At 49.8% G+C, this 121,896-nt stretch overlaps 4 protein-coding genes, 2 long non-coding RNA genes and 1 other non-coding gene across 14 annotated transcripts in view; 4 read left to right on the forward strand and 3 right to left on the reverse strand.

Annotated features, from left to right (window-relative positions):
* Nucleotides 1-6,471, forward strand: part of LOC101972042 (3-ketoacyl-CoA thiolase B, peroxisomal) — a 10,263-nt gene extending 3,792 nt beyond the window's left edge. The window contains exons 5-12 of one of the 2 annotated variants that reach the window (XM_005317365.3): nucleotides 200-242; nucleotides 2,022-2,120; nucleotides 3,259-3,339; nucleotides 4,491-4,681; nucleotides 5,010-5,189; nucleotides 5,470-5,525; nucleotides 5,638-5,783; nucleotides 6,105-6,471. In XM_005317365.3, the coding sequence (XP_005317422.1) occupies nucleotides 200-242; nucleotides 2,022-2,120; nucleotides 3,259-3,339; nucleotides 4,491-4,681; nucleotides 5,010-5,189; nucleotides 5,470-5,525; nucleotides 5,638-5,783; nucleotides 6,105-6,180 (872 nt within the window). In that variant the 3' untranslated portion in view covers nucleotides 6,181-6,471. The remainder of the gene's footprint in view (nucleotides 1-199; nucleotides 243-2,021; nucleotides 2,121-3,258; nucleotides 3,340-4,490; nucleotides 4,682-5,009; nucleotides 5,190-5,469; nucleotides 5,526-5,637; nucleotides 5,784-6,104) is intronic. The other variant, XM_040290017.2, reaches the window with a different exon arrangement.
* Nucleotides 6,472-15,223: 8,752 nt separating this feature from the next.
* LOC101971749 (uncharacterized) lies at nucleotides 15,224-23,689 on the forward strand. The gene is made up of 4 exons (XR_005735855.2): nucleotides 15,224-15,496; nucleotides 19,785-19,882; nucleotides 20,688-20,768; nucleotides 22,353-23,689. It is a non-coding gene; the product is annotated as an uncharacterized LOC101971749 (transcript).
* Dlec1 (DLEC1 cilia and flagella associated protein) lies at nucleotides 23,683-73,185 on the reverse strand. Of its 4 annotated transcripts, XM_013361243.4 has the most exons (37): nucleotides 72,738-73,183; nucleotides 68,433-68,580; nucleotides 64,746-64,856; nucleotides 63,049-63,239; nucleotides 62,620-62,840; nucleotides 61,714-61,792; nucleotides 54,888-54,975; nucleotides 54,092-54,265; nucleotides 53,188-53,324; nucleotides 52,309-52,401; nucleotides 50,928-51,018; nucleotides 50,102-50,264; nucleotides 48,700-48,892; nucleotides 47,968-48,026; nucleotides 47,324-47,492; nucleotides 46,792-46,885; nucleotides 46,468-46,598; nucleotides 46,200-46,358; nucleotides 44,580-44,719; nucleotides 38,068-38,221; nucleotides 37,381-37,491; nucleotides 36,299-36,429; nucleotides 35,671-35,853; nucleotides 34,536-34,606; nucleotides 33,890-34,041; nucleotides 32,216-32,334; nucleotides 31,622-31,692; nucleotides 28,798-29,003; nucleotides 28,577-28,693; nucleotides 28,364-28,489; nucleotides 28,161-28,255; nucleotides 27,784-27,868; nucleotides 27,407-27,619; nucleotides 25,811-25,972; nucleotides 24,748-24,901; nucleotides 24,330-24,453; nucleotides 23,683-24,251 (listed from the first exon to the last, which is right to left on the reverse strand). In XM_013361243.4, the coding sequence occupies exons 1-37, from the start codon at nucleotides 73,137-73,139 to the stop codon at nucleotides 24,128-24,130; spliced, it is 5,241 nt and encodes a 1,746-aa protein (XP_013216697.1). In that variant the 5' UTR covers nucleotides 73,140-73,183; the 3' UTR covers nucleotides 23,683-24,127. The 4 variants fall into 4 exon arrangements, with proteins under 4 accessions (XP_013216697.1, XP_040145949.1, XP_040145947.1 ...); XM_040290015.2 differs by lacking the exon at nucleotides 24,330-24,453 and having other exon boundaries at nucleotides 72,738-73,184; XM_040290013.2 differs by lacking the exon at nucleotides 25,811-25,972.
* Nucleotides 73,011-75,197, forward strand: LOC144375040 (uncharacterized). Its single transcript, XR_013434345.1, has 2 exons — nucleotides 73,011-73,321; nucleotides 73,431-75,197. It is a non-coding gene; the product is annotated as an uncharacterized LOC144375040 (long non-coding RNA).
* Nucleotides 75,198-81,013: 5,816 nt separating this feature from the next.
* On the forward strand, nucleotides 81,014-103,951 carry Plcd1 (phospholipase C delta 1). Of its 3 annotated transcripts, none has more exons than XM_005317364.4 (15): nucleotides 81,014-81,182; nucleotides 89,664-89,828; nucleotides 92,801-93,029; nucleotides 99,779-99,908; nucleotides 99,999-100,230; nucleotides 100,832-101,033; nucleotides 101,123-101,267; nucleotides 101,349-101,498; nucleotides 101,590-101,748; nucleotides 101,963-102,122; nucleotides 102,317-102,433; nucleotides 102,829-103,007; nucleotides 103,105-103,237; nucleotides 103,316-103,465; nucleotides 103,581-103,951. In XM_005317364.4, the coding sequence occupies exons 1-15, from the start codon at nucleotides 81,149-81,151 to the stop codon at nucleotides 103,664-103,666; spliced, it is 2,271 nt and encodes a 756-aa protein (XP_005317421.1). In that variant the 5' UTR covers nucleotides 81,014-81,148; the 3' UTR covers nucleotides 103,667-103,951. The 3 variants fall into 3 exon arrangements, with proteins under 3 accessions (XP_005317421.1, XP_040145945.1, XP_077894264.1); XM_040290011.2 differs by lacking the exon at nucleotides 81,014-81,182 and adding an exon at nucleotides 85,529-85,833; XM_078038138.1 differs by lacking the exon at nucleotides 81,014-81,182 and adding an exon at nucleotides 87,056-87,089.
* Nucleotides 84,259-85,030, reverse strand: LOC144375041 (uncharacterized). The gene is made up of 2 exons (XR_013434346.1): nucleotides 84,897-85,030; nucleotides 84,259-84,402 (listed from the first exon to the last, which is right to left on the reverse strand). It is a non-coding gene; the product is annotated as an uncharacterized LOC144375041 (long non-coding RNA).
* Nucleotides 103,952-104,088: 137 nt separating the features above from the next.
* Nucleotides 104,089-121,534, reverse strand: Vill (villin like). Of its 2 annotated transcripts, XM_078038139.1 has the most exons (20): nucleotides 121,333-121,534; nucleotides 117,094-117,160; nucleotides 116,852-116,926; nucleotides 116,336-116,541; nucleotides 114,925-115,033; nucleotides 113,643-113,753; nucleotides 113,147-113,346; nucleotides 112,692-112,770; nucleotides 112,503-112,601; nucleotides 111,770-111,905; nucleotides 111,356-111,456; nucleotides 109,278-109,415; nucleotides 109,010-109,168; nucleotides 108,348-108,527; nucleotides 107,644-107,789; nucleotides 106,642-106,786; nucleotides 105,188-105,370; nucleotides 104,905-104,985; nucleotides 104,450-104,713; nucleotides 104,089-104,271 (listed from the first exon to the last, which is right to left on the reverse strand). In XM_078038139.1, the coding sequence occupies exons 2-20, from the start codon at nucleotides 117,157-117,159 to the stop codon at nucleotides 104,158-104,160; spliced, it is 2,592 nt and encodes an 863-aa protein (XP_077894265.1). In that variant the 5' UTR covers nucleotide 117,160; nucleotides 121,333-121,534; the 3' UTR covers nucleotides 104,089-104,157. The 2 variants fall into 2 exon arrangements, with proteins under 2 accessions (XP_077894265.1, XP_005317418.2); XM_005317361.3 differs by lacking the exon at nucleotides 121,333-121,534 and having other exon boundaries at nucleotides 117,094-118,317.
* Between the last annotated feature and the right edge of the window lie 362 nt (nucleotides 121,535-121,896).

Consider the following 121,896-nt stretch of genomic DNA (forward strand, 5'->3'; position numbering starts at 1 on the left):
ATCTGAGAGGACTCTGAGCACAAAAAGAGTGCAGGAGCTCCCCTTGCCACTGCCCCACACCTCCAGGACATCCCTGGGTATTTGTCTCTGGGGCTGGGCTGTGTGGCACCTAGAGGGAGAACAGATGGGACAGGGGCTCTGCTGCTCCCCGGACAGACAGACCTTGGTCAAGGATGGTTATGAAATGCTTTTGTTGCAGGTGGCATCAGAAATGGGTCTTATGACATTGGCATGGCCTGTGGGTAAGAATTTCTTTCTGCCAGAGCTCCTTAACCAATGGTGACAATCAAACTAATTTCCCCCTGCTCAGTTCTTTGAGGCCATGATTTGAGAATCATTCCCTGGTTCCTTTAGGCACCTGGCTTGGTGTGGGTCCCTCTAGATGCAGCCTAGGAGTGGCCCCTAATTCTGGTTGCTCAGAAAAAGCTCACATGTGAATACTAGCAGGGGAGGAAAGGTGGCCTCTAAGCTTTCTCTCTTGGAAATCTGTCAGGCTGGAAAATGTGGATAGCATAATGGGAAAATATAGCCACTGGACTTTCTTCTCCAGCTCTTACTGATTTTTTATTATACTGAGAGAGAAATGGAAGTTCTAGTTCTCTAAACCAGGGCAGTCTTTCCTCTATGACTATTTGTTCATTTTCTCAGGTGTCCGTCCTCTGTATTACCTAGGTATCCAGGTGGAAACCACTGGCTCCCTACTGGCCTCTGAGGAACATAATCTGATATCTAATGTCTCCATTAGACATTAATCACTGTCTCCAACACCCAAACTATGATTCCATCTTTTCTTGCAGGAAATGTAGCTCCAGATTTTTTTTTTTTTTTCTTTTCAGTGCCTTCAGTTTGGGGCCAGGGGATGGGAATTTCTGATGCTTTTTAAGATAGGCTGAGGGAGCCCTTGGCAGGCTCAGGAGGTGATCAACCTGGGTTGTGACATGCTTCTGCTTCTTTCTGTGTTTATTGACAGGAAGCATTTCTGGCCTCTATCCAGGTTCATGCTAAGCTGTACTGGGTTGTCCTAACCTATGTCCCAGTTGGAATAGAGCCAACACCACAATCAGGGACTTTAGCAGGGCAAGAGCTACAGCCCAGCCTGCCCTTTGATGTTTCTGGTGTACCTTTCTTACTAAGGTAGAACAGGGGCTAGGGAAGGGGTAACTTGAGGAGAAGTAGTGTGGTCTTCATGAGTTCCTAAGGGAGCTTCTATTCCCAATCAGGGTATGTATGGACTGAGGTACTAGGAGACTGATGATTTGAGCCTTGGCATCAGGCTTGGGAGTGAACTCCAGAGCCAGAATGCCTAACGTGGGATCCAGGTTGGGTGACAATGCACTCAGGACCTCAGTGTTATCATCTATAAAAGGGGATACCTACCTCAGGTCTGTCAAGGATTTTAAGAGGATTAAATGGAACAATGAATATCCCTAACACCATGGCGATGTGTACCTGTAGTTAATGCTGTAGAGCTTTCATGCCTGAAAAAGATTGGAAACTAGTGTTGTGAGCACCCCAGCACTCTGTCAAGGTCATTTACTGTGAGTCTTGAAGCCTTCTGCTTCCCTCCTCACAGTACTTTTAGAAGCCACCTAGCTCTCCTCTCATACCTCCTGTCATGCAAGTCAGGTTGCTCTTAGATGTGATCTTTGCCCTGACTAAAGATATTTATCTAAATTGTGGCCCCTGAGGGCAGGGCCTGCATTTACTGCATAAGTTTTCTGGACTTTCATGTTTATTTCAAAGCTTTCTGTGGGAACTACCAATTGGCTAGTTCAGCAGATGTATAGGGAAGCATGTCCTTTCCCCTTGGAGAGTGGACTCTGCAGTGCTCTGTCCTGGGGTGCAGGTAGAGACAGGGCTCAGCAGCCCCCTAGCCCCAACTGAACCTCACTTGTCTGTGCCTCCCAGACAAGGCACTGCACTTCCCGAGGACTCCCGGGCTATTTCCCAACACTTGCCACATGTCCTGTATCCTTGGGTGTGTTCCTATTAGGGCTCAGCTCCCTCCTCCTTCTCCTCAGGGTGGAGTCCATGTCCCTGGCTGACAGAGGGAACCCTGGAAATATCACTTCACGCTTGCTGGAGAATGAGAAGGCCAGAGACTGCTTGATCCCCATGGGGTGAGTGCCCATCCATAGCTCTGTGTACCTGTGCCCCTTCAGCTCTGTCTCTTCAGGAGCAGCCACTGGCCACACGAGTGGGACATATGTTAGCAGTAGACTCTGGGAATCTTATCCAGTTCCTGCAGAGTATCTTTCACCCCTGCCTGAAGTCCTGTTTGAGCATGTATATATGAAGGCTGAGGGATTTTCTCATCTGTGACTGGTGATGCCAAGGCTTGGCCTGCTTCCTGAGTGTGGCATCTACTTTTTAGGGACTCTGAGCATGACACTTGATGCTGTTTTTGCTTCCTGTTCCTGAGGTCCCCAAATCTTCTCTGAACCCAAGTTTCCAAAAATAGTCCACCTTGTCATGACCCCTCTGAGGTGTTTAGTCACAAGTTGCCAGATATCAGTATCTTTCCATACCATGGGAGCCTAGTGTTGCAAGTGGGGAGCTTTTTATCCCTAACCATGCCGATGAGGGACCTTGGGGCCTGTCAGATGCAACCTATGAAGTATGCTGCATAAGGCCAGTAGCTTGGTCAGCAGCCAGTGTCACCAAGGTCTGTCCATCTCCAGGGTCTGTGGACAGGGAGGCCTGACTCCCACACATGTTGAGGCTGGAGAGGGCTATGTCTTAGCCTAGTCCACATACCACTTCTCCAAAGATAGTGTGAAGAACAGAAGCTCAGACTGCAAAGCCTAGCCATGGATCTGGACTCCTAGGACAAGGACAGGCCCAGCCATGGTGATCAGAAAGCCAAGGTTTGGCCTTTCCAGAGGTGATGTGGGCATCCTAATCACCCCACATGAAAGCACTGTCTTTGAGGCATAGAGGAAGCTGGCAAAGTGTGGCAGTTAGTATCTCCAATATACCTTCCTTCCCCTCTCCTCTGTGCTGAGGCAGCTCACCCAGAGAACACACTCTCTTCTGCTCTGCTGCCAATGCAGGCTGCCCTCCATCTTTTGTGAGGGGGTGTCTTTGGTGTATGAACTCTGAGCATCTGGCCAGCATTGGTGACTCCCTGTCTGCCCCATTCCAATGCTGGAGGTGGAATGCCACTGCCGGATTCCCCAGTACTGACTCTGTGGCATGAATGGCCCTGGTCCCCATGTTGCCAGCCTTATGCCCAGCTGGGTACTACTTTTGTCCTAGGATAACCTCAGAGAACGTGGCTGAGAAGTTTGGCATTTCACGAGAGAAGCAGGATACCTTTGCGCTCGCCTCCCAGCAAAAGTGAGTGCTGCTTGGAGTGGAACCTTGAAAGGACTGGAGAGTGAGATTGTGAGGCCATCCTGGGTGGTCTGAGGTCTGAGGTGAATGTGTCCCAAGAGTACAGCTATGTACTAGGGATTTACAATCCTCCTGCCTCCCAGCTGGGGATTGGAAAGGGGGCAGTGCCATTCTGAGCTGGTGGCTCTTCCCTATTCTCCTGCTGACTGTCCATGCAGAGTACCTTCTCCCTACTTAGGCCTCAATTCCTCCTTGGTTCTTTGGAGCATAATGAGGAGGAGGATTCGTCTTTACCTGCTGCTCAGAACTGAACATGGTAGCCATAGGCTCCTCAGGAACCTAGAGTGTGGGGTCAACTATGCTGTGGACCTGCTGTGTTAGCTTCTGGAGCAGGCCTGGGTCTGGGGAAGCATCCTGAGACCAGGGCTAGGGCCGATGTCACAGAAATACAGGGGCTCAGGCCTCTGGGGCAACAGCCAACAGGTTTGGACAATCCTGGCCAGACTAAGGAAGGATAGCAAAGACAGGGAGTGGGCTTCTCCAAGGCAGGGACTGTTAGCCTCTTGGGTCAAGTTGCCTTGTGGGTTTTGCTAGAAGCTCTGGTTCCTACCATTGAAATGCCCCTAGGTGTCGTAGTTTACATACGCTGTAAGGGTAACCCTAAAATACCTCAGGGTTCAATTCTGTTTGAATTGGAAAAGACATCATAGAGATTAGGATGTGTCATTTTAGATTTGGGGAATCTCAGGAAGGGGTGAAATTCAGATGTTGGGTAACCCCAGAAAGCTAGCAGAAGCCATCACAAATGTTCCTGGGACTCCAGCCTCAGACTAGCAGAGGCAACTGACAGGCAAAGGGCTCTAAAAAGCAAACACCACCTGCAAGCTCCCTTCTCCCCACTGAGTTTAGAATCAGCCATGATGTGGACACCTGGGGTTGATAGCAAAGGAGGCTCTGGATATCCCCAGCAAGGCTCCCTCTCCACAGGGCAGGTTTCCTCAGGACCTCCAGCTGATCTCTCCGATGTCCCCTAGGACCAGACATGTCTCTGAATTTAGCAGGCTGAGGTTGCATGTCTGCCACAATGGGCTAGAGTGGGGACAGGAGGAAGGGAGCTCCAGGGGAGACTGAGCCTGGCTGTCTGCTGCTGGCAGGGCAGCAAGAGCCCAGAGCAAGGGCTGTTTCCGCGCTGAGATTGTGCCTGTGACCACCACCATCCACGATGACAAGGGCACCAAGAGGAGCATCACTGTGTCCCAGGATGAGGGAATCCGCCCCAACACCACCATGGAGGGCCTGGCCAAACTGAAGCCTGCTTTCAAGGATGGCGGCTCTACCACAGCTGGTGAGTACGGGCCAGGGTGCTGGAGTAGGGCTGCCACCAGGGACTGTCACCAGGCTGGCTTTTCTGCTCTGGAGTCTGGGGCAGACCAGGTCCCTTGGCAACCCCTGGTGGCAGCCTGGGTTGATAGCTAAGAAGACTCTGAATGGCCCCAGGCATCCTTCCCTCCCTAGGGCAGCATTTCCTCAGGACCTCCAGCCAGTCTCTCAAATGTCCCGTGGGACCAGACATGTCCCCAGAGTTAGTAGGCTAAAGTTGCATGTCTGCCACAGTGGGCTGGTTCTCCTCTGCTCTGCCCTGATCCCTCCTCACCCCAATTCTTTCTCCCTAGGAAACTCTAGCCAGGTGAGCGATGGAGCAGCTGCCATCCTCTTGGCCCGGAGGTCCAAGGCAGAAGAGTTGGGCCTCCCCATCCTCGGGGTCCTGAGGTCCTATGCAGTGGTTGGAGTCCCACCTGATGTCATGGGCATTGGACCTGCATATGCCATCCCTGTAGCCTTGGAGAAAGCAGGTCAGGTGGCTCCTTCAGACTCTAGACCTGGGTCCCCTCATGCCCTGCTGCTGGGGCTGGGGGTGAATACTGGGGGTAGAACTGCAGGTGCTGCAGAGTAAAGATGGGGCGGGCTGGCACTCCGTACCCAAGGCCTTTGTGACCCATAGCTGAGACCCAGTCACCTGTCTGATGTAACCTCACACTAGGCAATTGTGGGCCTATGAAAAGGTGGGGTCTGGGAAGACCTGGAAGCCTGCCCATGGGCCTCTGTCAGCTCAGGTCTGAACCTCACCTGCAGGACTGACAGTGAATGACGTGGACATCTTTGAGATCAATGAGGCCTTTGCAAGCCAGGTGAGTCTTAGTCTCCCCATTGCCTGAGCCCTGGGCACCCAGTGGGAGCCAGTGGACAAGCCATGCAGGGGAGGGGGCCAGCGTGTCCAGGCGCTGCTCTGGCTCCTTCCAGGCTGTCTACTGTGTGGAGAAGCTAGGAATCCCCCCTGAGAAGGTGAACCCTCTGGGAGGAGCGGTGGCCCTGGGCCACCCCCTGGGCTGCACTGGAGCACGACAGGTCATCACACTGCTGAATGAGCTGAAGCGCCGTGGGAAGAGGTGAGGCTGTTCCCCTTGGGGTGATGTGGGGTGTCATGGGGGATGCTGAGCTGGGGCATCGAAAGGTGGAAGCTTGGGGAGGTCAATATGCACAGATGTGCACTTTGAACTGGGCATATAGGGACATGATATCTATTGTCCCTGAGGGTCAGCCTTGAAAGGGATACCTGGCCTTCAGAGTATATCTGCCACTGAGTACTTAAGTGGGCAGTCAGAGGACTAATTTCCCACAGATCTGGTCCTGTTCACGAGGACCTTGGTCAGGGGGTTGGGCCTCTGCCCAGAGTGCCTGTGCCCAGCCAACCTAGTTCCCTCTCCCAGGGCGTATGGAGTGGTGTCCATGTGCGTTGGCACTGGGATGGGAGCTGCTGCTGTCTTCGAATACCCTGGGAACTGAGTCCCTGGCTCAAGGCACTACCCAGAGAGTGACTCTAGGGAAGCAAATCCACGTGGGACATTCATCACTGGTGGTGGGGACAAATCGAGGCACTTCAACTAATTTGGAAACTGTGAACACTGATAACACAGTACAGGAGTGGGTGGGTGTTGGTCCTTACCACCAGGCCCCCTCTAGCTGGGCCAGACAAAGCCAGTGTGCGTCACCAGGCCCCCATGTAAATCCTAGGGAACTGTGGTCTCATGAATGAGGGTAGAATGGACATAATAACAATAAACATTTGTTATCTCATCTTGATGGCTGGATTTTTCCAAGGGTGGGTATTTTCCTTCTGAGTAGTGAGTCTGAACTGCCCTAGTCTCCACAGTGGTATAACTTTTTTTGTGTTAGCTCTGGGGACTTACAATGCAGGTCCTAGGCCAAGACCATTGCCCTGGAGGGGGCTCCTCCATCCCAGGAGCTGTTCAGAACCCCCCAGTCCATATCCCTACATCCCTTCCCTCAGCTGGGTCTGTTCTTATCACCGAACTCTCCACACTCCCAGGGGCAGGATGATGTTCTATATAATTCTGCTCAACCAGTGAATTGTTAGTTCTCACAGAAAGGCTTCTAATGTCCACTGCAGTGTGGGGAGCATATCCTCTAAGCCCTTGCCTGCCCTCAGAGTCCACCAGATGTGGAGTGCAAATGTGTTTAAAGTCAGCACAATGATCACCTCAAAGAGTGACCTGACCTGCACAGAAAAGGACGTGTGAGGGGGCCAATAGGAAAGCACACAGGCCTGTGCAGAGAGAACTATACTCTCCTCAAAATTGACTGTGAGGAGAAGAAGCATATGGCCTACAGAATAACTGGTGGCCTTGGCAGTGCTTCCATGCTTATAATGCTAATTTGAACTATTTTCATGCATTAGAGCACCACATGTGATTTAATTCTCTTAAAAACCTAGATAGCACTTAGGTATGTGTCCCCTCTTATAGAGGAGGATACTGAGGTCCTGAATGGTGGGCAATTTGTCATGGTCATCCTAATTAAGGGATTCTAGGCCAAGAGCTTGTTCCCAGCTAGACTGGCCTGAGCAATACTTCACCCTCCAACTCTTGGCAATGATCAGCATGTGCCAGTGCCACTGGTGTTGTCCCTTCCCTTCAGACACTAAGATCCAAGATTTCTCAGAATCACAGTTCTTAACCTGCTTGGTGATCAAATGCCTCCAGAGGAACTTACGAGGCTCCAGTCATGCTTCTTACATCACTCGCATCTGTTGCACAGTGAGACCAGGGAAGGTGAGAGACACTAAGTGACAGGGGATGCAGTGATCTTCACCCTGCCAGAGTCCCTGTTTGTGGACTTTGGATCTCTTCCAACTAAGACACAGGCCAGGCAACCAAGTGGAGGTCATCTCAGCCCTGGTCAAGGGCCAGTGATGCTTCCTGTCCAGAAACAGAGAGGATTCCAAGGCAGCCCAAAAGGTCAGAACCAGTGCTACCCACCTCCTGAGGAAGTCAGAGCCTCCTCAGCTTTATTTTTCCAAAGAACAGAGACTTTCAAGCCTGAAAAGTTTTCAAGAGAGCCAGGTGCAGTATCTGTAATTCAGTTACCAAAGAGACTGAAGGATAAGGTTTGCAAGTTTGAGATCAGTGAGGGGAACTTAGCAAGATCTTCCCTCAAAAATGAAAAAGATCTAGAATGTAGCTCCCTAGTCACACCTTCTGGCATTCACTATCCAAAGCAGTAAAAAGGGGGGAAAAATTGTGAGAAGAAATTTAGAGGCTACCTGTCCTCACCTGCAAGTACTCAGGCAGGGTTTTTTCCCTGAGTAGCCAGATTTGGGGGTCACTCCTAGGCTGCATCAAGAGGGACCTACACCAAGCCAGCTACCTAAGGGAACCAGGAAATGATCCTCAAATCATGGCCTCTGAGAACTGACCAGAGGGAAAGTAGTTTGATTGTCACCATTGGTTAAGGAGCTCTGGCAGAAAGAAATTCTTACCCATAGGCCATTGCCAATGTCATAAGACCCATTTCTGATGCCATCTGCAATAAAAGTATTTCATAACCATCCTTGACCAAGGTCTGTCTGTCCTGGGAGCAGCAGAGCCCCTGTCCTACCTGATCTCTAGGTGCCACTTAGTCCAGCCCCAGAGACAAAAATCCAGGGGTGTCCTGGAGGTGTGGGGCAGTGGCAAGGGGAGACCCTGCACTCACTATACTCAGAGTCCTCACAGAAATGCTACTGCTGGCCCAGGAGACAATGATATCTCCTAACCCTTAGGGGCAAGACTAAGCCCAGGCCTTGGCCAAGGGCACAACCCAGTCCCAAATTATCAGCTATGTTGGCCACTGCCTACAGCCCTGATGAGCACTGTCTGTTGACATGGACACATGCACAGTCTCTGGGATGCCACTGAAACACAAAGTGAGAGGCGCAATCAGTCAATCCTCCTGCCCTGCTAGGCTCCCATGGATAGCAGCCCTGTGCTCCTGGGCCATGTGACTGTTCCCATCAAAGGGTGCAAAGATCTGGAACAACCTGGTAGTCCAGTGCCCATGCCAGACCAGATCCATGGGACAGGGATGGGCAGACCTCATCTCTAGAGGTGCACACTCCCCAGGACCCTACAAGCCACTTCTCACCTAGATGAAGAGCTCTCCAGGGCACCACTGTTCTAATAGTCCTTGCTCTAGGGCTCCCATTCTCTCACACTGGGCTCAGAGTTATAAGGACTGGTCTTCCCAGTGGAATCTGCCCAGGCCAGCAGTAACTGGGGACATTTGCAAACTATCCACATACATATCTAGAACCTTAGGGACTGAATGCACCTGGGGGTTCTGGGGTGCAGCCAAGTGAGGGAACCCTTGAGCTAAAACTCAGACTGCACAAGGCCTCCCAGGTGGATGGCTCCCTAGGCCCGTGCAACCCAGACCAGCCACCTTAATCCCATTACACTAGTTGTCACCAGTTCCACCAAGTTTTCCTAAAATCCCTCCTGAGCACAGGACTCCACTGATTTCATGCTGAGGAGCTACAGTACTATGCCCTAGAGGAGGTCCGACCAACACAGAGTGTATCCCACAGGAGATGAATAGCAGGGTCAGGTGTCACAGTCGCATCACAGGGAAGCACAGGCTACCTACTGGAAAGGAAGATCTCTCACTGTAAGTCTGAGAGCTTAGGGAAGATATGTGCAAGTGGTGAGCTTGTGTTTGGGGCAGGATTTAGCGAGGGCAGAGAAAGCAGTTAGGAACAGCACTCCATGGGGACAGAATTGGCACAGTAGGGAGGACAGAAGGAGGCAGATAGTTTAACTGAAAGGAGAAAAAGTCACATGAGTGAGCAGCTGGGAGGTGAGGCTGAAGAGTTGTTCTGGAGACAGGGAGTGGGAGACCCTGAACTGCAGGTTCAGCAGTCTGAGCTTCTGCCAGTTCCTAGAGGTTGGGTTTCCTTTGCTGCTCTCTCACTGGCTAATGTCCCTATTATTTCAACTCAATGCAGCTCAAAGGACAAAGACAATTGGGTCTGAGGCTACATGTAGAAACAACGGAACACTCCAGCCCCATCTGGGAGAGCAAGTAGTGAAGGGCCAGATGATCAGAGCTCCACCAAGGATCCCCCTGCCCCAGAGTCCTCCCCATCTTCAGGCCTCTGCTAATGGGATGGGCCTGGAGTTTTCCAGCTTGCTCAACTAGCAAAGGAAGCTAAGTCACAGTTCAAGGTTTTCATGGGTCATTTACCTGACAGAGGAGTAGAGTACACACTTCCAAAAGTAAGCAACAGGTTGTTTTTGAATAAAAATCAGGCCACAGAAAACCTTTGCCCCAGTCCCACAGACCTGTATGTCTTGGCTCTGGTCTGGCTAACTCACCATTTCCCACTGCCAAAGTAGGGGAAAGGTTGGGTCCAGAGAGCAGCATCTCAAGCACTCTGGTTGCCCTGACATCTTTTGACATCTGATGTCCATCTGGATCCTTGCTTCCAATGGGCTGAATTTTCAGGGGCCATGACTCACTCAAGATTCACAACTGCTTACCCAGAGGTAGAAGTAGAAAAGGTTATCTCCGAAACTGGGTAATCCAGGCCACAATGGCCCCAGCTCCAGGCTGGATCTCATTTCTGATTGACAAAAGTTATTATTCAGTTCCAGGTAGTATCCTGGGAACTAAGTTTCAGCTGTGAGTACCAAAGAGAAGACATTCTAGATCTTTCTTCATCATATGTCCTTGGAAAGTTCACTAATATTCTGAAATTTCAAGGCCTAGAGAGGTACAGCCAGATACACAACATCCCATCCAGGTCATATACCATTCTGCATACTGAAGGATCCCAAGCTTATCCACAGTGGTGTCCTGTAGTTCAGGAGATCAAGGGACCACGGCTTAGATACACAGCCACCTCTGGTATAGGAAGCATCCAAGCAGATGACCTGTATGAGCTTCTGTTTGCTGTCTTGACTATGTATGGGTCTATAGGACAGGAAGCTGAGGCTTGAGCAGCTGGGAGACATCTCTGTGGGTGAGTGCACCCCCCAGGCTCTGTTCTGGGAACTCCCTGTCTTCTTATCCCTCTGGTGTCCTTTTTCCATGCCTTCAGACCCCAAGTTGTCACTGACGGAAATAACAGTGAACTCTGCTGAGTTCACCATAATTGCCTCCTGAGAGTCAGTGAGCCCCTGTCCCCAGAGGCTTTGTGCCCCCTCCAGGCACATTCTGCATTTGAAGACAGATGGAAAGCAGAAATGCCTGCTGGCAGACACTCCAAGCAACTCCAGGAGACAGGAGACCACAGTTGTCTGTGCCCCTTGTTTTCCTGTCTATGTCTATGTCAGGCCAGAATATCAAAAAACACCTGGTCCAGCCCACCATTTACAGACTGAGAATAAGGCTCCTGAATTTGCTATAGAGCTAGGTCTCGACCCAGCACCTCACCCTTAATTCCAACCCTGCCTCCCACCCTACACTTCTAGCCTTGAAATGTAACAAAATCTTACAAGACGTCCAGAGTATCTTCATCCAGAGTGTGCCTCGCTTAGGGTGGGACTCATTGTTCCTCCTATCTGCAGTGACAGCAGGTCCTGGAGGAGGACCTGAGGGGATGTGTGCACATTCATTATCTCATTTCCATTGTCCAAGTACCACTGCTGTTGGCCTTCAAGCTTTTGCATTATGTTCCTCTTTCCCTCCTGTCTTCCATGTTACCTGGAAAGCAGGACAACTGCCCAGTCTGTGCTGATTTGGAAGAAGGGAAGGGTGACTGGGCAAGTGAGCTTGAGACCTTCCAGCATTGGGGCTGGTATATGAACTGAGCAACCTGATGAGTGTCTGTAGGTTCCTCAAAACGTTAGGCATGGAACCAACATATGAACAAGCTGTACCTCAAAAATTAAAGTTATCACTCTGTAGTGATACACACATACCTGTCCTGTTCATAGCAGGACAATCCAGAATAGCTAAACTATGGAACCAACCTCAGGATCCATCAATGGATGAATGGATAAAGAAAATGTGGTATATATCACAATGGAGTTTTATTCAGCCATAAAGAAAAATAAAATTATGTCATTTGCAGAAAAATGGATGGAACTAGAGACCATCATGTTAAGAAAAATTAGTCGAACTCCAGAGGAGAAGGGTCTTACATTTCCTCTACCATGTGGAAGCCAAAGAGGAAAGGAAAACAAAGGTGGGGGCGGATCGCATGAAAATCAAGGGGAGATCAGTAGAGGAAAGAGGCCAAGATGTAGGTGGTGGGGAGGGCAGGGAGAAGTACAGGGCAATGATATTGGCCAAATTATATTGTTGTATTATGTGCATGCATGAATATGTAACAACAAATCCCATTGTTGTACAACTATAACGGACCAATAAAAAATGGGTGGGAAAAAAATGAATTCAATCCCTTCCCTAAAAAAAGAATCTACAAAAAAATAATTCTCTGCACTTTCCCTTGGAGCATAGCACAGGTGACAGTCAGAGCACAGGTGACAGTGCTTCACAGCACTACAGAAATTCTGAAGAAGCCAGGAATTTATTGCTCAGGCAACCTTGATCCTGGGCTCTACACCCATCTCTAGATGACACAACTCAGACTAAGTGACCTTCTCAGGAGACAAAAGATGAGGCCCCTGAGGGCCTAACCCTGGGTTAGCCTTCACCCACACACATTTCATGAGAGTCTCTGAGCAACATAATGATAGGACTTGTAGTAGCCCTATTTTGTGGTTGGGACACCAAGGTTCAGAAAGGTCAAAGGGCTTGCCCAGGGACCCACAGCCCATTTATCTTCAACATGCATACTCTTCACACAACACTTTCCTGTGGCTATGGTCCACAAGTCTGCCAATGGCATGGGAACAGTATTTGGCCCTTATGCATGGGGGTCACCAAGTGTGATAATGTCTGATAGCTCCACTGTCTATGGGACAGTGTTGTCTACTCTGGCCACCTGTAATGGCTTCCAGACTCCTGCTGAGGCTTCAAAATGTACTTCTGGCTATTCTATTCTGTGGGGAAAAGATAGGGTGTGTCAGGTTGCCCATCCCACAGTTAGGATCAAACCCTGATCTATTTGACCCTCTTGGGCTCTGGGCTTTCTCCAGCTGCTGGTGCCATGGGCAGCTACACAGATCTGAAAAGCTGGATGTTATGGTTTAGATGTGAGGTGTCTCCCCAGAGCTCATGTGTGAGACAATCCAAGAGGGTTAGAGGTGAAATGATTGGGTGATGAGAGCTTTACCCAAAAGTGAGTTAATCCCTTAATGTAGATTAATTGGGTGGCAACAGTAGGCAGGTAGGAGATGACTGGAGGAGTTGGGTCACTGAGGGGCATGCCTTTGGGGTGTATGTTTTGCTCTGGGTGAGTAGAGCTCTCTCCCTGCTTCCTGGTGGCCAAGTGCTGAGCCACACTCCTCCACCACACTCTTCCTCCATGATGTCCTGCCTTACCTTGGGACCTGAAGAATGGAGCCAGCTGTTTATGTACTGAGACCTTTGAAATTGTGAGCATCAAATAAACTTTTCCTCCTCTAAAATTGTTCTTGTGAAATCTTTGGGTCACAGCAGTAAAAAGCTGACTAAAACATTGAGCATGCTCTCACACACACACACACACACACACACACACACACACACACACGTTCTGACCAGCCCCAAAGGATGTCAGTAGGGGTCTGGCCATCTGGATAAGGCAGAAGATAAGGCTTGTGTCCTTCTGTTCCTTGTCCTAGACTCCCATTCTAAGGCTCCTGGGAATGGAATGAAGATCCAGTGATGGTGCAGTGATGGCAGTGACTCCAACCCAGCAATGTGTGCCTGTCTGTGGCCAGCTGGACCTCCTGTGCTAGTACATTACATGAGTGCCAGAAGTTTCCTAGACCATCAGCTTCCACTCCCTCACTTATCCTGTTGATCTACCTGACGCAGCTCAAAAGCTCAAGAGCAGCCTGTGTCTGACACCTGGCCCACCTGAGACTTTTGCTAAGCTTGTCTATCACTTTTACACCTACACTTTTACACCTGGCCCTTCCCAGCCAGGCATCCTGCTTGTCCTGTTGCCTTTGCCTGGACTACCTGCTTTCTCTTTCTGAGAAGCATGGCTCCACCTTAGAATCTAGAGTCCTGTCTGGATTCTGTCTAAATCCTGTCCAGATGTAATGAGGTAGGGCACACTCTCTTGACTTGGGGGGTCTCAGAACAGCAGATATGAGAACTCAGAAGCCTCCTTTTAGATATGGATAGGTCAGTCCTTGAGGGTCTGGTTGTGGTGGTCGTTTGGGTAGGAGGTAAGGGAGAACAACTTTTTTTTCAGGGTTTGTAGGAAACTGGCTTTGCTCTTTGGGATGTGACAGTGTCCTGTCCCATTTGTTGTAGATCTAGATTGCCCAAAGGTCCTGCCCTGGAGGATGTTGGGAAGAGGACACGAGGGGAGACATCTGGTGTGCCCTTCCAAGTGTCTGGGGAGCACACAATCCTGCCAGTAGCAGCATCAGCAGGGACTGGCAGTATGGGCACGTGACAATGGGAAAGGCATACTGCCTTCAGGAATCTAAGGCATGTGATGGATCTGCAGTTGAAACAGGGAGGGTCACAACCCTACACTCCAGAGTGGGGATGAACAGGGCACCCTGTCCCTTGGTGTCTAGGGCAAATGCAGTACAATATTCGAAGGTCTGGGTAAACATATGGCCCTGCCATTGGCAGTCAGACAGCACCTGGCCTTGTTCTTTAGAGTTGAAGACACAGTCCAGGCGGAGGAGCCCTGGATAATTCTCTCATTCCTCAGATATATATTGATGACGTACTAAACGTCAAACACATTTCAGGATCCCAGGACACAGCTTCTTCTCTGCTTCCTAACGGGGAAGGTGATAACCAATTGAATCATCACAAACAGGTGTGACATTGTTCTAAGAAGTGTGGCATGTTCTCTGTCCAGTTAAAGAGCTTGCTAAACTTCCACAGCTTTGTAAATTCACTCTCCGTGATAACTGGGAATCAAATTGCTTGGTTCTTCTAAAAAGACTTGCCGGAAGAAATTGACTTCTTCGGAGGTGAGCTGGAAATATGAAGAGTATGTAGAGTCTCCAGATTGGGTGCCAGGACACGCGACAGAACAGAACAGACTAGGATGGGGAACAGGAATTAAGAGTCCCGAACTCCTCCTTCCAAAGAAAGGCCAAGGAAGGGACTCCAGGTGGTCCAGCCTTCTGTCTGGCAGCAGGCAGGGTGTAGGATTTTGAAGGAAGGGGCTTCTGGTTGAGGCCCAGTTTATGTGCAAGACTTTGGGAACCAGCCTGGATTTTGTCTCCAAAACTTGGAAAGGTAGAATGATTTCCCATCTGCCTTTGTGGGCGGGACTCCAGAAAGAACCGCTTCTTGATTGGTCTGGGTAGCCCACGGAGGCCCGGACTTTGTGAGAGGTAAGAACGGCCCCGCGCGGTACGTTTGGGGTCTGAGGTAAGAGTGGCTGGGGTGGGCGTGTCCTCAAGTTACGCTCCTTCTGGTTGGCTGAGATTGGGTGGGCGGAACCTTTGGAGGGCGGGCTGTGGGCGGTGTTGGGGCTTCCAAGACTGAGTGGAACTTGCGCTCCGAGGTGCAGAGGGTTTGATTCCAACTGCGCGCCGATTTCAAACTGCTCTGCGGGTCTCAGCGGCGTGAATTTGAGGCTGCAGGTAGTTCAGGACCACCTCACCGACCGGCCCGAGTCGGGTCCCGCGCTACAGGCCGCTTTGGTAACTTCAGGCAAGCCTCGGCCGAGGACGTGGTGGTGGTGCACGGACGGCGCACGGCCCTTGGCAAAGCGAGCCGCCGCGTCTTCAAGGTGAGGCCCCCGGGGGTTGGCCCCTGGGGTGAGACGCTGGGTCTCGGGTTCCGTCATATTTTCCTGGGGGCGGGGGCCGGAAGCAGTCGGCAGGTGAGCTGCAGTCGCTTTTTCTGCGTGAGGTATCACAAGCCAAGCTCACCGCAGCTTTACCTGCCTCTGCAGGACACCACCCAAGATGAGCTTCTGTCTGCCGTCTTGACCGCAGTTCTCCAGGACGTAAAGCTGAGGCCTGAGCAGTTGGGGGACATCTCGTTAGGGGAGTGCACCACCCAGGCCCTGCGCAGGGGCCTCCGGGTCTTCTCATCCCTCTAAAGTCCTGCTTCCATGCCTCTAGTCCCCTAGTTGTCACTGAAGGGAACTATGGAGTCCATTAACTTCAATATGATCTCCTGAGAGCCAGTCTACAACTATTTCAACCCTAAACACTTTAAACCTCCTCCACGTGCATTCATTCTACTTAATGAGTACTCTACTTAATGAGGAAAGTAGGTATCCCAAGTGCAGAAATTCTAGCACCTGAGGGTACCAGGAGGCTTGAGACCAGGGTTCTCTATGCACCCTAGATCCTGTCTATTCCAGGACAGAGATGAGGGAACGTCAAAAACATCAAGTTCAGCACTGATTTACAAATGGAGAGAGTGGGGGCTGTGCATTTGCAACAGAGTTAGAAATTGAACATGGGGCCTCAACCTGTGCTCCAATCCAGTTTCCCACTCCACCTCTTCCCTTGAAATGTAATAAAAGACAATACAGGACACTGTGTGCCTCACTTAGGATGGAACTATTTTTCTTCTGTAGTGACAGCAGGGCCTGGAGAGAGGATACTCAGGGAAGTGTACATTTTCAGAATCTCATTTCCTTTGCCTAAGGGCCAACGCTATTGGACTTCAAGGTTTGCATTGCTCTTTCCCTCATGTCTTCCATGTTATGTGGAAGGGCAAGTCACCTGCCCAGCCTGTGCTGATTTTGAAGAGTAGGGTGCATGGGCAAGTGAGCTTGGGACCTTCCGGCACAGGGGTCCATATATGATCTGAACAGGCTGTTGTGTGTCTGGCTCCCCCTGCTGCAGACCCTGAAATTCCAGAGCCTCAGAGGAGCCTGCCAAGGGCTAACAATTCTGAAGAACGATCTGAAATGTCCTCTCTTTAATACAACTGTTGACTCTAGATAAAGGCATTTTCCCCTGAATAGGAAATGTGCTTCAGCCTGGAAGTGGAGCCATCATGGCCCAGATTGCCCAGTTTCTGAGGTAATCTTTTCTACTTCTAGCTCTGTGTTGGTCATTGTAATTCTTGAGTGGGTCCTGGCTCGAGGGGACTTGGCCTGTGGCAAGTGGAGATGAGGTTGGACACCAGATGTCAAAAGATGTCAGGGCAACCAGAGTGCTTGGGATCCTAATCCTAGTCTTTGGACCCAACATTTCCCCTACATTGGGGAGGGGGGTGTTTCTTTGCTGAGAGCCAAGACACTTCACTTCTGGGAGTGGAGCAAAGGTTCTCTGTGGACTAATTATAGCCAAAATTGACTTTTGCTTTAAATTAGACTCTATCTTCCTTTGACAGGTAAATGACCACATGAACACCCTGAATGGTGACATTGCTTCTTTTGCTAGTTGAGCAAGCTGGGAACTCCAGATCTATCTCATCAGCAGAGTCTGGGAGATGGGGAGGACTCTGGGTCAGGGGAACCCAAGAGAAGCCCTGATCGTCTCTTTCTGGAGAGTGAATAGAATATGAAAAACTATGTGGTTACTAGGAAGGGTAGGGATGGACGCTGGCCTCATATTTGAGATATGGCTTTTGCTCTGGTGGCCTGTCCCAAGAACAAGTCCACTGCTCTGTTCTCTGGGGGAAACAGAGATAGGTAGTTGTCACTGTTGAATCTTCAGAGGGAGAAAAAGATCCTCATGGCCCAAATGGACTTCTCTGCCTTGGATTGGATTGAGGAGAAACATAGGATGGAAGGTCATATGCTTGTGTTGGTCCTGAGGAGCATGCACCTGTAGAGACAGCATATGGATCTGACCTGATATGGGTGCAGGGCTACTAGATTGTTCCCCAGATTTTTGTGACCTTTGATGGGAGCAGTCACATGGCCCAGGAGCACAGACTTGCTTTCCATGAGAGCCTGGCAGTACAGGGGTTTGACTGTGCCTTTCATTTTGTGTTTCAGTGGCATCCCAGAGACTGTGCCTCTGTCCACCATCAACAGATAGTGCTCATCAGGGCTGTAGGCAGTGGCCAACATAGCTGATAAGTTGGGACTGGGTGGTGCCCTTGACCAGGCCTGGGCTTTCTGCCCCTGACCACTAGGGACAGTGATATTGCTATCTCCTGGACCATCAGTAAGCATTTCTGAGAGGACTCTGAGCACAGAAAAAATTCAGGAGCTTCCCTCGCCACTGCTCCAAGCTCTTCAGGACACTCCTGTGTCCTGTTTCTGGGGCTGAGTGGCACCTAGAAAGCAGGTGGGACAGGGGCTCTGCTGCTCCTAAGACAGACCTTGGTCAAGGATGGCTATGAAATGCTTTTGTTGCAGGTGGTATCAGAAATGGGTTTTATGACATTGGCTAGGCCTGTGGGTAAGAATTTATTTCTGCCAGAGCTCCTTAACCAATGGTGACAATCAAACTAATTTCCCTCTGCTCAGTTCTTTGAGGCCATGATTTGAGGACCATTCCCTGGTTCCTTTAGGCAGCTAAAGGTGTGGATCCCTCTAGATGCGGCCTAGGAATGGCCCCTAATTCTGTCTGCTCAGCAAAAGCTCCCATCTAGCACTTGCAGATAAAGTAAAGTGGCCTGTAAGCATTCTGTCTTGGAAATCTGTCAGGCTAGAAAGTGGACAGCAGGTTGGAAAAATATAGCACTTGGACTCTGAGATAATTTGCAGTTTCAGTTCCCTTATGCCAGGGATAGTTTTCCATATATTACTTTTTGCTTTCCTAGGGTGTTTGTCCCCTTATTCCTACCTTGGTACACAGGTAGAAATATCTGCCAGCTTCTGAGGGACATGTTCAGATCTTGGTGATTTCCCACTGTCACCTTTACCCATATCATGGCTCTGTCTTTGCTTGCAACAAATGGCAGTGTCTGCAGATTTGGGCAGAGATGCTGGGGCTATTCAGGCAGGGTGAGGGAGGCTGTGGCAGCCTTGGAGGGGACAAGCCTTAGTTATTGCATGCTTCTGTTTGCCTTTTAGATCCTCTATAGAATGTTTATTGATAGGAAGCATCACTGGTCTCAGGCCAGATCCTAGATGACCTTCACTTGTTTAGCCTGACCTATGTCTTAGTTGTTAGATAGCCAAAGACCACCGAGATCCGGGCAAGGGCCAAACCCAGACTGCCCCTTGATGTCTCTGGTTTCCTGTCTTACTGGGGAAGTGTAGGTGTGGGTAATTTGAAGCATTAGTCTTCATGAGTTTCTTATGGGCATCTGATTCCCCAGCAGCTTAAGCACTGTGTTGCTGGGGTACCAAGGTTTGGGGCTGGGAGGATTCCCACATCACAACTCAACCACCTGTACTAAACTCTGTGGACTGTTTCCTGGCACTTTCTAATAGGGAATGAGCTCTGGTGCAAGACTGCCTAAATCGGGATTCAGGCTGGGTTCCATCCACTCATGACCTCAGTGTACTCCTCTATTAAAGGGGATCTGTAGCTCAGCTGTGTATTGATTCATAACAGGATTAAATGGATTCTTTAACAAACTAAAACCAGCAGGTGTTTATCATGTGACTGATGCTTTTTGAAATGCCCTCTTGAGTTTAGCCTAGTGCTTTGACACTGGATCGAGATCACCTGTTATCTTTTTTGAGGCCTTTGCCTCCCTTCTCCTCTCAGAGAAACCTCTCTACCCTGGCCATCTCCCCATCTCCCCAGCCTGTTACACCTCCCTGCCTGTACAGCTCAGGTTGTCTTTCAATGTGAGCTTTGTACAGACTTGTCTTTTCTCCTCTACATTTGTGGGCCCTGAGGACAGGGCCTGGGCTTACTGGATGTGTTTCCTGTACTGTGGGGGATACTAGAATGCTTTTCTCAGGAGCTGCCAATTGACTGGTTCAAAAGTACAGAGGCGCCTGTCCCTGGGAATACTTTGCTCTGTCCTGGGGTAAAGGTAGAAATAGGGCTCAGCAACACCCCAGCTCTGTTTTGCTGGCAAGTGGCTCCCAGACAGTGCACTGCACTTCCTGAGGGTTCCCTGGCTCTTCCCACATCTTGCCAAGTGTCCAGCCATTGCTACTGGAACCCTAGCTGGTTTGACTCACCTCAGTTTCCTCCTCCTAGGGTGGAGTTTATGTCAATGGGTTGGAATTTGAACCCTGGAAACATTGCTTCCTATGTGAGGGAGAACAAGAAGGCCAGAGACTGTCTGATCCCCTGGGGTGAGTGCCCATCCTCAGCTCCTCCTCATCTCTAGCAATGCCAACCCTCTTCCTCTCTCCTTTGGATGATATTGAGCATGGAACTCAATGCTGCTATGATTTCCTGTCCCTGAGGCCCTTGAGTCTTCTGTTTCCACATATAGCCCATTTTATCATACCCCCTCCGAGTGCTTAATCACAAGTAGGACAATGACAGCCATCTCCTGAAACCATGGGATCCTAGAATGTTGACTGCGGGGAGCTTCTGATCCCTGAACATGCTGGTGAGGGACCTTGGGGCCTGTCACATGCAACCTGTGATGTGTGCTGCATCAGTCCAGCACCTTGGTCAGCAGCCAGTGCCACTGAGCTGGGGCCATCTGCAGGGCCTGTGGGCAGGGAGGCCTGGTTCCCATGGATGTACGAGGAGGTTGAGGTTTGTATTGTGTCTTGGAATTGATCACATATAGTACCTCCAAGGGCAACCTGGAGACCTTAGTAGAAGCTGGCCATAGGGAGCCCCAACAAACCCCTTGAATCTCTTCTTCAGCTGAAGCAACTCACCAGGGAACACGCTCTCTTCTGCTCTGCCCTGCATGCAGCCTACCCTCCCTCTTGGAAGAGAGTCTGGCCAGCAGGGTGACTCCCTATCTATTCCATGCCCATGCTGGGGAAAAGAGTGCCACCTCTAGAATACTTACTATTGTCTCTGTGGCATGGACCAGCCCTCCCCACCTTTAGTCCCATGGGCCTAGTATAAAAACAGTGTTACAGCCTGGCCTTGGCCCCCAAACCATCTCCAATTAGTGTGCTGTTTGTGTCCTAGGATAACCTCGGAGAACGTGGCTGAGTGGTTTGGTGTTTCAAGGGAGAAACAAGACACTTTTGCCGTGGCCTTCCAGCAGAAGTGAGTGTTGCTGGGGTGGGACCTTGAAAGAGCTAGAAGGTGAGACTGTGAGGCCATGCTGAGTGTTCTGAGATGGACTTGTCCCAAGGGTACAGCTGTGAATGAGGGTTTTGCAAGCCTCATACCTCCTAGGTGGGAACAGAAAGGGCACAGTACCATTCTGAACTGGTGGCCGTTCACTGTCCCAGACTGAGTGCCTTCTCCCTACCTAAGCCTCAGTTCCACCTCTGTTCTTTGAAACGTAAGGAGGGCCATGACTCCAACCTGACTCTGGCTTAGGGACTGGACATGGTATCCAGAGGCTTCCTGGAGGCTTGGAGTGTGAGGACAGTGATTCTGTGGACTAGACACACGAGCTTCTGGAGTAGGCCTGGGTTTGAACTGATGTCACAAAAATGTCAGGCTTAGCCTCTGGGCAACAGCAAGCTAGATCAGCCAGTATTGACCATAGAGGGAAGGGACAGAAAAGATGGAGTTGTGCCTGGTCCAGGTGGGTTTCTCCAAGAGAGGGACTGTTAGCCTCTTGGGTCAGGTTGCCTTGTGGGCTTTGCTGGAAGCTCTGGGTTCCTACTATTGAAATGCCCCTAGGTGGTATAGTTTGCATAGGGCTGCAAGGGTAACCCTAAAGTACCTCAGGGTTCAACTGTTTGAATTGGAAAAGACATCACAGAAATTAGGATGTGTCACTTTAGATTTGTGGAATCAGGAAAGGGTGAAATTCAGATGTTGGGGTCACTCTGGAAAGCTAGCAGAAGCCATCACAAATTTCCTGGGGCTCCAGCCTCAGACTAGCAGAGGCAACTGACAGGCTGAGTCTTGGGCAAAGGGCTCTAAGAAGCAAAATCACCTGCAAGCTCCCTTCTCCCAAGTTTGGAATCAGCCAGGATGTGGACACCCTGGGTTAATAGCAAAGGAGGCTCTGGATGGCCACAGCAAGGCTCTCTCCCCACAGGACAGGGTTGTCCTCAGGACCTCTAGACAGTCTCTCCACTGTCCCCTAGGACCAGACATGTCTCTGGATTTAGCAGGCTGAGGTTGCATGTCTGCCACAATGGGCTAGAGTGAGGACAGGAGGAAGGGAGCTCCAGGAGAGCCTGGCTGCCTGCTGCTGGCAGGGCAACAAGAGCCCAGAGCAAGGGCTGTTTCCACGCTGAGATTGTGCCTGTGACCACCACCATCCACGATGACAAGGGCATCAAGAGGAACATCACTGTGTCCCAGGATGAGGGAATCCGCCCCAACACCACCATGGAGGGCCTGGCCAAACTGAAGCCTGCTTTCAAGGATAGCGGCTCCACCAGGGACTGCTACTAGGCTGGCTGTTCTGCTCTGGAGTCTGGGGCAGACCAGGTCCTTTGGCAACCCCTGATGGCAGCCTGGGTTGATAGCAAAGAAGACTCTGGATGGCCCCAGACATCCTCCCCTCCCTCGGGCAGCATTTCCTGAGGACCTCTAGCCAGTCCCTCAGATGTCCCGTAGGACCAGACATGTCCCCAGATTTAGTAGGCTAAAGTTGCATATCTGCCACAGTGGGCTGGTTCTCCTCTGCTCTGATCCCTCCTCATCCCAACTCTTTCTCCCTAGGAAACTCTAGTCAGGTGAGCGATGGCGCAGCTGCCATCCTCTTGGCCCAGAGGTCCAAGGCAGAAGAGTTGGGCCTCCCCATCCTCGGAGTCCTGAGGCCCTATGCAGGTTGGAGTCCCCTCTGATGTCATGGACATTGGACCTACATATGCCATTCCTACAGCCTTGGAGAAGTGGCTCCTTCAGACCCTAGACGTGGGTCCCCTCATGCCCTGCTGCTGGGGGTGAGTACTGGGGATAGAACTGCAAGTGCTGCAGAGTGAAGTTGGGGTGGGCTGGCATTCCATACCCAAGGCCTTTGTGACCTGTAGCTGAGACCCACTCACCTGTCTGATGTGACAGCACACTAGGCAATTGTGGGCCTGTGCATGGGTGGAGGTCTGAGAAGACCTGGATGCCTGCTCATGGGCATCATTTAGTAGGCTAAAGTTGCATGTCTGCCATAGTGGGCTGGTTCTCCTCTGCTCTGATCCTCCTCACCCCAACTCTTTCTCCCTAGGAAACTCTAGCCAGGTGAGTGATGGGGCAGCTGCTGCCTTACTGGCCTGGAGGATGCCTGCCCAGGTCTGAACCTCACCTCCAGGGCTGACAATGAATGATGTGGACATCTTTGAGATTAGTGAGGCCAGGTGAATCTTAGTCTTCCCATTGCCTGGTCCCTGGGCACCTAGTGGGAGCCAATGGACAAGCCATGCAGAGGAGGGGGTCAGCATGTCCAGGTGGTTTACTGTGTGGAAAATCTAGGAATTCCCCCCCGAGAAGGTGAACCCTCTGGGAGGAGCAGTGGCCCCAGGCCACCCCCTGGGCTGCACTGGGGCATGACAGGAAATCAGCTGCTGAATGAGTTAAAGTGCTGTGGGAAGAGGTAAGGCGGTTCCCCTTGGGGTGTCATGGGGGATGCTGAGCTGGGGCTTCAAAGGGTGGTAGCTTGGGGAGGTCAATATGTACTTTGAACTGGGCATATAGGGAATGATCTCTATTGTCCCTGAGGGTCAGCCTTGAAAGGGCTTCTGGCCTACAGAGTGCAGCTGCCACTGTGATGCCAAGGTGCATAGTCGGGGGACTGAATATCCAAGATCTGGTCTTCTGGTTTTTTGTATCCTCTGGACAGGGGGTTGGGCCTCTTCCCAGAGTGCCTGTGCCCAGCCAACATAGTTCCCTTTCCCAGGGCGTATGGAGTGGTATCCATGTGCACTGGCACTGGGATGGGAGCTGCTGCTGTCTTTGAATACCCTGTGAACTGAGTCCCTGGCTCAAGGCTACCCAGACGGCCCTACTCTGGCAGCCAGAGAGTGGCTCTTGGGAAGCGAATCCACGTGGGACATTCAGCCACTGGTGAAGGCACTTTAAATAATTTGGAAACTGTGAACATGGATGACACAGTACAGGAGGGGGCAGGGTGTTGGGCCTTACCACAAGGCCTCCATGTAAATCCTAGGAAACTGTGGCCTCATGAATGAGGAGGGGACAATGGTATAATCAATCGTGTGTTATCTTATCTTGGTGGGTTGTGTTTTCCCTGGGGGACTTCTGTGCTCTCCATCTGAGTCTGAACTGCTATGATCTCCACATTGGTGTGACCTCTTTTGTGTCAGGCACTACATTGTAAGTCCCCAAAGCTAAGGCAAGACCTTTGCCTCAGAGTGGGCGGGGCTCCTCCATCCCAAGAGCTGTTTAGAAATCCTCAGTCCATGTCCCTGCCCCACAAACCTGTTCATCAACCTGTGCCATCTCGTTCCTTAAGCTAAGTCTGGGGCTAAGGGGTGGGGTGAGCCTCAGAGCTGGTGAGTTTCCATGAATGTCTCATCGTAAGAGCCTTGGCCCCGGAGCCGCAGGGCACAGGACTTCTCTCCCAGCATGCCTTCGACCACCATCGTGGATTCATACAGCTCATTGCTCCTGTGGAAGAGGAGGGGCTGAGATATGCAGGGCCTCCCAGCCCTGTGGATAGTGCCAGAAGGTGGGGAGGAGCTGTACCTGGGAGTGAAGAACACCTCAAGTGTGATGGAGGTTGGGGGCGCATTGGTGGGTCGTGCCTCCAGCAACCCACTGCTTGGGGAGACAACAAAGTCTTTAGCCTCCTTGGTGGCACTCTGATGACCTGCATCAAGGGGAAGGGAAGACACACATGGGCACAGGCAGCTCCGTGTTTTGTCCTGGAAGCCTTTACTTGTCTCAGGTCAGCCCATCCTCTCAAGATTCACCTCTGGTCTTGCCAATGCCCCAGGACAGGGAAACCTGGGGTCACAGGTTTAGAGGACTGTCTGTCTCTAGAAATTCCAAGTGATATGAGCCCAGAAATGCCAGTCTAAAGGGACAGGACACAGATAGTGGGAGGGATAGGTTTTACCCAGCTCCACCTGGGAACAGTGAGCAGGTGTGAGGCCCAACATACCCATCAGCACAGCCCAGTAGCTCCGGCAGCTGCTGAGGTTCATCAGGTAGATCTCCCGGGATGTCTGCTGGTTCACAAAGCAGGTTCCAAAGTCCACCCAGCTGCTGGACAGCTGCAGCTCAGGCACAGTCACAATGGCCCGCAGGGGCACAACCTGGGGAACAGATTTTGACTTGATGGGAATGGAGTGACCTTGCCCATTATAGTGGGGTCTGAGCCAGGGTCACTGGATCACATGGAACCCTGATGCCCCATGAGCACCAACGCTTCTGAGCAGAGCAGTGATAGCAGCACAGTGGGCAGCAGGGGGCTGGCACTGTCATCATAAGCCAGGAGTTGCTGGTGAGATTCTGCACAGCGACAGGCCAGAACAGTGCCCTCTGCTGTCCTTTCCATTGGTGCCAGCCTTGCTCCCATGGAGGTCAGCCTCTTTCCTTCACTCTTCCTCCCTCCCCAGTCTTCAGTCTCAGATCCTGGGCCATCCTGCCTCAGCCCTGACCTTCAGGTTCTCCACCCCTGCCCTGCCTGCCAGGGCACCTTAGCAACCCCTGCTGCACTGTCAGCCCCAGCAAGCCACTTCGCTCTGGGCAGCAGTGCTCCAGCTCCCCTGCTTTGCCTCTGTTCCTTCTTATACCTGACCCACAGCCCCAGTTCAGCTCCCTGCTCCCCTCTGTTCCACATCATGGCCCATGACCTTCTGGCCAGTGGAGCCCCATGGAGCCTGAGCGTCATCCTTCACAACTGCCTCAGGTGCTCATGTCCCACCCACTTGTCCATTTTCTTGACCTGTATGGTTTCCTTTCACAGGCTTCACCTGTCACCTCTTCCAGGGAGCCTTCCCTCATTTCCCATCCTCCAGCCCCTCACCTGACTCAGCTCCTGAAACAGGTGAGGATGAGGACTCTCCTTGCACAGGGCCTCTTCCAGGCAGACTGTGTCCTCAGGACAGGGGCCAGGACTCCTCATATGAAGGCCCTGCCTGGTGATATCTTCCTCACTCTAGGGAATAGCTCTCAGCTAGTCTTACTCTCCCCCCGTCTCAAGGAGCCCTCCTGGGACTAGCCTGTGTGGTCTGATTGGTGAACTCCAGGAGCAGATCCTGAGTAAACACCATCTCTTTCTCTCCACTTGTGCTCTGCTGGATATCCACTCCAGGTAGCATCTGGTCGGTCGGGAGCTTCTGGTAGGAGAGCAGCTCCAGGGAGAGTGAGAAGGACACATCCACCTGTATGGACATGGACAGGCACTGGCTCCCCCAAGCCTCTGAAGGCCCAACAACGTCCCTGCAGCCTACAGGGCCCAGACTGACCCAGGCTTCCCAACAAACAGCTTCACAGCACCCCTCCCTGGCACATCTATTCCCTGTACCAGTGCTGTGCCCAGCACCCTGTTGGTGCCCTCCACAGTCAGAGGCTAGAGTAGAAGGACAATAAGCAAACTGCCCTTGATCAGAGCTGGGTTCTGGCCATCTGTAGACCAAGGAAGGACTTTGCCTTTATCCTGAGGATAGTGAGGGGCATGTAATGGGTTTGAAGCAGGGGTGTGTCCAAGTCAGCTTTGCCTTCCACAAGGTCACTCTGGCTGCTAGTGGGAGGTGGGCTGCAGGAACATAAGTGGCTGAGGACAGCAGTCAGGTGGCTGAGACCGAACTTGGGCCAACAGGATGGGGCTTGGACTCCTGGCTCCCAGATAGTTCCATGTGCTAGCTCATAAGCATTGACTGAGGCATTTGTTACACATAGATTCTTGGGTCTTAGCTGAGATCGTGACATCTCTGAAAGTAGAGCCTGAGAGCTTGTATGTTTAACAAGATTTCTAAAGGCCATTGATGTACTGCTAGGCTTGGAAATAATTGTTATAGAACAACACATGCATGTAGAGGTGTGGACAAGTGAGAAGCACCGAGAGTTAGGGGCATCCAAGGGGCTTGGCAGTTGGTTTGAGGAGGAGGAGACAGAGCTCTGATCTAGGCACTAGGGGGCAGGTAGTATTTGCTGAGATGAGAAGGCACATGTTTGGAGCAGGACAGGGTCTGGAGGGTTATGAGGAATTCAGTTTTACAGTCTGAGTTTGGGTCTAAAACTGAGAGGAGAGTTCTGGTCCGGAGCCAGATGCCCGAGCATTATCTACACACAGAGGGTGAAGGGCAGTGCCACCATGTGATGTCTTTTCCCTGGGAGCCATGGGGCCTCCTCCAAGCTGCCCGAGGGTTTAAAATACCTAAACCCAGAGTCTCTTGGGGGAACCCCAGCAAAAGGGACCTCTAGCTGTGCTCTGGTCTCCCCTTCTCCCCTCCATGTAGCCCCAGAAGGAGGAACCAAGGCAAAATGATATAGGAGCTTACCCACCATTTTGCAGATCTGTGTCTGGCTCCTCTACCTCTGGGAGAAGGTTCTTGGGGGGCACAAACCCTTGAGTGAGGGCATATGAGAAGGGAGTCTGAGTGTGAAGGGGAGGAGGAACGCATGGGCCCCCACCAGGCAGTGGGGGAGGCCTGGGTGAGACTGTAGAACTTGTGTGGCCGGTACACTCTGACCAGTCCCTCCACACATGTGAAAGCCCCCTCTGCAGAGTGTGTGTGCCTGGGATGGTGTGCAGGTGCTGTCTGGGCAGTGTGAGCATGTACAGAGAGACCAGAGCCACGCACTCCTCTACTGACCAGCATGTTCTCCTGTGGCCGGAGCTCCATCTGCTTGCTCCCTGCAGCTGTCTCCTCAGACTCGTGCTCCTGGCCAGAGCCAGCTCTGTGGTCCCAAGGAGCCTGGCCTTGAGAAACAAAGAAGGGCCTGGAGACCAGAAGCCAGAAGTACTGTGGTATTTCTGTAGTGTTGATCAGCTTCAGGTGGCGGGTGGTCAGCAGCTCACTCAGCACCTGGGTGGCCACAGAAGAGGGGAGCTGGGGTTCATCTCACCCTCTCAGTCCTGTGGCTCTGGGGAGGGGATTCAGGACAGAAGGCCTGTGCCCCAGCAGGGCCCCTAGGTACCTTGGAGGTTCAGGTCAATTGGCAGGGCCAGGGGCGGGGAAGCAGCACTTACTGCAGAGCAGGGCTGCTCGGGGATGAGGTCGCTGGCCTGGCACCAGAACTCCAAGTTGCCGCTGCTGTCCAGCTCCACGCTTAGTCTGCCCAGCGATAGACACTGCTGGGGCAGCCAGGCATCTGGGGCCTCCTGGCTGTCCCCTCTGCTCACTTGGTCTCTAGCCAGCCTTTCTCTGGGCTTCCCTGCTGGATTCTCCTCCCCTCAGCCCCCAGCAGGAGGTGGGTCAGCCTGGTGGAAGCTTTCTCATGGAGTGTTCTACTCTAGGAGCCCAAGAATTAGTTTTGTCCTTTGACTCCAATAACCCTGACTGGCCTCACCAGAGATGGTGAAGGTGTCCCCATAGGGGGATGGAGAGGGGACCACCCAGCACTCACTGCGCACGCCTCACGTGCCCATGCAGGTCCAGTCTCAGGGGTTCCACAGCAAAGTGCTGCAGTCGACGCCTCCTCCCGGGAATCTCTCTTTCTACCTACAGAGCCCAATCAACCGTTGATCACCCTGGTGGTCCCTGGACTGAACAGCACTGTGCCACCCAGGAGAGAGGCAGTGTCTATGGTCCCCACCCCAGGACGTTCACCTCATTGTCCAAGCTCATGAAACCCAGGGCGTAGCCAGTACACTCCACCTTCTGCTGGATGTCGGAGCTGAGCACCGGAGGTGTGAAGGAGATGTAGATGGTGCTACTTCCCCCAGCAGGGACCACCTGGCATGGACACAGCAGCCTCAGCACTGCCCTGTGCCTGCTGGGAGGCCAGGGCAGACCCCCAGAGACAGGTCCACCTGGACTCACCACCTGCTGGGGTCTGATACAGTAGGGGAGGTCGGAGGGCACCCCCTCATGCTCCTGCAGGACAACTGAGATGATCTGTGCTGCAGCCCTGTTGCTGGCATTGGAGTAGGCCTCTACCTGTCACCAAGAGTAGCTGAAGCTTATACAGGCTCAGCAGGCCCCTGGGCTGTATCTCAGCAACCCTGAGTGGCCAGCTCCCCTGCCCCCACAGCCCTGCTCACTGGAAAAGCAGCTGCATGGCTGGACTCGGACATGCTGGAGGGGCTTGGGGACCAGGGTAAGCTGCTGCTCTCGGGGGTCTCAGGGTACACAATCTCATTTCCAGCTTGATCCCGCAGTGGGAATGGTGGTCCATAAAACACTAGCAGGTCCACCAGCTTATCCTCCTTATCTTCTGGAACATAGGTGACCCAGTCTAGGCGAATGTCTAGGGCACACATAGGGAGAGGGCAAGGAATAAGGGAGGCGCCGATGGTCTCCTTGGGGCCTCCACCTTTCTGTTCTCCCATGCCCATGGTGGAGGGGGCCTCACTGTCTTTCTAATGCCACCTTCAGGCAATTCTTGTTTTAAAAAAAATAGCCTTTACAGACTTATGCCATCTGGTCCAATCATCTGAAGCCTTCACGACCACACTTCCAGCTCCACCTGTATGACACTCCGCTCTCACCACGGCTTCCTCTCTCTCTGGCCTGTTTGCTGTCAGGATGGGCCCTCCAACCCCCGTGTCCTCTACCTTCTCTCCCTCCCCGACTCTCAGCCTATGTTTGCTGTTACTTCCTTCCCCGGCCAGGTTAGTCTCTGGGGGCCTCCATTCAGCCTCTGCCTTGCTGGCAACCTCATGTCTTCCTTTGCTCCCCCATCCTCCCACTCACCTAGCCCAGCCCTCAATGAACTGCACTGCACCGTTCTCTTGGGCACGATGGAGAAAGTCTCTAAGCTAAAGAGATTGCCACTTGTGTAGATTTGTCCCCAACCTAAACTGGGTCCCCACATTGCCTTCCTTCCCAACCATGACAATATCAAGATGTCCCTAACACTTCCATCTGCATCCCTGATGCCCTACCTCATCTCCCAGAAGTTCCCTGAAGACCTGTTCCCACATTACGTGTCTATCTGCCTCTGTCCCATCCTCCCCTCTTCCTGCCTTCAGCCCTACCCCTGACCCCCTTTCTTAGGGGCCTGCCATGTCCAGTACCCCCTCTCCTCTGTATAACCAAACTCATCGGCACTGAGCCACATCCCCAGCCCTATTTTGTATTTTATTTAGATACAGGGTCTCACTGAGTTGCTTAGCACCTTGCTCTTGCTGAGGCTGGGTTTGCACTCACGATCCTCCTGCCTCAGCCTCTTGAGTTGCTGGGATTACAGGCGTATGCCACTGTGCCCAGCTCTACATCTTGCTATTTTTTTGACAGCACTGAAACAAGTTCAGGTCCACCATCATGAACAAGCTTCCCTCTGGCAGCCCCCCTCCTCAGTTCCCCCTTTTCCCCTTCACAGAAAGCTGATAAGACCAATTACCCACACTGCCACCTCCTCCCTCTCATCTCTCACCCATTCCCCATTAGCATTTGATTTATTAGAACTTATAATGCTAGACACTGGGTTGGGCCCTGGTGAATACCCAGTGGACACACACCCAAGGCTCCTGAGCTTGTTTCTTATGTTTACTATCAACTTAGCACCTGCCTCTTACCAAGAACACCACAACTCTGAAGTCCAGTGGACAATCTTCCAGGTAGAAATAGAAAAATGTGCACGTGATTATGAGCCCAAGGAAAGGGAGGAACCACCAGAGGGAAGGGAAGCTGAAAAGAAAGCCCAAAGTAAAGAGGGAAGATAGACAAAGGCCACAAAAAAAAAAAGGAACTGAAAAACAAATAGAAAGCAAAATAAATCTTAAAATGAGATGGAAGAATTATATGGATTGACTAACTTTTCCCATTCAAACATTGAGAATGTCAGGGTGTTTAAAAAAAAAAAAAAACACCTCAGCTGTCTACTGTTCACCAGAAACAAAGTCATAAAGGGTGACAATGGAAGAGTGGGCAAGGAAACCCCAGGTAAATGCCTATGAGAAGACACCAAGGAGAGCAAAAGAAAGTAACATGGAATTTAGCCAGCAGTGTTCCATAAAGGAGTCAGAGGAACAATACAAATGACAAGACTCAATTTGAGAAGAATATCCAGTGTCTAAATGCACCAACCAATATAGCAGCTAAAAGCATAAAGAAAAACAACTGAGAATACAAGGAGACATTGACTTAGAATGTGGGGAGAGGAGAGACTGCCAACACTTCCAGAACTGCAGAGATCTGTCCTAGAGCAGGGCCCTCTCCTGTGGCCATGCCTTCCTGAGATTGCCTGGGCAGCTTAGCTATGATAGTGGCAAGTCCTGCCACCTGACACGGGCTCATTCTGCCCAGGGGGGTCAGCCTGGGGATGCCTCCCCAGGGGACTCACTGAGGCCAGGCTGATCCTGCTGTCTCCCTCAAGTCTCTGAGCTGCCCATAGCTCTTCTGGTAGCACAGAATACTCTGTCATCACTCACTGCCCCAAGCAATGCTGGCTTATTTTCCCTCCAGACTCAGCCTAAGTGCCCCTCCTAGGGGACATGCAGGCCCCTTGATCCTCAGGCACTAGCCTCCATGCACAGTCACACCCACAGGACGGGACCCTAGGCAGAGACCCTGCTGTCTTGTGCCTTTTGTATCCCCAACTTCTTGCTCAGATCCTGGATAGAGTGCAGGTCCTGCCGGCTGAAGGAATGAGCAACGGGGTCCCCTGGAAGTAGCCCTAGGCCCAGCAACCCTGATGACAGCAAGGCTCTGTGGCTCCTTTGATACTAGGAGACCCAAGGCTAGACAAGAGCAGATCCCGTACTCGATGATGGGAGAGGCACTCTCTGGCAACCCTGGACTGCCATGGTCAACTCTCCCTCTTGATCCCTGTGGACCTCCCCCGGTAACCACAGGCCCCCACATCCTGTTTGGGGCCATCAGCTTCCAAGAGCACCTCCCCAATTTATCTCACAATCATCTCACCACAGGGGCTGGAGTTATTCAGGCGAAGTTTCCGTGTGATTGTGTCTCCTCCAGAGACCTGGGTCCCAAACCTGGAGGCAAGAGATAGGACTGAACAAGCCACAGCCGGCATACACCTGGCAGGCAGGAATACTGCAGAGAGAAGTGCGAGATAAGGACCAGGAGATCCACAGTGGTCTGTCCTCACCTTGGTGACACTGAGACCCAGGGCTGGAGGCCTTCCCTGTGCACTGGTTGAGGGCCTGTAACCTGGGGCACCTCACTGCTCTGAAAATCCATTCCCTGTCCCCTGAATTATGCTGATCCCAGCTCATCTGTTTGAGCAGCCCCAGGTCTGGTACTGACCTTGAGTTACACGGACTACTCACTACTTCTGCCCCTCAACCCAAAGCCCCTCAGAGACCCAAAAGTGGTGGCCACGTCTCCTAAGGCCTCTTTTCCCCCAGGAATAACCTAACCTGGGACCCCTTGTAGGTGGCACCAGGTAGCTTTAGGCCATATGGAGAACACTGAGGTAGATGGGAAGCCCAAGCTGGAGGTTGGAGAGTTTGGGGAACCACCAGGGAGCAGAGGATCAGGGCAAGGGTAGGGCACCTGATGATGGGCTCCTTCTGTGACTTGTCAGCCATGTAAGAGGTGGTCCGCTGGGAGCTGATGGGGCAGCCCACCACTGCCATGTGCACTGGGATGACTGCTGGTGGCAGGTCTCCCACCTGCAAATACACCCTTTGTCACCCCTGTTACCAGCTGCCCCTGCATTCCCTCCAACCACCTCAAGCACCCCACAGCTTGGTCCTGGCTTGGCCCAGCCTCATTTCCCACTGACTCCTTCCCCAGACAGCCCCAGCCTGGGCTCTGCCAGCCTCTATCTGCACAAATCTCTGTTAACTTTTAAAGGGGAAAAAAACATTATTCTTCTCTGTTACTTAAAAGTAATAAATGCTCATTTCTGGGGAAAAAACAGTGTACTAATCACCCATAATTCTCCCCCTGCTGGACTCACTGCCACCATCTTAGCATGTATCCATCCACCCTTCCTTTGTGTCCATTAAGACAGATACAGGTGGGCAGCATGCCAGACAGGTTGTTCTTTAATAACCTTCTTTTCTCTTAATGATATAATTTTACTAAAACAGATTCATGATATCATAGGCTAGGCTTTGCAGAATTCCACTGTAGGGAAGCAGCCCAATGGCTTATCCAGTCTTTTATAGATGGACACAAATCCATATTTGTTTCCTCCCTGCCATTACAAATAATGCTGAAAAGAAAAGCAGCTTATTGTGAAGTCATTTGTACATAATCTACAGATGTGTTCTTGGAGACCCTTTAAATTTGGACATGGCACAGCCCCAAGTGCTCCCAAAGGCCGGAGGCATTCCCTACCTCTGGACCCACCAGGCTAAGACGTTCCCTTTCCCCATACCTCACCAATAGCTTTCAAACCTTGCTAATCTGACACAAACCAGTATTTTGTGGTTATTGTACTTTACATTTATTTAACTACTAGTGATGACTTTTTTTTATATAAGTATTAGCTATTTGGACTTGTCTTTCTTTGAATCACCTATTCAAACCCTTTGCTACTTGCAATACTTTATTTTCCCCTTACTGTTATTTAGTAACTATGTATTAACATAAGCGACCATTTGTCATACATGATACAAGCAACTTAAAGCAAATATCTACTATAATTAGCCTGTTTAACTTACTAAAGAGTTCACAAAAATCTATGCAACATCAGAATGGTGTATAGGATAATGTATGTGTGTTTTACCCTGCCATGGTAAACCAGGGGGCTCCTTGCAGGCCTTATCTCCTGGCTGGTCATTGATTTCATCATTGTATCTCCCCTAGTATTAAGGACTGCACAGGAACCTGTACACAGTAGGAGCTCCATGTGTGCTGAGTGAAGGAGCAAATGAATGACCCATGGGGTAATAATGGAATGCACAGAAAGCTAGGCAAGGGAGGCTGTTATTCCCTCTATTTCTTACTCCCTTCTCTAGGTCTCGGGTCATGGCATAGCCTGCTAATTTCTGTCCTTACTGTGGTCCCAGCTCTGCACCTCAAGGGGAAAAGTGCAGAAGGTTCTACTGCTCATGAGGACCCCTCCTGCCTAGAACATCCCAGCCTCCATCCCAGAAGTTGTGGCAGGTATCCCAGGATCAGTAGGATCACCTTGTAACTTGGTGAACTTTGAGAGGCTGAGGACTGGGTGTTGGAGAAAGGGAAGTCAGAGGGGTGTGCCCGCCTGTGTGTCCTTACCTTGCAAATAAGGCTGTCCCAGTACTCGCCCCACATGTTGGCACAGCCTGTGATGTCAATGCTCAGCTGCTGGAAAGCCTCCAACACACCCTTGGAAGTGTGGGGGAAGAATGCAACTCCTCTCCCATAAGATAACATGCTTTCCATAAAATCTGGGGGAGAATCAGGAATGAGGGCTCAGGAGCCTGGGGTTGAGAGTGAGGTCCAAACCCTCAGGAGTTACCAATGCACTCCCCCTGACCAGCCACCCCACAGCCTCTCTGTGGTCAGGAGGCTAGCTCAGGTACCAGTAGCTTGGGGTCCTGCCTGGCTAACTCTCTTCTCTCCCGAGAGTCCAGAGCTCATCAACAGCCCTCCTTTATGAGCCACTATGCAGCCCAAATCAAGTTCAAGTCCTGTGCATGAGGTTATGCCCTACCAAGGAAATGACCTCATTCAAGAGTAGGAGATTGTCATGTGAAAAGCCATGGCCATCTTGAGGACCTAGCTAGGAAAGATACTGAGGAGGAGGTCGCTAGTCCTGGTTTTCTTCTCTGGCAGCTGCTGGCCTACATCCTCAGAAGGCCAGGTGAAACTCCACTCTGGCCAGGCATCAGCCCGCAGCCCGTAGCCCGTAGCCCTCACCCCCCACCCTGGTGGCTCTTACCCAGCTGCTCTTTTTTGGTCAAGTGCTCTCGGATCCGCGCCGACTTTAGCAGGGCAGGAGGCAAGTCGGGGCTTTATAAATGGAGGCAACAAAAACGCAAAAAACAAAAAACTTGGCATCAAAACAGCTAAGCCTTTCCCAGGACCTGAGCCATGCCCCCATGGAAAACAGTATTGCATCCAGCAGAGGAAGGTGGCACTGCCTGCTTTTCCCAGGGAAAAGCTGGTCAGGTCTCTTCTTCACCTCTCTCTGGTCTTTGCCCCCACTACACCTCTATCATCCAAAGTATCCCCAGCTGCAGGCCACTCCCCAAGTCATACAGATCATCCCCTAAGAAATCCAGGAGGGCTCTAGGGCAGGGATCCCTTGTCCCAGGCTGTGCCCTAGTTACCTAGGATGCAAACCCATCCCAATGTTCCCCCTCTTGCCCAAACTTCTGCAACAGACCCATTTCCAGTGCACCCTGTCGACCTCTGTCCAGTGCTGGATGCACACTAACCCTTTGGAGCAGAGAGCTGATGGATTATCCACTGCTTATGACTCTCCCTCCTGCACATGGCAGTGGTTTTAAGAGATGAGGCAGTGAGGTCTCACATAGGTGTGTGCTGGCAAACTGCCTCCAAAAAAGATGTCCTAAAATGTAGTTTTGGCCAATATCTGTGGTGCAGTGCTCCATGTCTTGCTTCTACCCTTGACCAGTGTCTCTGCTGACCTTTTGTCTTCCCTCCTGGACATCCTCCCCAGCTTACTTCTCCACATCAGCCCAGCCACACCATCCAATGTCCCCAGAAACTCCCCATTCTTGAGTCATCACTCCCACATCTTTGCCTGGTTCTTTCTATCCATAGAAAATTCTCCCTCATTCAGTGGCCTCTCCTGCCTCATCTCAAAAGCCTGCCATGTCAGCAGGCCAGGCTGAGGAGGAGGAGGCACATCCCAGCCTTTCCCACAGGCCCAGTCAATATTGAAGAAGTGAGTAGCAAAAAGCCATCTCCTGTTTCCCTATATCTCCCTGCAAAGTCACAGATGCCCCCTTCTACACCAGTCACCCTCTTGCCACCTAAGCCACAAAGGGGGTAAACTCCACCTACGCACACCCACCCTGGGGACAGCCTCCAAAGGAAACAAGACTTACAGGCTGATGCTTTTGCTCAGGCTGTTTGGGGGGCTCCCAAAGTAGTCAAAATTGAGAGTGAAAGAGGTCTGCATTGGGGAGCAATTGGTCAGAATGATCTGGCCATTCACACGGGTCCTCAGTGGCACCATTGATCCAAAGTCTAGGTGGAGCTCCTCCAGGTGGCCCGGCCACTGCTTTGTCCTGAAAACATTGCCCCATGTCCATGGGCACTATGTTATCTGCGGTCTTTGGAGCTACTCAGGGAACCACCCTAGGTAGGGGTGCAGGAGCTGCCCAGAAACCTGGCTTCATCTTCGACCCCCTCCTCATGGAGCTGGAACCCCCAGACCCCGCCTTCCTGTCTGCCCACCATGCTAACAGAGGCCTGGAACTCTGTTAGGCAGTCCCTGGCTAGGGGCAGACTGGCATGTCTCTAGGTTGCTGGGCCTCATATGGGAAAGCCCAAGGAGCCTGTAGCCCTGGACACACAGAGGACAGGGGTGGGGTAAAGGGTCTGCTCCTGCAGAAGCAAGTGGTCAGGGCCCATCACAACTCTATGGCCTCTTCCCAGTGGTAGGAATCAGGTGGGAGTGGACTCTCAGTACATTGCCAGTTCTTTGTAAAGCTGCTCTCACCCTGGGCTCACCTGATATCAGAACCCTCCACGGAGACCGTGATGGTCACTTCCAGTCCCTGGGGCTTCCCAGAGATACCTAAGACCAGTGGCTTTTTCATTCCTGACACATAACAAGGAAGAGCCAGATCTGTCAATTCTTCCTACAAGAAAACCCATCCAGGGCTCAGTCAGACCCAGGGCTTCAGAGGTGGGTCCAGATGGTCTTCCACAGCAGAGGTGGTTTCTGTGAGTGGCCCAACATGAAGGCCTTGACCTTTGTCTGGACTCATCTCTAAGAAAGGGCTCTTGAGTGCTTTTAGTAAGCCCAGCCGGTAGGCCCACATCCTGTCCCCAGAGGCCTGGCCCCATCCCCAAGGTTCATGCTGAGTCTTCCTGAAACATCTGTGCATGTCCATATAAAGGAAAACCTTTCAGAGTGACTTTTGGAGAGCTGCACATTCTTTATGATGCTGCTACTATAATAGACTTCCTGAGTGGGATCTGCACCATGCTAAGCCTGGGTCTGTCTCATCCTGAAGCTCAGGATCAGCTGTGTAGGAAAGCTCACTGTCCCATGTTTACCAGCGAAAAACTGAGACCTGATTCTGCAAGTCTTTGCAAGGAAGAAATTATTTCCCCAACAAGAACCGTGCAGCAATATCCAACAATGCTCAAGCACCAATGTTCACCCAGATGGTCTCCCTCTGGGCCCCTCCAGAGAAAAGCTGTGCCTCCCCCGGGCTGACCCTGGCTACCAGTCACCTCCTTCAGCAGCATCTGGCACAGTGTCTGCCTTGAACAGCACCTCTGCCTTAGGTCTCTGGGCCAACTGGAAAGCTGGACCGCCCCCCACCCCCCAGCCACAAAGAATGGTCTGGAGAAAGCTAAAGCTGGTGCCAAAAGGGCCAGAGGGTCTCAGAGAACATCCAGGCTCTCTGACCTTGTGTTCTTAGAAAGTTGGCCCAGCTTGAATGGGGATCCTACACCCAAATGCAAAAAATCCCTTCCCTACCCACAAGGACCAGGAGCCAGGGGCAGGACCTCCCTGAGGCACAAGCACAACCTGTTGACAGGTGTCTTAGTCACTCAGGTTCTCATATCACTGTACTCACCGTGGTATGCACGGTCAACTCCAAGTTGAGCAGGCGCTCCTCACTGGGGCCCAGCAGGCCACGTTTGGGAGAGACTGTTGCTGTGCAGAAGGCTGCTTGGTGCCCTAAGAGCTGGTGGACACACGGGTGGCCCTGTTGTGTGAGGCTCCCAGAGGAACCCGAGTCCAGACAGCATGATCACTGCTGGCTGAGACTCAGACCAACAGTAGGTCCCAAGGTTCCTTCTGTCCTCCCCAACCCTGGAGGGACTTCACCATCTGTCAGTGGGTTGCACAGACTAAATGAGCTACCCTGAGAGGCCCAGAGAGTTGGGGAGCAGAAGGCAATCGCCTTTGATATACAAGGATGTGGCTCCATCTTCCACAGATCTCAGAGCCATGGGGCAGAACCACAGTTGGGCTCCTGACAGCTGTGTGGGCCAGCCACACACTCTGCTAACTGGAAGGCTCTGTGTTCACCAGAAACTCCTTCTCAGGCAGGAATTGGAATTCCCTAAAGGCAGGACCAAAGCCAGACCAGATGGGCCGCTCCTCTGAGGAGCCAAGCTTTTCTGGGCTCTATGGAGTTATGGACAGGCTGTGGTAGGGAGAGAGGCTGAACAGATGCTATGGGAGGGATTTGGGGGGCCACATAGGTCTCTGTTGCTGAGGGCTGCAGACTGCTCCTGGATGGTACAGGCTCACTCACCTTGCCCCAGTGAAACCGCGTGAACAGGAGTGTGCCGTTGACGAGCGTGATGGTTGACTTTGTGGACACCCCCATGTAGAGGTTGCTGACCTCCACCTGGCTGCTCTTCAGGTATACGTGGGGCTCCTGTACCTCAGCATACACAGGAAGGTAGCTGGAACACCAGGAGACAGAAGAAATAAAACTGCCCCTATATACAGTTGACATGATGGTCTATGCAGAAAATTCTGAGGAGTCTATATTTTAAGAACTTCTAGAACTAAGTTCAGCAAAGTTATAGGGGATAAGATCAAAGCACAAAAATCAAATCATGCTTTTACATACATAATGAACACATGGAATTGAGTGAAAATACAATACTGTTTATAATTACTCCAAATTGAAATGCTGAGATGTAAGAAAAATTATATGGAGAATAATTTAGGTTTATTTTAATGTGGTTATTTTTCCAGAATGGTCACTTTGTCTCCCCACCCTACTCTGGCAAAACAAGAGAATTTTTCCAGTTTCCACCATGATAACCTAGTGCACCTCCAAGTTTCTACCTATAGCTAGTCTACATTCAGCTCCAGAATTTGCTGAAGCTACTTTTTTTAAGCATTCCTTCCATTGATGGCCCCAGTAGCTTCTGCTTCAGGTTAACTGATGTGTATTCTGTATTAGTCTCTCTCCCCAGATTTGGGGATTGCAATGTATCCTATGACCTCAATTCTCTGATGGATCTAAGAAGTCAATGATTTTCAGTTTGTTCAATTTTTTTCTTGTGGTGAGAGCAGGAGCTCAACAAACAGGTGTTCTGCCTGGATGGACATCTGAAGGTATTTTGCCAGCATGATTAACATTCAGAGTCAGTCCAGGGTAAGCAAAGATGATTATCCTAGATAATCTGGCTGGGCCTGAGTTAATCAGTTGAAATGAAATTACCCAAAGAAAGACATTCCTTGTGTGCTAAGCAGCCTCAGCTCCTGCTTCCTGCAGGCCAGCCCTATGGATTCTGGAATTGCCTGGCCAATCAGTCACATAAGCCAAACCCTTGCAATAAATTTCTAGTGGAACCCTGACTGATACAACTGCATTATATAAAATGTAGGTAAATATAAAGGGCAAAATAAATGTTATTTTATTGAAATTCTTTCCTTCTGATTTAAAAGACAATTATATAAGCCAGAAACTGTAAAACTGTGTTGGTGGAACTTTAGTATATGAAAATGAAGTTTGTATGAAAATAATTTTACAAAGGAAGGAAAGAGTTAAACAGTACAATTAACCAAACAACCCAACAGACATACACAGTACTTTGTCCGACAGCAGCAGAATACATATGATTCTTTTTTTGGCAGGGGAGGTAACTAGGGATTTCAGAGGCACTTGATCACTAAGCCACATACTGAGCCCTATTTTGTAATTCATTTCAAGACAGGGTCTCACTGAGTTGCTTGGCACCTAACTTTTTGCTGAAGCTGGCTTTGATCTCGAGATCCTCTGGCCTCAGCCTCCCAAGTCACTAGGATTACAGGTGTGTGCTACCACGCCTGGCCAGAATACATATGTTCTTTAGGGCATATAAAACATTTCCAGAATGAAAGACAAGATAGCTCATAAAACGAGCTTCAGTGAGCTTTAAAGGACTGTAATGATATAAAGTATATTCTCCAATAACAACAATTCAGTTAGACATCAACAACAAAAAGAAATTAGAGAAACAAATATATCTGTAAATTAACACACTTATAAATAAAGTAAAAAATTTAGGGTCAAGTAGAAAAAAATCACAAGAGAAATTAGAAAATATTTTTATGTCAATGAAATTGAAAACACAACATCTCAAAGCTTATAGGATGCAGCTAAAGCAATGCTCAAAGGTAAATTTATATTTATGAATGCCAATATTAAAAAAAAACAAAAGCCTCAGCTCCCACCTAAGAAACTAGAGAAAGAGCAAATAAAATCCAAAGAAGAAATAATAGAATAAATTATCTCTATGCAAATAACATGTCCTTCTCTTTAGAACAATATTAGAGCGAATAAATGAGATCAGCCTGGTTGCAGGATACATGACCAACATGCAAGAACATTTGTGTTTCTATGCAGGAGTGATGAACAACCAGAAATCAAAGTTAAGAAAATAGTTCTACTTCCAAAAGCATCAAAAAGCATAAAATATTTATAAATAATTTCATAAAAGAAATATAATAATTGAAAACAATGAAATATCATAGAACTAAATGAAAAAGAACATAAGTGGAAAGACATTTAATACTCATGGAGAACACTGCCAAGATGATGACACTCCCCAAATCGACCTACAGATGCTACTCACTCCCTTACGGAAACCACAGCTGGCTTTTCACAGAAATTAGTCAACTGATTTATATGGAGATGTCATAAAATCATATGAAAATTCAAAGAATCCAGAATGGCTAAAACAATCCTGAAAAAGAAAAAAGTTGGAGAATTCATATTTCCCAGTTTTCAGATTTACTACAAGGCCACAGTGATCCACACTGTGGCACCTGGCACGAGGACAGACATGTGGTTCAGTGAAACAGAATGGAGAATCCAGAAATAAAACCCTCACACGTCCATCAGTTGATTTTTTTGGGGTGTGTCAAAACAATTCAGTGGGTAAAGAATAGTGTTTTTAAGAAATGGTACTGGGATAATGGGTTAACTTCATGGAAAGGAATAAAATTGGGCCCATTTTTTGCACTGTATGCAAAAATATAGTGCAAAATTGACACAGATGACCTATGAGTATATGAACAGATGCTCAGCACAGTTCACTGGCCAAAGGGAAATGCAAATTAAATCCTCAGGGAAATACACCTCTCATGCTAGGATGACTGCCACCAGAAAGAGAATCTCAAGTGATTAAGGATGTGGAGGACCAGAGAGCAGCACGGAGAATGGAGAACGGTCAGGACGGGCAGCTATGATATCCAGCACAGGGACCATCTGCGAAAGCTCACAAAGACGGGTAAAGAGATTGGGGGTGTGGGCACGTGCTTAGCAGAAGGGAAGCCCCGAGTTCAATACCCAGCACCAGCACTGAAAGAAAGGGGTAAATGTAACGCCATTCCATGGAAAAAAGGAGGATAAGGAGCAGAAAAGGAGAACAAGATGTGATCAGATTAACTGATACAACAGAAGAGAACAATACTGCTTCCTAAAACCCCTAGAATGAAGGTCCTGTGCAGGTGAAGAGAAGTGCTGACACTGTCAATGACAAGAGTCAAAGGGCAGGAGTGGGCCATGGGGAAAGAACTGGGAACACACAAGGAGGGTTGGGAGCTTGATCAGCTTGGTCTCCTTGGGCCTGGAGCTCAGGCCACATATGGAAGACTGGGCTGTAGTACTTGCCACTCCTGGAGAACATGGGTGTGCGCTGGAGAGAGTCCCCAATACCCCTGGATCTCTCAGCTGTCCTGGAGGAAAAACAATCAAATTGTTCCCAGCCCTTCATTGCTATTTATGAAGGAAGCGATGGATAGGTTTGTGTAGCTGCCCAACATGGGCTTCCTCTGCGGTCTTGGCTGCTTCCTCCAAAGGCCTCTTCCTCTCAGGGGATTGGGGTTATGGTGTGCTCTGGGGCAACACGCTCACCTACTCTCCACTCCTTGGAAGAGGGGCGCTTGCCATTCCTACACCCACTTACTGAGAGGAAACTGATGTCACCAGTTCTGTGTGCAAATCAACTAGATCCTCCATTCAGAAAAAGTAGTGGACAGCCAACGATTGCCAGATGTAGAAGAAAACTAAAACACGAAGGGAGAAGGTCTCCAGACAAACACCCAAGAAAAGGGAAATCAGATTCCTTGGGGGGATGTGAGAGGCTTTGTATGTGCAAGACGCTAACACATATCTATCAAAAAGAACCACCCCAGAGCCAGGCTCCATGGCCCATGCTGGTAATCAATCCTAGCAGGTCTGGATGCTGAGGCAGGAAGATTGTGAGTTCAAAGCTAGCCTCGGCAAATCAGCCAGGCCCTAAGCTACTTGGTGAGACCCTGTCTCTAAATAAAATGTGGCTCAGTGGTTAAGTGCCCCCGAGTTCAATCCCTAGTACCAAAAACAAAAACAAAAACAAAACAAAACAAAAAAACACCAACCCCCAAAACCTAAAATTTAAAAGTATGATTCCCAAAGATTAACATTAAATAGAGTCATGAGGTGGGAGGGAAAGGGAGAGAAAAGGGAAATTTCATGGAAATGGAAGGAGACCCTCATTGTTATACAAAATTACATATAAGAGGTTGTGAGGGGAATGGGAAAATAAACAAAGAGAGAAATGAATTACAGTAGATGGGGTAGAGAGAGAAGATGGGAGGGGAGGGGAGGGGGGATAGTAGAGGATAGGAAAGGTAGCAGAATACAACAGTTACTATTATGGCATTATGTAAAAATGTGGATGTGTAACCAATGTGATTCTGCAATCTTTGTAATGTTTTGAATAACCAATAAATAAATAAAAGTATAAATACAAAAAAAAAGTATGATTTCCAAAGAAAGGCATATCACCAAAGGCAGAAAGAGTGAGTCACAAGGCCAAGGGCACCTTCCCTGAGTGAGGAGCAATACCATTGAAAAAATGGAAATATAAGAAATCCAGTTAAAATCATGCTGCAAGTTTCCAGCAGGTGTTGAGCGGGTTGTGGGAGCTCAGCAAGCTTTCCCACTCTCTCTTCTTCTGGAGACAGATGCCCACCTCTCACCCCTATTCCTAACCCCCCCCCCACCTGGGGAAGGGGAGGAACACGACCTAGAGAGGACCCATCAGGGCCCATCTCTGGAGAAAGCAGGTTCCCTTTTCACAGAGGGAGCCCAGGCTCTAAGGACCGCCTCCCCAAGCAGAGTGGCTAAGGGCCCTCACCAACAGAGGAGGGAAAGGCCCAGAGAGAGAAGCAGAGTTGAGGGTTGGGACTGGGATAGAGGTTGCAAGGGGGAAGAAGGGTAGAGGATGGGAGAAAGCAGAAGAGCCAACAAAGGGAAGAGTTTTGGCCCTTGGGATGGCAAGGCAGGGATGCTTTTTCTTCCTTGCCTGCGGCTCTATCACCTGCAATCTGTAAACATTCTGGTTAATACAAGGTCCTTTCAGAAGAAAGAACAGAGACAGGAAAGGAAAGAAAATAAGACTTCATGGAAGCCATGTTCCCAGAGGTGAACGCAAACTTAGCCTTCATGTTGAAGGCCCACAGAGTACCCTGCAGGACCAGTGGGAAAGACTCACACTCAGACCCGCACTGGTCATCACAGTAAAGGACTTCCAACAAAACACTGGTGGCATCACCCCCGTCAGATGGTCAAATTATTAAAGCCAGATAATATCTGTCATCGTGAGAATATGGGGCCAGGCAGGAGGAAGTATAAAATGGTGCAGTGTTTTTGGAGGATAATTCCAGAATATCCATACAGGTTTTAAATGAGCATTTCAATTGTTTTATAATGAATACACATGCAAAAATGAATATAAAATATATGCACAGCTTAAATATATAAAAAATAATAGTAAAAAGAAGACAGGTATACCCCCATCCAGATTCAGACACAAAATATTACCACTAGCCTTAAGGAAATATTTTACTTCAAAGTAATTTTGGAAGGGGTTGGGAGGAGTGGATGGGGTATGTAGATGGAATGTTATTTGCAGTGAGCTGATAACTTTTGAAGGTAGGTGATAGTTCATGGGCACTTATTATACTATTCTATTTTTATATAGGTGAGAAACTTTCCACTGAGAGAGAGAGAGAGAGAGAGAGAGAGAGAGAGAGAGAGAGAGAGAGAGAGAGAGAGAGAGAGAGAGAGAGAGAGAGATATGGGAGGGAAAAGGGAAGAGGAACCAGGAGCATGCTGCATGCTTGTAATCCTCGATGCTCGGGAGGCTGAAGTAGGATTGTAAGTTCAAAGCCAGAATGAGCAATTTAGCAAGACTCTAAGCAACTTAGTGAGACCCTGTCTCTAAATAAAATATAAAAAGGGTTGGGGATGTGGCTCAGTGGTTAAGTGCCCCCAGGTTCAATCCCCAGTACAAAAATAAAAAAAAAGAAAGAAAAAAAAGGGAAGAGGAAGAAGAAGACGACTACTACTACCTTTGAAATCTCCAGGGTGTCCCTCCCAGAATACAAAAATATTTGCTCATTGAAATATGTCACTCTTTTTGTGCTCATTCTCCTGTTGATGAACATTAGGGTTTCTAGTTTTTCACTATTATGTCACATCTCACCAGGAAACAGTAAAATGGTTTTGAAGGTGGTTGTACTAATGTACATTCCTTTAGCACACACATCCTAAAGACATACCCCAAAATATTATCAGTGAACTATTTCTAGGTAATGGATTATGGATCATCTTAATATTCTTCTGGGTAATTTTCAAATGTTATAGGACAAACATGTATAAGTCAATTTAAATTCAGAAATGTCTCTAGATAAATACATCATTGCACATAGTATAAATAAATATACTATAAATGTGCACATACTGTTGTCATCTTCCCATCTCCCATAGCCCCGTACCTCCAGGTCCCTTTTTCCACTTCCAGCTCTAGTACAGTCTGCAGACGCTGACAGTGCAAGGCCTCCAAGGTGACAGTCACCTGGCACTCCCCCAGAGGGTAAAGGTAACCACTTGAAGGCTCAATGTCCAAGGGAGATGCCTGGTGCCAATCCAGAAGGATGAGGAGTGAAGACATGGAGAATTGCAGAGGCCCTGGGGGCTGACCATGCCCAACCAGGTGCACCTCCAAGGGCCCCTGGCTCTCTCAGAGCCATCTGGGACCCAGAAAGAGGCAAGCATGTGGGGGACTATGGCTGGGCAAGAGTCTCAGGATTGAGGATAAAAAGTGAGTTTCCAAGCACAGGAATGCACAAGCCAGGTGCCCACACCCTGGCCCAGATTTGAGAGGCAGAAGGCAGAGGGAGGCCCCAGGATGTGGGGAGACCAGAGCAGGCAGATGGAGATTCCAGCTGGGGAGCAGGAGGAGAGCCTGTGAGCCCTATGGGGAACCCTAGGTCAGGACTCTGACGGCTTCAGTTGAGGAGAGCCATCAGGCCACCCAGATTGCAGAAGGGGCCACAATTTCTCCTTTACACCCAGGTGGTCTTTTCTCCACCCTCTCATCCCTTGGAGGATGGGACTCCTTCACCTGGAAGGTGTGTCCCTCCCCTTATATCAGGTATGTTGACCTCGGCTAACGGGGAGAGGGAAAGGGAAGGGGCTCTTTCCATTTAGTTCTTCCCATCTGATGAGAAATGGAACATTCTTCTGACTGAGTAACCCTAGGACCCGGGGTGGGTCACATGGAATAGTGGGGTGTCACTAGACATGGAAAGGTTATATCAGAAGGGACCTTATCTTTCTCTTGGGTCTTTCCTATGAGAACCTCACAGTGAGTGCAAGGGTCATGCCTGCCTGGAGGTGCTAAGTGGCCTGATTTGCCCTCTCCCTCCCCCACCCCACCCAGGCCACCATGCCCAACCAAAGGGTCAGCCTGGTGCTGTGGCTTCCTGCTTCTGAGCCTCAACCTCTCTGGCCTTTAGCAGGGGCTGCACAGGACTTGCTCTCATAGGAAAAGAAGGCTTTGTGCTTGTCAGCATTCAGGCATTGAAGTTTGGGGTCCAAGCTCTGCTACAGAAAGGGCTAAAAAAAATGCAAATAAAAACAAACAAAAACCCCCCAAAAACTAGATTTTTAAGTCTTCATATTTGGGCCACATGCCTGTGCCCAGGCGCCACCTGCTGGCAGTACCCACTGCAGGCACAGGCCCCAGAAGGATCCTAGCCCTGGAGGAGCCCAGCAGAACATGACTTCTGCCCAAAGCAGCTGCCCATGTGCTTCCAAACTTGGACTGCTCAGCAGAGGGAGAAGCCCAGGTCCTATTTTGCATCTGATGGTAGAAAAGGGAACCAGAACCACCTGTTGAATTGGGTGGGGGAACACATTCTGGGGAGAGGAGCTGCCTCATGGTGGGGAGAGTTAGAGACACGGCCAGGTGACAATTGCCAAGGGTGCCTTCTCTCGCAGCCCCGGGGCTCTGATTGGAAAACACAGTTCAAGTTTCCCAGTTCAGACCTGAGCCAAGGTGAACTGGCTCCTGGGAGAGGGGGCATCCTAGGAGCCAGCAGCCCCTGACTTACATCTTCATGCCTTTCTTCTAGGCAGACAGGACTCTCTCTCATGTGCCACATGGCTGAGAGCTGGCTGATGTTCCGGATCTGGATGGACTTCGAGACTTTCTGCCCCAGGCGGAGCAGTCCAAACCGAAGGGCCGAGACGCTGATGACCAGTGCAGGCCCCTGAGACATCCGGAGGGATCTGTTACTGAGCAGCCAGGGAATGGGCTCTGTGTCCTACCCCTGCCACCTCTCTGGGCCCACCCTGCTACCCAACCCCCGTATGCAGCACCTTAAAGGCAGCCTCGATGTGTAACACCACTGGCGAGGGTGAGTCTCTGATCTCGCACAGCAGGTCCTGGCTTGCTGGGCCAGGGACACCCCCGGTAAAGTTCAACTCAAAATCCCCAACCTCGTTGGGCTCTGGGAAAGAGGGGAAAGTGAGGTGGAGAAGTTTCCTTCTGTGGCTGGGCCCAGACATCTGGCCTGTACTCATTTCTTGCCATGCTGGAGCTGATCACAAGACACCAAGGGCCTTGTGCAGGCCCCTTGAACCCTAAAACCTCCTCCTGCAGCCACCCCAGGGAGGTCACTCCCCCTGCAGTCCCCAAGGTACCTATGACCCCTGTGCAGGGTTCTACTTCAATGATGTGGCAATGGCTGATCTTCCCCCACGTGTACCTGATGGGTGACTTGCTGTTGTTCCACATCTGAAAGACACACCCCAATCTAGGCTGCCCCAGGACTGCCCTTTCATGTCATGTCTGTACCTGCTGAAGGACTGTGGGATTAAGGGTTCACAAAGGGTCCACTTGACCCCCACTCCCAAATAACTCCTGGCCACCCGAAGCCACAGCCTTCCCAACACAGCACCCTCACTCCATGCTGCAGGGATGAGGGTGCCTGCCATATCCTGCCAGTGACCTGGGAACCTGGGAGTGAGTTCGGCAGCCCTGACTTCAGAGGACTCTGGAACATTGATAAAATAAAACAGACTTACCTGGCTCTAGGCATCTATGTGAATCCCCGTTGGATTCAGGGGCCCTCAGGCTCTGTGCAGTGGCTGCTCCAGCTCTGTCCTTCCTGTACCCTCACCCAAGTGCCACACTGCTTCAGTCAGCCCACACAGGGGACAGATGATGACCTACCTTAAAATCCTTCTTCACATTTATGCCAATGTAGTTCTCCCCTGGGATGATGAGGGCGTAGGGTTCTAAGAGAACTTGGAAGGGTTCCGCTGAGCCTTTCACCTCAATTTCCATGACAATCACGTCATCCACAGAGTATGTGTAGTCCTCCAGATTATTCACCTCTGAACTGAACATAAACCCACCATGAGCTAGGAGCTGACGCAGCCCGGGAGCACATCACGGCACGTCCCTGCCTCTGTCCCACGTGGTTGGCCTTATGAAAAGAAGATTCCACCCTACCCACAGCTCCCAACCTGAGACAAGCAGGAGCATCAGTCAGTGCCCTGGAAGACTATGAATGCCTGCGCTGTGAAAGCAGGCCTCAAACAGGGACACTGCCCTGCTGCCTCCAGGGACCAGACTGCAGTCCTAGCCTGGGATCTCTGCACTAGGCTGACTGGAAACCCACCCCTAGCAGTGCATCCTTAGCACCTCCTAGATGCCCACTGTAAGCTGATTGCCAGGGCAATGCTAAAATGCTCATAGCCCTCAAAGCCTGTTGGGGTCAAGTTCTCACCCATCCTGTCTGGAACCTTCCTCAGAAGCATCCCCAGGGGGAGGCCAGGCCCAGCTGCCCACCCTCATCCATAGGCCCTACTCACTTCAAGGGCTCAGGAACTTCTTCCAGCACCATCTGCAGCACACTGTGGTAGTTCCTCAGCTACAAGGAAACACAGAACCCTGAAAATCCTGCAAGCTGCCTAGAGAAGACAGGTGCGGGCAGGAGCTTCTCCTCCCCATAGTTGTGCCAGAAACGCTTCCCTGCCACCTCTTGCCCACACTTGAGAAAGTGGGGTTGCTGCCAGGATAGGAGCTATCCCTGACTCAGGGAACAACAAAATCATCCCCAGACCCCCACCAGGCTGACATGGGCCCTGGGCAGGCCCTTGGAGTGTCTGAAGCACAAACTCCCAGACAGTGAAGCGGCTGCATGCTGGCTCCAGAGGCAGCCCTGCTCACTCAGGTCCGAGAACCAGCAGCAAGGGCTCTGGACTGGCCCTGTGCTAACCAGGCCTTGGGAACCTGCACCTCCCTCTCTAGGCACTGCCATAGGATGGGTAGGCATGGTAATGTACTTTGACACAACCAGGGATGTGGAAATGAACCCAGGACTTGTTGCAGGTGGGGTGTCTTGGATCAGAACCAGGCAGTATGATCTGCTTTGTCCTGCTCACCAGGCATATGGTCCAGTGACACGCTAAGCCATCTAGGTGCCAGTCTTGGCAGGATACCCAGGTACCTGGTTCAGGCTCAGCTGTGGCTTTGATGTCATTAAAGAACATGGATTTGGGGGCTATAATACGATCTTGTGTGCCTAATGAGATCATGCTAACCTTATAAGGAGAAAAGCTCAGGATGAATTCTTGGTTGTTGTGGGGGCTCAGAACCCCCTTCTCGGGTATGATGGAGAAGGCAGTCTCCCTGTCAGGGTGGTACTTGATGCTGTCCATGCTGTAGGTTTCTCCAGGCATTAGGGGCTGCAGGTTGGGCTTCATGATCTGCCAGTGGAAAGCCAGCTCCACGTGTCTGTGGGGGCAATCATGACATTGGGCAGCAGATCTAATGCTGTGCTCCAATTCTTCCAGGACCAGGTCCTCCCACCCCATGCTTGGCCAGCTCTGCTCCAGGAGAAAGCAAGAAAACACCCAGAAACAGGAAGTGACTAGGTCAGTCTTCAAGCAGTTGCCATGGAGGAGCCTAAGGAGAACTGCATAAGGACGGTAGGCGAGTCAGGGTGCCCAAATTAGAGGCCATGAAAGAGAGCCACCTCTACCCATCCACAGCTCTAGAGACTGGAACCGCAGCACATCAGGGGAAACGGACAACTCAGGAAATCATTTAATTTAATCATTTAAATCAATTCAATTTAATTTACTTTTAATTGATTTAGATTTAAAATCTAAAAACTAAGCATTAAACCAAAGGTATCTAGCCCCCTCAGCCCCAACCCCTGGAAAATGTTAGGAAAATCCTCTGCACTATCTTCTACCAAGTGAGAGTTTCCACAGTTTGCCACATCCACCCGTCCCTGCCCTCCGCCTCCAGCTGTCGCCTCCCAGGACAGCTATGTCATGAAAGACGTGTGCCCCCTCACTGCCAAGAGAAACAATGAAAACCCCACGGCAGTAGGAGGGGCAGGACTCTGGCCATGTTGTAGACAGCGGCTGTTAGCATCTCAGGTCACCAGGTAGCCTGGGCTGGAAGTTCCCCGAGGTTGGTCCCCGACAGAAGGGTAATGCTCAGAGGCTGGTCAGAAAATAAATGGCAATGAGAGCTGAACCAACAGATGTAGGGCTGGGGACCAGGATTACTTCCCCAGCACAGGAAGTAAGGTGGAAAACTATCCCTGGCTCGGGGTGGACTGAAATAGTTTAGAGCAGCACTGTGACAGTGAGATTCCCGAAGCAATGGAAGTCTTAGAGAGCTGCACTAATAGGGTAGCCACTGCTTACCTGTGGATACTGAGCTCTTGTGTGACTAGACTGTGACTAGCACCCTAGAAGAAAATTGTAATTTTATTTGATTTAGATTTAAAAATCCATATGTGCCTGGTGACCACTATGATGGACAGAGTAAATCTGGGTCCTTACATTCAGTCTGGATCTAATCTGAGATCAGAATCCCCAAGGCAAGTAAGCTCCGGCCTGAGTGGAAATTCAGGGTCGGGTGAGGAAGGGGAAGAGGAAGGGGAAGGGGCAGGGGTATGCGTCAGGGGCACGCCCAGGGGCAGCTCACGTAGCATTTCGGATAATCAGCTGTTTCCTTGCTGTGGATCGAATGTTTTCAGGCTTGAAGCGTATGAAGTGCTGGGCCGTTAAGTCTGTGAGCTCTCCAGGGTCCGGTTGACTTTTTTCACCAGAAACATAGATCAGATCCAAAGCGATCAGCTGCCCCCTTCCTGACCAAGTAGGTAGTGTTCAGAGAAGCTCCCATACGCTGAAGGCAGGACTCTGATCAATAGCTGCCATAGGACCCATGCCACCACCCTCATTCAGTGGCCCTTGACCATGATTCCCAAAAGCACATGCAAGAGGGAAAAGAGGGCCATTAGCACACGTACTCATGTCCCCATCTCTTCACAGACCCAAAGGAGGGGATTTTGAGAACTTTGAATATAGCGAGCACTCAATACCTGCCAAGTGAAACTGGGTGGAAGGAAGGGAGGGGGCAGGGAGAAGGCAGAAATGTTGGGAAGGCAGCTCAGAGGAAGGCTCTTCTAACCTTCCGGAAACCTAGAGGTGCCTCTGGTGGTTTCTGTGTGTTGCTGATAATTCCCCAAATGAGATCACAGCGAGATCCAAAGGGAAATTACAAAATGGCACCCCAGGTTTCCACCTGTTCCTCACCAAAAGGCCCCTTGGATTGTCCTGGAGGCCACACTAGCTTGGGTATTCAAGATCCAAGAATGAAGGGCCAAAAGCTAGTGCCTGGCATCTGGTGACCCCAGCATCCCCCACGGCTGCCTGACACAGGGTGCGTGAAGCCGGGCCGCTGTGCAGCGAAAGCAGCTCCCGGAGCAGTGTCTGTGCCCACCAGGCCCCAGAAGCACACACCAGCCCACCTGTGATCACCAGCTCCCTGACTTGGCAGTTGTCACACACGATGATGAAGGTCTGCTCCACCTTTTCCAGGCTCATTGGGAGGAACAAGACCTGGGGGAGAAGAGGTGCCCTGTCACCCCCCATCAGGGGCTCCCACCCCTATCTTTCCTTCCTCTTCTCAGACATGCACTCTCCCCTTGCTCTCTGCTCCCCAGCCTCCATGCCTGACCCCCCCCCCAAGCCTAGAGGTTTCAGTCCAGGCCCCATCCCAGAGTAATGCAGGGAGTAGACTGAAAGGGTGTGAAAACAAAGTTCAAAAAACAGATGACAACATGCAACCTCATTTCTAACAAAAGAAACAAATGAAAACTACCCAGAAAAACAGGGTTTTTTTCCCCCTGATGATACTGGCACAGAGCAGAAAGCTCACTCTGATACATTTTGTACTATATTTCCCCCCAATTTCTCTCCACCCCCAGGCCCTGGTAACCACCATTCTACTTTGTTACTCCAAGCTCTATTTTTTAAGATTCAACAGTTAAGTGAGATCATGCAGTATTTGTCTTTCTATGCTTGATTTATGTCACTCAACATAATGTCTTCCAGTTTCATCTATGTTATCCCAAATGACTGAATTTGTACCTTTTTAAAGGCTGAATAATATTCCATTGCATATGGATACCACATTTTCTTTATCCATTCATCCATTGATGGACACTTAGGATAATTCCCTATCTTGGCTTTTGTGATTAGTGCTGTCAAAGACATGGGATTGCAGATGCCTCTTCGACATACTGATTTCATTTCTTTGGGTATATACCCAGCAGAGGGACAGCTGGATCATGTGGTAGTTCTATTTTTAATTCTGGAGAAACCTCCATAGTGTTTTCTGTAATGGCTGGAGATGAATCCCAGCTACAGACAAGAGATGTTCAGGGACTACACTGGAAATGACAGCTCCATCTGCTTTGCAAGAGAGGTCATTCATAAGGCCAGGCACGGTGGGGCACACCTGTAGTCTCAGCAGCTCGGGAGGCTGAGACAGGAGGTGTGAGTTCAAAGCCAGCCTCAGCAACAGCGAGGCACTAAGCAACTCAGACCCTACGTTCCTACAAAGTAGGGGTAGGGATGTGGCTCAGTGGTTGAATGCCCCCGAGTTCAATCCCCAGTACCAAAGAGAGAGAGAGAGAGAGAGAGAGAGAGAGAGAGAGAGAGAGAGAGAGAGAGAGAGAGAGAGAGAGAGAGAGATCATTAGACAGCCAAATGACAATGGCCTACAAGATGCAGGAATATGTACTTGGGTCATGAAATCACAGGCAAATGCAATCATGCAGCAGCGGAGAAAACAGCCATGAGCAATCATGAAGAGGAAGGATCATGAGCCAGTGTCCCCTCACCTACCTCTATTAACACAGCAAAGCCTGGGGCCAGCTCAAACACGGATGGCATGACTCCAAAGGGAGGCTGCTCAACAAAGCCGGAAGTTGCAACCGCCTTAAAGACATGCAGAATACACAAAGGTGTGGGGAAGAGTGTAAAGCCCAGTGCTTATGTTGCAGACTTCTATCATTCATGTTGCTATCTGAGGGATCCTGAAAGAGTCTGTGACGCCCTCATTGAGCATGCGCTGTCTTGCCTTTCACCAGGCGCCAGGCACAAGATTCTGAAGGTTAAAGACGAGGAAGTCACAGAGTTTTAAAGAGCTGACCACTGGCAGCAGGTACAAGGAATGTCATGGACAAGTGCATGGGACACAAGCAGGAGGGGGTGAGAAGGTCCTCCTGAGGCACATCGTCCTTTCCCTGCCACAACATCCTGCCAGTGGTGCCGGTATGTCTGCCTCCATTCCCATCCCACCCTTGGCCCTGTGCTCCTGTTTCATGGGGGCACCTGCTATCCTGTTAGCAGAGCTGCAGCCCCAGTGTCTACAGGAGAAGCCACTGAGCATGTCCGGGATACAAAACCATGCCTGCAAGACCCTGGCAGGTACCTGAAGGGAGAAAAATATGTTCCTTGGGATGTGAGGTCCTCTGGATCTAGCACATGTTTTCTGGACATAAGGGTACAGAGGAATCTCCCTACTAAACATAAAGAACAGCACGCTCATGCTGATCAGGGGTGTCAGGCTGGAGCTGCTCGGGCAATGGAGAAGCCAGGCCAATGGGGCAAGTGCACAGACCCTGCCTTCCAGCCCTGGCTAACAGGTGCAGTCTAGCAACTCCCTCCAGGGGGTTATTTCCTTTGATGGATTTGCTCTTTTTCCAATCTATTATCACTCACCCTGAAACTTGGTGGTGGCCAACTCTTTTTGGGCATAATGCAGAATTTGCCAGCGCTGAAGCCCACATTTTTGCAGATGAATCTGGTTACCTTTATTCCTCCAATGAGGCAGTAACCACAGTCCAACACTGGCGACACTGCAGCCACAGGAGAAGATGCATGAGAGAGGCAACAGGTCACACTGAATGAGCCCTGTTGTCATTGTGATCCTGAGGTTCAGCCAGAGCGCACAGCAGCTGCATAAGGATGTGGGGGTCCTAGGCAGCACCCCAATCAGAGGGAATAAAGGGGACACCTGACCCTGTACCAATTGGGTCCTACTCAAGCTGCTCTGAGCCACATGGCAGTTGAGCACCATAGGACCACTGTCTACTTCCGGCCAGGCTGGGGGAGCCAGCACACACTGTGGGCTCCTGCCTTGGCCAGGGCCACCCAGCATGACCCTAGGGATTGTGGCCGAAGTGAGGGGAATCAGAGTCCTAAATTTCACCTACATCCAGCTGAAAAGACATAACTGAGGGTGCCCAAAGGAAATTCTTCCACGGGAGCTCACCCCATGGCCACAGAGACAACATCCACTGCAAACTCTTCAGGGTGCCCCGGCACTTGCTTCTTGCCTCACTCAGTATGGCGTCAGGGGTGTTCACCAGCCAGCCCCATCTGTGACGGGGTTAGCTGGGCTGCAGGCTTCCCTCCCTCCCATGTGGGTCAACCTCCAGGGGACACCCAAAGTGAACAGTAAGATCAGGTCCCGACATTCTGGAAGATGGTGTGGAAGCTGCTTGGCAGTTCCCACCCAGAAACTCAAGAGGACCAAGCTCTACGCTGCTACCCAAGGGGCAGGTGGTCCTCATGGGGACTCCCCGCCCTAACTGAATCCCTGGGAAGGGTAGCACACACTCACAGGTCAGCACGGGGGGCGGCCTCCGGGCCTGCAGGGGGATCAGGAGCGTGTGAGTTGACTGGGTCTCGACTAAAATGAAATCATCAAAATCCCCGAGACAGTCCGGGATAAACTGTATAGTGTACTGGCAAGTCATGCCCGGAGCCACCATTCCACCTTTTCCTGGGAACATCCCTGTGTAGGACAAAAGCCACCAGAGGATCAGGACCAACCACCCTGGCTGAGCCTAGCTGCCTCAGATCAACCACGGCTGGGTCTGGCTCTGTGAGTGAATCCCTTCTGGGTCAAGGCCAAGCAGAACCACCAGGGTGCGCTAGGGGACAGGCTTCAAGGGCAGGGACTCGAGGCCAAAAAAAAAACCCTAGGGCCCAAGCTGGGGGTGCCATGATCCATCTGGAATGGTTAGCGTGACTTAAAATTTATTTTGTGGGCAGTAGGGAGTCCTTTGAGATTTCCGAGAAAGAGTGACATGATTGGGGTTGTTATTGAAACCAATACTCCCATCCAATCTGGGAGGTGGCTGCGCGGACATGAGCCAGGAGGAGGGCCTGACCAAGGGCAGTGACAGCGTGAAGCACGGGAGATGGCAGAACCAGTGCCTTAGGGAGATGATCAGGAGAGAGGCGCTGGGGCGTCACTGGGAGGCTCTGAGCTGAGCACAAGGGCCTCCAGTGACTGCTGAGGGAGAAGCCCTGAGCCCAGCACAGGGAGTCAGCAGGACCCGGTGGCTCAGTCCCGGCAGCCAGCCCAGCAGGTAATTTTGTAGCCATCTAGAAAGCAACTATGCTAAACTCACCCAATCCCAGAGCAAAGTGTGGGGTAGAAGGCGGAAGGACTCGCAGGTAGCGGCTGGCAGAGGTGGTGTTCTGCAGCGAGATGACCATCTGTTTAAAGGCAAGGGTGATCTCTTTTACACAGCAGCATTTAAGGACCTAGCCATGTGGTGTCTAGAACTTCAAGTAATATAGAAAGGGAGGAGGCATAAATGAATAAACCTGGCCATGTGTTAGTAAGTATTGGAGCTCAGTGATGAGCATACGGGATTCATCATCTTATTCTGTCTACTTTTGTTTGTTTCAGGAAGTTTCCACAGTGAAAAAAAAAAAATTTAAACCTTAAAGATGAAGAGGGAGGTAGAGCTGTTCTATTTTGTCCCATTGCTTAAAACAACTACAATAGTCTCTCTGTATGCATGGGGGTTGGTTCCAGGACCTGAGCAGATAACTAAAACCTGCAGATCCCTTACCAAATCCCTTCTATAAAATGGCTCAGTATTGACATACACTCTACACACATCCTCTAACACTTCTCAGCCTTTAGGTGCCCATCATCTCTAGATTACTTACAGTAACTAACACAATGTAAGCTCTATGTAAATAGTTCTTATACTGTATTGTTTAGGGAACAATGACAAGAAGAATGTCTGTTATGTGTTCAGTACAGATGCAAACCTTGTAGGCCTAAATAAATAGTATGTGAACGAAACTCAAGGTGAACAATGCTCAAAGTGAAATGATGGGATACTTTGGCAGGGTCCGCCTATATATTGTTACACCTTCAGAAATTTAGCACAGTGCTCAGCACTCAGCAAATTCAAATTTGGCTTTATGGAACTTTCAGAAATCTGGGGAAGAGTGATATTTTCAATCTATTCTTGGTTGAATCCATGGCTAAGGAACTTGCAGATTGTCATGATGAGCAAAAGTGTGATATCTGCAGTGGAGGAGAGAGATAAAGAATGTCCATGCGCTTCTGCTCTTTTCAATGTTTTGTTTAGTCACTTAATACAATTTCACTCTGTAGGTTCGTAATCAAGGAATGACAATCCTTAATGCTGGGCATTGCAATAGACAGAATCAATTCAAAGTAAACAATTCTACTTTAATTCTAAGCACTGCAAACACACTTGATTGACAGACCTGTTACAGACATTCCCTCTGCAGGCTAAGCTTAAGTGCTAGATTCAAAGTCTTAAGTCTTAGATCTTAAGTCCAGCAGATGCACACTCACTCAGACTGCAGCAACCAGTCAGGAATAGACAGAGGAGATGGTCATAAGGAGAAATCTTGTTCTCACCAGAGTCAAGAGGCTAATGTAGAGTTTGAGAGCGGTGAGAACACAGGATCAGGCAGATGAGAAGAGTTGGGAGGTCAGCCCAGGTCCTCATCAGGCTCTCAGGCTTGTGTGCATCAGTGTCAGCTGGCTGAATGTCTGTTCATTTGCTCCATCATTTATGTTAAATTTTGGGGCTTCTGACTACCCTTTCAATCCCTATCAGCTGTTACTGGGTTTCTCAGTGACGTCTTTCATTCTGAGGTCAAGCCATCTGATCTGTGGTTTCCTGATCTCTCGCCTTTTGCCTTTATCAGGGTGAAGGCAAATGACAGCACTTCACTCCGAGTTTTATCAGGGTTGTGGAAAGTGACTTATTTTATCAGGCTATGCCTGGGGACCATATTGGAGGGCTCCGTAGGTGTGCCTGGTGGGGACTGCAGTTTTATTTCAGAATGGATTCACTTAGGTTAAGGCCCTTCTTAGGTGAAAGCTATCCTTACACAGATACAGAAGGCAGATCACACTATTTACTGAGCATCTACTCTGTGCCTCCTCAACCTCTCAACAACCAGGAGAGGCGAGCACTCTTTCTATTTAACAGGTGAAGAACCTGAGGTGCAAAGAGGCTCCTCAGAGATTCAGATTCAAGACATTTGGATCCAAAGTGTTGACCACCTCACCTCATGTATTGTCTTCTTCCCCACATTTTCCTTTGAGCCGCCACTTCTCACAGGCCCAGTCAAGGTATATTGTGGGCACATGTGTGTCAGGGCTGTAACTGGGCCTCTCCATCGGGCAACCCATCCGGCCCCTTTGAAATCCCACCTCTCTCCCTGCCTCAGAGTGGGAGATCCCTAAGGGTAAGCCCTGGAACTCAACCACAACAGCACCCATCACAGAGGAGGGAGCCTAAAACATGTACGTATCTTTTTATTCTGTTTTGTGAAATATAATACTAGGAAAAATGTATAAATTATAACACAACAAAAGCCATGTTTCTATTACCTAACTTAAGAAACATTATAAACTCGGTTGAAACCCTCTACCAGCTCCCCACCAGACATCATCTACATAGATTTGAAAATACGCCTTCGTATTTTTATTCAGAGATATATATTCCTAAATCAACAGCTAAGTTCCCCCTCCCCCCAGTGCTTGAGATTGAATCCAGGTCTTGTGCATGGTAGGCAGGTGCTGTACCACTGAGCTACATCTCCAGCCCCTCTTAAGTCAATTTTTCACCAGCACAACATTTTGATCAATTCACCTGTGAACCAGGCCACAATTTATAAAGACCCATTTTATAGTTTTAATTTTCATTCCTCTGTTATTGATAGTGAGCATCTTTTCATGTTTATTTGCTATTTGGGTTTTCTCTTCTGTGGGTTGTTTACTCATGTCCTCTTACCTCTTGCCATTACAGAGTTTGTTTTTGTCTTGATTTGTAGGAGTTCTTTATATATGTTGAAACTAATTCTTTATAAAGTAGAAACTATAAACATTTTCCAGTTTACAAACTTGCATTATCTTTTGATTTATGGTTCCTAAAATTTGTTTGTGTACATTCTAGGAGTTGAATCCATGGCCTTATGCATGCTAAGCACACACTCTACCTCTGAGCTACACCCTGTTTCGGTTTCTAAAATTTTAATATAAATTTTATCAGTCGTTTATGGTTTGTGCTTCAGTTTCAGGAAATCTTTCCATACTCGCTATATTTTTAACTAAAACAATAGCTCTTTTACCTTGAGCTGTTTACTGGAAACTATTTGGTTTGGGGTATGGGTATTGGCAGGTCTGCACACATCCACGGTAGCAAGAGCATGCACTGATCCCTTAGTCAGAGCTAGTTGCAGCCACTGCTGTCATTAAAAATTGAGGTGCTCCTGGCAGTAGCTGATCACGTCAGCTGAGTCATGTCTTGCTTCCAGCCACGCAAGGCAAACCTCCCACTGGGGAAAGGCAGGAGCCAGGGGGTTGTAGGCTTCTCAGGGCATGTCCCACTAGACAAGGCAATCGACTGCACTTAATGGGGGTCAGCTCTATAATATAGTCTCATATTAGCTCCTTCCTTTATCCCCTTTCCCTCACTGGAATTGTAAATGATCATAAATAATCTCACCATCTCAGACTCTGCTGTGCGGGAAATCTGAGCCCACACAGTCAGTACAAGAAGGGTACTAAAACGGTAGACCCCGAGGATGCCATTCTGGAATTGGCTTACCAGTCTGGTGGCAGTAAGAACCCTAGCTGGCAGGAAGCAGGGTGTGAGGCTCCTAGCATGATGGCATCACAATTATTAATGCTTCCACCAGTGGTCAGCTGGGATGAGGAACCAGTAGATGGTCAGGCAGTGACAAGTGGTAGCTGGGGAGGCTGGAAGGTCTGAGGCAGTGATAATTATATGGAGCGTGGAGTGGGTTGGCTTTCCTTACCAGCGCTAGAAGCCTTGGAGGGGAAAATAACAGGCTGAGGCAGCCAGCTGCCAACTCAGCCCCCACTGAAACATTCTTTGCATTCCTGAGTTACACTTACTCCTGTGTGTTTTTTAATTCCTGCTTGCTTTGGTTTGCTGCTTTTTACCTAGTATTTCTGTACCTATGTTCTTCAGCAAGATTGATTTGCATTTTTTCATTTAGTGTCAAGGTAATTTTTGGCTCATTATCTAATAATGAGGGCAGGTTCCCCCTTTTTCTAGCATCTAAAACAATTCATATAAAACTTACATAAGTTAATTTTAAAGCTTATAATTAAAATTTATACACAATAGGCATTAGCTTGAATGTTTGGTACAACGTAGTTTTTGTTTTATTTTATATAGAAAGTGCTTTTTAAAGTTATTTTCACCAGAGTGGGACAGCCTCCTAGTTTGAAGAGGCAGAAAGTTCTACGAGGTTTTGAAAATAGAAATCCTTCCCCTGGTCTCCACCCTGCCATTTCCCACCCTCTAAGGGCAAATGCTTTTTCCTCCTTCAGCTGATTGTTATTCATTTCCATGTCTGAGTTGCACATTACATTACGTTCCCTTCAGTTTTAGGGATTAATGGCAGATGGATCATGTGGCTATGCCCTCTTTCCTCTCCCATATCCAATTCAATGTGTGACTTTCCCTTCCTATCCCCCATCTTTCCAGCAGAGTTACATCATATTACTGATTAGGTCAGTAATGAGTACATTAAAGGCACTCTGTAAATGCTATTCCCAGCTGAGCAGGAGGCAAACTCGGCTTTCTTTCCCTCCCTCGCACAAATGTGTATTTTTCTGAAGTTAATAACCAACTCGCTTTCAGAGGAAGTAGTGCTGTGTAGCTGCCAAGGTTAGGTCATAAAAGCCATCTGGCTTGCAAGGATGCTCACTTCTTGTTGTCATGTAAAAGTCTCATTACCTGAGACCGCCACACTGTGAGGTGTCCCAGATCAGGTAGAGAAGCTCTAGGTCAGTGTTCTAGTCGACTAACTCAGCATCAGCACCCATGTGAATGAAATGCCTCGGAGAATTCCAATCCCAAACTTTTGAGTCACCTCTAAACACCAACTTACCAGTCCTGGTCTTAAAACATTGCAGAATAAGCCAATTCTCATTGTGCCTTGCTCAAATTTCCAATCCAAAGAATCAATAAGTGGGCTAGGATTGTGGCTCAGGGGCAGAGCACTTGCATGGCATGTGTGAGGCATTGGGTTCAATCTTCAGCACCACATAAAAATAAATTTTAAAAAAGGTATTGTGTCTAACTAAAAAAGTATTTTTAAAAAAAGAATAAGCACAATAAAAATGGTTGTCACTAAGTTTAGAGAATTTGCTCTGCAGCAACAGTAACCCCCAAAATTCCCTGACAAGTTTTAAACTGAGGGTTCCCTTCACCCCCTCCTATGTTGGATCTCTTTCCATGTTCCATGTCTTCCTCTACCTTGGTTCACTTATGTCTATGGAGCACGTTCCCTGGAAATTTCAGGGTGCATGGAACATACATTTTTAAAGACGCTGGAAATTTGAAACATCCTTAAACTTCATAATGTAGCTGGTTAATACTGTTATGTGCACAGTCACAGGCCCAACAGACACATGATGATTCCCAAGAGAACTCACTAGATACAATCCACCATCCTGGATTTGATTTTCCAAAAATGGCTATAGTGATACTTCTGGTCCCTCATGCTATTCTAGAACATTGCTACACCCAGTCATTAAGGGTGTGTGTGTGTGTGTATGTGTGTGTGTGCACGCGCCTTTTGCCATGAGTGGTTGAGAAGTTCCTAAAGATATGGATATGCACAAGCTCTTTAAACTCTACAGTGCAATCCACTGCATGTGAAGGGGCTGTTGTCAAGAGGCATTTGCACCTGGTGGGTGGAGCCAAGTGTGGTTGTGACCATTCCCCAGAGTGGTGGGAGGCCAGCGTTAAGGCAGAAGTTGGGAAAAGAGATAAGAAAATCTCTATGTGTGGCTCTCAGAGGAATTGCTGGGTATGCTGTTAAGGGGAAGAGGAGAGTAAGGAGGAGAGGGACTCAAAAATATATACATGTTTGCTTATGGTTCCAAAAAGAAACAATGGAAGAAACCAATCCAATAAAAATCATAACCTGACGAGGTAAGGAGAGTACAAGGAAGAGGAGATGAGAATAGAAGTTAGAGGGAAAGTTAGGTTTTTTTTCCCCCCAATGGGACAATCATAGTTGATGAATGTAAAAGGAAAAGCAAAACTATAAATCACCATTTTGTAACTCCAATTTTAAAAAAAGCAGGCAACAATCATCCAATGCTGCTAACCAGGAAGTCGTCAGTTGATAACGGTAGAGAGGCTTACAACACCTGACCCCAGAGAGTGCTTCCTCCTGAGCAATAATACACAGTACCACCAAAGAAGTACTCTTGCCCAAAAGAAAACAAAATTGAACCTGAATCTAACCATCTAATCAAAAACCTTTACATGTAATTACCAGTTTATGTAAAAGGTGGAGAATAAAGGGACATAGTTAATGTCACCAACAAGAAGACAACTGGCCAAATCCAGAATACAAAAAATGAAGTTTCTTCTACAAATAAATGGCATTTTAAAAAACTTAGATTTGGGGGAGGAATTATTCTCAACTAAGGGAAAACAAAGAATTATTTTTACTCAGATGCAATGTTTAGATTCTGATGCCAATAAATCCACTGACTTTTTTTTAAATCAAATGGAACAAGATAAAATATTGATAGGTTATTATTCTATATTAAGGAATCCTGGCTAGTATGTCCGAGTGTGATAATAGAATTATGATTGCTTTTTAAAAGTCCTTGTCTGTTAGAGACACTTAACTATTAATTGAAGAAGAATGTGCTGGCTTTCCCTCACAATATGCCAGCTGGTGAATGTGCATGTGGACACACACGAAGAAGTTACGGGGTGACAGACGAAACCACATTTGCAAAATGTAGATAACTACATTGGATGATGGGCCCATGAGGGTACGTTACCATCTTTTGCCTAGTTTTGTGTATGGTTCATATTTTGAAAATTCCATAATAAAGATGTTTTTAGTAAGGAAGGAAATGAGGTGGGATCGATAAAGAATCAAGATTTCTACCTCATAAACTGGTCCAATTTCATAATCTGTGAAAAACCCAATTGATGGTTTAGCAAGAAACACTGGAGCATCCATGCAGCTGTGGGAGGGAAACAGGGGAAAGGCTGTGAGTGTCCTCTACATGACAAAATACCAAGCAGTGACATTAACACAAAAACAAACACAGGCAGCCAGCAAAGATATTCACGGTATGTCACTTGTTGGGGTTTTTGATGGCTGTTGTTTAAATAGGTTACAAAATAATTTAACACGTGATCCAGTCCTTATGGAGACATGTGCAGCCATGTATATGGTTTTCAATATGCACAGGGGAAACTCTGGAAGCTTAAATGCCAATATGTTAACTAGATTTTTAATAGTTTTTATTTTCAAATGTTAGTCCTTTCCAATATTTCTTTATACAAAGGTATCAGTTGTCTAATAAAAAATGCTAATAGTCTTAAGTCCATTAAAATGACACACCTATGAAGCAATTTGTTCCCTTCATTAGAACAATTACTGAAAATAGAGACAAAGGTACTCCTGAAGAATCACAATTTGCACTAACTGCATTAAACTAATCCAACAGAGCACTGGTATTATCCAAGGCACATACATTCCATGGAAGGAGTACATGGCTATGGATAGACTCCTCACGTGACCCAAACTGCTCCACTGTCAACAGAGGGCCAACACCAATCCCCATTTTCTCTATTCCCCTATTTATGAACCTGACAGATCAGAAAAGTATAAGACCAAGACTCTGGGGAATGCCCAAAGGCCATGTCTGTGGGTAACCCTGAAGCCCTGCTCTGTATGGATACTGCTACCCTGCCCACCAAACTCTAGGGGGACCAGACCCAGGACCTTCTGGGTTTACCATAAAGGGTCAGGTTGTCCGAGAGTGTAAGTCAGGGAAAGACTTACCTTTGTTCCAGCTCTGCACTCGGGTGTTCTCCCATCAGTTCTGGCTTAATTGGAGGAAAAATAAGAGATTTGCCTCCATGTGGAGTGTTAGGAGGGAAAAACCGAGGGTTTCTCAGGAAGTGGTTTCGATTCTCCATTCTGGCAAGAAGTAGTCGCTCCAGTTCTCTCTGGGGCATGCGTAAGTGTTTCATCCAGTTTTTATTCTTCGGTAGACTTGGTTTCTTTGAAACACACAGAAGTATAGTCAATGACAGCAAAGGGACTGTGCTGTACGTGCTGACATCCTGGCATGACCTGCAGATGCCAACACCAACTCTAATTTGCTGCGAATTCATCACGACTTTTTGTGTCATCTGAACTCTTTTCCCTGGACCGCCTCCCTGTCTCCACCACCCACACAGACGGCTGTGCACAGGCCTCAAAACGAACCTTGATGGTTTTTTTGGTCGTTTGTTTGGCCTTAGGAATTGAATCCCATTCCTGGCTGTCCACAGTGTAGTCGAACTCGTCTCCAAGCTTCTCCTTGTAGGGCACTGCAAGCTTCTTGCCCAATGCTCCTTTGGGGCTGAAACGCTTCTGACTACTGAATGTCAGTTTTGAATATCCAGGGATAGAACTGCCTAGGGCACCAAAGGAACACACTGAGCTACCTACCAAAACTGAGATGAGGAAGCGGGTGCTTCTAAGAGGATCACATAAAGCCACAGTCAGCACCAATGTCACATTTTCTGCATCAGATGTAATCCCTCTTCAACATGCGAATTACTCTCAGAACTTATTCCTTGTATTTCCAATTTAGAACTACAGGGTTAAAATATCTTTCAATTTTCCAGTCCAAAGAACATGAGTGGACCATTGTTATACTCACATATATACATACCCCAGAACGTGCCTTTTGAAAAGCTTACACGAGGAATCAAAATTTGCATTAGCTTTTTTTTTTTTTTTTTTTGTATTGGGGACTGAACTCGGAGGCACTCAACCACTGAGCCACATTCTCAGCCCTATTTTGTATATTATTTAGAGACAGGGTCTCACTGTGTTGCTTAGTGCATCATCATTGCTGAGGCTTAGAACTTATGATCCTCCCGCCTCAGCCTCCCGAGCCCTTGGGATTACGGGCATGTGCCACTGCGCCCAGCTTGCATTAACTTTTTAACATCGGTAAGATCATCCTCCAAAAGCGGAATGCATTCTTACTGCAATGAATGTTCTCAAAGAAAATTGGTCCCCCCACCCCCAATCCCATTTCTGAGCACAGGTTATTTACCTGCATAAGATAGTGAGTATCCAACTAACTGTAAAATACTGAGTGGCTTAGTATCCATGACACTTGATTCTGCTACCCCCTTCCTGGCTTTTCTTCCCTATGTGGATCAGGAACTCATCACTGAAACTCTTTTCTCATCACCACCCTCAACTCTCTGGATCCCAGTCTTCCCACCCCCAGATGCCTTCTAAGCTGTCAAACCCCAGGCATCATCACACACTCCCACTGACCAGCTCTGCTGGAGAGCTTGGCACCATTTGGCAATCCTAATGCTTGGCCACAGGGTTCACAGAGACTCTGCTCATCCACAGAGTGACTCTTTCAAAATCTTCTTCCTTGCATAAGCCCACGACCTACTCATTCTCAGAAGATCTTGCCTTCCTGATCTCAGAAAACTGGCCCGATATCTCACACACATGCAAACACATCCTTCTCTGCCTCCCAAATCATACTTCTGCCCATTCTCAGTGGGTGAGAAGCTGCTCTTTTTCCCAATGGGGAAGACTTTGTCCACATTGTGCCTCATCAGAACTTGCTCCCCTACTTATAGATGCCTTCAATCCCTTCCTTTGTAGGTCTATTCAATTACATCCAAAAATCTGGGGGTCTCTTATGATGTCTTCAGAGAGTCTGAAAAGTCTGAAAAGTCTGAAACTTCTGTCTTACAGGCAGTGAGAGAGTGAGGAAGTGGCACACTCAGATTTGACCCTCCCAATTGTCACTATAAAAATTAAAGAGGAAAAACCCTCCGAGTGATGAAATGGCCACAAAGGTGGCTGATGTGGCCCTGCTACTATGGAATGTCCCTGGAATGATACCCAAAGCTCTGAAAAAAAAAAAAAACCAGAAGCATTACCTTTAGGTGCCGAGCAAAATGGCACGGTGTCACTGTAGTAATCTTCTGGGCTGATCAAATGGTGTTTCCGCAACAACTCGCTGTCTACACACCACCTGAAGACAGTCTTAACTGCACAGAGGGGGGAGAGGACAAAGGCGAGTCACGCTAGACCTGTGTGAAAAAGCTGCACCCAGCTTTCTTCATCCTCTCAACCTAAACTGTCCAAGGAAACTCCTTCTCAGAACCCTGCAGTAGTGTTGAGATTTAAGAAACTAATCAGCATATTTATCAGCCACTTAAAAGAGGCCAACCGTTAGGCTATGCTGCATTGTGGTATTTATCTGAGCTTAACACTGTTATGCAGAGAAAGTTCTAGAACAAAATAGAATTAATATGACATACGGTAATAAATGGCCCCAATTCTTCACCCTTCCCCACACCTTTTGCAACATGACTTTGTAGTCCCTCCTACTAAACAGAGTACACATCTTCACCCTTGACCTTGGCCACCCCATGTACTTTGGCCAATGAGATAATGGTAGGGGTTTGCTTGTGCAGTGAGATTTCTCTTTTGTGCTTTGGCCATCACCAGGGAAGAGTTTCCCTGCGCCTACATCTTGAACACTGGTGTAAATGCATGTGGACCACAGCTGAGCCTAACCTACAGCAAGAAGCCAAGCTTTCGGGATCCACAGTTGAAGCCAGTCCAGACAGCCAGGCTCAGGAAGGTCAACCAACCTCCCACTGACCCAAAGATACATGAGAGAGAAAATTTCATTTAATGGAATGGGAAGTTGATGACATCTATAACGATGAATCAAAAACAGCAGTAAAGACACATTGTTTACACAACATACAAATAACATTATTTAGAGGTATCCAGTAACTACCTTGGGAAAGTGGACTGAGACTAGGAAAGATGAGTCAGGGACTTCTGTTAAAATAAACTTTATATTTTAGAGTAGTTACAGGTTGGCAGAAAAACTAAGAAGATGATATAGAGTTCCCATGCCCATCCCCTGCATCCATACATGCACCTCCTCCCTAACCAAAGTGGTACATATGCTACATCAAAGAATCTACATCGACAGCAATCCCACCCAAAGCCCATGTTTCACTCTTAGTACTGCACATTCTATGTTTGCACAGATTTATAATGCATGTATAGTATAGGTGGAGGCTTTTAATACAGTACTAGGCATTCTAATTTTTTAAAAACCATATATATTGATTACTTTGATAAAAATAAGGAAAAATAGGATGAATGGAAGATGTGGAAGTTTTTAAACTTTCTTGCTTGCTCCATTAGCCCACATTTTCCTAAGATGGGACACCATTAAACTGACTTTCCCTCTGGCAGTCTCCTCTAACCAAAGTTGAGGATGAGACAAGTGAAGAATGCCCGTTTTCCCATGAGGCAGGCAAACTGAGGATTCTGAGGTTTGGCCTAATTACTGTAATAATCAGGAACAGAGAACCACACTGTGCATATTAAACAGAAAGGCTTTTGGGTTCAGGTTGTGGCTCAGTGGTAGAGCGCTGGCCTAGCATGCGTGAGGCACTGGGTTCGATCCCTGGGACCATATGAAAAATAAAATAAAGGTATTGTGTCCATCTACAACTAAAAAAAAAAATTTAAAAAAAGAAAGGCTTTTAATACAGGGGATTGTGAACTGAGGGAGAACAGGTCGGGGAAGCCATCATTGACAATGTTAGCTGGTGGCACTGAGGCAGGCAGCTTCTCTAGGACTTATCTTGAATCTGCTTCAAAAATGACTTTACTGAATCATCTTCTGGGTGCTGCTGCTCGAGAGTAATGGCCTCTCAGGGCCTCCCTCACCAGTGATCTATCCTGAAACGGCAGGAGAGGTGCATTCCGGGCTACATTGGAGGAAGACTGGCAGAGAGTGGCAGCAGTGTCAAGTTGACACAATCCAGCCCAGTTCCCAAGGACTTTGGTGATGGCCTGTTTGAAATCTCAAAAGATAAAGGCAAATGTCATGTGATAAGGGATGTGCCTCTCTCTTCTGAGACTGTTCTCTCCACAGTCCTCCCCCACTGGACCTGTAGACAATGCTGTACTGGCTTTGTGACCATCTTCCTCCTTCTGAGAAGGGTGGACTTCCTACACTGACGCCATGGCTCCTGAGCCTGGCTCTGCCAAGGATTGGTTGTTGCATTCTCCAAAAGATAACATAGACAAGTCCCCAGCAAGGACAGGAGAGAAAGCACAAGATGTTCTTCAGGGTTCTGATCCTTGTCCCTCTGTCTAGACAATGTATGCATGTTTTCCACCCTGTGATATTTGTATTAGTGGACAGAGAAAAGCTGCCTTGTTCTTCAGATAAGAAAAGTTTGGAGGTGGGGGATATCCTCAAGTTAGAAGTTTTTGGGTCACCATGCCCCACCCTGAGAAGCAGGAAGGGACCTGATGACATCCATGAAGCTGAATTATATGGTCTCTTTTTCCTACCACTTTTATAAAAGAAAGACAGAAGAAGGCTGAGAAACCAGAACAGATCATCTCTTGGTCTAGTTGCCTTCTTTAAAAAAAAAAAAAAAAGGACAGATCATCTCTGATTATAACATTATCTTGGGTGAAAAATAAAATAAATGAGCTGGGCACGGTGGTGCAGGCCTGCAATTCTAGCAATTCAGGAGGCTGAGGCAGGAGGATCTCAAGTTCAAAGCCAGCCTCAGCAATTTAGTGAGGCCCTAAGCACCTTAGTGAGACCCTGTCTCAAAATAAACAATAAAAGGGATTGGGGATGTAGCTCAGTGATTAAGCACCTCCATGTGTTCAATACCCCGGCACCAAAATAAAATAATAATTAAAAAATAAAATGAATGAAATTCTCCTGATATTTGTCTTCTGCTCTCAATCTTTCATTTCACTTTCATTTAAAACAACAAAACACAAATAGCTAACTATTTGATCTCCCCTGACCTTTAGCAAAAGAAAAGAAAAATCCTACTCCAAACAGGACAATATCTGACTCCCAGGGATTAGGGGACATGGAGCAACCAATTAAGCCTCCTAGGAATCTGCTACCAATAATCTCTGCTGAAATCCACATTATTTGATGCTGGAAGTGACACCAGAGAGGGTAGGGTCCTGGGAGCTACCCTCTACTGCAGTGGAGTGAGAAACAGGGAGAGAGATGGAATAGGAGCCTGAGAGTTCACAGTCCAATTGGACCTGAACCTCAGAGGCAGCAACCCTGACCAAGGATCCAGCTCCAAGCTCACATCCTAAGGGAAGTCATAAAAGCCCCTGGGATACTATGCCAGGTCAACAATCTACCCTCCTCCTGATAGAAAGAGGAGATGGACTAACACAGAAGACACACTCAAGTTCAAATCCGGGGTTTCCCCTTTTCTGATCTATGGGACTTTATTGGAGTTATTTGGTCTTCCAAGTTTAATTCCTGCACCTGAAAAATGGAGAGAAAACCTGCCCCACAGCTTGTTGGAAGGATTCAGTGGACAACCTAGGCCAGCATTTGGAGGGTGTGCCCTGTTGATAAAGGACAGCGTCCCAGTTCTGGTGATGCTGTGAATGCTGGAGTGTTTCGAGGTAATGAAACACAAAAACTGCAGCTGGCTCTCCAAACGTTCAGAAAACGAGCGTGGGCAATGGCGCAAATATAGTCACACATCTTATCTGGGGAAACAAGGGCAGGCATAAGAGAACTCAATACACACCTGGGGGCAACTGGACGGCCTCGAGGACATGCACTTTGGCCTGGTTCATGGCCCGCTCTGTTTCAGCCAGGGCCCGTGCTTGGGCCTGAATGATATGTCTCTCCAACATTTTGACCTCATCCAGTCGCTGCTTATAGAGCTCCCGAATCTGCCAAGGGGATGATTAAATGCACAGAAATATGGTGAGGTCACAGCTTTACTCTGCCCCACCCCCACATCAGGGTTTCCATTGAAGCACAAAAAAGCCAGAGAGCTATTGCAATCATCTGGTCCCACTGACCAGCTGTAAGAGACCCATAGAGGAAATGACTTAAACTTTTCATAGTAAGTCAGTAGAGTCAACCTTGGAAGCCCTTGTCTCCTGGTTTCATGGCAAAGAGAGCTGCCTCTCGTATTGTGAAATCCAAAACCCAAGTGATTTAGTCAGCTTTTTCACTGCTGTGACTAAAAGACCTGACCAGCACAATTGTAGAGGAGGAAAAGTTTGTTGGGGGGGCTCACGGTTTCAGAGGTCTCAATCCATGCACAGCAGACTCCATTCCTCAGGTCTCAGGGTAAGGCAGAACCTTACAGGGGAAGAGTGTGGCAGAGGGAAGCAGCTCACTTGATGATCAGGAAGCAGAGAGAGAGTCTCCACTCTCCAGGTACAAAATATATACCCCATAGCCACGCCCCCAATGGGCTGCTTCCTCCAGCCACACTCCACCTGCCTCCAGTTACCACTCAGTGAATCCCACGAGGTATTAATTCACTGATTAGATTAAGGCTATACCCGCCCCAACCATTTATCTTCCAAATTTTCTTACATTGTCTCACATATGAACTTTTGGGGGACAACTCACTCAAACCATAACAAGAAGTTAGCACACTCCCCATTGGGCCACCCAGAGCTCTGTTCAGGGAAGGTCTTGCTCCCTAGTCTAAGGAAGAGCCTCCAGCTGTCAGCCCTGTTCAGAGCCTACCTAAACTGCTGGAAGGGGCTGGCCTGAGAGTATGTCCTTTTTGTGGAATTCACATGCAGTGACTGAGAGGCAGGAGTATAGATACAGGCTTGGTCATTTTGACCTAAAATGAAAAACTGAGACAGGCTATATTCTCTTCAATGCAATCTTCTCCATTTGCCATGGCTTACTGGGCCCCCATCAAAATTCAGCTGCTTCCCTGGCTCAATGTTGCTTTCTCTCTCTTCCCTTTGCAGGTGTTGATTGCTAGTAAACACCTTGTACCCAAACGTTGTCACAGTATCTGTACCCAGAAATCCAACCTGGATACCCAGCATACATCTCAAGACTTCAGCTTGACTGGTCAGCCAACCAAGCTTCTGATCTATATTTTCAAGTTCAGGATCAAAGCAAGAAGCAAAGAGCTCACTGGTGCACGTAATGTTAAAGACAGTTTATGCCAGGGTGATGCTGATCCTTATTATATTCCTAGAACTGACAGGGCCTCAAACATGTTTACTTAGGTATTTTTAGTGAAGATTTATTGTGAATTTACAATGTATACTTGAGGAGAGAAATACATCAGATATGGTTTCTGCTCTTAAGGAGTTTAAGATTTAGCAGGAGGAGCCAGGGAAAGTTATAAATGAGTGGAACAGACTCTTAAAAGTGTAAAAATAGCATAGAGATGAGGATAAAATAAAGCTAGGAGGGGGTAGCTAAATGTTATTGAGATCAGGTGGGGGCTGGGGTTGTGGCTCAGCGGTAGAGCGTTAGCCTAGCACGTGTGCGAGGCCCTGGGCTCCATCCTCAGCACCACATAAAAATAAATAAATAAAATAAAGATATTGTGTCCAACTAAAAATATATATATATTAAAGAGAGAGAGAGAGAGAGAGAGAGAGAGAGAGAGAGAGAGAGAGAGAGAGAGAGATATCAGGTGACCTCCTTGAAAAAGACGGTGGCCAGGGCAGTTCCATACACATGCATTATGTTTTATTATTGTGTCATGTGTTTTATTATTTGGTTCTGCTGATAACAACTAACCCTAATTCTTACATGTAGGAATACCCAAATAATAACAACTATCACTTATTGAGCATCTACCATATTGTAAACAATGTTATAAAGCCTTTACTAAATTGATTCAATCCTATTGAGGTATTATTACCCCCATTTGTTAGATAAGGGAAAAAACTTATAGAAGGATTGCCCAAGGTAATACAGGTGGTATGTGGTGGAACAAGGATTTGAACCCAGGGTGCAAAGTTCCAGGGCATTTGCTCTCAATCATTAGACCTCACAAATCTTCTTGTAGGCAGACTTGGAAAAGACCAGAAGCTAGTGAGACTGTCTAGGGAGACCTCAGTTCAAGAGAGATACTCCATATTAGATGGTGACTATTGATTCCTTCAGAGAGAATGAATTCAAGTGCTGCACAGCCAGCATGTTTACTGTTATTTTTAGTGGAGATTTATTGTGAATTTACAATATACACTTGAGGAGAGAAACACATCAGATATGGTTTCTGCTCTTAAGGAGTTTAAGATTTAGCAGGAGGAGCCAGGGAAAGATATAAATGAGTGGAACAGACTCTTAAAAGTGTAAAAATAGCATAGAGATGAGGATAAAATAAAGCTAGGAGGGGGTAGCTAAATGTTATTGAGATCAGGTGGGGGCTGGGGTTGTGGCTCAGCAATACAGCCAGTGCTAGCCTAGCACGTGCTAATTACAGATACTAATTACAAAGTTTCTTTTGTACCTACAAAATGAATTCTTGTGCATTGCAAAAGTTCTGAAAATGTAGACGTCTGTAAAGAAAATCTAAATGCTCCCCCAGGAGTGCTGTTTACGTTTTTATATAAAACTTTTCATCTTCTTTTCCATGCAAATGTGTAGGGTTCTAAGTTAATTCTAAGCTTTTCCAATGACTTTTGTGCTAACTTAATAAATGGCAGGTAGCTGTCTATGAATATAATATAGGTGTAACTCATGGTTTTTAACAACTTGATAATATTGCATAGTGCAGTAAGTATACCATAATTTATAAAGTCAAACTACCTTTGCATGCATTGATTTTCTATAGGACCACTCTTTAAACTTTTCTGCATTGGGCAATGTTTGAAACATGTATCACTTTTGTATTAAAAAAAAATGTGAAGCCTTTTTTTTTCTTTAAATTGGGATTGCTCTGCCAGTTCAGACGCTGGCTAATCATAGAAGCGATGTTAAAATGTATAATCTAATGAACTGGGTGACTGGTTGAGGGGTTAATGGGTTAACAATGCTTCACATCTTCTGGCTCATGTGAATAATAGGGATATGAGTTAGTTGTTCAAGATGAAGGTTTGGCCTAGGATGGCTGAAGTCAGGAAGGTGAGTGTGATGGTCCAGGAAGAACAGGGCAGTGGGTTCCCATCCAGGAAGTCCTACCTGGATTTCAGGAAGCCTGTGTAACTCATGGAGGGTTGAGGCTAATATCTCACATACTATACAGATACTCGTGTTGTTAATGTCTATCTGCCCCAGTTAGATAGTAGGCTATAGAGGTCAGGGTGTGTGTGTGTGTGTAGGTGTCCATGCACCCATGTTTTCCTTATTGCTGAATCCTCACTGCCTAGAACAGAGCATGGCACATAGTAGACATTCAATAAATGTGTTAAATAAATGAATGAATAAAGCCAGGAGCAGGGGTACATACCACTTAAAAGGGGTAAAGGACAGAATGGAGTGGAGAAGAGGAAAATCTGAGAAGCAGGAGGTACACCTGGTAAGGGGGTAGGCTTGGTGGGGGGAGTTTGCCCTCAAGTTGAAGGGAGTTGTCATTAGAGGACATGTAAGCAAAAAGGACCCAACTTGGCTGGTTTCCCTCTTGTACAGATGAACAAATAAGAGTTGCTGTTCCAGAGACTGAGTATGCTTCTGAAAGTGTGGGCATGAATGTCTCAGTCAAGATAGTGGTTGGTGATATAAAGGCACCTCAAAGGATAGTGACTTGACTTTATCACCTCTAGGGAACAACTATTTGGCTGACTGCCAGAGTCATTTAATTTATATATGCAATATATAATGTAAGGATGTGTGCAGAGAAATATAAATAGGCGCTACGGATCTATGCCATTTATGTGTAGTGTGTGTGCATTTGTATATGTGTGTGTTTATGCAGCGTCCTTCTTCCAGAATGTCCGCTGCAGCATGGACTTGGTCTGCTTTTCCCCAGCTGCGTCTCCAGGGCCTGGCACAGCGCCTGGCACGTGGCCAGGTGCTGGTACAGGTCCAGCGCCGAGTCCTGCGGTCCCGTCCCGGGTCCCCAGCACGGTCCGCAGATGCGATGCCACCGCGTGGGGCGCCAGGGCCACGTTACCTGCTGCAACTGGTCCACGAACTGCTCGTGGCGCGCATTATCGCTGCCGCGGGCCTTGATGAAGCTGGCGCTCGCTTCCTCGCCGATCACCTCGGCAGAGTACAAGTTGCGGAAGACGCCGGTGAGCAAGTGCGAGATGTCCTGGGTGCGCAGCGAGGAGGGGCGCAGACGCAGCAGCTGCGGCTCGGGTGGCGGCGGGAGCGCCCGCGACCACCCGCGACTGGGCCGGGTCGCGAAGCCGAACTGGAAGCTCTCCACGTAGGCACGGGAGGACGACAAGGGGGACTTTGGGGGGCTTCTGGACATGGCCAGTCGTGAGTCTGGCGCCCATGTTTGCCTCTCGTACTCGAAGGTCCCAGACTCTAAGGAGCTCAGCTCCGCCGTCGGCCCCTTGGTCTCCATGGCAACTGAGACGCTAACTCCTTGCCCCACTTCTACTTCCGGCCCCGCCTCTTCCGCCTTGCTTCCGCCTTGGCGAGCGTCTTCGGCTGCATCCTCGCAAATCCTTGCATCTTCAGCACCGTCCCTCCTAACGCTGAATTTCCTGTGAGGAAAGGGTTGATTGACAGAACCAGCCTAATCTGGTTGCAAAATCTTACTCCTGACTACCTGCTTTCATCCATCCATTCTTTAATTTGCTCAGCAATTGTTCACAATCTACTTATGGTTGATTGTGTCAAACTTCTGTTTCAGGTCCAGGCTGAGAACTGAACATACCAAAGGAAGTTAGAACACACCAAAGGAACATACCAAAGGAAGTTGCATCTGCCCCTGGGGATCGCACCGTCGTGTGTGTGTGTGTGTGTGTGTGTGTGTGTGTGTGTGTGTGTGAGAGAGAGAGAGAGAGAGAGAGAGAGAGAGAGAGAGAGAGAGAGAGAGAGATATGAAGGTGGTGAGTGGAGAGAGAACAGTATAACAACTGCAGGTTAGTGACTTCAGGGCACCTTGGAGGCGTGTGATGTTTGTCTAGAACCATAGTCTGTAGGGTGAGCCGTGGCTTCTTGGAAGAAGTGAAGACCAGGCAGAGATTTAAAAGGGAGAGTAGACTCATCATCATTAGTCAACAGGGGAGTGGAGATTAAAACCATAATGTGTTATCACTGCGAACTTAGTAGAATGGCAAAAAAAAAAAAAAAAAAGAAAGAAAGAAAGACATTCTTGAATAAAGAGACTAAACAAGTGCTAGTGAATATGTGGAGCAACCAGAATTCTCCTATACTGTGAATGAGGATACAAACTGGTTCAGCAACTCTGGAGAACAGTTTGGTAGTTTCCTACACAGTTACACATACAGCAGTCACACTGGAGGTATTTTCTCCAAGTGAAATGAAAACTATGTGCACACAAAAGCTTGAACATAAAAGTTCATGGCAGTTTTATTCATCACCACTCAAACGGGGGAAAAAAAAAACAACCCTCCAATGCTTTGTAGACTGAAGAATGGATAAACTGTAGTATGTATATACCAAGGAATAGGGCTCAACAATAGAAAGGAAGCAGGCTATTAATATACCCAACAGCATAGATGAATCTATGTTGGGTATATCTAGGCTACCTACGGAATGGTTCCAGAAAATACATAACAAAAAATAGACCATTGGTTATCAGGAGCTGCAGAATGGGGACTAGGGTTGACTTCAGAGGGAATTTCTTGGAGTGGTGGAATTGTCCTGTAACTTGATTGTGGTTATGCAACTGTATGGATTATCAAACCTCACACTTTACACTGTAAAGGATGGATTTTACTGTATGTAAATTATACCTCAGTTTTTTTAATTAAAAAAAAGAATGCGTAGGAAAAGCCAATGGAGAAGGAAAAAAAAGGGGTGGGTATGCCATGTCCAGTGGTCTAGGTGTGCAAAAGCTAGGAGAGAGCACAGGCTGGGAGAGAAAGCTACTACAAGTGGGAGGAAATGCAAGAAATGTAGATGTGGAATCAAGAGTTTGAGAGTGAAGGATGAGACTGATAGGAAAGGGCTAGGTCATAAATGGGTTTGAACACCACAATAGGAAATTGGAACTTTATACTGAGGACAGTGGGAAAGCCATCAAGGGTTTTAAGCCGGAGCATGTCATAGTCAGCTCTTGTTTTATGAAGGTCACTCTGATTGATGTGAGAATAGATAGCAGGAGGCAACAGGGAGGTCAATTAGGAAACTATTGCAGAAGTTAGAAAAGAGATAAAGGAGCTTAGATGAGGGTGAGGGGAAGGGATTGGAGATAGATCTAAACAGTAGAATTGACAGAACTTACAGGTGGATGATGGGATGTGAGAAAAAGGAACAAAGAATCTCTCCCAAATGTCTTCTGTGTGTAGTTGGATGGGTGATTCTGCCATCCACTGACATGGGGAAGAGGACTGTCCTTGTTCAGGGTGACAGCTTGAGACCACATTGTCCATTGTCATTGGCACAGCTTGGCTCTGCTCACAAGTGGTATAATAAACACTTTTTACTCGGGTGAGAGTACTTGCCTTACAACCCAAAACCCACTTCCTGAGATGAGTCCCAAGATGTTGCCATCAGACCTGGGCCACTTCCGCCTCTCTTGGTTGAGCTTGGCTACCTCATCTGTACTTTTCTGTCCCGAGAGCTGGGAAGCCAGGGCCCCTGCTCTGGATCTCCTCCAACTGTACCCTTCCCCACAAAGTAAGGATGTGCCCTGCACCTGTCCTCCAGGGAGGACAAAATTATCCTGAGTCCATTTCCAGAGCCAGAGCAGGCTTCTTCTTTAACTCCCTCCTCCTGGGACTGACTGATATGTGCAATAAGGGATAGCTTAATGGGGGACAGAACTAGGGCAACATGCCATTGGTCCAGCTTTCCACATGCATGTGAGGTCCTGGATGGTGCAGGAAGGAGCTATATTTGGGGAGGGAAGTGGGAGAGTCTGGGGAGCCTGCCTTGCCTCTAATTTGCCTCCCACAAAAAAATGGTCCTATCCATTAGGATTAGTTCCACATGTTGAGGCTCCTTGGCCCCCTTTTCTGTCCAGAACAGTTCCATGGATTCTTACCATTACTTCTGACTTCTCCATCATGCCTCCAGATGGCCTCTGGGAAAGTCCCAGGGAGTCTGGCCCAGCCTGGAAGAGGTGCCTCCCAGCAACTCTCGCCTCTGCATGACCCCAGCACAGGCACACCCCCTGGCCTCAGCTCCTCTGATCAGCTGACACTGTCTAACCGGGTCACCCTCGGTACAGCCACTCCATCAGTCCTCACCTGATGCCACTACCATTCCTTCTGACTGACACATTCAACTCTCTTGCTTTCCCCTGTCTGTGCATCACTGTCTCCATCCTCCTGTCCCTCTTCTGCCAGTATCTCCCTGCTTGATAAGCTCAGTGCATTCCTGATTCTGCTGCTCCCAGTATTCAGCTAACTGAATAAATGAGTGGCTCTTACCTGCACCAGTATCAAAGGGCTCAGGTCACCTTTGGGACCACTCACTAGCTCCCATCTGATGGGGACTTCCTCAGTGCAAAGGAAATTCCTTGTGAGTGGCCCTCTTCATTTTATCATTTTATAAACTGCTCTGTGGACTGCAGCTTCTGCTTGTTTATCTCTGAGTTTCACACACACTTTTGATCTTTCAACTTTTTTTTCACTTTTAAAATTTCAAAAGTTCTACATTATCCTGGTAAAAACAAAAGTAAAGAAAACCTCCAACAATACACAAAAAATAAAAAAATAAGTGTCCTCAGTCCTTTCCTCCAGTTTATCAGATTATTTCCATATCTTTTCAGCTATTTTTTTTTGGTACAAACATTGATTTCTATATAGTCATTTTTAATATTTAAAAAACAAATGATACTGTCATATATATTCTGCTGTTTGCTTTTTCACTTATTTTCTGTAACAACTCACAAAGGACATCTTTTTTTTTTACTATAAATAATGCTGTAATGAGCCACCTTTTCATATGTGTGCATACTTTGCATGGCTTTCTAGTGTTTTTGCGGGACAATATCATAAAATTTCTTGGCCAAAGGGTATGCACATTTTAGTATTTGGGATATTGCCATATTGCCGTCCAGAAAGATTATACTAAAGTAGACTCCACCAGCACTATGTGAGAGCTTCTAAGCCTTTTAAACATGTTTTGACTCATATCCTAAATTTTATCCCTAGCCCACATTTCCCTTCTAAATTTGTACATCCATCTTATACCTGACATTTCCCCCTGGTTGTCTGAAGACATCTCGGTATCCAAAATAAAGTGCCTATTCCTCTTCAACTTTCCCTATTTCCAGGTATGGCAGCTCTGTCCTTTTAGTTGTCCTTGGAGCCATCCTTGATTCCCCTCTTTCCCTCACAACCCCACCAATAAATCCTGTTGGCTCTACCTTCAAAAATGTTTCCAGAATCCTACCATTTTATGCAACCTCCAGTCCTACGGCCAGGCCTGAGCTACCATACCCTCCCACCTGCATTACAGCCAGAGTCCCTGCCCTGGGCCCCACTTCAGCCTCTGACCCTCCTCTGTGACTTCTTCCAGCAGCCAGAGGGATTCCCTTAAAACATGAATCAGATCATGTCCCTCCTCTGTTTGAAACCTTCCAAGTGCCCTCCATTTCTCCCAGAGTAAAAGCAGAAGCCCTTACAAGCCCCAACAGGACCAGGTCACTGTTAGCCTCTCTGTCTTCTCCAAGTATGGCACCCCCTCACTCTCTTAGCTCCTACCACACAGCCCCCTTGAAATCCTCCAATTTATCAGAACTGCTCCTACCTCAGGGCCTTGGTACTGCCCATTCCCTGTGCCTGGAATCCTCTCCCCCAAATATACTTAAACAACTTACTAAACAACTTACTCTCTCACTTCCTTTGAGTATGCTCAAATGTCACCTTCAACAGCCAACTGATTTAAAATTTAACTCCGCCCCAGGGACTCCTTTACCCTACTTTTTTTTTTTTTTGCATTACTAGAGATCAAACCCCAAACCTCATGCTTGTTAGGCAAACACTGTACCACAGAGCTACATCCCCTACCCTACTTGTTTTCATTTCCTTTCATCTTCTAAAACAATACACAATTCTCCTCGTATGTTTTTGATTATTGCAGCATCTCTTCTCTTTCCATTAGAATTTAAGCTCCATGATCACAGGGGATTTTGGTGAGTTTTGTATATGGGTGATTCTCAGGACTCTTGAACAGTGCCTTGTGTACAGTATGTGCTCAATAAATATTTATTGAATAAGCAAAATAGCAGAATAAAGGTTTTGGTGTCTTCAGTTCACACAGGCCTAAGTGTGCCTCCTCCCTCAGATAAGGGTCAGAGGGCAAGTCTCTTGACGGCTGTCCTCACCAAGCACTGCACTTGCCTGTGGGGTGCCATGGGATAAGATGACCCGTGGGACTTAGTCCACAATGAAATGAATACACAGTAAAATCCCATAAATACAATTGTGGAAAAATAACTCCAAATAATGCCATACTATCCAGGGTTACAAAGAGGCCCAGCAACCTTGTAGTCTATGGTGTAGCCTGTGTGGTCTGGACGTCTTCCCCACATGGTCCCAGGGCCTTGGATTTGCCAAAGCTGCTCTCTTGGGAGAGGCAGCCTTCACTTTTCCTCCGGATGTGTCTGGACTTGGGTCCAGGACCCTCTGGAGTGAGCTCAGCTGGGGTTCCACATACCTTGAAAACACTGGGGGCATGCCCTTAGACAAAGAGCCTCTGTGGCCACCAGGATCTGTAGAGGCCAGGTTGGGGGCAGTTTGGGGGAGAGGGGACTCTAGCTCAGGCCTCTCATGCAGTGTTTACTTGTATCAGGTAGTTGACATCTGTTATTTCAGCCTATTCCAGAGATGATGGTAGCTCCTGATTAAGTCACAGATAAAGTGACTTGTTCAAATTCTCACTGCAGGACACTGCAGGGCCCAGATTTAAACAGCACTCACAACCCCTTGTGCCCTGGGATGGAGGCACTAAAGACACAGAAGGGCAGAGTAAACCTCTGTTTCACCTACTCAGATTTGCTGTTTCATGGGGGAGGGTTAAGGCAGGATCAGCCCTGAAGCCACTGAGAGCCTGACCATCCTGAAAGATGGCATTCTTGGGTTGATAATTCCCCTCCCCCCTACCAGGGCTTCCAGAGACAGTTGGGGGTGGTGAGATGCCTGGAACTCCGTCATTGGGCAAGTATGGGCCCTCCGTCACCCCAAACTAAGCCTGCCACAGAGCGGATGAGTCACCAGGATCTCAGGGCATCTTACAGAGGTAACTGAGAACTGGGTTTTAAGGAGAGTCATTTAGGCACCTGGCCAGGGCTAAGCCCACACAGGGGAGTTGAGGGCAGAGGGAGCCAAATCCAGCAACTTTGTGGTTCAGTACAAAGCCTCTTGCTGTGTTTTCCCCACCCCCAGCCCTTCCACACACAGATGTACAGTCATAGCACTCAGACTGACATCCAGCAGAAGGAAGCCGTGTCTCTTAGCCTGGGAGAGAGAAGAGGTGCAGAGAGAAGGGAGGGGGAGAGGGCTGGAGTGAGTTCAGGGCTGATCTGCAGGTCAGCACAGAGCAGCGGCCTGCTTGCTCTGAGCAAGGTGTGGCCTAGCCCTTTTTTCTGGCAAAACTTGATTGCATGGGCCAGCTCTGAGTCAGCCCTGCCCATCCTGCTCAACAACCCCAGGCCAGCGGAGGAGGCTTCTAAAGGGGTTTGAGGTGCGTTTAGGGTAAGCAAGGGCAGAGGTAGTGCCACCACAGGCATCTCTGGCAGAGGGAAAGTCCAAGGTCACAGATAATGTTCTCAGAGACAAAAAATAGGAATGATGATTGAGATGAAGCCATGCCAACTACTGGTGTCAGCATTTCACTGTGTCTGCCTGGGAAGAGGGTTTGGGCTTGAGGAGTTCTGGCTTGCTGAGGAGAGGGGCTAGCAGGCCCCCGGGGGTGTCAGAGATCCAGGTGGGAGGCTCCAAGTCTCAAAAAGTTTCTGGGAAGAGAGCAGGGCCTTGGAGAGGGGAGGTAAGGGCAGAGAAGGGAATTCCCCCCATCCTCTCTGCCCCCAGGCTGGAGGTCCAAAGTGAGGCCTGCCAGTGTGAAACTTGCTCATCCCTCAAAAAACATCAAATATGTCCCTGAGTTTGTTGAAGGGAAATTAAGGAGGGTTCTGAAAACCTGCCCAGGGCAGCAGGACTGGAGTTGAATGTCAGATCAGGAGCCAGCCCCACTCTGTGTTTGTGTGGTGGGGGGAGGGGGCATGCCCAGCTCAGGGGCTCTCTAAAGTCCTGATCCTCTCAGTTCTCAGAACCTGAAGGCTGTCTTTCAGTTCTTTCACACCCCTTACTTAGGCCTGATTGTGTCCAGAAGAAATGGGGTTGAGGTGAGCCAGGTCTCCTCTGGGAGAGATCACTAGCTTCTGCCAGACTCTCACCTTGACTTTATCAGCCCAGATAGCTTCACTGGGGGACCTAGCACACCTCCTCCTCATTTGAGAAAACTGTCTCCAGTTTCTTCCCAACCTGAGCCCAGCTCTCCCCGAGGGACTTCCAAGTGGGCAGTGGTGGGCAGCAGGGTCCCTGGACCTTCCCCAGGAATATCTGAGCACCCTGTAAGGAGTTTCTGGGTCTTGGGCATTGAAGGGTTGATGTTTATGTAGGGGTCTCTTGCTCAGATAAACCCTTAAGGAGGCCGTCGGAAGAAGGTATCTTGGAGGTCCTCCCCACTCCGCTGCACAGATTACTGGGACTTTTGGGATGTGGGGGACCCAATGGCACACACCCTGCACCTGTTGGCCACTTTCTCCCACCCTTTATGAAGCACACTCCTGAGGTGAGAAACCTCCCAGCAAGTGGGAAGGGCCTTCCCGTGGACAGGGTCTAGGTATTGCTTCCCAAAGAGAGTGGCCCCGTGCATTCATATCGCAAAAGGGAAAGCAGATCCTGGGGGAGCTGTCGCTCATGCCTAGACGCCGTGCCTCTCTTTCGCAGCAACTCGGCTGGGTGTCTGACTTTTAAGTGATCCCTGCCCCGGGATGAGGCCGGATTCTTTCCAGCCTCATCCCGATCCGGGCGAGGCTCCCACTGGCAGGGCGTGGGGCTGGCTGACCGCGCTAATGACAGGGCCCGCGGCCTGTGGGTGGCAGCAGCGGAGGAAGCGGGAGGGATCTGACTATTTCGGGACGAGGCACACCCACTGGCCGGGGCCTGGGTTGGCCCGTCTTCCCGGCCCCTGGCTCTGCCTCCTTCCCGATCCGCAGGAGGGGGCGGGGAGGGACGCGGGTTGGCGGATCCGGAGGGCGGGGGCGCTGGCCTAGGGGGCGGGGCGGTGTCCCGGGCCCACCCCCGTCCTCCACCCACCTCAGTCCATTCTGGTCCCTACACAGCACTGCGCTCGGACCCGGGGCCGCCTGCGCCGTCGCTGCTCACGTGAGTCCCGCGGTGCCCCCTCCCGCCGCGCTGCCGGAGGGGCATGGACTCGGGCCGGGACTTCCTGACCCTGCATGGTGAGTGTCGGGCCCGCGCGAGCGGGGAGATCCTGCAGGGGCCCACGCGGGGAAAGCCGTTCCCCGCACTGGGTAGGGGATCCCAACTCCTTCAGCCGCCTCTGCAAGGGCCCCGGACGGCTCCTTGCGCGCTTTGCTGGGCTGGAGGAAATCTCAGCCCGCGGTTCCCAAATAGGAACCCTGGGTGTTCCAGGCTTGTCCCCAGAGCTGGCCCGGGAGGTCGGGAACGGTGCGTGTCAGAGGACTTCTTCTCCCTCGGGGACTCCCCCTTGTCCCGGTCTGTATTCCACGGTTCAGATCGCATGAAGGGACCGAGGGGGAAAGGAAGCAGCATCCACGAACCAACCGACTCTTCTCCGCCCAGTGCAACCCATCCTTAGAGGTTCCTCAAAGTCCAGGCGTGCCCGGACCGCGTCAGGCCGCGCGGGTGTGGCACGGTGAGGGTGTCAGGGGGTGGGGCGAGGAGGTGTCCAAGTTTGGCTGAGATCGGGCCCTGCAGCCTTAACTGCCCGGCGCAGAAATCGTAGTCAGCGATCCTCGGGCTTGGAGGAGCAGTCTGATCTCCGCATCGGCGCACCCTCCCGGTGAGGGAGAGCCAGGTCTCTGCTCCAGCCGCCGGCCGCTCCATCCTTTGTCCAGCGAGCTTTGTTTTCTGTCATCTGGGCCAAGTACTCTCCCTATCACTGTCCTTCCTGCAAAGAGGGGAATCTGGACTCCTGACTGCAAGTTCTGGAGGCCTCTGGGAGGGGAGAAGAGCAACTTAGCTTCTTTTTGCTTCAGGTGGGGAACTAACCCACATTTGGGGGGGCCTTTGTACTCCTGTTCTCCCAGAGCATATACCAGCTCAGCAAACCCTGCTCCTCTCACACCAATCACTGCTCAATTATATATTCCTCTCTTTTTCAGTGCCCTTGGAGTTGGAGTCTTTAGGTACCACGACCCATCCATCTAAACCTTTCAAAGATGGTAAAGTCTTCCGTCCCTCTACTCCAGTCCCCCGAGAGTTGCAGCCAGCAGTGAGCCCCAAATCTGTTTTGAGTTTCCCTGGTGGCCCAGACCTGGTCCCCAGAGTCCATAGAAACCAATAGCCAGAGTTTCTCAAAGCCATCTTGTCTAGCTGGGTCATGGAATCCCTGCCCCTTCCTCTGTTCCCTCTCTCCTCCCCCAGGCCAGAGGTGTCCTGAGTGCTCCTGGCAGACTGGTGGGAAGGGACCCAGGGCCGCCTGCGTTCTCTCTTACCACCCATTAACTAGTGCTGTATACCCTGTGGACTGCCACCCATTCTCTACCCACCTCACACTAAGACCTTAAAGACCTCTGGTTGTCTCTGACACAGCAGCAGCCTAGCTCCTGTTGGAATGGCCTCCATCCCTGCTATCTTGTGTCTTTGCCCAGCATTTCTCCTGGGGGGCAGTCCTGGTATCTTTTCCAGCAACAAAGACACGCAGAGGGTCAGTCAGAGACTCCCAGACTGGTGGCATGGGTTTGGCCACCCTGGCTCATCCTGTTTGGGACCAGTCTTCTAAATGCATGACTCAGTCCAGCCCTTCTTCCAGGGATGGCTTAACACCGGGACTCCAAACTGTCTTCCCTTAAAGCCCCACCACTTCTAGTTCAACATCCCAAGTAACCTCCATTAACTGCCTTCTGTCCACATTGCAAACAAGATGGGGAAGCAAGACCTGTTAAGGAGAATTGATGGTGAGAAGGGTGGTCACTGTACCCCATGCTGTTCCAGGTTGTTGACACTTTGATTGGAGAGTTTGCATCCCCTTTACAATGTGTATCACAGCATTAGATGTGTGGAAAGTTAGGGGTCTGCAGCAGGAATGCCCTCTGAGTTCCCTCCATTTGCCTGGCTCACCTAGATATGAAATGTCCCTTTTTTCCCAGAAGCAGTTTACACAAAGGCATCAATTCTGGAAGGAAAATACCTGAGTTTGGCTTGGCTTCTTCAGAAAATCCTTTAATTACCCCATCTGTAAAGTGGGGGATAATATACCACCTGCCTCGTAGGGTTGTTGTAAAGATCGAATGAGGCATTATCTATAAGGCAGTTAGAACAGCACCTGGTACTCAGTGCTATGGTGTATTTCTGCAGGATGACTTTCCCCAAGTTGCCAGTTCCAGTGAGTTGCACCCTCAAATTGCCATGTCCAGTCAGTTGTTGTCTACGCTTCTTTGGGAGATGATGAGGCACCATAAGGTTATCCCTAGCTAAGGAAAGTATGTCCAGAACTGAATGCAAGAACCAAGGGGCTCTTTCTGCTGCCCCGGAAGCCCTCCAACTGATGTTACAGTTCCCATCTTCTTCTACCCACCCTTATTTCTCTGCTGTCTTTGTTTTGGCTAGACCTGGACTAGCTTCTCCAGCATGTTCCCAGATGTACTGAAAAGGCATGACCCCTGAGGTCCCCCCTTTACTGAACACATTCACCTCCACTAACTTTTCCTATACCTGAGCCCTCCTGTCTCACTGCAAGGACAGGCATTTGTAAAAGTGGAAGGCAGAGGGGCTTCATCTTGGTCCCAGGAGTTCTGAGCTCAAATTCTAGCTTTGCTTTTATTTATCTCTCTGGGCTCATTTTTCTCATCCATGGGGTGGATAACAATGCATATTTCACAGGGGATGTCATAAGAATAAAATCATGCATCGGGAGTTCTAGGTTGCCTAAAAAGCAACCTCTTGGTACCCCAGAGCAAGTTGGGGTGACCAGCTCACCTTAGCCACTCCTCAGTTATGTTTCAAAGCTATCTATCCCTGGGGTTCTATACTCACAGACACCCAGTTACTTACACTGCTCTTAACCTTTTGGTGCCATAGGCCATTTTAGCAGTCAAGTAAAACTAGTACACCCTCTCAGGATCATGTTTTAAAGTACATAAAAATAAAGCACATAAGATTCAAAGGAAACAAATTATATGGAGGTGTGATTCTATCCACAGGTCCTTGGGAGGTCCTTCTTCCAGTAAAAAAACCCTCTGCATGGTCACTCTATGACACCAGCTACTGTTATACTCTTCTCCTCCCACTCCAAAGGAAGAATAGGTTTTTCTGTGTCCATATTTCAGTTCATTTGCACTAATGAAACTTGCTCATTATTTATTCTCTGTGGTGTGATTTAGGCAAGTCACTCTGCACTTCAGTCTGTTATTATTGCTGTGCTTTGCCAGTGACTCACTGTTGTTGCAGTGAGGCGAATCGGGAACTCTTCAGAGGCTGAAAGTAAAAAGAGGAGTGACTCAGGCCTCTGGGTGGCGTCCTGACCTTGGCACACAGTAGGGGTTCAATAAATAATTGCTGGGTGAATGAAAGGGAAGTTGTGATGCGGGTTGAAAGGACCCACTGTTCCCAAGCACATTGGCAGCACAGTTTTGTACAAAGTTGCAGCCGTTCTCATCTATTCATCAAGACAGGCCTGCATTCAAGGCAAGCCTGCGTTAATGGGCTCTTTTAAAGTCAGCAATTTTTTTTTTTTTCCAGAGTGCCATTTGCATCTGGCTATACCTTGGGGATTACCCCACTCGGAGGGGGAAACTGGGGGAACGGATCCGCCTAAGGATCACAAGTGAGACAACAGCAAAATATGTCACAATGAACTCATTGAGTAATTGAGATACAATATTTGGCGAGCTCGGTTGCCTGGCCCCGCCCCATTCGATTCTCTGTGGCCCACACGATTCCCCTGAACCACTTGTTTCCCCCTTCCAGACCTGGTCTGCCAGTGTCGGGGCTGGAGTTGGGACTTCCCGGCTCAGCCCCACACTCCTCCCAGCCGCCAGAAGCCGAGGTTCCGCCCCTCCCTGGCTAGACACCGCCTCTCCAGGGAGGATCCTCCCCGTCTCGCTCCGCCCCTGGCCTGCTTCCTGGATGGGGTTCTGCCTCCACGTCGCCTCCTGGGCGGTGGCTTCCTTGCTGGAACCCCGCCTTCTGGGCTTGCCTCTTCCCGCGTCCCAGATCGCCTTCACTTCGGGGGGCATCTTTGCCAAAGATGGGCTTCCTAGCCTGGCGCGGTGGTGCACGCCTGCAACCCCAGCGCCTAGGAAGGCTGAGGATCGCGAGTTCAAAGCCAGTCACGGCAAAAGCAAGGTGCTAAGCAACTCAGTGAGACCCTGTCTCTAAATAAAATACAAAATAGAGCTGGGGATGTGACTCAGTGGTCAAGTGCCCCTGAGTTCAATCCCCAGTACAAAATAAATAAAAAAATAAATAAAAGATCGGCTTCCTGGGCTGAGTTGGTCCCACTTGTGCCTCCTCAGCTCGACCCTTCTGCCTGTCCTCCTGGGTTCGGGTCCCACCTCCTCCGCCTACATTCGGCTCTCGCCCCACCTACCAGGGGCAGAGACCACGCCCCCTCCTGGATTGGCCCCGCCCACCGGGGCTTGGCTCAGCTCCTTACGGCCACGCCCCTCCGAGCCCAGCCCCACCTCTTTGGTTTTAGTTCCGCCCCTGAAGGTTGGACTCTCAGTGATTCCTCCTGTTGGAGCCTGCCAGGCTTCTGAATCAGATTTCACGGTGGCAGAGGTACACTGTAAAGCGACATGCAGTGCCTGGGGGTCCCAAGACGGAGATGGAGCCGGAGCCGCTCCAGGGAGCTTTACCTGCAGGAGCAGAGCCTCAAGGTGGCGGCACTCAATGGGCAAAGGCTGGGTAAGGGACACCAAGAACATTGAGGGCTGTGGGGAATGGAAAAGCAGCTGGAACAGGACACAAACTACTTGTCCCTAAGCTTCCAGCCTTTGATTGCACTTGGAGCCTTTGCTTAATTCTTCTGTGGGGGTGTTTGCCGTGGTGGCACGTGCGGATGAGTACTGTGGGGATTAGTTACCCTTCTGATCTAACTCAGCTCCTCCAAAGTTTTCCAACCCTTGTCACCCCCACCTCCTCCTGTGTATAAATTTCTGAGACATCACTGGAGATATGACCCAGTGTGTAATTGATTTGACTGTGTGATCCAATGAGATAGTCAAGACTGTGTGTAGTCCAGGTAGGTCCGTATGTGACATGCGACAGTGGGTAACTCAGTGGTGACTGAGTGATGATCACACATGTGGTACTCTGGGGCCACTGTGTGGTGATGATGGTGTGTAATGCTGTGTAACCAAGTGTGTGACACTGTGGTGCCAGGGGTGTCTGCGTGTAACCAACTGTGACGGTGTATGATCTTCTGTGATACTGTGCAACAGAGTGTGACTGTGTATGATAGATGTGACAGTGGGTGACCCAAGGTGACTGAGTAATTCTGTTATTCTGTGTTATGGTGTGAGTATGTGTATATCTTTTCTTTTCTCTTTTTGGATTTTTTTTTGACTGTGGCTGTGTGCCTCTGAGTGGTGGCTGCATAAAATAATGTTTCGTAGCACTGAGCAGGTGGCCTGCTCCTGAGTCCTGACTTCACCATGCAACTTCCTTCAAGCTCAGTTTCCTCATCTATAAAATGAGGCTAATGATACTGCCTTCCTCTTAGGATTGTTGGGGGGATTAAATACTTGTGCCAAGAACAGTATTTTATTCAAACATTAACTGTTATTATGGTGGCTGCTATTATTACTGCTATGATAATGATGTTCTAACTCTGTATATTATGTGGCTGTATGTAACTAAGAGTAACACTGTGCAACTCCATGTGACAATGTATGGTTTGCTGGGGGCGGGGGGGGGGACAGTGTGTCATGTGTGTGGATCATTGTGTCTTTGATGTTGTATCTGCCAGTGTGATTGTTTGTGGTACTGTATTTGGCTATGTCTCAGTGTATTGCTATGGATTCCAGGCCCAGTGTGTCTTCAATATGTATCACCCTAGGTACATGGGCAGGACTCATAGCACCCCCTGGGTTCCCACTGGCACCTGCAGCACCATCTGTGCCTTCTATATGCCACCTCCTTGATGCAACTGGCCTGGGCAGGTTAGTGAAGCCACAGGGTTAACCCAAGGCCCCTGAGCTCAGTGCTCCTTCCAGCCCTCCTACAGACAGAGAAGGTGCTACAGCTGAGTGAGTTGGGCTTGGTAAGGGGTGCCACATGCTTCCTGTGTGATAAAGGAGCAAGGGAGGTGGGGCATAAGCCCAGAGGGTACCCACTGAGGCTAAGAGATGGAGATACCTGCCTAGATTTCCCAAGGGCCCAGAAGGCAGTGACCGTGATCTTTCTGGAATTATCAAGGCCCACCTTGGGACTGAGGTCTCCCTCCTGGCAGCTGTGTCTGCAACTGGGGACTTATCTCTGCCTGACTGCGGACAGGGCCATAGCCTGGCTCCAGGACAGGATGAGCATGTCATCTCTTCATGGTGTTTTCCAGAATAGGAGGGTGGGGCTCACCTTCTACTTCCTGACAACCCCCCATACCCATCTGATCTATTAGCGGTGGCTTGCCCTGATGTGTACCCAGCTTAGGGAGTGGGGTACTGGCAGATGGTAAGGAGGTGATCCTTTCAGCTGTAGATAGAACAGCCTTAGATAGAAGAGTGAAATCTCCCAGCAGAGGGCAGAGGTGGCTGTCTCCTCCAACACCCTGGGAACTCCCTTACTCTCCCTCTTGTGTTTGGCTTGTCATATACAGCCCATGGTTTGGAACATTCTGTAGAAGCCCCTTTCTCCTCCACTAGCCTCCCCTTGGGTTGGAGAGGAACTTCTCATGCACAGTGTTTTCTGGAAGTGACTGGACAGACTGGACAGGTCTGGGAAGTCACGTTAGACTGTTGTTTCTGAAGAAGCCCAGGGATGCCTCCCCCGTCCAGCATTGCTCTCACCTAGGGCTCATGGGGGAACAGAGGGACAGAGAGAGGAGGAGTTGCCTAACGCCACAGGGGAGTGGGCGTGAATGTTAGCACAGGCTCAGTCCTTACTGGAGGGACAAAGAACGTGTGGGTGGCTGAGACCTGGGGAAATTGTTCAGAAGGTTCTGCAGGCCCTGCAGATGTGTGGGAAGGGCTACCTAGGGGCATGGGACATGGATAAAGTGGGAGAGGATATCAGAAATGGTGAATCTGGGCTCAGAAAATAAAAGTCTATGGTTTGACGAGGGCTACCCTACATAGGCCTAGGCACAAGTCCCTCATCAGACTGGACCTTTGGGGTCCCTAATGCCACCACTCTGTTGGAGTAGCAGTATAAAGATGGATGATAGGCCACATAGTTTAGGAAGAAGTGAGGTAGCCAATCAACTTTGAACAGAGATGACTGCTGAACTCCACGTGCACACACACACACACACACACACACACACACACACACACACACGCGCACACACACGCACTCACACACGTACAGATGTAACTATATATTAAACTGATGGGTTATTAAGGTGTGGGTTGTAGATCTATTTCATCACAGTTGGCACAGGACCTGCTTGGGACTGAGGGCTTCTGAGAAACCAGGCTTGGTGTCCCCATAGTGCCTCCTGTCAGGACCTGCAGGACAGAGGGCATTGCATCTTTGAGAACCTGTGCTTCAGGCCAGCCTGCATCTCTGAGAGCAGTGCAAGAGTTGAGCAGAAGGTGGGCCAGGCCACCAGGGTTCTGGTCCTCCCTGTGGGCTCTGCACGAGTCCTTCTGAAGGGACTGCTCTGTGCTTTGTTTCTATACCTCCAGGGGCCCCATTCCCAGGGCCCCCAGCAAGGGGGGTGGAGCAGAAAGGAACAAGGGCATCCCAGCAGGCCAGACACAGGCCACAGTGGGCTTATCATTCTCTTATGGGGAAAAGGTCAGAGACCTGCTCAAGCAGACTCTAGTCAGGGGTCAGGGTAGCAGGGAAGAGGGTGGCAAGTATAGGTCCTACATTGACCACAGTGTCCACACCAAGAACTACATTGTGGTTGTCTCCACAGACCTGGGCTTCCTCTCACTTGAAGTTAGAGCTCCTGTATGAGATGGATGGTATTATTATCCCATTTTATAGATGGGAAAGCAGAGGCCCAGCCACATGAAGTCACTTGTTCAGGTCACACAGGGGTCAGGTAGGGTGCCCAAACCCAGGCACTAATTATCCTGGGGCCACTGGAGTTGAGAAATTGTTTGGCTCCATGGTGCCCTGGGGTCCATTTCCATCTGTGTCTGCCCTCTCTCCCCACTGTATGGCCTGATCTTTTGATCCCAGATTCTTTCGGTCCACTCTAATCCCTACAGGTAGGTGACCAGGAAGGGCTTATCATTTCCTAAGGTTCTGTTCCTCCAGGAACTAGTGATTCTTGAATTAGCTGCCCACCCTTTGCCCAGTCAGCCGTGGGGGACAGATCACAGTGTATGGGTATGGTCTTGGGTGGGCAAGAGTCCTGTGGTTTGCATGACTGCCTCAGCTGCTGTTGGAGGTGACAGGCACTGGGGGTAGGCTGGAGTCGGGGATAAGGTGGGTAAAGACTACTGAGGAGGAGGCTGGAGAAACGTGGGCTGAGAGGGTCCAGAGGTGGGCACGGCCAGGGTGGAGCCAACAGCAGCAGGGACCCTGGTGGAGGAGGTGATACCTTTCTGGTGTTGACCCCTCAGGCCTGCAAGATGACAAGGACCTACAGGCCCTGCTGAAGGGCAGCCAGCTCCTGAAGGTGAAGTCCAGCTCATGGCGAAGAGAGCGCTTCTACAAGTTGCAGGAGGACTGTAAGACCATCTGGCAGGAGTCTCGCAAGGTCATGAGGTCCCCAGAGTCCCAGCTGTGTGAGTATCCTGGGCCACAGGGGAGGGCGCAGAGTATGGATGGGGTTCAGTGGGAGGAGCCAGTTAAATCACTTGTAGAGAATCTGAGGTCTTGTCTGGGATGGAGAGGGCAACTGGGTAATCAGGACCACATGCTAGAGTTCCTCGGGGTGGGAACGCATAACCAAGACCAGAGAAGGGCAGAGCCAGGCTCAGCAGCAGGGAGGGAGCTGGACAGGTATCCTCCAAGTGTGGGAAGGAGGGAAAGTTGGGTAAAGAGTTAGCATTCCAGGTGTGGTAGTTCAAAAGACAAGCCCAAAGTCCGGAGACAGATAAGGCCCTTCCGGGTATCAGAGCCCAGGGTGTGAGGTGGGGCCACAGGAGGCAGATCCTCTGAACCTGGAGCCATAAGAAGTTGGGGTGGAGCAGGGCTAGGATACACAGAGAACGGCCACTACTGGGGCACTCCCTCAAGGAGGATGTGGGTGTGAAGGCTTTCTGGAAGCTTCTGAAAAGGCCTAGGAACCCAAGGCTTGGGCAGCAGATTCTGTAAAATGAGATGTTCTTGTCTACATTTGTACTTAGTGGAGAAAATGTTAGATGAATTCCACCCCCCAATAGAACGATCTGCAATGAAGGAAACGTTATCTCTTCTGTCCATTATGGCAGCCACCAGCCACGGGTGGCCGTTGAGCCCATGAAGCATAGCTAGTGGGACTAAGGAACTGAGTTTTAAGTCGTATTTCATTTTACCTAATTTATATTTAAATATCCACAGGTAGATCTAGTGGCTACTCTATTGGATAGTGCAGATAGATCATTCCAGTCTGGGGGTATATGGATGGGGTCCCTGGCAAGTCTGGAGAGAGCCAGACTACACTTGGTGACTAGAAGGAAGGAAAGGTTCCACCCACGGAGAAGCTTCTAGTAGGTATGCCTTTAGGGTGTGAGTCATGCAGGTCTCTGAGTAGGGCAGGGCAGGGTCTGAGGGGGATCGAGCTCTTGTGTGTTCTCAAAAACCTCCCGGAGCCTGTGTCTGCCCCAGCCCAGCCTGCTGCTTTCCAGTACAGGAGTGACGCCCTGACCTTGCCTCTATGGCGCCAGACAGGCTCCTTCACTGGGCTCCTGCCCTGATACGGGGTTTCCTGTTAGAGGCTAGTGGGGAGTGGGGTGTGGTGGGAACAGGGATCTTACACCGAGAGCCCTGGGAATTCCTTGAACCCCGCCACCCCCACCTGCCAATACACTTACACGACTCCCAGTGTTACCTAGTGCTTGGTGGGGAGCCTGTGGGACAGGGGTCAGGTAGAAGAGTAAGAGACACAGGCCCTTCCAGCAGGAACCCACATCTGGGCTGGTGAAACCAGAATCTCATACTGGGACAGCCGTGAGCAAAAAGGGCAGGAACAGCATTCAGGCAGGTGACCCTGTGTGAGCAAAGGTGCACAGGTGAGTCTGAGGGGCTGTGCCCTGAGAGGAGGTGCCGCTGGAGTCACAGGGTTAGGAGGACAGGTGCTCTTGGGTAAGGAGCATGGCCCAAAGAGGCTTTCGTCCAGGTCAGACACAACAGACAGGCCTCCTGCTGAGCATGCCCGTTGGTGCTCTCTTCTCTGGGTGAGCAGTGGGATTGCGGTTCTTACCTGTACTTGACCCCTGGGGAAACTGAGGCCAGGTAATGGAGGGCTGGCGCATCTCCCGTTTCTCTTTGGCTCTGGTTTCTGCTCTCTGTCTCTCTGTGGTCACTGGTTCTCGGCAGAGAGGGTGTTATCAGCAGTGGGGACAGCTGGACCTTATCTCTGGGCTTGGGGGGTTTCCATGCTGTCGGCTTCCTGTTTTCAATCCCAGCTGGGGGCAGCTGCAGCTATACCTGCTGTGGGGCCTCATGGGGAACCTAAGGATTAAGCAGGGGTATGCTCTGCACCCCAGATGGCTGGGGCTCACATGTCCCCTTCCTCAGAGCCTGTGGCCAGGGTTAGGGACATGCCACGCATGTGGTCGGCAGGTGGCTAGGCGGCCCCTGACACTCAGGGTGGTGTTGGGCTCAGGGAAGGACAGGCAGGTCTTCCGTTAGAGGCAGTCTAGGACCCAGCATGGATGGATGAGTGTGGCTCAGGATGGGTGTGTGGCAGGATCCTGCCTGGATGCTGCTGCTGAGAGGCTCAGCATGTGCCTGTCTAGTGGGACTGGTTTTCTGTGGGGCCAGTGGCATGGCAGGTACCCAGGGTCTTGTCTCCCCCTGAAGTTTGGAAGGCTAGGCTCTGACAGAGCTCCCTCTGGCTCCTGAGGGCTGAATTTTGTAATCTCTCAGACCCTCGAGGACACACTTCATCTTGCCTCTTGGGACTCTGGAGGGCAGGGCCTTCCTACAGCCCTCAGAACACGTACAGACACAGGACAAGGCTTTGATACACTTCTGTCCCTGTCTTTGGCCCTCTGTCCCCACACCCCAGGCTAGGGTTGACTGACAGCCCCGGTCTCCTAAATGGTCAGGAGAGGGGCCTGGAAGCTCTCATAGTAGTGGGGGAAAGGACAGGCCCAAAGTCCAGTACAATCAGGAAGGTACGTGACCCCTCCCTCTCACAGGTGTCAAGCGCCAGGGTGGCCTCCCTCTCCCCATCCCAAAGACCCCTGTCCTACCCCAGTCCTCTCCCCAGGGCCTACTCCTTGCGTTGCCAAGTTGGGGGTTCTGGGGTCCCACTTGCCCTTCCCCCTCTGAGATCTCTGTCTCCGTCTCTCTGTGCATTTCCGCTTTGCCCACTGTGGCTGTCTCAGGCTGTCTCTACCTCGGTTTGTCTTTCTCCCACTTTTTGTCCCTCCTCTGCCCTCCTGTCCTCCTCCCTTCCTTTTCTCTGGACTCAAGGCCTCAACCCTGGTCCTGGTGGCGTCTCAAAGCAGTCCCCCCTCCCCCGCCCACTGCAATCTTGGTCACGTCAGAGGCAGGGACTGACCTCACGGCATGCTCTGCCTCCGCTACCACCGTACCCCTCTTGTAGTCTCCATCGAGGACATTCAGGAGGTACGGATGGGGCACCGCACAGAGGGACTGGAGAAGTTTGCCCGAGATGTGCCCGAGGATCGCTGCTTCTCCATTGTCTTCAAGGACCAGCGCAACACACTAGACCTCATCGCCCCGACACCAGCCGACGCCCAACACTGGGTACAGGGTCTACGCAAGATCATCCACCACTCGGGCTCCATGGATCAGCGACAGAAGCTGCAGCAGTATCCTCTTGGTGGCTGTGAGTCCAGGCCTGGCCTGTGGACAGGCTGTAGTTGTCCCTGGGCAGCCTGGGCATGGAAGATGGCTTAGTCATCGGTGGCTGCTGTAACTAAATAGCATAGTTTGAGTGGCTTAAACAACAGAAGTTTATTTTCTATCTGAAAGCTGTAAGTTGGAGGTCAAGGGGGCCAGTATGGTTGAGGCCTGGGGAGGGCCCTCTCCTGTGTTTGCAGATGTCTGCCTTGGCAGTGCGTTCTCACAGGGCAGGAAGGAGACTAAGGCTCTCTGGTGTCTCTCCTGTAAGGGTACTAATGCCATCTTGAGGGCTTCACCCTTATGACCTTATCTAAACCTAATTACTTCCCATCTCCAAATACCATCACACTGGAGGTCAGGGTTCAACATATGACGTTTGTTGTCTAAATGTCAATTTGGTCTATAGCAGAAGGGAATAAGGGAAGGTGCATGGAGCCTCCTTTGGTCTATCTGACCCAAGGCCAGACAGAATTGGAGCCCCTGACACTCCCTAGAGCCCCTCTGTAAAGCGTGGAAATGGGAGTTCGGGAAGGCTCAGGGGAGCAGCTTAAATCAGTGGAAGACTGGAGTTCTAATCATGTTTTCTAGAGTTACCATACTTATCACCTCTGGGAATTGAGAGACTGTGGTACCTACCTGTGCCCTGTTGTAGGCAGTGGTCAGGTTCCCCTGGGCCTAGTGTTCAAGCCAGCGGTGGGCTTAAAGTAACTTCAAAATCTAGTTGCACAACAACATACTAGTGTATGATCCAAAGTGCTCAGGCTTCTGTCACATAAGGATCTAGGTAGAACCAGTTCAGCCTCCCCCCTTTTTAATGACAACTTTATTGATGCATAATTCACAATCCATGCAATTAACCTTTAACACGTTGAACCTGATTCAGTACTTTTTGGTGTATTTACAGTTCCGCAACCGTCCTCACAATCAATTCTAGAACATTTTTATCACTTCAAAAAAGAAACCCTGTACTCTTTATCTGCCACTTCCCATTTCCCCTCCGCTCCAGGGGTAGACAGCCACTGATCTACTTCCTGTCTCTATTTGCCTGTTCTGGACATGGCATATAAGAGGAATCACACAGTCTTTTGAGATTAGCTTCTTTTATCTAGCATAATTATGTTTTCAACTTGCATCCATGTTGTAGCACGTATCCATAGTTCATTCTAGCTAATATTCCATTGTATGGATATGCCATGCTTTATTTATCCATTCATCAGTTGATGGATATTTAAGTTATTTCCACTTTGTGGCTTTTATCTAATTTGCTCTTCACATGGTAGAATAAGTTTTGTGTGGACATGTGTTTTCATTTCTCTCAAGTGAATTCTATATTTAACCTTCTAAGGAACTGCCGAACTGTTTGCCAAAGAGGTTGCACTGATTTACGTTCTCACTAGCAGTATGTAAGGGTTTCAGTTATTCACATCCTTGACAACACTTGTCATTTGAACTTTGTGGTCCTTTTTTTTCATAGCTGATTTTTTTTTTGGCATTGAACCTAGGGTCACTTAACCACTGAGCCACATCCCCAGTCTCCTTTTGTATTTTATTTAGAGACAGGGTCTCACTGAGTTGCTTAGGGCCTCACTTTAGTATATTCACATGCTCAGGATCCCCCTGCCTCAGCCTCCTGAGCCGCTGAGATTACAGCTGTGCACCGCCACACCCATCCGTGTGAAATGTTTTATTAGAGATACTCTTGTGGATATGAAGTAGTATCTTATTATGGTTTTCTTTGCAATTCCTTGATGGCAAATAATGTCCAGCATCTTTACATGTTTATTGGCCATTATTATGTTTCTTCTTTGGAGAAATATCTACTCAAATCCTTTGCCCATTTTTATTGTTGATAAACTCTTTTTAATGGATCTATTTATTTATTTATTTATTTATTTTGGTACTGGGGATTTAACCCAGGGGCACTTTCCCACTGAGCCACATCCCCAGCCCTTTTTAATTTTTTTTTTTTTATTTTGAGACAGGGTCTCACTAAATTGCTGAGAGGCTCACTAAGTTACTGAGACTGGCCTTGAACTTGGAATCCTCCTGCCTTAGACATCAGAGTCACTAGAATTACAGCATGCCTCTAGACCTGGCTATTTATTTTATTTATTTTTAATGTATTTTTTAGTTGTTGATGGACCTTTATTTTATTCATTTATGTATATGCAGTGCCGAGAATCAAACCCAGTGTGTCACTCATGCTAGTCAAGGGCTCTATGATAAAATACCCATAATGTAATACACATACCCTCTTAATCATTTTAAAGTGTACAGTTCAGTAGTGCTAAGTATATTCACATTGCTGCATAAGCAGCTTCCAGAGCTCTTTTTGTTTTGCAAAACTGAAACTCTATATCCTTTAAATGAAAACTCCTCATTCTTCCCCTACCCCCACTCCTATCCTGTCCCTGGCAATCACCATTCTATTTTCTGTTTCTATGAATCTGTCTACCCTAGGTTCCTCTTATATAAGTTGGGATCAGACAGTTTTTGTCTTTTTATGACTGATTTATATCACTTAACATAATGATCTTAAGTTTCATTCATATTATAGAATGTGCTAGAACGTCCTTTTAAAATTTTTTTTCAGCTGAAGATGGACACAATATCTTTATTTGTATTTATTCATTTTTATGTGGTGCTGAGGATGGAACCCAGGGCCTCATGCATGCAAGGCAAGTGCTCTACTGAGCTACAATCCCAGCTCCTAGAATGCCCTTTTAAAATAATATTCCATCCTATGTATGTGCCACATTATGTTTATTTATTCATCTACTAATAGAACTTGGATTTTGTCTTGCCTTTTGGCTGTTGTAAATAATACTGCTATGAACATGGGTGTACAAATAAATCTCTTTGAGAACCTCTTTCTAATTGGGGGATATATATCTAGAGGTAATATTGCTGGATCACATGGAAATTTTATTTGCATTTTCTTAAAGAACTATCATAATATTTTACACAGCAGTGGTACCATTTTACATTCTAATCAACAGTGTGTAAAAGTTCCAATTTCTCCACATCCTTGCTAATACTAGTTTTTTCTGCTTTTTTTGTTTTTATAGTGGTTTTATCCTAACGAGTGTGAAGTATTATCTCATCGTGGTTTTGATTTATTTGCATTTCCTTAATGATTAATGATGCTGAACATTTTTCATGTGATTTTTGTCTGTCTTCTTTGTAGAAGTATCTATTTAGGTCCTTTGCCCATCTTTTGATTGAGTTGTTTGTCTTTTCATAATCGAGTCGTAAGAGCTCTTTATAGATTCTAGATGCAAGTCTCTTATGCAAATAATTTCTCCCATCCTATGGGTGCCTCTTTCCTGATGGTATTCTTTGAAGCACCAAGTTTTTAGTTTTGATAAGTGTAGTTCATCTACTTTTTTTTTTAGTGATTTGTGCTTTTTGGTATCATATTGAAGAAGGCTTTGTTCAAAGTCATGAACATTTTTTTTTCCCTATTTCTTCTAGAGTTTTATCATTTTAGCTCGTACATTTAAGAATTTGATCAATTTTGAGTTAATTTTTGTATATAGTGTGAGGTAGGAGATCCAGTTTCTGTTTTCTTTTTACATGTTGATAGGCAATTGTTCCAGCACCATCACCCGACAGGAGCTAGTTGAAAAGATTATTCATGTCCCATTGAATCGTCTTGGTATCCTTATAAGAAATCAATTGACTGTAAACATGAGTATTTATTCCGGACTCTGGAGTCTTTTCCATTTGTCTGTGTATCTGCCCTTGCACCAGCACCACAGTGTCTTGGTTAGGTAATTTTATAGGAAGTTTTGAAATCGAAAGTGTGAGTCCTCCAAATTTGTTCCTTTTTTTTTTCCAAAATTGCTATGGTTATTCTAGGTCTTTCAAATTTCCAAATGAATGTTAGGAAGAACTTGCCAGTTTCTGCAAAGAAGCCAGCAAGATTCTGATAGGGACTGTACATGAACTTGGAGAGTATTTCCAGCATAGCAATATCAAGTCTTCTGATCCAGGGACATAGAAGTGTTTGTATTTGCTTATATCTTGTTTCAGTTCTTTTTCTTTCTTTCTTTCTTTTTGGTACTAGGACAATTTTTTTGTGTGGCTTTTCACAGGATAAGTTTTGTACTTTAAAACTTTTTATTTCAAATTATTTTATTCATTTTGATGCTGTTGTATATGGAATTGTTTTCTTAATTTCCCTTTTAGATTGCTCATCGCTACTGTAGATGTAGTTCCTTTGGAGGACACATTTATGAAACCTGTTAGCTTCCTTTTCTGTGTGCTTTTCAGCATTTGAAGAATTTTAAGCATTTTCTCACAAGGCTGCATTTGCCTGATCTCAAGCTTTCTAAAAAGCCCAATTCTGGGGTACTTTTTCCACAGTCATCCCTCTTGTATAGCCTCTTTCTTAGACATCTCATGCCCTGCAGCATGAGACCTCAAGATTGTAAAGCCGTCTCTCCTGCTGAGTAGCCTTCAGCTCAGAGAATTTGTGGACTTGATGGTTTCATTTGGCATTCTGCCATGACTAATATATATATGTGTGTATATATATATATATTTTACATATAAGTTATATAAAAATATATACATATATGTAAAAAATATATATACACACATATGTGCATAAAAATTGGATCTATATATATGTAAAATTTAGAAATTATGGATGTTAGAATGATGTTTGAAAGAACCTACAAGATGTACCTCCTCCAGAAATTGCCAATTGCACTCTCCTAATCTTTTTTTCTGCATTTGAATTTGCCTAATGATGACTTTGCCAAAAATAGTAGAGATCATACATTTGTGATGCATTTGCAGTGTAACATTATATCATAATTATTTCCCCTAGTGAAGTCCCCATAGATGGCTTTAATTACTATAATATTCCACCCAGTAGATGCATTCTAAACTATAAATCTATTCTTGTAGTGCTGAAAATTTATTTTAGTCTTTCACTAGTATGAATAACACTTCAAAGAACTGTGTTCATAAGAACTTTTCAGTATTTAGTATTTTCCTACCAGTATTTAGGATTCCTAGAAGTGGGATGAAATGATACAATAGTTGTTTTAGTCTCTTTTTCATTACTGTAATGAAATACTTGAGGCTGGCTAAGTTTATAAAGAAGGGAGATCTATTTAGCCTACAGTTTTGGAGACTCAAGGGCATGGTGCTGCTATCAGCTTGGCTCTGTTGAGGTCTTCATGGCTGATGGCATCACAATAGTGGGATGGGAATAGATCACATTACCGGACAGGAGCTAGAATGAGACTGGAGTCCCATAAGCTCTTCCGAGGGCACATCTTCAGTTGACCTACAGACCTCCTACTTGGCCCCACTTCTTAAAGGTCCACACCACCACCTCCCATCATTGCCACCCTGAAGACCAAGACCCCACCATGTGAACCTTTGGGGGGACAAGCCACATCCAAACCTCAGCAATATTTTATACCTTTAGCTGTCTCTAGATGACTCTCCTAAAGGTTGTACCCATTTACCTTGCCCAAGCCGTGGATGAGTACCCACTCCACTGGACCTTTATCTGCACTGGGTATTATGTTTGCAAAAGCCTAGTTTATATTTTATGTTTGCAAAAGCCTAGTTTATATTTTATGTTTGCAAAAGCCTAGTTTATATTTTCTCATTAGTGTCATCATATTATTTTCTTTTTAATTATTTTTTCTAAGCCTGTGTTGTACAAGTTTCCTTCAGTCTGCCAGATGGATGAGTTTAGTTTTTACTTATTTGGTCGTTAGTTTTTATTTATTCATTTATTGTTTTGGTATTGGGGATTGAACACAGGTCCTCGTGAATGCTAAGCAAGCGCTCTATGACTGAGCTACACCCCCAGCGCCCATTTCTTTGTAATTTCTCCTAAAAACGTGCTGCTGGTTTTTTTCCACGGTGTTCTACCGTCTTCTTCTACCGTTCATTTTTTCTTACTGAATCTAGGTTTCCTCTTCTTTGTTCTATTTAGTACTCTGATTTCTGTGGAACGTCCTGGGGAACTTCCCCCTTCTCTAGTTCCTCAAGGTCAAGCAGGAGGGGGGCCAGCAGTGGGGACTGGATTGCCCCAATCATGAGAACTTGACCTGGGCTTGGCTCTGCATGGGATGTCCCCATCTTCTGACCTCTGGCTGAAAATTTGCTGTTTCCTACAGAGGAAACAAGTCCTCGTCAGGCTTGCTGGCAGTTACATACTGGACACCAGAAGCACCTCCTTTGCAGTGTTGGTGGCCGTGATCATTTGGGGACGGAGCTATTGCACGCTTTGTTCACTTTTTTGGTATTTTCTAGCTTGTCTACTATGAGCCTTTTTTAATATTTATTTTTTAGTTTTAGGTGGACACAATATCTTTATTTTATATATATATATATATATATATATATATATATATATATATATATATATATGTGGTGCTGAGGATCGAACCCAGTGCCTCGTGCATGCTAGGCAAGCCCTCTACCACTGAGCCACAACCCCAGCCCCTACTGTGAACCTTTTTTTACATTAAGAAATTTCTTAAAGATTGTGAATGTTTCAAAACCAGCCAACAGAACAGGACTCCTTGATGGGAAGTAGTGTTTTCCTCCAGAGAGGCCACCAGCTCTCGCCCTACAGTGTGGAACACAGGAGCTACCCAGACCGGTAGGGAGACGTGGGCAGCTTAGTTTGGACCTTGCTGGGCTCCAGGGCTCTTGGGTTCTTTCCTTACTGCTTGCCCAGCTGGATTCACTCTTGCTTACGGAAGGCTGACAAGAACAAGGACAACAAGATGAGCTTCAAGGAGCTGCAGAACTTCCTGAAGGAGCTCAACATCCAGGTGGACGACAGCTATGCCCGGAAGATCTTCAGGGTGCGTCTGGGCCTATGGTGGTAGTGGGGTCCTAGGTCCCCATCTGTGGCCAGCTCTGAGCCCTGACTTCCTGCTGTCCTGGCTTTGCAGGAATGTGACCACTCCCAGACAGACTCCCTGGAGGATGAGGAGATCGAGGCTTTCTACAAGATGCTGACCCAGCGGGAGGAGATCGACCGCGCCTTTGCTGAGGCTGCAGGCTCCGCGGAGACGCTTTCGGTGGATCAGTTGGTGACCTTCCTGCAGCACCAGCAGCGGGAGGAGGCAGCAGGGCCAGCGCTGGCTCTCTCCCTCATCGAGCGCTATGAGCCCAATGAGACTGGTGAGGGCCTGGCAGTAGGTCCCAAGGTCACTCTGGACTGGGAGACACCTAAGGAAACTGCAGACAGAGAAGGGGACTAAAGGGCAGGGGTTCTCAGCCAGCCTCAGGGCGCTTGGTCAGTGCTTGCCTGTCCCATGAAATCAGGCAGATGGGGGAGAGGACTCCAGTGTCACTGCCTCAGTTTTCCCCTTGATTCCTCCTTCAGGGGGCTTTGAGGTCCTCCTCCCCCAAGAAATAAAGAGGTGACTGGAGAAGCCAAAGCAATTCTTGTCCCTTCATGTCCATTCTGGGCCCACCTTTGAGATGTAACTGGGCGGAGAAAATAGAGCCCTTTTCCAGAGGGCACTCCTGTCTGGGTGCACAGAGGGGATGAGACCCTGTCCTCAAGGGCCTCAGGGTTTCAGGACAGAGTCAGAGAAGGTGACAGAGCCTCACTCTGTGGTCACAAGTCTCTGGCTGTGAGCCTCAGACTTATCCTGCTTCCCAGAACTGTGGATGACCAGCTCTCAGGATGGGCAGGCAGAGGGTCCCTTTTCCAGATTGGTGGGAAGCCAGGAGGAGGTCTGGGGCAGCCACCTCTGACGGTCTCCTCCCTCCCCAGCCAAGGCGCAGCGGCAGATGACCAAGGATGGCTTCCTCATGTACCTGCTGTCAGCTGACGGCAGCGCCTTCAGCCTGGCGCACCGGAGGGTCTACCAGGATATGAGCCAGCCGCTCAGCCACTACCTGGTGTCCTCCTCACACAACACTTACCTGCTGGAGGACCAGCTCACGGGGCCCAGCAGTACCGAAGCCTACATCCGGTGAGGTCCAGGGAAGCCTTGTGGGCGGGAATCAGGAGGGGAACCCGGAACAGGACCTAGAGGGTCCTAGCCACCACCCCTACCCTCAGGGCCCTGTGCAAAGGCTGCCGCTGCTTGGAGCTTGACTGCTGGGATGGGCCCAACCTTGAGCCAATCATCTACCACGGCTACACGTTCACATCCAAGATCCTCTTGTGTGACGTGCTCAGGGCCATCCGGGACTACGCCTTCAAGGTGGATGCTGAGCTCCCCGGGGGATGAGGAGGAGGGGCCTAGGTGTGGCCAACCTGTCCTAACATGCCCTTGGGCCTCCAGGTGTCCCCCTACCCGGTCATCCTGTCCCTGGAGAACCACTGCAGCTTGGAGCAGCAGCGCGTGATGGCAAGACACCTGCGCGCCATCCTGGGGCCCATGCTGCTGGACCGGCCACTCGATGGGGTCACCACTAGCCTGCCCTCCCCCGAGGTATGCGGTGGGGATGGGGGTGCCCAGAAGAGAGGGCAGGGACTGACTGGGAGGCCAGGGGGGTCCTGATGAGTTGCCCCTTCATCTCTAGCAATTGAAGGGGAAGATCCTGCTGAAGGGGAAGAAGCTTGGGGGGTTGCTGCCCCTGGGAGGGGAAAGCAGCCCCGAGGCCACGGTTGTGTCGGACGAAGATGAAGCTGCAGAGATGGAGGACGAGGCAGTGAGGAGCCGAGTGCAGCACAAGCCCAGGGTTCGAGAGGGAGCTGTGGGGTGGGAGGCCCTGGGGTACCTCCTTCCCCAGCCCCCTGGGACATTAGCCTTATCTCAGTTCTCTGGCTGCCATTCAGAACCTCTGCCCCCTCTCTCTGTCTTCCTCTGTCTCTCTCTGTGTCTGGGTTTCTGGCTCTCAGTGCCCACCCCACCCCAACCTCTGACTCTAACCCGGGCCTCCCCACGGCCCCCAGGAGGACAAGCTCAGGCTGGTGCAGGAGCTCTCCGACATGGTCATTTACTGCAAGAGTGTCCACTTTGGGGGCTTTTCCAGTTCTGGCACCTCCGGGCAGGCTTTCTATGAGATGGCGTCCTTCTCAGAGAACCGTGCCCTCCGAATGCTCCAAGAGTCAGGTGCGTCCCTCTGCAGGCAGAGGGTGCGGGCCATCTGTCTGACCATCTGGGCCAGCCAGGGCCAGGCCTGGCTGCTCTGCTTGTGCTTAGGCCCGGAGTTGGTGCTGCCTGCTCCGTTACCAGAGAGAACTGGTGGGAGGGCCGTGGGTTCCCTGGGAGGCCTCCACTGCTGACCGAGCCACACCTCCCCTCAGGAAACAGCTTTGTCCGTCACAACGAGGGGCACCTGAGCAGGATCTACCCAGCCGGGTGGAGAACAGACTCCTCCAACTACAGCCCCGTGGAGATGTGGAACGGGGGCTGCCAGATTGGTATGGGCTGGCTGGGGTTGGAGGACACCTGGGGGAGGGTTTCAGTCCTGAGACCATTCAAAGCCCAGAGCCTTGAACGCCCCACAGTGAGAGGTATGGGGAGCTGAGCAGGGCAAGACGCAGGGGCTCATGGAACTGGTAAACTCTTTGGAAATATCTCCCCACTAGCATCTAAAAAACCCATCATTAGCGAACTAGCCCTTTGAGTTCTGACACCAGAAGCATAATATAACCCATTAACATGGGGTCAGTATGCTGGGTCAGTTAGTGGAGAAGGCAGTGGGTATTGGGTCCTGGCTTCTTACTGTGCAACCCTAGGCCTCAGTGTACCCGAGGAGGCTGGCTCTAGGCCCCTGAGGTCAGCCCAGCCTGTGAGTGCTCTGTCCTGCTTGTAGTGGCCCTGAACTTCCAGACACCTGGGCCAGAGATGGACGTGTACCAGGGTCGCTTCCAGGACAATGGGGCCTGCGGGTATGTGCTGAAGCCTGCATTCCTGAGAGACCCCAACACCACCTTCAACGCACGCGCCCTGACTCAAGGGCCCTGGTGGTCCCGGAAGCAGCTCAGCATCAGGGTATGGACAGACCCAGGAGGGACCCGGTGCCCATGGACCTCCCCCACCCCCATCACTTCCATTCCTGAACTCTTCCTTGTCCCCCACCTGTCCTCAGGTCATCTCTGGACAGCAGCTGCCCAAAGTCAACAAGAGTAAGAATTCAATTGTGGACCCCAAGGTGACAGTGGAGATCCATGGCGTGGGCCGAGACATGGCCAGCCGCCAGACTGCTGTAATCACCAATAACGGTAAGTCCTGGGCCTGAGCCGGGCCCAGCTCCCGGTGCTGCTGGTGTGCATGCGGTTGATACGGTGCCTGTCCCCCAGGTTTCAACCCGTGGTGGGACACGGAGTTTGAGTTTGAGGTGGCTGTGCCTGAGCTGGCGCTGGTCCGCTTTGTGGTGGAGGATTACGACGCCTCCTCCAAGAACGACTTCATCGGCCAGAGCACCATCCCCTGGAACAGCCTCAAGCAGGGTGAGTGTGTGGCAAGGGCAGGGGACAGCCTGGATGGGGTGTCTCTTGTGTAGGACCTGGCTGTGCCAGGGCACACCCTCCCTGGGTCACCAGAACTCTCCTTCCTGCCTGCCAGGGTACCGCCACGTCCACCTCCTATCTAAGAACGGAGACCAGCATCCATCAGCCACCCTCTTTGTGAAGATCTCCATCCGGGACTAGGCCTCTGGGGTCAGGTGGGGTCCACCCTGAGAGTCCATCAGGCCCTCTGTCCACACCTGGAGGCAGGGCTGGTGTGGCTGCTCCCAACCTCCACCACGGAGCCAGAGGTCCCTGAATGGCCTTCAACGCTAACACACTGTCTGTGCTGCTGCCTCTCTGGGGTTCCAGGAGCTACCCCCGGGCCCTGGAACTGTCCTCATTTCCGTTAGCAACAACACTGCAGCCCTCTCCGCCCTCTGGCCAGTGTTAGGTCAAGGGTTTTTATAAAAATCACAGTAAGACTAAGCCTTGTGGTCTCCCTTTCTGGGATATAAAATCCCCCGTGAAGGGCATGTCCCTTCTCCATGCTCCTGAGGGTGGTCTGGAGAGGGCAGCCAGAAGCACACTGAGGGATCCGCGTCTGAAGGCACACGTACCACACCTGGTGCACACCACTGCCTTTTATTGGCAAAGGTGAGGGGGTCTGGGGGTGTGAGCAGAGCCCCCCGGACTCAGAAGAAGCCCAGCTTCTTTTTCTCCTGCTGCTGCTTCCACTTGGCCATGCAGTAGAACTCCTTCTTGGATTTCCCAAAGATGTCTTGGAAGTCAGCGTCTGAGAGATAGAACTGGGGGAGGGATGTAGGGGAGGTTGTCATGAGAGCCCAGAGTCCTATCCTACCTAGAGATGTCATCAGGGCACTGCCACCCATCTGGGACACGCCTCCCATCCCTGCACAATGGGCTGATGGTGTCCTGGGCTCCTCCAGCACAGCGTTAGGTGTGGGGCAGTAAGTGATCACCCACCTCCTTGCGGGTGGGGTCCACGCCCTGTGGCAGGTCCTCAACGGCCTGGTACCTCAGCCGTTCGGGGGGCAGGCTCCCACTGTCGACCAAGCTGACACTGCTGCTGCTGCTGCTGTTGCTCTTGCTGATGCTGGCACTTCTGCTGCCTACCCTGGGCCCCAACTCCATCTCTGAGATGTCCTGGCTGTCTTTGATGGCTGGCAGGTCTGGAGGACCTGCTCTGCTCTCGCCTGGCCACTGGGATAGCTGGAAATTGTTGATTTCCTGTCCAGAGAGGGACCTCACGCTGGGGAAGATTGGAATTAGGCACTCCTCGGGGAGGTGACATTGAACCCACTTGCCTCTTGCCCCCAGCTGCAACCCTGACCACCTACCAGGCCCCTGCCCGCTCTGGATCGTGCTATCCAAGCCTACACCACTGTGGGCAATGCCATGGTAGGGTTCCCAGTACTCACTGCTGTGATCCCAGAGATGGCAGATTCTGTTCCCAAGTGGGAGACCCCACTCTTCACCACCTCCTCATAGGACCGGTTGTTCTGGGAGCAAGAATGAGGTCAGTTATCAGGGCTGGGCAGATGAAGGGGCACCCCTGAGATAAGGCCAGTGAGGACACGGTCAGAGCTCCCTCACACATGTTGGAGGTCCCCAGCCAGACCAGCACCTCCTCCTTCAGTTGGCTCCGGGAGGTCCCACTCCCCCCAAATGAGGATGGGGCTAGGGATTTGGGGCCTTACTCACCGACCACATGTAGGGGTCCCAAGTGGAGAACCATCCTGTGAAAGTGGGCGGCTCGTGGCCTTGCTTGACCAGCACGATGGGCGTGGCCAGGCTTCTCCCTGCTGGATGGGTCCTCAGGTACTCCTGGCCCCAGGCCACCGCGTCCTTCCGCTCACTGGCGGCAGCACCAAGCCACAGGAATATCTGGGCCACAGAGGGGGCCTGGTCTGGGACATGTGGAGGGGCTGCCTGGAGCCACACACCTCCTCCCGGCTCCCTGTCTATCTGATGACCTCAGAACCCCACCCACACAGCCCTGGCCACCCGGACACACCCAGCACGCTACCACCCACACAACAGTGAACACAAGAAGGTCCACATGCATTCATGCATTTGTCCCACAGATATTTATTAAGCACCCACTGTATGCCAGGCACTGGGGAGTCAAAAATTTAAAAAATAGATAAAAATCCCTGACTTTTTTTTCATGAGGGAGCAGGTCACATGTGTGTCTGAGGAGACAATGAAGAAGAAGCCACCAGTACAAAGGTCCTGAAGTAACCATGCGCCTGGCATGTTCCAGGAACAGCAAGCAGAACCAGCAAGGGGAGGGTGGGAGGAAATCAGGTCAGAGAGCTGGGGCTGATCAGGTCCAGTGCAGCTATAGGAAGGGCTCGTTTTTTCTGAGGTGCATGCCCACAGCCTTGCCACCAACCCACATGCTGCCACAGACGTGGACTCCCACAGGCACAGTGATATAAAGGCACACCAGCCTCCCTTGTCATCCAGCCCGACAGCAAATCACAGCCACGTATTGCCATCCACTATTGTCTAACACATGGTGTGACAGTCACACGTGATCAGCCACTTACACCACTTTGGAAAGTCACACAGAAACACAGTGCCACAGACACACAGAGTCACTCGGTTGCTCACACCCACCTCAGGTCCTGTGGTTTCTTTCTATCTGCCACATACGTGTGTATGCAAGTGAGCGTGCACACACACACATGCACACACACACACACACACATATATATACATGAGTCTCATGGTAGAGTCCCCAAGGTCTGGCCAGTTCTAGTCAGTTACTTGACCCCACTGTCACTGACACATCAGGCTCCCATCCAGGCGCATATCCAAGAGCAATAGTCACAAGCATCACCCCACATACCTTCGGTCAGTCCATCCACTGACCATTACTCACTCCACCCTGACAGGTCCAGCCCAGGTGTGCCTTCATCTGGAGCCACACACAGCATTGTAAGATACTCAGGGTTACACACAGCTACACACATGGTCCCGGTCAGACGAGACCCATAGAAGACTCAGTACTTTCACACAGTGACACAGACAGCCACATGATTGCACCATTAGTGTCATAGTCACTCACAGCTTATGTGGAGTCATACCCAGTTACACAAATACAGACACACCCGCATTCACACTCCAGCCAGGCAGGAGTGGCCGCTTACCTCCTGCCAGGTGTCCAGCAACATGATGTCATGCTTGTCCAGATCTCCTTGACGGAAGAACACCACTTCTGAGAGGACCAGGCAGCCTTCCTGGCTGGAGCACTCAAACAGTCGTGGCTGGAAGCTGGTGGCCTCCTCCGGGAGCCTGGCCAGCACGGAGCATGGGGCACAGAGGTGCTGTACCTCTGCAGCCTGGGCCCTGCCCGCCCTCAGCATATAGCACCCACCCCAGGGCCAGGAGGCAGCTTCTCTGGGGTAGGAGACTGGGCCTTCCTCTTAGCTTCACCCACCCCATAATTCTCTCCAGGAGCCCCCTGCTCCTCTCTGGGCTGCAATTCCTTTCTGTCCATGGAGAACGCAGACTAGGTGATCTATCTGTCCCCAGCCAGCTGTGACACCAGCTGTCCCATGAATTTCCCTGGAATGGACACTGGGGAAGGGTATGACAGCACCCTCTCTGGGAAGGGAGAGTCCTCTAGGCACACCCCTGGGTGGCGTGGCCTCAGGCCCCAGGATTAAGGAAGGGAAGCTAGGCTGGGCTGGGTGAGGGGATGATCGTACTGAGCCGGGGAGACTCAGCAGGTGTGGTGCAAAAACAAAGCCCCACAGTCACACCAGCAAGGCCTGGAACTTAGCCACCTCTTCCCTTAAGGTCTAACTCTGCCCTTTCCTCCAACATATACCTCATTCAATTACCCAGGCGGGGCCAGGAGGGGAATGTTGAGGAACAGTGCCTTTGCCCAGGACAGTGACACTGCAGGGAGAGGATTAGGCCAGCAGAGGGCACCACTTCCCCTGCTCTCCTGGAATCTTCTGATCCCAGTTACCCAGGCCTGGCGAATGAAGGGTGGGCTTTGTTCCTGAGCCTCTGGGGGGTAGATTTGAGAGTCCTCAGTCCTAGTCATCTCTCCAGCTCTCTGTGTGACCCTTGATTAGTCACCCACCCCCTATGGGCTTCAATTCCTCCTTGGAATAAGAACACTCTCCTCCCAATTCCCTTACCTCTTGCTGCTGGGGTAGGGGGCCCGGCCCCCCAGGGCCTCCCAGAATTGGGGAGGCTCCTGACCCTCTAGCACCGTTTCCTTGTCATTCCCGGAAATGACAGTGACCACTGTCCGTGCCATCTCACGCTGGTCACCGTTACAGCCCTGGCAAGCATAAAGCTGGGTCAAGCCCCACAGGGGGCAGGCCGTGGCCTCCAGTCCTACATCCCACTCACCCGGCCTGTGGAAAGTTGGGCCTGAGCCACAGGAGACCCAAGCTGATGGCAGGGCATGTGTGAGCAAGGAATCTATCTCCCTTCTTTCCCCTCTAAGACTCAGTTTTTCCGGCTGATCAGGGTCACATGTTCTGGATCCCCCTCTGCATCCAGAGTATGAATGGGGATTCCCAGGCTTGAGGGTGATTCATGGTTCATGCTGAAGTTCATAGAAAACTCCAGCAAACCAGAGTAGGCCTTCCCCTTTTCCCAAGAGACTTGGGATGGGCTAGGACCTCTGCTTAAGGCAGGAAGGAGGGGAGGGACCTGGGGCCAGGCCTGGCTCCAACCCATGGATTTGCACATCCACCTGTTGCTCTGTGACTTCCTCCTAGTTCCATCAGGAGTGCTGTGGCTCTTCACCCTCACCCCTGCCCTAACCTCACCCCCATTGGCCTATTTTGGGCCTGTCCCCAGGTACGAATCAAGCAGTCAGTCCTACAGGTACCTTCCCGAACCAGAGGTAGAAGACACCAGCTGTGACTAGCAAGAAGACCTCACTGGAGTTGAGGGACGAGGCTCGGGCTGGCACCTCCATGGTCCTGGTGTTGTAGCCGTCAGTGCCTTGCACGTGGAAGAGCCTGGGGACAGAGGCTGGCTGCCCCTTCCCGTGGTGCCCAATGCTCCCCTAGAAAAGTGCTAGGCCTCAGGCTCCTGGGCAGGGGGGTTGCCTCTCTGTCCCAGTAGGGACAAACTGCCCCAAGACTTAGGCCAACATTGTCTTCTGGACCCTCTGAAGGTGGAGTGTAGGGATCCATCAGTCTGGGACAGGAAAGCAAGCCCTTTGTAAGTGGACCCCTCACCCCTTCTCTGCAGAGTCAGGGCACAATGCCCGGGCCTTGAAGGTGTAACACCAGGAGCAGTTCTACCTGTGTATGACATCACTGGGTCCCTTTTGACTCGGTTTCCTTGCCTATGTTCCTGCTCCATACTTATCTGTGGGACTATGGGGTCACCCTTGGGGTTCCTGGGCCTTGGACAAGCACCAGGAAACCACATGCTGGAATGCTGGACCCCAGACCTGAAGAGGTGTTTAGCAAGTTCATGCAAGGGCTACGGCCACGTCCAGGCCTGGGGAAGCTGCCCCTGCAGCAGCAGGGTGGGCCCTACCTGGAAGATCACCAGCTGGCCTTGGAAGATGGCAAGGAAGTGGGGAGGCTCGCTGCCCATTGTCACATGCTCCTGCACCAGAGCTCCCTGGTACAGGTGGTCCAGCTCCTCAGCATTAGAGTGCAGGGCCTTGGTCTCTTCTGCTGTGGCCTGGTGTCCCTGTGGGGTTTGGGGAGACAGTGATGGCCCAAGGCAGCTCTCACATTTCCTTCTCTGGCTCTAGCTCTTAGACTTTAAGGTGTGCACCACCTCCCTCCAGCCGGTGCACCTGCCATGAGTACAAGATGTACTGGATGCGGCCCAGTTTCTGGTATGTGTAGAGGACGAGGTAGCAGTTGCTTGAGCACAACTGTCCATGACGCTTGGAATCCACGGGCTGCCTGCGTGAGTCCTGGATGCACCACATCTGAGGAGAAGGGAACCAGTGGGCAAAGGTAGCTCCTCTACCTGAACCAGCCTGCCTATCCACACCTACCCAGAAAGCTCTCTTTCATTCCTCATCTTGTGTAGGCAAGGAGCTCACCCCAGCTCTGCAACCTCCCCATGCTCTGTGCTGAATCTGCAGGTGACCCTTTTCCCCCACGGACCCCTGGAACCCATCACACCTGAGCTGATCTGCTCTCAGCCAAGACTGAGTTTGCATGTGGTACCTGAGTAAACGAGTGGCAAGGACTTCAAAGGATGTGACCTGGACCACCCTGCCCCAACCTCACCCCAAGTCCCAGCCCCGCCAGCCACAGCCCTGGTCAGGGGCAGACAGGACCTCACACAGACACTGTTCAGGCCAGGTCAGCAGAAGTCAGGCCTCGAAACATTAGGGAACATGCCCTTTTGGCTTTCAAGTGTCATTAAAACTACAACAACAACAACAACAACAACAACAAAGCCTGCTCGAAATCGGAGAGGAAAACACTTCCTCACATTTGTCAGTGTTCCCTGTTCCCCCAGGTAGCCACCCTTTGGAGCCAGGTAGACAGACCCTGGTCAAATTGCAGATCTGTGTGGTTAGCGGTGAGGCCCTCAAAGCTTTTGGTTTTCCCACTTGCAAATTGGGGATCCCAGCACCTACTTCACTTTGCCTCTACAGGCCAGGAAACAACGTCTGGGCATCCTTTACCCACATAAAGCCCAAAAGCTTCTCTGGGGGAACTTTCCTTCCAGACCAGAGGATCCAGAACCCTGCCTTTTGCAGAAGATGCTCATCTGGGCCACACACCACCCAAGAGTGGCACTTACCTGGAAACTAGGCCTCCCGTCTCAGGCCTCTCTGCCTGCTGCCCACTGCCTCCGCTCCCTGTACTTGGAGCCTGGGTCCCATACTCTCCTTCCCTTGCTCCCTTGCCTACCTATGGCTTCCCTGCCTTGCTCTCTCCCTGCTGCTCCCTCTGTCTCTCTCAATGCACCCCTTTTCCCCAACCTACCTTTTCCTTGCCCTGAACCCCCAACTCTCCCTGCTCATCCTTTACCCCATCTCTTCCTCCTCTCTCCATCTCTGCCCCACTCCCTGCCTTTCCCAGTCTCCTTACCCACCCCGCATCCCATCTTCCCCTCTGCAGGCCTTTCCCCTTCCTTTCCCCACTTGGTGCTTCTCCTCCTCTCTTTGTCTCCCACCACTCACCTCCTCTGCCCATCTCTATTAGGGCAAATGTAGGAGGCATCTTATATTCCTCTGACCTCAACCTTCCTTGAGAACTAGGACCCCTCACCAGTGGTCCCGTTTCTGTAATCTCACAGCATCCCCACATCAGCCTTGGGACCAGATGGGACCAATTTCTGCCCACACTTTATAGATTTAACAGTGGAGTCCCAAAGGATACCAAAGCCTCTGCTTGAGGGTCAGCCAGCAAATCAGTGTGCAATCGTGTGCTGCATGGAGCCTGGAAGTGGCCTTCAACACCTGCGGCTCCTAGCACACTGGTCTGAGACCAGATGAGTGGTTCACAGTTGAGGACTGTATAGGGGGCTGGGAATAGGGGGCTGAGATAGATTATGTGTGGCTGTGCATCTGTGTTGGTGTTGACCATTGTGTGACTGCTGTCATGTGTGATACAGAGTCATGCAATTTCATATTTGCACTTGTGCACCTGGCTATGATGATGCAATCACTAAGTATGAGTACCTGTGTCTGTATTGTCATAGGTATGGGCTTGTCACACATATAACTATGTATGATTAGGCTTGACTGTATCAGTCAGCTGTCAGGCAGAGTTTGTGTATGTGCATGGGTTACTGGTTGTCCCCAGTTGTGTGTGGATGTGCATCCGGGTGTCCTAGGGTCACCTGAGATAGCACCACCCGTATGGTTTACCAGTGAGCAAAGCATAGCTAGTTAAATCAGCCCCTCACCTCCACCTTCCCAGAGCCGTCGTCCACCATCCTGAGCTGGGCCGCTAGCTCTGGCTGGCTGTGCAGCTTGCCCACGTCCAGCTTTACCTGAATGGATCTACCTGAAGATGAGACAAGGGATGTCAACGGAGCTTTCTTTCGGCTCAAGTCCCAGCCTCCACCAGCCCCGCCCCACTCACTCTTCAGGGTCCCTCCTAGACTCCAGGGCCCTCCCTGGCCAGTCCGGACGCTCTGGCCACGCCCCTTCACTCTTAGTGCTGAGTTCTGTCCAGCACCCCTCGGCCAGGGCCACGCCCGCTCCCGCTCGCCCCTCACGGCGAACCACGTGTTCCTGCCAGGCCCCGCCCCTCTCCCGCCAGGCCCCGCCCCTCTCCCGCCAGGCCCCGCCCCTCCAGCCGCGTCTCCCCCGCGCACCTGTCCGGTCCAGCTTTTTCCTGCCCAGCTCGCGAGTCCACGTTCGGAAGAGCTGCTTGAACGCGGCCGACTCGGCGCCCTCGTTCACCACCTCCACGTTGGTGTAGGTCGGGTAGCCCTTGGCCTGGATGAAGCCCTGGGGCCGGGACTCCATCAGGCCTGCGGGCTTCGGGCTTCCATGGCGCTCCACCTCCCAGGGGCCGCCCCCCACTACAGCGGCAAAAGCAGCTCAGCTCTGAGACGCGTTAATTAACAAGTTTGTGACCCATTTAACAAGCCGGCACTGTCATTACCGACTTCTCTGAGGTCCCTGTGGGCAGACAGAGGTCCCCAAGTCCCAGCCTAGAGAAGAGCTGGCCATGACAACTCATGCAGACCCAGGCCAAACCACTTCTACCCCCCACCCCAGAAAGGAGGGGACACCCAGTGCAGAAGGCTCCCAGACCTCAAGGCTGGGCCATGTGCTATCTCTGTCTCTATCTCTATCTCTATCTCTATCTCTATATAGATAGATAGAACATGGCTCAGGGTGCATCTACTTTCTGGCTCCAGGTTAGGGTTTCCTCTCCTTTGGGACCCCAGGATGTGGATATTTCCCAAGTCAAAGTTCTAAGTTCCCCCTCCCTTAGATCCCCAGGGAAGGAAACCCCCTGCCAGATTTCAGGGCCAGTCTCCTCCCTAATCAGAGCCCAGAGCTGTGCTGTGTCTCTCAGACAGGGACCCAGGGCCTCACCACAGCCCTGCTGAAGGCAGCCTTTTTCTCCTCCACGTTGGACATACGTCCCTGCCATAAGTAGATCTTAAAGCCACCCTGGTCCAGGATGTAGCAATCCTAGGAGCCAGGATAGGTCTGGTTAGTAGGTGGTCCAGACAGCTGGGCTTGTGGAGTAGAGATGAATCAAGGGGCTGGGGGTTTTCTCACCTCCTCCTGCAGCAAGTCCTGGGTTAGGGGGCGGGTTGCCAATTCCTGTATCACCAAGTCCTTGCCTTTCTCATAGACACTGGGGGACAGGCATCCAGGTTATGGGCAGCCCAGTCCCTCCTTGGCCTGGCTTTACCCTGCCCCTGTTTGGAACTTCTACTTCCCCAAAGACAGAAGGCATGGGAGCTGAAGGGAGTTGTGGCCTTGCGTAGAGCCTTATACAGCTCCTTGACCTTCATGGGGCCTCATTCCCTCATCTGCACAAAGGGTTTCCCAGTAGGGTTGCCACACATCATTTGAGAGTATAGGATAAACCCAAGGTCCCACATGCCAGGTCCCAGAAATCCATCTGCTTTTACTGGAGGGCTTTCTAGAGTTGCTGTGCTATTGCAGTAATGCTGGACAAGCAGTTCTGGACTGTTCTGCCCACCCTGTCCTCCCTCAATTCTGCTCACTGGTAGAGGCGGACATTGGCCTTCTGTAGCTGGTTAATACTCCTGGTGGGCATGGCTGCATGCAGATTGCCCACTCTGCAACCCAGCACAGCCTCCATGATATGTGTGGGGTCAGTGACTTCAACTCCATCATCCACTATGCCAATCTGTGCACGACCACCACGTTCCCTGTCCCGGATGCTGCAGGTCAGAACCAGGCCCTTTGGAGAGGAAATGGCAGTCAGGCTTCCCAGGTGTGCCCTCACTCTGGCAGCCCAGCTCAGATCTTTCCTGTCACTGCTCAGCTCCCAGAGGCAGGGATGGTGGGAAGGGAAAGCTGTTGTCTCCTCCCTCTGGCATCTGGGGGGCCATCACCAGTGCAGGGGCTGAACTCAGCTTGTGCCCAGTAGGTGCTTCTGATGGAGGTGGAGAGTCCAGCCCACTTCTTGGGGTAGACAGGGGATAGAAACCTGTAGGACCAAGCCCTGAACCCCCAGTTCCTAGGGCAGACACTGACCCGAGATTTCTCAGAAATGCTGGTCTTGGACCCATTCCACTGGATCATCACCATGCCCAGGTCCAACAGGAAGATGTCTCCTTTATTAAAGCTGTTCCAGGACAGCTCCACCTGCCAGAGTCAGGAGCAACAGGGAGGAAAAAAGTGTGTCATACTAGCAGCACCCAGCCAGAGGGGAGCATAGCTGGAGTGTGTCACTTAGACACATGAAGCCCTGTGACTGTAACAACACCTAACACAATGTGTAGGCATGCATCTATGTAATCAAAAGTAACCTGGAGGGTGGCTCTCTGTGTCTGTGTACATCTCTAGGAATGCGTGCTTGTAGACAATGCTATATCCACAGGGCGAACATGACTAAGCATGACACTTTTCATTCAAAGTATGTCTAAAGCTGCACATATGTATACAGGTGGGGTGTATGCATTTATCTGTGTGTACATGTACATGTGTGGGAGTATATCAAATATGAACAAGTTTGTGTGCTCATGGTGACAGTGCACATGTGCTTGTGTGGGGACAGTGTCTATCTATGGAAATCTATCCAAATGGAAACACGTTTGAGGATAAAAGGGGGCACTCCAAATAATTATGCCAGGATAATAGTGAAACTTAATACTGTATGGTGTCCCAGCATGATCAGGGATGCATGGTCACTGGATCTGTGGGTGACAGTGCAGAGCCTGTGGAGGGCTGCCACCTATTATGCAGACTGAAGGACCTTGGTTCACATTGTTGACATTGTACTCCTGAGTGATCACTACACCACATTCCGGCCTGATGGCAGTATAATGACTTGATCTAACAAGATCAGTATCTTCCTTAAATTTCTTGACATCTGGAAGCAAGGGGTTCTCTGTGCTGATTTGCACATGGATATCATATGGACTAGAGTAGCGTTGAGGGTGTAAGGAGAGACAGTGTGGGTGCCTGTGGTTGACAGTGACAGTGTATGTGAGAGAGCCTGAGACTCTGCACTCCTTCACAAATGTGCCACCTCCCATTGTGCTGCTTACAAGGTGCACAATCTTATCTGCCTCACCTGCCCAAATTCCTAACATGCCCATGAGACACGTGAAGAAGAGGGTCCAGGGAGCCGTGGCAGAGGTGGAGCTGGAAGACTGGCTCTGCCTTCTCTTCTTATTCGAGTCAGGCCTTCTGGGAACGCTGACAGCTCATCCCCACTCCCCACATTCCCTACCAACTTCCACACTTCCTTATACTTCAGTATACTCAGTCCAAGCTGAGTCCAGAGGTCAAGTGCCTTCTTGGCGACCCTCACCTCGGTGGCAGACACGTGCTTCCTCGCTTTGATGTGCAGCAGTCGCTGGATGTTGTACATGTTGGTCTCCACATGCTTGACGTCAGAGGCTAGGCCCCCCTTCCTGTAGCTGAGAAGGGAACGGGTCCCACTTAGAAACACACACTGCCATGTGTAGGAATGAGTGAAAAAGTGAGCACATGCACACGTGCATAGGGGATGTCATGTGCCTGTTCAGTGCATGTTAGAGTAAACATGAGGCATGAATGTGTGTTTTATCCATGTGTAGAGATGTGGACATGTGTGCATCTATGTATGTGTGTATTCTTTTGGAGGTTCAGTGTATATCTATTTACCCATGTAAGTCTGGATGGGAGTACATGGAAATGGGTAACGACATAGATACGTTCAGGAGGACATGACTATTTACATGTGGGGGGTGTGCCCATCTACAGGTGGACATGCACAGGGGGTGGTGTGTGTTTCTGCATATGCATGTATACTTGAATGCATGTGTTCATGTATATACTACATGAACAAATGTAGGCCCAACTGTATGAAGCAGACATGGTCAGATATTGACAAGTTCCTATGTTCAACCTAAATATATTACAATTATTAATTTAAAAACCATTAAAGTAATTTATAGCAAAAGGCATTTCTTTACATATATATGTATACAAATACACACACACACACACACACACACACACATATATATATATAATTGTAGATGGACATAATTCCTTTATTTTATTTGTTTATTTTTATGGGGTGCTGAGGCTCGAACCCAGTGCCTCACTCATACTAGGCCAGCACCCCCCAAAAGACATTTCTACCAGCACAGCAACATAGAAGAAAACTCAAAACAATTTTGGTGTCCACTCCTAGGTATATACCCCAGAGAAATAAAAACATTTGTCCACACAAAAACTTGTATACAAATGTTCATGGTGGAAACAGCCCAAATGTCCATTAAGTGAATAAATAAAATATGGCATATTCATACAGTGGAATAGTATTTGGTAACAAAAATAAATTATTAATAATGCCTGATACAACATGGATGAACCTTGAAAACAGCATGCTAATTGAAAAAAGCCTGTTATGAAGGACCACTTATTGTAAGGGTGATAAAAACGTTCTCAAACTGCTCATGGTGCTGGTTGGGCAAGCCTGTGAAAATCACTGAATGGCATATTGAAATGGGTGCATGGTATGGTATGTGGGTCGTATCTCAACAAAGTGCGCTCTCTCTCTCTCTCTCATACACACTGTATCTCTCTCTCACACACAAATGCATGCACAAACGCACATGCACACACACTTTCCATTTAGCAAATGGGGGTAGTCATCCCAAGGCAGCCTGAGCACTGGATTCACCACCGGGGCCTCCCAGTCCCAGTTCCTCCCTACTCTGCCCCGCACTCACATGACTCCCGGATGGAAGTAGCTGTGGAAACACTCGGACTCATGGCCCTGCACTTCCCGATGTTGCACTGTCCGGTCCCCCAGCTCCTCTTGCAGGTGCTGCACAAAGGTGCTTGCAGCACCCTGAGCCTCGGTGCTTGCCTCCTTCCCGATCCAGTAGTGCAGGTTGCTGGATGCTTCCTGTGTGGCCTTTTTGCTCCGGGAGACCTAGGGTTCATGTGTTTGTGTATGTGGGGGTGGGCAGGCAGAGGAGCAGGAGCAGGGAGGAGTCCAGGCATCAAGGCCCAGGTGGAAAGGAGGTAAAGGGTGGAGGAGATGGTGGGCAGATGCTCTGTGGACAGATCGTGAAGGGGCAGCAGGGGCTAAGAGGGCTCAGGGCAGCAGCCCCCCTTGGGAGAGGTGATTCTGGGGCTCTCAGCTTGCCTCTTTCTAGGGCAGAGATAGTGTCTGCGCCTTGGAGTCTCCAGTGCTGGGCCATGTCACCCTCTGTCCCAAACACAATCCCCATGTGACTCACATGGAGGATGATATAGCAGTGTTTCTCAAAGAAGTTCCCGTAAGCCTTCTCAGGTACTGGCACCATCTTCAGGTTCTGGGAGAAAAGGGTGCCATGTGACAACTCAGAGACCCCCCTCCACCATAATCTCCACCCCTGGTGTGTGTAGGGGAGAGAGCTCTGGGTTGGGGGCAGGAGGAGCCTGGTTTCTGAAACCCCACACCTATCATGTCACCATCTGTGCCGTGTGTCAGACCTCTTACCTCAATGATCCATATTTGGAGGTCTCTGTGGCTGTCGATGGCTGGGAGGCCCTTGTTATTGTTCATCCTAAACCAGGCAGGAATGAGAGAGGACACAGGGAACAAGAGCCAGAGTTCTCAGGTAGTAGGTCCACCTCCTAGCCACCTGTTCTCCGGGCTCCAAACAAGAATTCTTCCCACCTACAGCTCTCCAAAGCACCTTCGTCATGAAGTGTGACTTTCATTAGGAGGGCTCTGTAAACACACAGACATCAGAAAACCAGGACAGGCACTGTAGCCCAGTATATGGAGACTTTGCAAACAGAGACCTGGGTGCTCTTAGAACAGGGCTGAGCTCTCTGGGCAGGGGCAGGCTTTGAAGCCAGCAACCGCTGCAAATAAGGAGTTAGAAACAGGCTATACAGACAGATGCAGGATCTGCTTTCAGGGGCACTTGCTGCAGAGAATGGTAGGTTCTACAATCAGGCAAAAGCTCTGCCAGTAGGAACAGATTCAACAGGCGGGGACAGAAGGCCAACAGGGACAGGCTCTTGAAATAGAACTCAATCCTGTAGACAAAGACAGGCTCCGCACACAATCGAGCTACAAATAGACACAGGTTTTCCAGGCAAAGTTAGGATCAGGCTATGCCAACAGCAGGGACCTACTCCGTGACAGGCTCTGTGGACAGAAAAGGGCTTGCAAACAGGCGAAGGCTTTGCAAGCAGGGACAGTTTTCTCAGACTGAAGAAAGGGTTTCAAAGTCTCCGGTTCTCTTGATGGAAATGACGGTGTGCGCGTGCAAGGATGGCCTGTGCATCAGACACAGGCACAGCCCAGGACAACTGATACAGGCTGCTCAAACCAGCATGACTGTGAACACTGACAAAGGCTTTACAAACAGTTATGGGTGTTGCAGGCATGTGGGAGTTTTGCACACTGGGAAAGGCTCTGCCAACATGGATGGGGACAAGCCTCAAGACAGGGACTCTTTGTATAAGGGACAGACTCTGCAGACATGGACAAGTTCATAGATGGGCAAGGCTCTGCAAACAGGTGTCCCATTTTTGGCCAGAGAAAGGCCTCACAGATGGAGGCAGGCTCTCTTTGGCATGAGCGTGCTCTGTATGCAGGGTAGCCTCTGCAAACAGACTCAATTCCTACTTACAGGGAGATGAGAATAGGCCAGGAAAATAATCATAAGCTCTAAAAAGAGATCAGGCTCTGAAAAAAGACTCAGGCCCTGTAAACAGAAAATCCAGAGATGTGATTTGCAGATAAGAGATTTTACAAGCCAACACAGGGTCTTCAGACAGACAGGTTCTGTAAACAGTGGTGGTTCCTCCAGAGAAGGAGGAGCTGCCGAAGGAGTGGCAGGAGTCAGCTTTGTGTGCCAGCACATCTACTCCACATGTAGACAAGACTGAAGCAGGGCTGGGTTCTGTGGAGGGCCCTAAGCCCTGTGCCCTGCAAATGGGTTGGGCTTTACAGAAGAAGATCAGTTTTGAGACAGGTAAATGTTCTGTAAACAGGTAAAGGGTCTCTAACAGGTACACATGAAAATAGGAATAGAGTTTTGCAGATAAAGGCTCTGAAGATAGGGGTGTGCTTTGCAGAAAGACACCTATGCTCCCAGACAGACAGAGCCCTCCCACCCCCCCAGCAGGGTAAACTTCATCAGAACAAATCCTACAAGAAGACAGTTTCTACCCAGGGAAATTCAGATAGGCTGGGCTAACAGGCACAAGTCCTGACAATTGCCAAAGACGCTACCCATAGACCACAGAAAGAATCCAGACCCGAAATAGTCTGAGGTCGAGACACTCACGTGGAGGGAACTGTTTCTGCTAAGGGGGACAGGTGCTGCTTGAACAGACAAAGCTTTGCAAACAGGGGCAATGTCTTTATGTACAAAAATGTGTCCCAGACAAAGGCACCAGACAAGTTCTGCAGACAGGGATGAGCTGAGCATGCACAACAGCTTCTGCAGGGAAAGCAAATCTTATGCCCAGGGAAACAGGGACCCACTGTTAAAAGAGCCCCGGAGTCTGAAAACAGAGGCTTCAGGCAAAACCAGGCTCTGCAGAGAGACAAAGTTCTATAAATCCAAGACAGAGTGCACACAAGAACTGTCTCTGAAGACTGTGACAGAGTGCAGCAAGTGACAAGCTCAGCTGGCCTAAGCGTTGGGCAAATGAGGCATAAGCACTCTTGACAGATTCTTGAAACTGGGCTGACCTCTAACACAGAGACTCTGCAAACTGACCTGAGTCACTTAGGTTTGGACTCTGTGGGTTCTGAGTGTGCAGAGGAGGGAGAGAAACATGAAGTATTGGAGGAAGGCAGGCTCTCTGTTCTGTTGATTTTCTTACATCTCAGCAGATTGCCATCGACCCCCTAGGGCTCCCCTGCACAACTCCTTCAGAAATGTGTGTGTGAGGTTTGGTCATTCTCTCCTGCATGGAAGTCTTTGTGCATTTAACTTAAACCCTGCCAGCTGCAGCTTTCTCTCCTTGTTGCTGCTTTGCTGAATAGACACCCAAGTCACTTCTTTCTGAGTCTCTCCCTTGGGCCCCTGGTGTGAGAGTGACTCTGCTACTCTGGCCCCTGCACTCCTCCCTGGCAGAGCGAGGGTGAGCGAGGGCAGAGGCACAGAGCTACTGGAAGAGTGGCTCTCACTCTACTGTGGTGTCCAGGGCCTCTGAGGGCAGCTTAGGCCCTGGTGTGCTCACAGTGCACCGTGCAAGGTGGCTGTGGGAAGGGAGATGGGGACTGCCCAGGGCTGTCAGTCAGCAGTCAGCCAGGGGGTAAGAGCTGTGTTCATCCCACACAGTCCCTCCTAGCACCCCATGGAAACCATGCATGCTGTTGGCTTTGGCCTCCCACACAGGAGAGGGGGAAGATTCCTGAAGGCAGGGGCTTGTCCTCTTATGTACCACAGAATCCCAGCTGCCTGGCGCCCAGCAGGTGCCCAACTAATGGGTGGTAAATGAATGAAGAGTGTTGCTAGTGCTGACTGAGTGAATGTGGATGCAGAAGAGAGTCACCTGTACATCCAACTGTCCCTAGATGTCCATAACCACTGTTGTAGGTGATGGCCTGTTGGTGTGACAATGACATGCGTGACAGACAGACACAGTGGCCACGAAATGGTGATTTTGAGCAACTGAAAATGTGACACTATAGTATATAGTTACGTGCAATTGTGATTCTGCAGCAGGACTCTTGAATGACAGGCAGAAATAGTGATCAGTGACAGTGACCAGGGACCTAAGCAAGCAGTAAGCAGAAGTCTAGGACCTACGGGATGTAGTTCACCTAATAGTACAGCAGCCTCGGAGGGACAGGAAGGCTACATGTGAGACAGGAAAGATAGACAAGCAGCCAGAAGATTGGGACTCGGCTGGTTTCAGGGGAGCAGGGGGCAGCATTCCCCCCAGGGTGGCTGGGAGGATGCCCAATGTGGAGTTCAGCCTGGGGAGCCAGACTCCAACCCAGGTCACCAGTGTTCACCATCTTTCAACTGGTTTCTGGGGGAGATAGGAGGAAGGGATGCTTAAGAGATGGGGGGGTTCCCTCGCTCCCCAATACCCTCTTCTTTCATCCAGCCTGTCTCTTTCTCCTTAGGGCGAGGTCCCCAGTCCCACAAGACCCCCACTCGTGTACTTCACCTCTCCCTGTACGACTCCTTTCTACCACATCCTGTGGTTGGGAACCCCCCTGCACCCCGTGTCCTCTCCTCCTTCCAGGAAGCTCCCTTCTCTTCCTGGGGTGCCCCCTCTACTCAGGGCCCTCTTTCTCTTTGGGTGCCCCATTCTTCTCTAGGGTCCCTTTCTCACCTTTCCTCCTTTCCCAAGGTGCCCTCTTCCCCCAGCGCCTCCCTGCTGGCCTCCTGTTCTCTGCCCTGGGTCACCCACCCCTACTCCTTTCCTCCTCCAGACACCCCCTTCTCCCTCACAGTGCCCCCTCCTTTCCCTGACTTCCCCTTTCTCCCTCCAGGCGCCCCCTCCCCCTCTTCCAGTGCCCTTTTCTCTCCCCCAGGTGCGTCCTTCCTTCCAGACTCTGGGGTGACTTCAAGTTCCAGGAAGGGGGAGGGGCACTGCCTGCTGGAGGAGGACAGGGGGGCCTGGCCAGGGGGAGGGAAGGGGTCTTAGGCAAACCCATGATGGGTGTCAGAGACCCCCCTCACCCACAGAATCTGCCGCTTTCTTCCCTCTGGACGGCCTGGCCACAGTTGCCCTGCCCCCTGGGTGATCTCACCTGCTGGGCTGGTGGCCGCTTCCTCAGTTCTGCTGGCCTCTGCCCTGGGACTCCATGCCCTACACCTGGGCTAGCAGCAACCCCTCTCCACCCGGTCGGTGCCCCTCGGCCCAGGCCTACCTGCTGGAAGTGCTCCCACCTTCTCCCTGCCCTTGGGCAGTGCTAGTCTGGCAAGGGGCCAGGCTCTGCCCACTGCCCCACCTCCCCCACTCGTGTACTTCACCTCTCCCTGTACGACTCAATCCCAGCTCCCGCCCTGCAGGACACACCCGACCACTCAGTCCTCAGAGGGCTGGGCATTCAAACTTAATCAGTTAGTCAGTCCACAAATATTGACCGAGTTGTCTGGGAGCCAATCCCCTCCCCAAGGCCTGGCAGACTCACCTCCTGGGTACCAGGGGCCTGAGAAAATAGGGGAATGGAGACCTAGAGCTAGACCTCAGAGCTAGGCTGAGAGGTGGAATATACTATGATTTCCTTCTCTGGAGCCCAGATGGGCTCCTCTTGGGCCAAGCCACTGAAGCAAACTTTAGAAGGAAATAGAACTTAGGCCGGGAGTGGTGG

Source organism: Ictidomys tridecemlineatus, chromosome 2, assembly GCF_052094955.1.
Source record: "Ictidomys tridecemlineatus isolate mIctTri1 chromosome 2, mIctTri1.hap1, whole genome shotgun sequence".
Lineage (NCBI taxonomy): Eukaryota > Metazoa > Chordata > Mammalia > Rodentia > Sciuridae > Ictidomys > Ictidomys tridecemlineatus.

Excerpts from the sequence above, each read along its gene's own strand:
- Dlec1 (XM_013361243.4), bottom strand. The coding sequence starts at position 73,139 with ATGGAGACCAAGGGGCCGACGGCGGAGCTGAGCTCCTTAGAGTCTGGG. Across the intron at positions 61,793-62,619 it reads AGTGCAGAGCTGGAACAAAG|CTGCATGGATGCTCCAGTGT; the intron begins GTAAGTCTTTCC and ends TCCCTCCCACAG. Across the intron at positions 25,973-27,406 it reads GGCCACAGGAGAACATGCTG|GTGGATGTGTCCTTCTCACT; the intron begins GTCAGTAGAGGA and ends ATGTCCATACAG.
- Plcd1 (XM_040290011.2), top strand. The coding sequence starts at position 85,725 with ATGCAGTGCCTGGGGGTCCCAAGACGGAGATGGAGCCGGAGCCGCTCC. Across the intron at positions 101,499-101,589 it reads CTAGCCTGCCCTCCCCCGAG|CAATTGAAGGGGAAGATCCT; the intron begins GTATGCGGTGGG and ends CTTCATCTCTAG. Across the intron at positions 102,434-102,828 it reads GAACGGGGGCTGCCAGATTG|TGGCCCTGAACTTCCAGACA; the intron begins GTATGGGCTGGC and ends TCCTGCTTGTAG.
- Vill (XM_078038139.1), bottom strand. The coding sequence starts at position 117,159 with ATGAACAATAACAAGGGCCTCCCAGCCATCGACAGCCACAGAGACCTC. Across the intron at positions 115,034-116,335 it reads TACTTCCATCCGGGAGTCAT|CTACAGGAAGGGGGGCCTAG; the intron begins GTGAGTGCGGGG and ends TTCCCTTCTCAG. Across the intron at positions 104,986-105,187 it reads GGGACCCCTACATGTGGTCG|AACAACCGGTCCTATGAGGA; the intron begins GTGAGTAAGGCC and ends TCTTGCTCCCAG.